At 49.9% G+C, this 131,105-nt stretch overlaps 2 protein-coding genes across 3 annotated transcripts in view; both read left to right on the top strand.

Moving 5' to 3' along the window:
• Positions 1-9,647: 9,647 nt before the first annotated feature.
• Positions 9,648-113,214, top strand: LOC149332609 (potassium channel subfamily K member 1-like). 2 transcript variants are annotated; one of them, XM_089558232.1, is made up of 7 exons: positions 9,651-12,351; positions 55,415-55,565; positions 70,134-70,310; positions 74,231-74,563; positions 104,831-105,060; positions 106,886-107,323; positions 108,266-113,214. In XM_089558232.1, the coding sequence occupies exons 1-7, from the start codon at positions 12,337-12,339 to the stop codon at positions 108,464-108,466; spliced, it is 1,545 nt and encodes a 514-aa protein (XP_089414358.1). In that variant the 5' UTR covers positions 9,651-12,336; the 3' UTR covers positions 108,467-113,214. The 2 variants fall into 2 exon arrangements, with proteins under 2 accessions (XP_089414359.1, XP_089414358.1); XM_089558233.1 differs by lacking the exon at positions 70,134-70,310 and having other exon boundaries at positions 9,648-12,351.
• An 8,705-nt stretch (positions 113,215-121,919) lies between these two features.
• LOC149332606 (uncharacterized) overlaps positions 121,920-131,105 on the top strand; it is a 266,465-nt gene continuing 257,279 nt past the window's right edge. The window contains exon 1 of the mRNA XM_089558239.1: positions 121,920-124,595. Coding sequence (XP_089414365.1) covers positions 123,483-124,595 — 1,113 coding nt within the window. The 5' untranslated portion in view covers positions 121,920-123,482. The remainder of the gene's footprint in view (positions 124,596-131,105) is intronic.

The raw sequence follows: 131,105 nt of genomic DNA, 5'->3' as shown, positions 1-131,105 counted from the left end.
TCACTCAAACGACAACAGCGAAATGCGATGCGATGCACTGCAGGCAGTCGACAGGGCTAAAGCAATGGCGACATCTCCACAGCGAAGTGAAACTGAAAATACCACAGCCTCTTTCGAGGCTTGATGTGGCAGCGGACAAAAAGCGAAGCATGCAGACGTGCGAACATAGTTTATTGACTCAAAGAAATGGTAATGTTAACTGGTTGGGGCAAGTAAGATCAAGGGCCACTATTTTCGCAGCAATATTATTACCATACAATACCTTCTTCGACCGAGGAGGCATATCTGAGAACTCCTTTTGCCTCCTGTTTTCTCAGTAATTTAAATGTACGGTACTTGAGCGCTGTTTTACACGTACACGTCTTCTCTACTTGTTCTTTCTGCCTCGTTCATTTTCTCGCGCCTTGCTCTCAGCCCTGCTCAGTTGACAGCGCCCGTTCGCAATACAGTTGCACTTGATTTTTTTTTGTTATATGGTCTTTCTTTTTGTCTTTTCTATTTCACTGCATTCGCACTTACTCCGATTTGACTACGTTGGTCGTGTGCCGACCCCCGCCTCTTCTGGAAGAATCCAAGTTCATCCCTCGCATACATGGCCCCCAATTATTCATGCAGAATCAACCAGATTGTGGCTGATCTTTATGAGCGCCTCGACACAATTGGGAAACAGTAGGCCGGAGCTGCTGCCAGTGGCTGTGATGGCTGCCGCAATTGTATTAAAACTCTCACAGCATTTCTTGGAGGTTTGCCTGGAGAGGTCGCCTTGTAATGGCTGAATCCACGTTTCACGGCCAGCAATAGCCAAGCCAAATGCGAAACCTCATCTTCCCAGCATTCTTGGGATCTTCACGACGGGTGAAATGCAGGGCCCCATTTTTGTAGCGTGAGCTACATTGCCCACAGTCTCGCCGTTTCGCGCGCTCCCTCCATCGACCAAACTGCGCATGCGCGAGTGACGTCACTGCGCACAGCTGGCGTGCCTCGCCGCGCGCGCTCGCCGCTGTCGCTGGCGCAGAGCCACGTGACGTCATTGCCCGCGCTACGTATACCCTGGCATAGCAGAGCTAAGCCACTGCCAACTTTTTCCACCATGTTAATATTGAAAACCTGCATGGATTTTGTCAGGCTGGTACATACGTAATTAGCAAGACAATAGCATGTACAGAAAATGCACTGCTTGCAGGCAAATACAATTAAAAATGGACGAAATGCACAAAACACCTGTTGAGCTTAACAAGAAAACTTTGCACAAAGCTCATTAGAAAATACCCAAACATAATGTTTCAACGAAGCAAAACATTACTAAATAATACAGTAAATGACATCACTGTATGATAAGAACGATGTTAATATTGCTAGAGAGACTACGTTGTTAGCTGAGTCCGGTCGGCTATTGTGCGAGAGAATAAAGGATAGTTGAAAGGACTGTTACATAAGTAAAATGGGGTTAAATTTTGTGGGTTTCTAAGTGGACACAGGCCACCACCCACCGCGGGTTCGAGCTTCGCGCGAGCCAAGGGCCCCGATCAGCCGTCACCACACACACACTGGGACACCGTTGCAGCGCACTCAACCTCCGCTGGGAGGAGAGCGATTCGCCGCAAAGAAATAGGCCTCCAAGTTCACAAAGGAGACGTTTATTCACGTCGTCCTCCAGCTGATACACACACACTCAATAGTCACCCCGTCCCGGGGGCGCGCGAGGAGCAAGGCTCCGCTGCGCGCACGAAGCGACTCGAGTAATGCGCACCGCTAGCACGCCGCTGCAGGAGAATGTCCCCGCGGCAGTGCTGTGATCTCTCTCTCGTGTCGACCGTTGGGCCGGTTGCGAGAGAGAGTGGGCATTCAACGCAAGGTACGCCTGTCAGAGGTCGCTGGACCCCGCTGGACAGGCTCGAGCCGCCGCAGGTCAGAGGACACGTGCGGGCGAGCTCGAGTAAGCACTGATCCGAACGGCCAAGGCCGGCACGGACAAAACAGTAACGTACGCACCTTACGCTGTCTCGGAGGGATCTCTCTCTCTCTGGGCCCCGCTCGGACGGTCGCGCGGCGCGCGGCCGCCCAAAGCGGGGTCCCGAATTCCCGCCAAAAGGCGCCAATGGTAAAGGCCCTTGGGGAGCCGGGGCGGAGCTGTGGCTAAATGACAGTGATTAGTCACCCAGCCGCCTCTCCACCGCCTGAGGCGGGAGCAAGGGAAAGAGGAGAAACAACGCGGGCGGCCGGCACAGCCGCGCAAAGGCGACGGCGCAAAGCCAGGATTCCCACAATTTCTATTATGCCTTTGCGAGCAGCGTATCCGGAAGAGAAAAATAGCATTTCTGTTATGTCCTTCTTATAATGCCCCTTAATTATTTGATATAACTGCAATCTAGTACAACGATTCGTATGTGCCAAGAATGAAAGATTATGTCGTGTTTAAAATACTTGGAACCGAAGTCCTCGTAAATGTAGTAAACATAAAACGCTATGCTTTTCCTTCTACTTTTTCTAGTTCTGTAATGTTAGTTCCTGTGAAAAGTTCCAAAATAATTGCAGAGTAGTCTAACAGATTTGTAAGCCAAAGGTCGTACAGACAGCGAATGAAACTTAAGCGCTTTGAGACGATGCTTTGCTACAAGAAAAAAAAAGCAACCTTGGGAGACTATCCCAGCGCTTGACGGCAACGCGGTTGATGCGCCACTGAAAATTCCGGAAAAAGTATTTTCGAACTTACTTCCAGTATTTCGTCGTTACAGGCACTCACGTAGAAAACGCCTTTAGAAAAAAACTGACAAATAACTAAATTAGTTAAATTTCTGGGCTATGTAATCAAGACAAGAAAACTGTGCCTATCAACAACAAAACTCCAGTTCAATCGGTCGCTTGTTGACGAAGAGGTACACGTCTGCTGAAATCCCACCTAGTTGGCTTGTGCAATCCGGCGTCAGGCCTACATCTTTGGCAGTTAATGGTTTGGCTTTGGTTTGAGAAATATTGGAAAATGTTGGTTAGCAGAATGGCGTGAGGGTTTGACGCTCTTTTGCAAGTAGAAACAAGAGCGACAGAAATTTGTAACAAGCCTTTAAAGGTGCACTGAAGAGGAATCTGAACTTGTCTTTTTGCCGCGGGAACTCGATCTACACGTTCCTAGCATTCTTAGAAACTGCGACTTATTGCCCTGTGTGGCCAATTTCCCTAATTAAATCGAATTAACGTCCGGCTCCCGCCCTTTTTTTTTTTTGAATTCTGCCTCATACGGTGGGCGGAGTCGACCAACGCGTGGAGTGCCTTTCACCCAGTCCCGTGGCGGCTTGCCGCTCTGCCATCGGCGGAGTAATACGTAGTAGTCCGTAGTAGCAAATAGTCCGCGCGTATTTTTATTTCTGCGGGCTTATTTTGCGGCTATATTATCTGCGAATGAAACTATTTATTCATGGAAAGCTAAAAAACCAAAATAAAGCGAAAGCAAAGCCTCCACGGAGCTGGCTGAAAGGAACTTCACGCGTTGGTCGACTCCGCCCATCGTACGAGGCAGAAATTAAAAAAGAAAGGGTGGGAGCCGGACGTTAATTCGATTTAATTAGGGAAATCGGCCATACAGGGCAATAAGTTGCAGTTTCTAAGAATGCTAGGAACGTGTAGATCGAGTTCCCGCGGCAAAAAGACAAGTTCAGAATCCTCTTCAGTGCACCTTTAAAAGCATGCGGTACGCAAGGCTTTGCAACCGCACTCTAAAGATAAATACGCCTATACGGGAGTAAGAGGTTAGTAAGATGTCCTGTAGTGCATCCCCTTTTATAAGAGGAAGTGCACTAGTAGACATCGTACTATCTTTTTACTCATTTCTTCTTAGAGTGGATGTGCACACATGTCACATTTCATAGATAACCGCTGGTCGATTTGCACCAACGGGAATTGTGTACCCCGGCACTTTGTTGGCCGCTAGCAAATGTCCTGCGTGAGCGCACATTCTCGCGCGCAAGCTTATATTTCGCAAACAATGGAAAGAGAACGGCGCGCGCACAGCTGTGCACAAACTCCCCGTCGTTCAGGAATTGCGCGTCGCGGAATGCGCGCAGCCCTAGCTGCGTGAGGAAACAAAGAAGAAAAAAGCTGGATCGGTTGACGTCACTCGCAGAGAAAGAGAGAAGAGCGAATAAAAGAAAGAGTCTGAAACGGCGGTACCTTTCCACGCACATGTCTTCTCGGCTGCAGTGGAGAGAAAGCAGTCGAAGCCACTGCACAAGCGTTGCATGTGGAGGGACGCAGAGCACCATTTATTTATTTATTTATTTATTTATTTATTTATTTATTTATTTATTTATTTATTTATTTATTTATTTATTTATTTATTTATTGCATACAAGATGCTGGGAAGCCCGAGCAGTGGTGGAAAAACGAAGACAAAATACTACAATGTTAAACTGGAAATCAAAATGCAAACAAAACAAAATACGAGCAGCAGGAAATGACTGGTAACATAACACACAGAACTAAACATGATCACTTACAAGGTCAAGAGGTTCTACACAATATGCTGGCAAACTGTTCCAATCAGTGATTGTCTGAGGGAAAAAATGAGTTCTGAAATAAACTAGTGTTAGCAAAGTAGTATAGGGCGAGAGAAAGTGGTTGAGATAGTCGGGTTCGTCTGGTGCTCCGTAATATTAGGTACAGTGAAGAATTTCTTCCAAGTTGGTGGTTAAATAATAAATATAAAAAATGTAAACGAATAAATTTGCGCCGGGAGTGAAGGGTTGGAATTCCGCTTTCCATTCAGTTCCTTCGGAATTAAATTATTTCCGCTTTAACCACATAGAAATATCCTGCATAACAAAGCATACCTGTGATAAGCAATACAAAACCAATACAAAGCGAACAAGGAAGTGGACGGCCTCAGGGTACTAGACGACGTTTCGACAAAAGGACCTGTCTTCGTCTGGGACTTAATTTCGCCCCAGACGAAGACAAGCTCGCGTGTCGAGACATTGGCTAGCACCCTGAGGCGTCCCCCTCGCTTGTTCACTACGTGTTGGCGAGAAACCGATCTACCTGCCCTCTATCCGTACCACAGACTGCAATGATAAACCAAGATAATGCAAGAAGTGGCCACAGAGTGATAGCGCAACTAATCCGTATTTCACCTAGCTGCGCAAATCGAGCGTCATTTTTTTTTTTTACTTTTAATGCGTTCGCATTAGAACGCCCATTACCTCAAAAAGTGTCCGGCATTGGCGTATGAAGCCTCGGTTGGCAGATGGAAGAGCTGAGAGAGGGAAGTCCCCATCTCAGAGGAGAAGAGTGCGGAAGAGAGAAAGAGGGCAAGGCGAGGGGGACATCACGGTCGCCAATCAAAGTCGACGGGTGGCGGAGAGCGGAGCGGGACTGCGAAGCGTCAAACTTTGCCCCAATTAATCACACCAACCGCTCACACAGTCTGAACCTTTCAGCGGCACTGCACCCCTACACCGACACCTACGGCCCCAAAACCCATGAATGGATACTGCTCTCGGCTACCTAGGAGCGCCAGGCAAGAGGATTCACTAAATGATACCCGCGAGGCTAATATGAGTGTAGTGGCAACTCGCATCAGCAGTTTCTACCACCCAAGGTTTCGCTGAATTCACCTCATGGGTAAGCGCCCGGTTAAATATTTCTTTTCTGATGATAATATGAAGCGCTAGCGGAGGCGGGATTCACCGGCTACTCGTTTTTGATGCGATAGTGTTGAGTTGTCACACCACCAATGCCCCGCCGATGTCCGAGACGAAAATCGCTGATTGGTTGAGAGAGGCCACGTGACCTTGTGACGTCATCACAGTCTGCCCATCGTGGCAGGTGACCACGTGGGCACAGGATTGTGAGCGACCAGTCCACCGTGGCAGGTGGCAATTAAATTATTGATTGGCCGAGATATGTCGTGTGACCTCGTGACGTCATTACAGCCTGCTCACCGGGTTGTAAGCAGCCTAGATAGAGAATAAAAAATATAAATCAGAAAAAAAATGTGATATACGCGGCTGCCTGATACTGCAGGCTACCAATCCGAATATGGAGGTTGATTGACCGACATTTGCATTGAAACTGATGCAAACACGCTTGGAAGTTGCAACAGAAGCTGCGACAAATATGAGATTCAGTGCCATCATATTGCACCCTTAAGGTGACTTAGGCGTCCCCACAGTTTTGCTTCACTTGTGACGAACAGTGCAGCTGGCTGTAATGATATGCCGATTCATTTACGATGCCCTGCCATTATGATTCTTTTCGCCCCTCGCCGCTGGCCCAAGCAACCGAGCGCTGCGCGATCGCTATGGGCGTGAGTGATCTGGCATTCAGAGGTACGAACAGCAAGAATGGAACACTCCAAGGAAGGAATCGCTCTCATCAGATTTCAATGAGAGCGACACGAGTGACAAAATTAATTGCCAGAATACCAAAATTGGCAGAATACATCCATGCTTCAGTCCACAAAAGATTCAAAGGCACACTTAATTACACTGTGTTCTGGCACTGAGCTAGCATTAGAAGCTGTTGATGCCTTTACCGGAAGTAACGTGTTTCCTCCCGCCAATGGGAATTACCTGGTATGCTGATGTCACTTCCCTCCAGCCAACGTGTGCGAGTTTTATAACCGACGACACATTTTTTTCCCCGATTAGGCTTTTAATGCTCTTATTAAAGCCTTCCTGTTGACAGAGCAGAAAGTTGGGCTAGTTGGTTGATATAGATATATCAACCGACTGGTTGGTATGTTTCTTGTTGGTCCATATTTAGGGGGTTCTCCAAAGTTTGAGTAGTGATTTGTTGTAAACTACTCTACCTTGGATATTCCTCGTTGAATTGCTGCGCTTGGGTGGATGATTATGAAAAAGTACTCAGTGAAAACTTTGCTGACGGGACAATAAAACGAGCGGAACTACCACTGAATTCATGGCACACTATAATGAGTAGTGGTGGTGGTGGTGTAAAACATTTATTTATACTATATACAGAGGTATTGCTTGGACCGTGCCTGAAGGGCCCGGCCCTCACAATCACTAGGAGGGATCCCTAGTCCGGGACCCCTGTGGCCTCCGCGGCGGCCCGGGCTCTTGTCACCAGGGCTCGTTGGTCCTGGAGAGTTGAGCAGCCGAGCAGGGCAGCCTCCCAGTCCTCTCGGGAAGGGGGGGGGGGGGGGGGGGAAAGCAGGATTGGCAGGGCATGCCCACACCATGTGATACGTGTCCGCAGACACTTCCCCACAGCGTGGACACTCGCCCGAAAAGGCAGAATTGAAATGTTTGAGCACTGCCGGGCACAGTATACAGTGTTGGTGTAGAGGCGAAGTAGCCAACGCTCCTCTGCCTTATTGAGGCCTTTACAGGGGGGTGGGTATCGGCCGTGAGCGTTTCGATACAGGAGCGGGCGATGCCCGGTGGTTAAGCGCGCGGGCGGTAGTGTCCGCTACCTTATTTCCCTCTATGCCCGCATGTGCTGGGGCCCAGATGATGGTGCGCCGGGTTGGGAAATCCCGGTACTCACATCTGTGTAAAATTTGGAAAGCACGATCTGGAATTTGGCCCTGTTCAAAATTGCGGCAAGCTTCCCTTTAGTCGGTGATAATGACTCGGGACGCTGGATCCGCAGCTGCAAGTGCGATAGCAACTTCCTCCGCGAATGTAATGTAAGCCGCTATTCTTTTCTTGATATGCGCTTCCAATGGGTAAAAAGAAAAAAAAAGGAAGAAATTGCGACAGCAGCTGGTTCCGCCTATGCGAAATCTCTTCTGATGACTTCCTTTTTCGCAACCGGCAAGCATGAGTGTTCCTCCAACGCACGGCGCAAGCATCTCCTGCGTTGTGTAGATATCAAATCACGTGAAACGCATTCGCCAGCTGCTACGCCGCACGACGTCACCTCGCCTTCCTCGTCTTCCGGCGGCGACCCCGTGTAGACTCGATAAGTTTGTCCATGGTGGGTTGGTGGTAAAATGAAAAGAAAAGGTGGTTGCGAGTGAGGAGAGGACGGGCTGGGAAAAATTGCACCGCGTGGAAGCAATTTTATTCAAGTAACACTTGTTGCTGGGCTAGTCGGTGCATAGCTCTACGTGCAGTGTTTGGCGCTAACTTTTGTGCGTAGAACTAAGCAATTTTATAGGGCGGTCATCAAAGCACATTGTGGTCTGTCCATCCTCTCCGTCCTATGAAGCACTTTCGCCACTTGCACCATCTCGACTTCCGACGCCGACGTTTCGCCTGCACGCTAACGTTCAAGGCGCCGCCAATATAAAAAAAAAAACGACATAAAACAATGAACAGATGGCCCGCGGAAATCTGAAGGCCTTCGCCGCAATTGAGACCGTCGTATCACGTAGGTTTCTAGCCTACGAAGGACAGAGTGAAGAAGGTTTTCACCACGACAAAACAGCTGTGGAAAGAATTTTGGCGAGTGAAGGCGCAGGACGTAAAATTATCACCTCTCGACAATTCCATTCATTGAGCCTTGTTACATCATCTCCTTTCCGTTCGTGTTGTTATGCCTTCGAGCGCATTTTCATCACAAGGTCCACCATATAGCTCGAAAGCAGCCCTTTTCTGATTCCTTTTTGCTGTGTAAACTGCACTACTTTACTACTGTACGCATCATTACAGAGAGGAAAATATCCATTAAAAATTTGGTGTCTGTGTTCCTTTAAGTTAAACCAAGGGTATAAATCATTTCGTGCCGCAGCACGGATTTGGGGCGTAGAAAGTGCCGCGTTGTCTCCTCGGTGTGTTCAATTCCTTTTTCGTTTTCCCCTCCACCTCCATTCATTCAATATTCAGTCATGGAGGTGCCTGTAAGGAGATGAGGCGGTGGTCGCGGCATTTCTGCCTTTATAATTTCATATTTACTCTAACAGTCATAAACACGCACACGCACTAACCAGCGGGTAACGCTGACATCAGCACACGCGCTTGTTGCTTCCGAGCGGAAGTAGTTCTACGCACTCAGCGAGAAAATGTTCAGGCGAGCTCTAGCGCTCAAAACCGCCGTGTCTGACCGCGTCTTGATGGCGTCGAATTTCAGAGCTCTGGTATGACACATACATGACGCCAAATCGACAGCGTGCTCTTTGACACAGGTTGTAATCAACCAGTCTGCCGCTCTTTAGCATGCAGCGAACTGTCTCCGCGAGCATTCTTGCATTTAGGCTCGATCGAGGGGATCGAACTAGCACCCTCGTGCTCGACAGCAAAGCACCACGGAGACCGAGCCGAAGCATCGGTGCGTCAAAGTTCTTCAACAAGCCATAGGCGTGGGCGTGCCGTTCCGTCGAATCCAACCGAGATGCCACGCTGACGAGGCGACGACAGGCACCGTTAAGAGAACCGCGCGAGCCGTAGAGCGCGCCAGCTGGAATTCACGAAGACTACGGCGGGGCGACGATATCGCACCATGGCGCGGGAGCACCGCGGCGAAGGCGAAAGTGACGGCCGCAGCAGAGGCAGCCGCAAGTGGCGTCTTCACTCACTTGCCAGCAGCTGAGAGCTGCTACCGAACTGCGCGGAGCAGTCCCTCTTCCCCACAGACGAGGCCCGTTTCAGCTCCCTGGCGGCCTGAAAAAAAGAGCAAGACAGAAGCCGCAGCAGCACCCTCTCCCCTCGCGCCACCTCCTCGACGCGGCGTCGCGTCAAGGCAGCGCACCTTTTCTCCTGGCCACACAGCTGGGCCGGCAGCGACTGAGAGCGCGCGTGGCTGCCGCTGCTAACGCCGGCGCGAAGAAAGAAGCACACGGAGCGAAGCGGCGGCGCGACTCCCCCCCCTTTGCCGAAGCAGCAGCAGAAGCAGCGCGGAGGGGCAGCAGCTAAAAATAATGACCGCGTGGGACCGGGTCCGGACCCCGGTTCGCACCCTCCTCGCCTCCGCCGCCGAGACCGAAGACCAGAGAGGCCCGAACCGACGGGAATCAGCGGCGGCTGAGCCGCACCAGCGGCCCCCATGCGACGACCGACGCTAGCGGTGGCGGACGAGCGAGGACCTGAACTGTCCTGGACCTTCCGGAACGACCGGGACGCGTCGCCGGAGGTCCCCGGCGGTGGAGGATCGTGACGTGCCCGGCTTGACCAGTGCACAGTGAAGTGAAAACGGGCACTGATTCTCTGGATCTCTTGAGTGTTGTCCACGCTGTTTTCTCCGCGGGACTTGGGACTACTCGGTGGACAGCGACACCAGCAATTGGTCCCCGCGAACTGCAAAAGGAAAGAGAGAAAGAGGTGTCGGTGTGGATTCCCTAACTGGAGGCAGGCATTGATTTCCAGGATTTTTTCTGTGTTGCCCGCGACAGGTCTGTGAATTGGAGAGTACGGTGAACAGAGACGACGGTGTTCAGATCGTGTCAGGTAAAAAAAGGCGGACGCCGGTGTACAAGAAGTCAGCGTGCTTGTCTCTGATGCCATCCCTGTGCTTCTACATCGCAACTGTCACTTCATAGTTTGCTTGTCCCAGTTGTTATCCCAGATCTCATTTCAACTCAGTGTTGTGGTGATGTGTGCAGCTTCCCATCAAGGATCGTCTTCATGACATTGAAATCTCTGTGCCATCCATCGCTGCTTGCCATTTTTCGTAAGTTCCGGCCACGTTACCGCACTTTGTTTATCGTATGCAACTACAGCGCAGTGGTTCACAGGGTTGCTTTAGATGGACTGCAGCTGGACCTTTTCTAAAGCGAAGCATCATAGAGGAATCCCTTCGTAGCGGTGCATAGCGGAGTAGTCTACGTTCGTAACAGTATCGAATAAAACTTGTTATCCTGCGCATTGGCACTGAGGCGTGAACAACTTAGGCCTCCGGGGTGGACTTGCAACTAAAGTGCCGTTTGTCAAGAGTTCATTGTAACTGCCGGCTACTTAGCTCGAAGACGAACAAAAACTACCTCAGGGAGCTTCGTAACAAAGACTGCTAGAAGGCTGGTGAAAACCACTTAGAAAGAACTGCAAGCGGTGTGGGCTTACTTTTTCCCGTAAACAGCAAGGCAAGCGGAGCAGTTTCATTTCTTGGACTCTTATTTCTGAGGGTCATTAGGTTACTGCGTACACAATATCAAGCTCACTTGACGACCTCGATCTCTCCAAGACTTCTTCGGCCCAGGTCTTCAAGACACGAGTATCGTTCGGAGACGTCCTCACGCACGAAAACTGCGCACGAACATTGTCAGCTGGAGAGATCTCTTCATTCGAGCTCCTTAACGCGTAAATGACACGTCCCGTGCCTGGCAGTTGAGAGTTCCCGCACAAAGAATCTTCATTCCTCCAAAGTCTTCAACGGAGGTTCACCAGGACAAGACAGCACCTTTCAAGAAAAGGATCTCCCCACAATCGGCTAACCGCCGTGTTAATTGTTGCACCTATAGAGCAATACACGTTAACATATCACGTTTTACCCATCAGGCGGGCAAGTGCTCACAGTTCGACGACCCGTCAGGACGGGCGAGTCATGTCTCAGCAGCAGCAAAGGCAGCGTCGGCGTGAATCAACACTGGGTCTCGTCAGCCGGCGCTCTCACAATGACTCCCCGGTTCGGACGGCTGCTCACCACGGCGACGAAGCTTCGGCACTCCGGCGGCGCCAGGCCTCTGGAAACAGCTGTGGGCAAATGTGAAGCGCAGCTGTAGCGTATACAGCGGCGGCCTGGTCGTGGCATCGCGCTAAAGCAGCAGCATCGGGGCTCCGTTTCAGAGCCCGAGCTGCGCGCAGCTGTGCGGCTTTGGTGTGTGAGTGCCGCAGAGCATTGTGCGTTCGGGGGAGAGGAGCGAACGAAGCGTTCATATACGTATCGAAAAAGCTCGGGCCCCGCGTTCCCTACTTCTTGGAGCGGGCTCGAGCCGAGGACTCTCTTCTGTGTCTCGCGAGTAGTCGTGTGTGACGTCAGCCGAGTGTGTCTGTGTGTGTGCGCGTGCCTGTGTGGCCGTTGTGTGTCTGTCCGCGTCGAGCCCGTGTGACGTGTCTGCTGACGGCGGCGACGACTCCTTGTGACGTGAGCGACGCGAGGAGTGAAATATTCGCGGAACGGAGGGGGAAAGGCCGAAGAAGACAAAACAAAAAGAGAGTGGTGGTGGCGAGTCGGACGAAGCTATTGGGAAGAAGACACTGGCCAAGTGTGACCCGGCAGCGAAGTTTTGTCTTTGTGTGTCCGTGTGTGTACGGAAGGCGTTTCCTGTACAGCCTTCGTCGCTCAGTGGCGTGCCCGCTTTTCGATCATCTGTAAGGCTCCCGGACGGGGAACGGGATTACGTTATGCAGCCCTGATCCAGCTCGTCTCTTTCCTTCACCGAGGAAGGTATAACCGTCGCCACGTACCTTGGGAGTGTTCGTCGAACAAGGACCGGAAGCAATCATGATTCCGAGAACGGTAAGCCGTTTATCTTGCCTCCACGATGCGACCACGCCATTGCTGACTGCGGTAGGCGGGAGAGAGTAGGATGCGAAACTAAGGATGGTTGTCAGCCAGGAGAGTAAGGAAGCGTCATCAAAGAGGGCGCTGTCCACGTTGCTTGCCTGAGCGGGGCGGGCTAGCGGGAACGAAAAAGAAATGTACAACTTACAGCCATGTATGCCGTGAATCAAATGTTCAGCCGAGTAGCCTAGGGTAACTGCAGCCTACGATAGGCCAAACGGACGCTGTGAGTCGAAGTGATGCGTGCATCCGAGCAAGCAATGCACACGCAAGCCTGGTTTCAGTCGGTTTATGCCAAATATACCTCAGAGATGGGATCTTTAGCTTGAATCATAACTGTCGATACATATAATGAGAGTCCATGTGGCAAGTGGTGGGGAATGTTGAGCTTCCTGTGTCGACTGTCTTGTGCTGTCAGCCTGTTCATAACTGACTCTGTGGCTTGAGAAAAGCTACACGTGAAAACACGAAACTCCGTTATAACAGAATTTCAGCACAATGCGTAAGAATACTGGGCGTATGTGTCTATTTTTTTACTGGAAAATAATGAAAAGTTAATGTTGCGTAGCCAATGATCTTATAGTTAGTGTTAGCCTGTATCTGGTGCTATTAGGCCTTTTGGTTATCTGCTCTTTTGTTTGTTTGTTTGTTTGTTTGTTTGTTTGTTTGTTTAGATTATTGCCTAGCCGGTTTCGACGGCTGCGTAGCGGCAGTAATGCATGATGCACAGGCACACTATAAACCTAGACTCCTTCGTTTTCGGGCTTTATTTTTATTTTTCGGAACTCGGGAGGTAATTAAAAACCCTATCGAATATTTTTTTAGCTCAAATTTGGGTACAGATCGGGTTATTCAGTGAAAGGCTTCAAGATTCCCGTTTTTTCGGGTAATTTTTTGCACCAAAGACAACTTACGCTCGTTTTTTGTGTGGGACATAAACACTCTATTTTTACTTATTTCGTAAATTACGATAATAGAAAAGCGCACTGAAAACCGTTTAACAAAATCAGATATTTTCTTTTCTCGATTATTACAATTTTCTTACAGCGTACATTACCACGTATCTCCTGCGGAGCGCTTCCGTGCCCGTGCAAGACCTGCGCGCCTTTGTTTGTACACTGTGAAAATCTTCGGTTAACAACCCAGCAACCTTTTTAAACGCACAGTACCCGTATAGCAGGACGCCGTTAGCGCATGTATCTCTTGGTACTGTGATATCAATGAGTCGTCTGGTCAGCATCCGTATATTGGCCTCTCGTTTCTAATAAGCACTTTTAGAAATTATTTTAAGTGTCATGAACAGGAAGTGATAAAACAGACTTCATATCATCAGCTAATTGAAGACACCCCTCTGGAAACAGTACAAGACATCCGCTAGTCTTCGTGCAAAGTCTTCAGCTTTGCGCCCTGGAAAGCTACTTTCTCTGGAAGGTGCATTTACAGATATAAATTTGGTATAACTCGATTTTTAAGAAATCTGTTAGGGTTGTATGAATCTGATCAAAATAAAAAAGAGTAATCCCTAGCGCACTGCCATACCATTATATGATTTTACGATCCCTTAGTGCAGACGTGTCGTTGCCCTAAGACTGAGTGTTCCCGATCACAACGCGCACTGGAAGATCGAAATAAAAAAGAAAATAAAAACAAAAAGAACGGTAAAAAAAATGATGCGCTCAGCACGGACCCTGTTTTAGCTCACGAATACAGGCTCATAACCTTGTATGGCATGCCGACCTTTTCAGGGAGTCAGTAATGGATAACGTCTTGCGCGAAACATAGATCACTGCCTGTGGAGCAGCCCGAAGGCATGCATGCTTTCAGCGTACTTAATTTATATGCGAAACACAATTCCCAGAATTTCTGCAGGGCTTAGTAGCGAACTTCTGTACAGTCAGGCAGTAGTCCGATGCATCGGCTCTATGTGCAAGCTATTATAACTACTACCCGTAGTTGAAACACAATCCACAGCGCATCTTCATTTCGCCGACTGCACAGACGAAAACATGCAGTCGAAACTGAAGAACAATGCGTGCTTTATCCGGTTTCCGTGCCTGGGCAATCACTTGCAACAATGGCAGTACGGAGACTTGCACAAAGCATACGGACCTTACAGAGCAAGGTCCTTGTCGACGAAGTTAGAACGAACGCTACACAAACATGCGGGCCGATCGAGTATGAAAACAATGGCGCGGGTTTACAGGGAGGACATGACCCTCTTCCTGTCCGTCGTGCCTCACGAGATAGGTGGGTCGGATGAATCTATTCTTTTTCCGCATGATTAAAGCAGCGACGGTGTGGACGATGCTACTGACAAAAATACGTCCGGTCTTTGTCGAAAGCGGCTGACAGTGCACGTGTACGTAAGTGTCATTTAGGCAAATGAGTTCAGCGTCGTTACACGTTCCGACGAACCGCATTACTGCTTTCAGAGAGGAAGGATCTACATCGTCAGCACACGCTTTGGTGCTGCTATAAATGTTATTGTTTCACCAACCGGCATAGACGGCATTAACCGTGTAATTCACTCCCCAACAACTGCGTCATCTTTGTAATTTTGTAGGAAACGTCGCATCGTAACTATTTCAGCGTGACTGGAGCCCCCCGCTCCCTAGTTGGCTTCTGTTTCGACGGTGACAAATTAGATAAGCCGAACATACACCGTCTTGCGCTTTAAGCAAATTTGCAAATACACTGATACACGGGAGGTCAAATATTTGCGTCCACCCATTTGCTGCTGAAGAAATGCGTGCACTGTTGTTTTAAGCCCCAACGCCTATCTCTACAAAGACTCCTACCTCGGTAACTGCAGTCGTTAACTGCAGTCGTTAACCGTCCATATATGATCGATCACCTGCAGGTTTGTAAACAAGGCACGCTGCATCTCCTATATCCTGTTGCCAAGTCCAACCGTTGACCACTAATTCGAAATTTAAATCGAACACACCACCTCGGGTTCTGTTTCGAGTCTCAAGAGGCTGGAAACAGTTTCGTGACAGTAATGCTATGAAGGACATAACATTTTTCTCCCGAGGTCCGAATGTGCACTTTGCGGCTTTTACACATTTCCGCTCGACGGAGGCGGCATTTAAAGGTTGCATAAACTTTGTTTAAGGCTTCATAAACTTCGAATTTTTGTTCTGTGTGACCGATTTTCTTATTAAATCGAATTAAACGTCCTGGCCCCCGCCTTTTTTTTTTTTTTTAACTCACCTCCGAAAGTAGGAGGAGTGAACCAGCGCGGGGAGTGCCTTTCGGCCAGTCTCTGTCGCTTTTATTTTGTTTTTTAGGTTTTCATGAATAAATAATTTGAGTAGCCGACAAAATAGCCGCAAATTACCCACGGAAATAAAAATACGCGTGGACTCTTTGCTTTACGTATCACTCCGCCGATGGCAAAGCGGCAACCGCCACGCGACTGGCTGTAAGGCCCTCCACGCGTTTGTTGACTCCTCCTATCGGAGGAGAGTTCAAAAAAAAAAAAAAAAGCCGGAGCCAGGACGTTCAATTCGATTTAATAGGGAAATCAACCTAACAGGACAATAATTCGAAGTTTCCAAGAATGCTTGCAACTTGCAGACCGAGTTCCCGAGGTGAAAAGAAGAGCTCAGAATCCTCTTCAGTGCACCTTTAAGAGAGCATTGGGTGAAAGGCCGTTAGAATTTTCGTCATCAGGACGGCAGAAATCACGTGAAAAAAGGACAGCAAACGACTAAATGATCTTGAATTATGCTCTCTCTGTTTACTTTACTTGCGGGCAGGGCACTTTTTTCTTACTTATTTTTAAGCCCACACTAATATCTGTTTACTTTACTGTACGTGGTGCAGGCAAGGGCTTATTATTTTTATTTCCTTTTGGTTACCCCAACCTAACAAATGTTTGTTATACTCCAGAACAAAAAGTGAGAGTCCGCTGAACTAGGAAAACATTTAAGTGATCAAAGTACATCGCAGATTTCGTCACCATGACAACAACAATGGCGTAACAAAGGGGCTGAACCCAGCTTTACGAACTTGAATGATATGCATTTACTGTGCACTAACATAAGAGTGAAAATTATTGCTATTGTACGCACTCTTGAAGGCAACGTATGTATAATTCTATAATGGCGCACATCACGTCGGTGTTGAAGAAACGGGGAACTTAACCTTGAAACTCTATCGTGGTGTCCTCAGCGCTAGATTATATGTTCGCTGAGGCTTATTTGCATCAAGCGTATATTTCCTTATTTTACAAGCTAGGGTTCTTCATTTCTGCTTCGTTGTAGTAATTAATCATTATTGACTGCACTGCGGGTCCATCTCGTCTCTACTTGTCTGTTTGGTGATGAAATGTTGTGCAGTTGTTGTTGCCCACACATGTTTAAACATGTGTGGGCAACAACAATAAAACATCGCCTTTTGCTCTGTTTTATTAGGAATCTATACCAACTAGCCCAACTCAACGTTTTAGCCGCCGCGGTGGCTCAGCGGTTATGGTGCTCGGCTGCTGACCCAAAAGACGCGGGTTCGATCCCGGCCGCGGCGGCTAGAATTTCTTTGGAGGAGAAATTCTAGAGGCCCGTGTACTGTGCGATGTCAGTGCACGTTAAAGAACCCCAGGTGGTCGAAATTTCCGGAGCCCTTCACTACGGCGTCTCTCATAGCCTTAGTCGCTTTGGGACGTTAAACCCCATAAACCAAACCAAACCAACTCAACGTTTTGCTAAGCGTTGAAGGCGGCCCGTTATCCAGAAAATCGGTGTAGGCGTTGTAAAAGAATGACGAGCATGACTCTGGCAGGCGGTCTCACATATCGGTGGACACCTCTACCGCGCCGTGAGGGAAGGAAGGATGGTGGGAGTGAAAGAGAGAAAGAGGTGCCGTAGTGGAGGGCTCCGGAATAATTTCGACCACCTGGGGATCCTTGAGCCGGAGTACCCGTGTTCGAACCCGACCGCGGCGGCCGCGTTTCGATGGAGGCAAAACGTAAAAAGGCGCCCGTGTGCTGTTGAATGTCAGTGCACGTTAAAGATCCCCAGGTGGTCGGAATTATTCCGGAGACCTCCACTACGGCACCTCTTTCTGCCTTTCTTCTTTCACTCCCACCTTTAGCCCTTCTCTTACGGCGCGGTTCGGGTGTCCAACAAGATATGTGAGACGGTTGCTGCGTCATTTCCTTTCCTCAAAAACCAGTTTTCCTGGGGGTCTTTGCGGTGGAGTTGATACAGCTCCCTTCTCCCGAGCGGTGGGAGGCCGTGCTGGTCAGCTCGGACCCCAAGATTCAAGTACGGGCAATCGAGCGGGCCAATGAGGTCGCCGCCAGCCATGGGCTAGCGGCCATCTAGTACGTGTCTCCTGCAACCTGCTCTCGACGCAATAAATGTTTTACAGTCCAATTAACGGGCACTGACATCGCACAGCACAGCCTTCGGTTTTCTCCTCCAATGAAACGCGCCGTCGCGGGATGAAACGTTGGATATTGCAGCTGCTGCGCGATTGCAAAACCCAAAGAAAAATTGTGAGAAAGAAGAGAAAGGAAGGAAACGCGGGGCGAGTATCGCTTGCAGCCTCGTAAACAAAAGCACCTGCAGAAAAACAAAAACAAAAAAGCAACGATGCGCTGCTACAGCGCTGCTGTCAAAGGCCAAATTTAGTGCTATGTAGTCGGTGTTTACCCCACGGGTCGCCACTCGCCGGACGTATTATTTAGGTTTCTTTGTTTCTGTTCTGCTTCGAAAATAATCCACCTTTTCTTTTTTTTTCTTTTCAATGCGAGGTATTTCGCTCATGGGTGAAATGCACGACCCTTGCAGCCCGTGGTGAGAGAACCTTTAAGCCTTATAGAGGAACAGTCTTTGTCAGACAAGGGTCATGTGATCAGTATTATATGGAGAACTTTGCTGTGTTCGTTCAAACGCAAGCATATTACCACCTTTTTTTCCTAAACACGCATGCGCGGCAACAAATCTATACGCCTCTTCAGGGAGACTAAGACGGCTTCTGCGGCAGAATAATACCAATGCCGGCGGGCATCAGAAAACAGGCGAATAAATAAACTAATTAGCCGGTTAATTAAATTCTAATAATTAACTGTTTAGCTGTTAGTTACAGACCTGGTTGCAATTAGAGATTTGTAGCGGGTCGTTAGTAATAGCCATATCAGTTTTTAGAATTTCGAAAAAGGCAATTACAGTCGTCGCTTTGGCTCCACAAAGTTTGGCTATTTCGACAAGTCACGTGCACTGGAGGGATTGCTTTGCCGGCATGCTTTTCGAAAACGCATGTATTTTAGCACGATGCAGCCAAATTTAGTTGAGCCGTAGCAGTGAGGGTGATCGCTTTGTGAAATTCCAAAAACTGATATATTACGAACGACCGGTTACAGATCTGATTGCAGCCAGCTGTGCAATTGTACCAGTTAAAAAGTTAATTACCAGAAATTAGTTAATCGGCTAACTAGTCAACTTTATTCAGCCGTTTTCCGATGTCCGCCGGCAATGGTCTGCCTCAGAAGCCGTCTTCATAAGTCAAGAAGCCTATTTTTAAAATTAGTGATCAGCTTCCCTGGAACGCTTTATAGCAAGGTGTGTTGCTGGGCGAGTTGGTTGGGATTCATCTTGAGAAAAAACAGCGCTTGCAGACAAAGGACCAGAACAAGAAGGACACACAACTGCGCTGACTAACAACTTTTATTTCGGAAGGGGGCCGATCCGCGCCTTTTATACAAACTAGAGGGATTGATGCGCACGCGCACAAATCAGCAAAGTGGGAGCATGGAAAGAGCCAATACATAGACCAACTATTCTTATCGTCACTGATAACCAACAACGCAGCCAAAACAAGCGAGAGAAGAAAAAAGAAAAAAGAGATAGAAACAACGGGGGAAACAAAGGCAGGGAGCGTAAAGAAACAATTCCAAAAAGTTCTAAAAAGATCCCGAAGAAGCCAACAACCAACACGACTAAACGAATGACGATGAAAGGTGACAAAGATGAACAGACAAGCATAAAAAGTGCAGGAAAAGCCTGCGGAAGATGTAAAAAAGCGGCACAGCTAAAAGATGACGGAATTAAAAGCGTTAAAACAGATACAAGCAAAAACCTGAGAAGCCGATGAGAATAAAAACAAGCAGGAAAGGTGGTCACTAAAACATGAAATTGAACAGACAACAGATCTCTAAAAACAAGCAATGAATCGTAAAAAACGTGTGGGCGATAAAACCTAAGGTGAAATAACAGAGAAGTTTTTACAGAAAAGTTTAAGATGGAAAACATCGCAAAAAGTGGGCGCCAACAAAACATCACGGAATGAAACCAAAAGAATGCACTGAATCAAATCGAAGCAGAGAGGAATGAACACTCTTTGTCTAACAGCGCAACTGATGGTGTGCTAACACACTCATCTTTTAGCTTGCTAATAGTGGCTGCTTCAATGATTTCTCGGGTCAGTTGATTTAAGTTTTTTGCCAGAATATCTGTTTCCTTGAAAGTGGGGGAGATGCGTCGGCAAGGACTGCAATCACGGCAGTGGATGGCCAAATTACCGGACCTTTTATCCTCAGCATTAGCTTTATGCTCTAATAACCGCTTGTTGATACATCGGCCTGTTTTGCCGATGTACTTCAACTGCAGGGTAAAGGGATCGAATAGACAACACCCGACGAGCATGCTACGAACGGATCCCGATGCTTAACTGTGCAGTCTGGAATTTTTTCCCCAGAGCCGTTGACCTTTCTGCAGAGTCTAGAAAGCCGGTGAGGAGCAGAGAAAATGACGTCTACCCCTGCCCTTTTTCCAATTCTTTTTAGATTGTGGGACAGTTGGTGGATGTAGGGTATTACAGCTACCTTTTTATTGCGACTCTGCCCTTCCCTTGAGGTTAAGTTCTTTCCTTGCCACGTTTTCAACATTTCCTGAGCAACTGAGGAGAGGAGTAAGGCCGGGTACCCAGAGCTGAGAAGCCTCTGCGCTTGTTCTGGTCCTTTGTCTGCAAGCGCTGTTTTTTCTCAAGATGAACGCTTTATAGCTTGTTCGTGGTGCATTGTACTAGCTCGTTTGTAACGTTTGTCAGGGCACTCTCTAAAAAATTGCTAAAATGAGTCCAAACTGCACCTATAGATAAACAACTAACCCATGTTCCTTTTGATGTTAATTGCTCAGGGAGTACTGATTTCTACTTGAGTGACTCTGGGTTATGGAAGCGCAGTTAGTTCCCAAAAGGTCTAACCCCTGCAGCACGTCTAATCCTTTAGGGCTTAGACCGTGGAATTCCAAAAACGCACGCGGGGCGTCTTGAAAGGTCATCTACGGCGTGGGAGAAGAGAAATAAGCAAGCTCTATTGACGTCCTTCCGTCGCGCCATTAAATTATACGAACGTCAGCGCGGTACTTGCGTGCGGCTTTCCCTTCTGGAAGAGAGACAGCTAGGTGCACTCCGGACTATGCAGACCTCGTGGCTTGCCGAGAACACTGGGCCGTTGTTTACTTTTATGCGTTTAACGAGATGCCACTCGCGGATGTTGGCATATATGCGCGGACATATATGCGCGGGAGTGCGGGCTTTGCTCGTTGCACTCGCAGCACCGCGGGAATCTAATGTGACTCGGCCATTCGCATCGCTATTGTCTGAACTAATGTACAGTCTTTGTCAAGAGTAACCAGGCTCCATGGTTTCCTTCTCATTCTTATAACAGAGCCCTCACGGCTTCTCTTAAGATCTTTGAAGGTGAGAACAGGGGTTCTTCTTACGATACAGATATTTAGAGCTTGAGGGCTGGCATGATAGCTTTAATATACGACTGAGAAGGAAAACGTGCAGCATGGCTACTTTTGACAAAGGCTGTACATGCCGCTGTTTCGAGGCATGTAGTTTATCAGAAGAGGGAGTTTTCGGCAGCAGGCCAGAGAGCTTTAGCTACGCGGTTGCCAGCGCTGCCTAGCTACGACTTCGAGTGCTCCCATACGTGCACGTCGCTACTATAGTATACGAGTGCGTTTGTGAATCGACATTTCTGACTGCACTTCCAGGACTCCGAGCGTTCAGCTAAAACTCTCTATTGGAGAATTTTGGCATACCATCGGCGCATCACCGCTGCTGTTACCGCCCTGCTGGTTAGTAAGCAGATGCAGATTTACTGATTGCCCATTAACGCACCCTTAACTGCTCCGCAGCGTCCTCGGCGGAAGCGGTGATTGTAGCCCTAACGGTATCCATGGTTCATCGTACGCTAGTTCACCGCTACCCCTTCCGCCAAGTGGCATGCTGTATCTATACTGCGCGCGCGCTAAGTTATGTTGGCGCTGTCATATTGCGGCGCACAAAAAGAAAATGGTGTATGTTTAAACCGATCTACGACACCCATGAGAAGGCAAACGTAGCAGGGGGCGGCAGAAAATTAGGTGGGCGGATGAGATTAAGAAATTTGCGGGAATATGGTGGCCGCGGCTGGCAAAGGACAGGGTTAATTGGAGAGACACGGGAGAGGCCTTTGCCCTGCAGTGGGCGTAGGCAGGCTGATGATGATGATGATGATGATGATGATGATGATGATGACAACACCCATAAAGGAAAGAGCATGGTTGCAACTGCCACCACCCCGATTCAAAGGGGAAGCTCCTATCTTCAATCCTTCCATCGATCCAGAAGCGATGGCGCGAAGGGTAGACGAGGATATGGCCATCCTAAAAAATTGTTGGCCCTCATAAAAAAGTCCTAGCTCTTCCTACAGCCCTCATTAGTCTCCCTCGTCGGTCAGCGAGTACGTGAAACTTTCGCCGCTGTATATTAGCCATTCGTCTTATTTTTTTTTTATCTTTATGACCCGCAAAGCTGCAGCGGCATCGTGTCTCCCTAAAATATGACTGGCTGCCGCTCTAGAAGATCCTGGCAGTACTATTATGATACATTCCAGCGGCTAAAAAGACACGGACGAAGGTAGACGAGACAGGACGAACGCCGGTTTTTTTTTTTTTTGACTTCAACTGAGGTTTATTTCACAAACAGCGATAATATACAAAAGGGGGCGCAAGGAAAAGTAATCCGTGACAAGATTAACCCATAATCAAAAAAGTGCAGAAGGCTCCTTTGCCATGCCACTCATGTTTTCCACATCGGCGCACCTGCTATCTATCGCCTACCTGGCTGAATCCACCCGTTTGCCTTCAGGTAATCTATTTCTTTTTTGTTTAGCGCCACAGAAGGGCTGCTGACGCAGTTTTCTTTGTCATTGAAAATACTGAACGCTTCAAAAATTTCTCGGCTCTTTTGAGTCTTAAATCTGCGCATCACACTTGTCCTTTCTAAAAACGCCTTACATGCTGGCTTGTGTGAGCAACGGCGAATGTGGTCGGCTAGGTGACCTCCGCCAGATAACGAATGGGCTGTCCGGCGATGCTCTAGCAAGCGTTCGTTGAGGCAGCGTCCCGTCTGTCCGATATACCGTCTGCCACAGGCGAGGGGGATGCTGTACCGGCGTTCGTCCTGTCTCGTCTACCTTCGTCCGTGTCTTTTTAGCCGCTGGAATGTATCATAATAGTACTACCAACCAACTAGCCCAACTTTCTACGCTTAAAGATCCTGGCGCCGTCTCCGGACGCGAGGCCTTCTCTGTCCCATCCACGTTGTCCGGGGGCTGGAGAAGCGAACCGCGGCCCGGTTCTGACAGAGAACGGGGCCTTCTCGCTGAAAAGAACAGACAAAACCCCTGCGCAGTGATGTCTGTTCTTTCCTGTCGTCCCCGTCCCTCAGATCGTGTCGTCTCCGCTGAAACACCGGGTACAGCTATGTGTGTGGCACCCGTATAGCATGTATACCTGTCGTCCTTGGATCCGCAGCTAGCTTGGGCTGTGCGTATACAGTTTTAGCTCGCGAGCAGGCGGGGTCTTGCCCCACCTGGCTAGCGGCCGCCGCCGGCACCACGTCATCCGTTTTATTAGAGCAGCGGACGGACAGAAACACAAGAGCGGCGAAGCTCGGGAACAATTAGAGAGGGAGCGCCGAGAGCAGTGCCGCGGGACCTCTATCTTTAGCAGCCGCGAGAATAAGAAGCCAGGCGACGATGCGGTAACCGTGCGGCTCGAGAGCGTGCGGTACGCGTTTATAGTAACGGCAGACTCCGATCCACGTTAGCGCTGGGTCGCTTAACCTTGGAGCGGTGGGCGGCGCTCCCCCGATGAAGAGAGTCACATGAGGAAGTTCGAGAGAGTGCGGCCAACTCGGAGTGGTGGTGTCACGTGGTCTCTCTCCACAGCGTGTTGCTGCAGGCGTACAGAGGGCACCACGTTTAGAGGGAACGTTCGAACGTGGTCACACATTAAGGCGAAAGCCTTTAATGGCTCATACTGTCGTCCGTTAGCGGAGGGTGTCACATCTTTGGCAGCGTGTTAACTCGGGAAAAAAGATGAGGAAACGAATGGTTGTTTCAGATAGAGGAGGGAAAAATGAACCTAGAAGCCACGTTTGATGACTGTAGAGTAATCAGTTAATTAATTATAGTAAAAAATGCCAGAATTGCGTCGAAATAACGCCGACGTCGATATAGCCACGGGAACGGTTTGACGTCACATCCACCGGAAGTCGTCACGGCATAGTGAAAATTGTCACAGAATGTTCGGGAAAACGCCGGATTTGTCTCAGATTAGATGGAAAAATGTTTAATTAGGCGTAATTAACACTTAAGATCCCCGACAGATTTATAATTTGGGTATCGATATAGCCACGGGAATGGTTTCTCGCGGTGCCAACTGCGGGCGCACTGTCGCAGCCTGGGTCCTATCACAGCGTATGGTCACGCTGTCTTTGCATGGCGTTCGCAGATGGCGCTGCGTGAAACGGAGAACCACGTGGTGAAGTGTTCCCACTAAATGTGTTCCAAAATGTATATCAGCGCTAAATGGAGTGAGAACACAGAAACATTGAAAACAATTCACATATAAACACCTAATTACATTATGTGTTGGCAATGCGATAGAATTAGAAGCTGATGATGCCTTTACCGGAAGCGAGGTCACATCCCTTCAGCCAGTGTGCATTGTTCGGCCTGGTGACGTCACTTCTTTCCAGCCAATCAGCGAATTTAATGACCAATGACGCGCTTTTTTCCCCCGATGATACTTCTAATGCTATCGTATTAATACCATCTGCTGAAGAGAAAATACGGGTGGGTTGCATTAACACTTCCGAAGACCGGTCTTCGAGTCTTTTAAGTTAAAATCAAATGCACTGTCATTCAGTCTGCCTCAAATTAATATCTCGTTTGAGTTTACGTGTTTCAGTTGCGCTGTTCGCATTCCATTTGACGCTTATTCCTAATGTGTACGCGTTGTCTAAAAAATCTCGGCGGCTTTTCGTCTTGAACACATAACACGGAACACAGTGTGCAAACTATAGGTATAGTCAGAATGAGAAGTTGGTCTAGTTAGAGTTGACCGATTGAAGGCACAGTAATTAACGGCTTTCGCTCTGCCCTTCGTCGCTTAAAATCGACGATCGTTATTTATTCAGTCACCGCAACACACATGCATTCTGGGTTTTGAAAGTGAGACACGAATACTGCGCACTACCATGAAGGCGCTCAGTGTAGTGTTGTGTGCTCCGGTGCTCGAATCTGATGTGAAAGCTTCACGTAACGTCGAAGAGACGCTCTGCACATTTTGTTACACATCGATGTCACATAACGACGCGAATGGTAACGCGTTAGGCGCGTTTTCAGTTCACCACCGTAGTTTGGGTTATTGGTTTATTGGGGTTTAACGTCCCGAAGCGACTCAGGCTATGAGGGACGCCGTAGTGAAGGGCTCCGGAAATTTCGACCACCTGGGGTTCCTTATTGGGTTTGGTTTATTGGTTTATTGGGGTTTAAAGTCCCGAAGCAACTCAGGCTATGAGGGACGTCGTAGTGAAGGGCTCCGGAAATTCGAACACTTGGGGTTCCTTATCATGTTTGGTTTATTGGGGTTTAACGTACCGAAGCAACTCAGGCTATGAGGGGCGCCGTAGTGAAGGGCTCCGGAAATTTCGACCACCTGGGGTTCCTTATCATGTTTGGTTTATTGGTTTATTGGGGCTTAACGTACCGAAGCAACCCAGGCTATGAGGGACGCCGTAGTGAAGGGCTCCGGAAATTTCGGCCACCTGGGCTTCCTTATCGTTCACTGACATCGCACAGCACAGGGACCTCTAGAATTTCGCCTTCATCGAAATTCGGCCGCCGCGGCCGGTATCGAACCCGCGTCTTTCGGGTAAGTAGCTGAGCGCCGTAACCACTGAGCCACCGCGGCGGGTAGTTCACCACCTTAGTCCGCGTTTTATTTCTGTCTGTGGAGCACGAAGTAGAGGTTCGGCGAGACCGAGCGAAGGACATCAAGAAGGACAGGACGTCTAGAAAGAGAGGCAGGAGGCAGTCCTAGTCAGAGCATCCTCATTCGCCGAATGAAAAGCTCGTGACAGCGTGCAATGACTTGGGCGCGCATTGTTCCCAAGCAGTGTGATACGATGGCGCTCCCTGCTGAGATCTGGAGACTACGAGTGAAGCTGCGTTGCACGTTGGGAGCACGTGCTACGGGCTCCTTCTCTTTCTTTCGGTAGAGAAGGAGGGCGAGGGTCTGCGTGTGGGAGGAGCGGGTGTGTGGAGCCTTCGATGACGTCACAGCCGAGCTCCGCAGATGGTGTTGGAAATTCCACGCAATCACTCATCAAAGCAACGCATTGCTGTACGGGGCAGTTCTAGCCAGATCGAGCCGATGCATCACGAAACATTGCCGTGCGAGGCAAACAAAGATGTAGTGAATTAATGCGTATCAGAGCAAAGATAGGGAACCGAACGCAAAGCGCTGTATTGCTAAGCAATGTACAGTGCAAGGTAATTGTAGCTAACGCAAAAAAAAATTTTGGACATGCTGCACGGAACAGCAAACATGAATTCTGAATTTCAGTTCAACGCGTGATTAAGATTGTTACTAATAGCAGTGAGATGGAACGTCGAGTTCAGTAGCAAAGCGTCGAAAAGAATAAAGATAACTGCGGAAAACAGTCATATTAATGGAGGTAATATATACGCGATTGATCCTATGCGTCCGATATTTGTCCGATAGGAATAGAAGCACAGATGGAAATTGACCATTACACGAACAGGCATTTGTTCGTTTACATGATCGCAAACCATCTTTACGCTCGTCCAATAAAAGCTGGCAAAATCACAAGACAGACAGCCTCGCTCGCGTCACTTGTACTCGTCTAAAGGCAGTATATCATTGCAGAAATTCGGAGAAAACGGACAAAGCAAACGCGTGCATTCCGTTCGACAGTACTTGTTGCAAATCGTTTCCTTTTGCAGGAGATCGATAAGCGCGCAGCCGTATGCGCCAGGTCGGAGCCAGCGCGCAGCGTATGTGCGCTATGAATCTGGGACGAAATACACTCGTACAACGACATATACCGACAGCTGCGCATATGGAACTGCTTTCCGACGTTTATTATTGTTTTTTGTCACGACGGACGCAGCTTTAGAGCGTCGCGCGGCCCCATAAAACACACTCGGGTCGCTCTGTACACGGGGACAGAGCAGACATGTGCTCGCCCCGTCTGCGACTGTCTCTGTATCTCAACTATTTGGAGCAACTGCATGCTGCATGGTAGCTAGGGCTACGTCGTAGCGCAGGATGAAATATGCGCCCGTTTTTTTCGGGCAGTCGTTTGGCGACGATGACTTTAGAAAGTGGAGGATGTAAAAAGTTAGACACTTCAGAGAGCACGAGCGAGCTTAGTGCAGAGAGAGAAGAGCTGACATGTTTTTCCCTGCCTGAGAATTGAAGGCCAGTGAAAGCCAGCGCCTATAACGTGAGAGTGAAATGTATAGGGTGCCATCCTGCCGTCGCATTCAGTCGTGGAAATCATGCTCTGACCGTAATAAAAAAGGTAGTGAGTTAGTAACATAGAGTCCATTGGAACAGTGCACAGGACATGATTGCAGACAGGCAGTACAGGCGTTATCAGCTGGTGACACTATCAGCTACCAAAGTTGGTCTGGTGGCGTCGTGCCACCAGTGCTGGTGTTAGACCAATTGTCGTGGTCTGTTGGTTGATATAGTTGGCAGAAATCAACTGGTGGTCCAGGCGCCTGCGTTGTCGTGATTCTGCTGTCCTCACGCTCTTCCGATAATGCCACATTCAGGTCCAGCTTCGCCCATTCATCATTCTTGCTAATAGAGAATTTTAGTACAGTGTAGACGAATAAGTCATTAAAACTTCGTGTTGGGCGAGTTGGTAGTTCATTTTGATGTAGAAAGGTTCGTAGCGCAAACGAAGACACGGACAAGAGAGACAAAACACACACACAAGCGCTTGTGTGTGCCTTTCGTCTCTCTTGTCCGTGTCTTCGTTTGCGCTATATACCCTTCTACATCAAGACGAATGCGAGTTCACCGGACGCCGGCTGCGCACGCGTGGTAGCATGGGTGGGGCCAGGCGTCGACAACTGTGTTTGCGCAGCCGGCGTCCGTTAAACTGGTATCCGTCTACGCTAATATGTGTCCGCTATGCTAAAAGTCTCTAATGTATGATAAATTCTTGTGCGAAGTGGAGCAGAATTGACTGAAGAAATTCGCTCATGACTTGTAGGTGCACGTTAGAGTAGGTGCACGGAATCGTTAGAGTCCGCCATTACGCGCACTCCACTTTGTACAGTCGACGAAAAAGCCACCAAGCTGCCCAGCATGAAACGGTGAAGTCTTATTGTTGAACTAGGTGGCGCACGTAGCCGATAAATCCTGACCCTGCTACTTAGAACTCATCGTGTGCGTTGCGGAAGTGCACATCATCGTGCAACGCCTTAAAAATTCAAAATTCTAATGCAGCCTCTATGGACGCAACGCTTCTAGCCGTGTATTTCTCCACTGATTGTCATGCGCCGACCGCCTTTGCCTGTCGGGCTGACGCTAATGAAACACTTCTAGCTTCTCTAGTGAAGCAGCGCAACGGCACAAGGCCAAGGGAAGAAGAGGACAAACACAGCGCTGAACAGCGGACAAACATCAGCGCTCTGTTTGCCCTCTTCTTCCGTTGGCCTTGTGCCGTTGCGCTGCTTCACTAGATATGTCAGACCAACTCGCCCACCAATTCATGTTGTAATGAAACACTGCCAGTCTTTGGAATCCCGGCCGGCCTCTAGATATAAGTCGAACCTCGAAACGGTTTATAACGAAGTACTGGATAGAACGAAGGAATGATGATTCTCCTTAGGAAGCTTGGTCAACACCGGCTATAACGAAGTGGCGGCTATACCGAAGTAATCGCCGGGCCCCTTAAACTTGTTATAATGAGGTTAAACTTCGTAATCACTTTCACCCATTGCTGTGTGGTGCAGACAACGCTCGATGATTTCCTATTTGACTTTTCATTCAAGCTCCGGATACGTATTACTAACAAAGATCCGGAGATCGTAGTAAGGGTCGATAGTCAAGAGCTACTGTTATAGACGCACAGGCAGAGCTGTACGAGCACCTCCTCTTGTCTGTCGACTGCTTCACTCGATCACTTATGGCCTAAGCCGCACTGCGCCAACGATCTTTGAAGGACAACGTTTAGTGAAAGCATTCGAGCAAGCTTCGACTTGACGCATCGAAGCCATCCATCCCATACGAATCTATCTCTATCGCCCTGCGACTATGAAACATTACTCAGGTATCGAACCCGGTACCTCATGATGAGAAGCAGAAAGACTAAGCCGGTAAGCCAATCTCCACCGATGAAAGGCGCACAGAAGGCCGATAGTAAAAAAAAAAAAACAAGAGAGCGAGAGAAACGTGGAATAATGATACGAATGGTTTATAAAAAAGAAAAAAAGAAAGACCTACACACTGCGGAGCGAACGTGAAAAAAAAAAGAAGGCAATAGGAGCAAGAAGGAAAGCCACCGAAGAGGAATGAATTCAATGACCGTGAATTCCGGTCCTCAGCCTGCGGTCTATACTTGTTTAAAAGATAAAATTTTGGGCTTTGCGGACTGTAGATTTTAATTCAATATAACCGAAAATAGCATGAAATGCCAGGCGCGTGTCTCTGTGCCGGGTGCTATGATTGTACAAGGTGCAGACAATTTAGTAAAAATAATGATTTTTTTCAGCCAAAATGGAGCAGTGCGTACTATACATAGGGTGCGGACTGCACGCCGGAAATTGCGGTAGAAAGAAAGGCAGTGTTCTTAGCAGATATATTTGAAGGGAAGGACAAGGGAAATGAACCTTTAGTTTATAGTTTATAAGTTTATAATGCACATATGTGTGGGCAGCGAAGTCCAGGTGTCCTCCTTGGCTCGCACAGACTTCGCGGCATGTGCGTAAATAACCGGCGAATGTCACCGCAGACGTCCTTGCATTTCCCCGGCCTCCCTCGCCCAGTTTTAACGACCAAGAGCCGGCGAGACACTCGAACGTGCGACATTCTTTGCTCGTTTAAAAGCGCCTTGCGAAACTTGCTTTGCGTGCGTGCACTGTAGGCCTTTTCCTAAACAAGCAGACCTCACTTTTTACGCGTAAACGCCTGCAATAAGTCGCGTGATGTTTGGGCCATTCCAGCTTCTAACTCCTATCATTCGTCAGCTGGTAACCCTGTCGTTTTATTCTTATCGAAAAGTTGTCTTGAATTCCTCACATATTCTAATGGAATATAGCTACACATTTTAGTACTGGTAGCTTTTTTTTTTTTCAAGTTCTCTGTCGAACTTCTGTTTTCGTAGAAAGTACACTCTAAACACGATGCCTATATGGGAGTAAGCTAGTGGAGTAAGGAAGTGCGCTAGAGGACAGCTTAGTTTCTTTTTACGCTTTTCTGTTTAAAGTATATGTGCCGCACACAGAACTTGCAACAGAAGCTGCGACAAATGTGAAACCTAATACTATCGCATTCCACTCTTAGGGTGGCTTCAGTGTCAACATAGTTTTTTTGTATTTTTGTAATGGATGAGTACGTTAACACATATCGAGATGTACCCCCAGCCACTGCTGTGTGCATTTCCCGTCAAGAGCCGAGTTGGGCTTTGGCTGTACCCTCCAGAGCCTACCCTTACAAAAAGTTTTAGGCAGTCTATAGAGTGTCTATAGACTTCTGTCTATGAAGTCTATAGACTGTCTATAGGCAAATCCTAGAGAACAGTCTATAGGCAATACAACTGCCATAGTCTATAGACAATCTATAGATATATGGCCATACACTTTTAGTAGACACAGTCTATAGACTATGCATATACTAAAAGCAAAATCTATATAAAGACAAGAGAGTCAGTAAGAAGTCTATAGACTGTCTATAGACCATTTTTATAAGGGTATGAAGCAAACAAAATTCATTGAGTTATAGACTTGGCATTGAATGTTGGCCGCATTTCATGCGAGCTTAATTCATTGTTAAGATTTTCGTAGGCTGCAGGTCTAAGGAATGGATTCCTACTAAAAGGCCTGTTTGCTGTCTATAGAGTACATTTAGCATTTAGGCTTACTGAAGACCTCCACGCTGTCTGCCTATGGACATTCTACGGCTGTCAGTATTGAAGTCAATAACCAGCCATGATGCAGAATCAACTACTCCTGTGTTTCCACTACTGGGTCCAATAAGTTACATTCAGTTGCTTTAGGCCTGCTTAAGTTCTGAAGACTACGAAATCTGACTGGCAGAAAACCTTTTTGTCCATTTGTAGTCCGAGGCTACAGTTTGTCTTGTAGACCGTCTATTAAGAGTTTACAAGAGTCGTCTAGTAATAGCAGCACGAGACTTTATTTAGGCAAGACACTTAGGCGCCTAAGAGTCGGTCTAGCGAACAAATTTTTCTGTACGGCACAATTTACACTGAAAAACTGTTATAGGGAGCTCAAACCCGATGACCTTTGGTAAACCGTCTTCGGTAGTTGCGCGCGCTCATCCGTGACAGGTAGAGTACGACTTGTTCATACCTTTTTGTTCAACCAAAACACCCCTGTCCACTCTCCGATCCATATTTGCTTGATCTCGCAGCTACGCTTTCTGCCACTGGCTGAGACTTTTTAATAGACGCCTGCATGGAGATCTTTCTCGAAGCTCTGCCGAATGTAAGTCGAACCTCGTTATAACGAAACGGTTTATAACGAAATAATGGATATAACGAAGTAATGACGATTCTCCTTAGAAGCTCGGTCAACGCGGGCCATAACGAAGCGCTACGGTTATAACGAAGTAATCGCCGGGCCCCTACAAGTTCGTTATAACGAGGTTCAGGTGTATTTTTCTCTTTATTACTACCTCTACTCCCCCACAGTTCTTCTCACAGCCTCCTACCAAGAAAGCGTTCGACCCGGTAGCACCGCAACAGCGACGCGCGAGTCACGTGCTATACATGCACGCCCGCTCTCTTTCGCTCGGTCGTGACGGAGCAGTAAACGGGGAATCGGGTCACGACACCTGGGCCCGCAGTTGCGCCTCGACCCGATATAAACGGCGCGTTTCCTCGGAGGCGCTGTTTACTGTCGCTTTATTTTGTCTGCATGCGTTGTTGGTATGGATGCTACCGCTGTTGCTGCGGTTGGCCGCTCGTTATTTGGGGCCTTCGTTGCCGCGGAGGCACGGACTGCTGTGCCTTTTTTATTTTCGTCCATGAAAGCTTCGTGGAAGTTTTGTTAGGGACCTCGCAGCTGATTTTACGAGCCAGGTGTCGTCTTTGACGCCTGGTCTCTCGGGCTCGCCGGCATATGGGGAAAACTATTGCGTCGATGTTAGGTTCTTTGAATGTCTGAATATAAACTTCGGTGAAGTGGAAGTTTGGGCCGGTTGAAGCATAACGACAAAGTGAGAGCACCGCAGCGGTGGCCTAGTCATTTGAGCATCCGCCTCGCATGCGTGAGGTTCGGGGTGCGATCCCCAGTGCCGCCGGGCACCCACCGGTGATACAATGGGTACAAGCTTTCCCCTGGCCTGGTACTCGGCTTATTCAGGGTGAAATGCTTGGGAAATGGGTCATTGACCCCACCTTGAGCAAACGAAAAATACCTTGCGCCATGGCGCTCTTTGGCCCCAGATACCCTTCCGCCATAAAAATTCACTATCATTATCATCATCAGAACAGAACAGCGCAGGGCGGCATAGAGAGAGCTGACGTATGCTAGAATATAATAGAATATATGCGTGCGTGTGTGGTATGTGTGCGTTTGTGTTGCGTTTGGGCAGAACTCCATGAAAATTGAGCGTGACAAAAAACAGCTAGCTGTTGGGCTTGTAGTTGAATATTCAACTATACGCTGAGAAATCAACGCGTAGACATGGAACACATGAAGAGGCATTATTGTCTGGAAATTTGGATCCTCTTGAACCTTCTATTCCAAACGCTTGCAGATTTTTTGTAGACTATTGCAATTACTCCTCTATGCTGGGCGTAAATGTTGAGCCCATGCAATCGTGTCGTCTGCAGAGAAACAACATCAATGAAAACATCTTCCTCGCGCAAAAGCGCGTGTGTGCGGAGTTTGACATCTACATGCGAGATGTGGAAAGCAGGCGCGCATCTCCGTTATTGGTCCCACTCTTTTCCAGACCTCGCGTTGGAACGCTGTTGCCTCATTCTAAGGACAAAGAATGTGAAAAGGATACACTACAAAGCCATTCACACACTTGAAGGCGAAATTACTCACCGATACACCGATCTCGCACTTTAATTTTTCCCTCTTTTCCTTTGGAATTCAACTAGTACTTTACGGCCTTCATTCCACCCTTAATTTATTCAAGGGCATACGAAGGGCGCTTGTCTATCGAGCCATGGGGTGCGATACATTTCCATGCATTTTCATGCATCCCGTGAAGAAATACGGGATTCATATCTTCCTACTAATTGAATTTTAACTTTTTCCAGTGCTACCTCCGCTGTAGAGTACTCGCTGTACAGATTCCTATAGAGCATCAACAGCAGCTGATTGCCCCAGAACACAGGCCAAGAAAAAAAAATCGAGAAAACTTTGAAAAGGTCTGAAAGTATCCGACAAATAGTGGTCACCCCGGTTATAGAATTACACGGGTGTGGCGATGCAGCGTACAGTGGTGAGCAGCCTTGTCTAGAGCACTTGAGCAGTGCGCACTTGGTAGAATAAACCGAAATTAGAGAGCAGCCCCTCATTACAGGGCAAAGTTTTCGTGCCTGCTTTGTTTACGAGGCTATCTGGCGCTACTTCCGTGCAAGCGTTGCAGCTGGACCCTAGCGGCTGCCACAAAATCTGGATTTGTTTGCAAGGAAGTGCACCGCCCGAGCGCTCTAGACAAGGCTGCTCACCACTGTACGTTGTGTTGGCGGGACAGCTTGAATTGAGTTTGATAAATTGGATAATAGAAAAACCTGATGTAAATATTCTGAATTCAGTATCGAAAATGCACTGAACCTCTCGAAACGTTGCCGCAGAAACAGATTCTAACAGGTATTTTCAGGAAAACCGTCGAATCCGTCCAAATATAGAGCAGAGTGAAGCAATTCGTCTAATGAAGAGCCATCGGCACAACAAGCACGCAGCTTTCAATCTCCGCACGTTTCCCCTCCGTCCATGACCACTCGTCCGCGGCCGCTTGTGCAGAGTGACTCAGCTTTCCGCAATTTTAATTTGGAGGGCAACGACACCGGTTTTGATGCAACCTGGATCTGCTGATTAGCGGATAAAATTGCTATGTTAATGAATGTACGCCCAATATGCAGGGCGTTTCACCTGAAATTTTACACAATTTTTAAAAATAGACTTTTTGAGTTGGAAGTGCGCATTTTTCGCCACAGCATTGTCAGCGGTGAAGTACAGTCTTTGTCAAAAGTAACCAGGCTGCATTGTTTGCTTCTAGCTTGTATAGAGGAGCCCTTGTGGCTTTCCTAAAGATCAAAAGGTGTTGGAAAGTAAGAAGACTCCCAATCCTTACCTTTAACGACCATTTCAGCTTCAGGGAAGCTGTAAGGGCTCCACTGTACGAGCTAGAAGCAAACCATGCAGCCTGGTTACTTTTGACAAAGACTGTACATCAGAATACAGCTAAGACGTGCTAACTAGCAGGTCGGCTAACTAATATTTAATAGCTAACTTCTAAACTAATATTGTTAGGCTCTATTGAGAGGCTAGCCCATCTTAAATAATATCCATAGCAGTTCCTAGAATACCGAAAACGCGGTTACCCTTAGCGCTGCGGCCGAACAAATTTTGGCTACATGGCGCCAAAATATATGCGCTTTCGAGAAGTTTGCAGGCAAAGCAACTTCTCTAGTGCACGCAACCCGTCGAAATAGCCTAAATTTATTGTGCCGCAGCGCCGGTGGTAACCGCGTTTTCGAAATCCTAAAAAAATAATAGGGATATTACTTACGGTGGGCTACATGCCCCTCAATAATTAACGAGCCTAACGATAATAGCTAAAAATTTAACTATTGAATATTAGTTAACAAACCTGCTAGCTGGTACGTCTTAGCTGCATTCTGATGTACTACACCGCTGGCAATACTATGCTGAAAAAAAGCACTCTTCTAACTCGAAAATCCTATTTTTAAAAATTGTGTAATGTCTTGGTGAAACGCCCTGTATGACTAAAACACGGACGAGCCGTAAAGGAACCGACGTTGCCGCGTGGTAAAATTCCGGAGTTGGATGACGCTCGAGCACGCAGCGTGTCAGATGTTCTCCGCTTGATCGGCACGTGGAAACAAGGGGCGGCGAGTTGCTGCCTGTTTCGACAGACAGAGCAACGAAAATGCATGACGTCCAATGTGTCAAGCATTGTGGTATCACGAAGTTAGAATTTTTTATGTTCTTTTTCTACCATCGCGACAGCGGGAATGCACAAAATGCAGTGCAAACAACAACACTACTACGAAGAATCGAAGCAAGTGGATTGACGTCATACAGAGTCGACGGAATGTCGCCGCAGCTGAAAACGTTTTCGAAAAGACGGATGAGTGTACATGGATTCGCTTGTTTCCTTCTCTGCCTGAAGGCTACAGGTTGATCTCCAACCTATAAGACAGTTGCAGGTTTGTCGCAGTACTACTGTACCAGTAGTAAACGGTTTCCGGCCATATCTTTTTGCCTTTTCTTGATGCTAGGCTTCCATGAAGTGAAATTGTTTATGGTTATGGGGTTCAACGTCCCGAAGCAGCTCAGGCTGTGATTCACGCCGTAGTGAAGGGCTCCGGAAATTTCGACCACCTGAGGTTCTTTAACATGCACTGACATCGCACTGTACACGAGCCTCTAGAATTTCGCGTCTATCCAAATTCGACCGCCGCGACCGGGATCGAGCCCGCGTCTTTCGGGTCAGCAGCCGAGTGCCATAACCACTGAGCCACCGCAACCGCCATATTAGGAAGCGCGAGTGTTATATGCTGCCATCTATGGCCAGCTCTGCGAACCAACAAGATCCGACCTGTCACGCCGTGCGTTTCAGCTCCACAGATTAAAGAGGGTGCATTGCACCGCATAGAGCGGCATGCATGACTGCCCCCAAGTATTTGATCTGCGGCGCACCTGATAGGTGGCGCCACCAAAGACTTCAGACATGGCGGCACTCTGAGTTCACGGTGTTTCAGTATATACTGTGAGGTGTCGCAGAAGGACAAACAAATAAAAAACGCAAACAGCGGCGCCATCACAGGAGAGCCGCTTCCACCACCTGGCTCATCTTGCTCGCAAGGCCGGAAAAAGAAGAGACGCTTTCTTTCTGCGAGAAAGGAAATGCCGACGAGAACCTTTTCCTTCCTCCCTACGCAATCGGTGCCCAGACGTCGGCGCCGTTAGTTTATACACAGTTCGAAAAAGGGGTAGCGCCAAGCACTAGCAGAAGCAGCAGCTGCATCTATAGCTCTACCTCGCCCCCCCCCTCCCCCCCCCTCCCCTGGCTCTGCCTTCTCTCCATCTTTCCCCTCCCCCCTCACGTAAGATCAACGCAAGGTACCGGGTACCAACGGGAAGTCGTCTAGGCATATAGCCGCTTTCCAAGAAAACCTCTGCACAAAATAGTCCCGCGCTGTCAGTCTCGCCCTGTTTACGCTAAGGAACTTCACAGAGACGCAAACAGAAATGTCAAGTAGAAAATCAGAAACACAAGCTCGAAGGAAGAAGGTCAATACGCAGCGCTAGCGTCGCGTCGGAGGGCTCCTGACCGTGAACTGGTTCGTTGAACCCCTTCTATGCGCCGCACACTGCAGCCGGGGTTTAAGACAGCCGAGGGTGAAGACACAGAGATGAGGCTAGAATGAAAACCAAGTGGGAAAGAGACTGAGTTGTATATAAGCGGGGTGGATATAATAACAGCCTGCGCCGCAGCCGCGCCACCGCTCTGGCTGTAGTGAGGAAGAGGAGCTTCGCGGTAGCAGCGGCGACTGCACTGACTGAGAGAAGCGACGGAGGACCGCTGCCGCCGCGCTTCAAGACGCCAGCAAAAACAGACGTCGCCGGCGCGCGGCGGTTTATGGAGCGGCTGCTCGAAGAACAAACACAAGACAAAAAGACGCAATTCCTCGATTTGCGTCGCTCGCGACTTCTCTCTTCCGTCTCCACCTTTATTTTCCTCCTCCGCCCTCGCTCTCTCCCTTCCCCTCGTTGCTGCTGCTTTGGATGCCGGAATCGTGGGCTCGCCCGGAGCGTCGGCCTTCGGCGGCTAACCGCTTCGTTATCCCAGCGCGTAACCGAGCCGACGTCCCCTCCTTCCTCCTGCGCCCCTTCAACTCCGTCCCAACAGCCGATGACGCTGGCGGCAACCCGGGCCTTCAGGCCGCGTTGTTTGTTGCTCCAGCGGCTCTCTCTCTCTCTTTCCCTCTCTCCTGCACCTCTTGAACTCAAGCCGGCGTTGTTGATGGCAGCTCCAGGCACTCGAAGCTGCGGTCGGCGCCGCGTATCGTCATCTTCGAGGAAATAATAATGGGTTACATGAAAAAAAAAGGCGCAGCTGCTGCCTCATTCCCTGAGGGCACCTCAACCCCACCGTAAGCCGATTTCATTGACTGCGGTTCCTATTTCTACGTTATTTTTTTCATTCCACCCGCCGCGGTGGCACATTGGTTAGCGCGCTCGGCTACTGAGCCGGAGTAGCCGGGTTCGAACCCGACCGCGGCGGCCTCGTTTCGATGGAGGTGAATCGTAATGTAATGTCATGTAATGTCCCGAAAGGGACCTTTGAGGAATAATAAATGTCGTGTCCGGTCGCTGGGTTGAATGCAGCGAAAGACGCACACGGTACTTTTAGACTTCGTTTATTTAAAGCCGATGAGGGTGCGACCAGCGTCGACCGAGGCAGGAGCCGAACTGGCCGCCCGAAGAAAGGAGGGAGCGGACAAGCGTCCACGGGAGGGAGTGGCTTCCCAGAACAGGAGGAGGGTGCGGGGGCGCACCGTGGGGGGGCATCTGGCGACAGCGTGCGACGAGGGGCAACTGTCGTGGTCGTTAGGAGGAGGAATGCGAGTGGTCGTTAGGAGGGGGCGCACACACACAAAAGCAATAAGGGGACACAACACTTCCTTCCCCCTTAGAAAGTTGCCTGGTATCGTGCAGGGGGTCGGCGCTCACGCGTGGAGGCGCGCTGGCTTTGTGCGCTCGGGGGAGAAACACTTGTAGGCTGGCTGTTGTTCGCTGTGTCTCCTAGGTCTGTCCTGGGCGAAGTCTCTTCTTCCGGGAAGAGGTGCCAGGCTATGTGGGAAAATGGTGCACGTGTTCTCTCCGCTGGCGGACAGCTCTCAGACGGCGTCGTAAATCTACGCAGCTGGTTGAGATGTCGGCGTGCTACTGTGCCATGTATGTTGACGAGCCAAGAGCGCAGGCCTATGCGTCTGACAATTGTAGCTTCCTCCCAGCGTGGCTTTTTCAGAAACTGTCGGGCGAGGACGCGCTGCCCCTCATTAAGCGTGCCGCAGCGCGGAATTGCTTTTTCTTCCCGGAACGTCTCTGCCTTTGGCTCGGGGAGGATGGCTGTGAGCTGGGTTCGCATTTCACGCTCGAACATCATTTTCGAGGGGGTCTCGCCTGTTGTGCTCTGAACCGTCGTGTGCTGCTTGAAGAGAAAGCGCGCAAGGCGGCGCTGCAGCGAGCCTGTCTGATCTCTTTCAAGGGCGCGTTTTAGCTCGGCTACGTGGCGCTCGGCTTGTCCGTTTGTCGCTGGGTGGTAGGGGGCCGATGTAACTGATGAGATCCCGTTGTCGCGATAAAACTTGAGGATCTCCGCAGACACAAACGGTGTTCCGTTGTCCGACACCACCTTGCGCGGCAGGCCGAACGTTGCAAATAGTGATCGGAGGTTGTCAATGACTGCTGCCGAAGTCGTCTGTCCCATTTGCCTTATCTCAAGCCACTTTGTGTAGGCATCTACGACCACAAGGAAAGTGCAGCCCTCAATTGGTCCTGCAAAATCAATGTGCAGTGTGTGCCATGGTGTGTCTGGCTTTTCCCATTCTGGGACAGGAGCTTTCGGCGGGGCGCTCCGGCTGCTCTGGCAAGGCTTGCATTCTCGCACCACTGTTTCGATGTCGTTGTCAATGCCAGGCCACCACATGTAGCTTCTGGCACACTTTTTCATTGCAACGATGCCCCGATGTCCGGCGTGGATGAGAGACATAGCTTGTGCGCGTAGTTCTCTCGACATCACAACTCGGGACCCAAATATGATGCAGCCGCGATGGGTGCTCAACTCTGTAGCTCGCCTGCGGTAAGCGTCGAAGTTGTCCCCTTTGAGTTTATGCACGTTGCCTTGTTGAACAGCTGTGTAAACTAGCCGGAGAGCTGCGCACTTCTGCGTAGATGCTGCAACTGTGCCTGCTGTAAGCGGAGGTTCTGGCAGTGCTTCGAACATCAGAACGTCTCCTGGTGGAAATGGTTCGTCAACAGTTGCGTTTAGTGGCAGACGGCTTAGCGCATCGGCGTTTTGATGTTTACTGCATATCATCACGCCTAGTGGAGAAAACCAGTTTCTCCCTAGAAGGCTTGATCCTGTGCCCTTCACAACAAGCAGAGGTAGCGTATGGGTCTGGCCGTTGTAGTTAACCTGCACGTTGGCAGAGCCCAATAGTGGCAGATTCTGTCCTGACCACGTTCGCAGGTGCGTGTCGTCTTGTTGCAGGGCGGGTGCGTCAGATGGCCATGAAGTTCGGAACGTGTCCTCACTGATCAGAGTACAGGCTGCGCCGGAGTCCACCTCGAACTTAATCAGCTGGTGATGTACGCTTACTTCTGTAAAAATCTTCGGTCGCGTGCCGAGATTCATGGTGTTCAGGTCGTACAACACAGATGGTGTTGCTGATGTTGCTCCATGGAGATCAGATAGCGGCGTATTCTCTGAGGCGTTGACGCTGTGATTAGGCTGGGAAGGTGACTTTATCTTGGCAAGTCTCCGTTTCGTAATGCATGCTCTTTCGATATGCCCTCGCTTGTGGCAAAAATTACACGTGGCTGACTGGAATCGACATCCCTGGGGGTTGTGTTGGTCGTCACACCGCCAGCAGCGTTGTGCCTTTTTGATCGATTTTACAACAACAGAAGGCTTGCGCACCTGGTTGCTTGTCTGGTGTACCGGCTCGGTGTTCCGGCGAATCCCTCTCTGCTGGTGACCGGCGCTCTCCGCTCGAACGGCGATGTCGTAAGCTTTGCTGAATGTGAGGTCCTTCTCAGCGAACAGGCGCTGCTGCAGTGACTCGTCACTCAGTCCGCACACAAATCTGTCGCGTAACATCACGTCCAAGGGAAGCATGGTGGTGTTAGCAGAAGAAGCTGCGTCTCCCTCCTGCCCGGTAGCTGTTGTCGACAGCGTTCCAAAATTGCAGTCGGCAGCGAGCTTCTTGAGCGCGGCTACGTAGGCGCTCACAGTTTCTCCTCCCAGTTGATCTCGTCGTTGGAAGCGAGCCCGGCTGTAGACCTCGGATGGCCTTGGGTCGTAGTGCTTTTGCAGCGCTTTTACGATGTCGTCGTAAGACACTGCCGCTGGTGTGCTTGGCTGAATAAGGGCGCAGACAGTATCGTAGGTCTGCTCCCCGCACAGCGTCAGCAGGTTGGCCCTCTTCAAGGCTGGGTCTGTGATGTTGTTAGCTTCAAAGTAGAACTGAAGGCGTCCAACCCACGATGACCACGATGAGCCGTTGAACTCTGGTATCTGATTGGGAAACCCTCGCGTAGCCATGGCTTGTCAATAGCGTTGCGTAGCGCGGGTCGAATCCACTTTCTCGTCGCCACTGTCGTGTCCGGTCGCTGTGTTGAATGCAGCGAAAGACGCACACGGTACTTTTAGACTTCGTTTATTTAAAGCCGATGAGGGTGCGACCAGCGTCGACCGAGGCAGGAGCCGAACTGGCCGCCCGAAGAAAGGAGGGAGCGGACAAGCGTCCACGGGAGGGAGTGGCTTCTCAGAACAGGAGGAGGGTGCGGGGGCGCACCGTGGGGGGGCATCTGGCGACAGCGTGCGACGAGGGGCAACTGTCGTGGTCGTTAGGAGGAGGAATGCGAGTGGTCGTTAGGAGGGGGCGCACACACACAAAAGCAATAAGGGGACACAACAATAAATAAATAAATAATAATAAATAAATAAAAGCGCCCGTGTGCTGTGTGATGTCAGTGCACGTTAAAGACCCCCAGGGGGTCGAAATTATTCCGGAGCCCTCCACTATGGCTCTTCTTTATCCCAGCCCCGCCGCGGTGGCTCAGTGGTTACGGCGATCGGCTGCTGGCCCGAAAGACGCGGGTTCGATCCAGGCCGCGGCGGCTGAATTTCGATGGAGGCGAAATTCTAGAGGCCCGTGTGCTGTGCGATGCCAGTGCACGTTAAAGAACCCCAGGTGGTCGAAATTTCCGGAGCCCTCCACTACGGCGTCTCTCATAGCCTGAGTCGCTTTGGGACGTCAAACCCCAAAAAACCAATCTTTATCTCACTCTTCTTTCACTCCCGCCTTCCTCCTTTTCCTTACGACGCGGTTCCGATGCCCACCGATATGTGTGAGAAAATTACAGCGCCACTTCTCCTCAAAAAACAATTTTCATTTCATTCCTTTCATCGCTTTCCGCACGGCGTGGTTGAGGTGTCCACCGAGGGTGAGGCGGTTTCTGCGTCAGCCCTTTCCTGGGAACCAACTCCATGCTTCACGTAACGTTCACTGCGATCCGTACGAACGATCATGTTATCCCGCCCCAGCGTAGTTCATTTTTGGTCATTTCAGCTGCGTTGTAGTCAGCAAATCGGACCTCTAATGATACAAACACGTCAGGATTTTTCAATCCAGTGTTGTTGTGAGACGAAGAAAGGATGAAAAAAAAAGCTGCTTGCGGCTGAGCAACGAAGCTGGCCACAGGGCGCTAATGTCTTTTCGACCAGTGCTCAGCATTCTTTCAGTGCTCAAGCATATCGTTTTCCTTGTCACTTCGTGCTACAGGTCGTTGTTAGTTAGGCTGTGTCGGAAAACCAGAGAACTAAACCGTTAATAGACGGGCCCGACCGCGGCTTTCGTGAACTCGGCGCCATGCCACACTGCGGCGCATTCCGCTGTCAAAAGCGGGCCAGGGAGACATTAGAGGGAGAGAGAGGGAAAGAAAAAAAAACGGAAAGAAAACTCGCCGCCCTCGCCACCCTAAATGAGAAACTGGCTGTCACCAAGTTACCCACTGTCTACCTGTAAGTTTTGTGCAGCGAGCCTAGAGACCTGTTTCATGAGACTTCAAAACGCTTTCGCAGGCACAGGTAAAATTCAAGGTAAATAAATAAGCCTTATGACCGAGCACCCTAGACATTCTTGCAGAATCAGAAATTCTGGAGCCGTCCACTAAGGAATCTCTTTCTATCTGCTTTCACTCCCTCATCATCCCTTTCCCCAATGTACAGTCAAGGTGTCGATAGAGAAGTGATGCAGTTACTGCGCTACTTCCTTTCCTCAAAAACCAATTTATAGCCCTGAAAGAAAAAATATAATTTTCATTATGTGAATTACAAATTGTCGCGTCGTGGTTTTAACGTTATCGTTGGTCCATTTCTGCAGGCTTCAACGGTTATTCGATACCAAGGGATGAGCTCGTTGTTTCTTGGGGCTATGCTTTGGGTCGGAAAAAGTAGGCACGTAGCTAGGGCAGCTCCCTCCTTGCTCCGCAGCACTGCACGCAACTGTTTGCATGCAGCAGCACCGAGAAAGAGCGAAGCAGGGAGTAAAGATGCTCCTCCGAGTGCGCGCAGCCCCGAGCATCGCTGCGAGGAGACGGCCTGTCTCGCCCGACGGAGAGGGGACCTATTAGTCAAGCCGGAAGGGACGTCGCTGCGTTTCGCGCAGACAGATATGCTTGCGTAAGCGGTCGCCGCTGGCTTTGCCGCAGCGTTTGGCGTCCCTGCTGACCGCTGCCCGACCAAGGTTACGACCAGAACGGCGGCGATTCTCACTTCAATCCTCCGGAATGACAAACGTGTGTAATCATCGGGAGTCATTGCAACTCAGACCACGTGATGCTTGCCACCGCCCTAGTATACAAATACGACTTATATGCCTCGGTGGCACAGAGATGGTCTGTACGTCTGTCCGTCCCTCTGTACGTCTGTCCGTCCCGTCTGTCCCGTCTGTCCCGTCCGTCCCGTCTGTCCCGTCCGTCCCGTCCGTCCCGTCCGTCCCGTCCGTCCGTCCGTCCGTCCGTCCGTCCGTCCGTCCGTCCGTCCGTCCGTCCGTCCGTCCGTCTGTCTGTCTGTCTGTCTGTCTGTCTGTCTGTCTGTCTGTCTGTCTGTCTCTCTGTCTGTGCGTCTGTCTGTCTCTCTGTCTGTGCGGCTGTCTGTCTCTCTGTCTGTGCGTCTGTCCGCTTGTCCGTCTTTCCGTCTGTTCGTCCGTCCGTCTGTGTCCAGCGTCGTCGTCGCTCTCCTGCCGATCAAAAGGCAATGTTGTCAATGTAGGCTTGAGCCGTAACAGAACTTTGGTGTGGGAGGTGGACGTTATCACGAATGTGCTACCTGTAGCCATGTCGCCCAGATCCTCCTCTGGGAGGGGATCTGCCGCGGTGGCCTAGTGGTTATGGTGCTCGGCTGCTGACTTCGATCCCGGCCGCGGCGGTCGAATTTCGATGGAGGCGATATTCTAGAGTCCCGTCTACTATGCGATATCAGTGCACGTTAAACAACCCCAGGTGGCCGAAACTTCCGGAGCCCTTCACTACGGCGTCCCTCATAGCCTGAGTCACTTTGGGACGTTAATAAACCAAACCTCCTCTAGGAGGGGTGCAGTGATGGGGGCGGTGCGCAGTGGAGATCGGAGACGCCACTGAGTCCTTGCAAATGCACGTGAGAAGCGTCGTAGTCCCCCTCCGGTGGGACTCTTGTTCTCTCCGCTCGGCGAGCGGGTGTCCCCCGGTTTCGGCGCGAGTGCGAACGGTGACGGAGCAGCATGCCGACGACTCGCGACACCGCCGTCGGTGGGGGAGGGAAAGGCCTATTCCGGGGCTTTACCCCACATCCTTCGCCCCAAGAATGTCTCCGGCTCCCTCCCTGCTTCCACCATGCATAGGACCCAAGTACCGAAGCAAGCAGCTGCAACACTAGTGGCAGCAAAGCACCACGCGCCCTAAACCGTGAACGCCGGCACAAGACCACGGGTTCTTCTGAAAACGAAAAATAAATAAACTTCGGCATTTATCTTCACCTCAAGCCGAAAGTTTGGCGGCTGGATGAATGCGAGAAAACAGCATAAACAGAAGGAAAACACAGTCTACAGGTACGAAGCCCGGGAAACGGCTGTCAGCCGTTGTTCATTTTTCTAGCCACCGCCAGCGTTCTTGGACCGCGTAAAAGGCCACGCAGTCAGAGGGCGGATGGCCGCAACTTTTGTAACTTGTGTGATGGGGGTGGCGTCACAGTGCGTTACAAGCAAGCTTTGGATGCGAAACGCCACACATTGCGGCAGCTGTGTTGGTTTCGGCAGTCGTCCGACCACCGCGCTCCAACGTCAGCCAGGTGGCGCTTCCGGCGCCAGCGATTAGTGCTGGCAGCGACCTCTGGATTGCTCGAGTTAAGGCGTTGCTAGGCGCGCTTGACCTGGTGTGACGGAACAGAGTCGTCACGTTAAATCAGATATCAACTCGCAAGATGTGTAGCGTATTGAGCGCATACAGCAAGTTAGGATGAATCCAAGACGGCCAGGTTAGCGAACTGGGGCTGCAGGCCCGTCTTCAGGCAACTCTCGATTCCTTAAGGCTTCGATGCCAGCGCTGTCGAACTACCAGGGCCCCGCTTGCCGACAGCCTTAGCCGTAGGCAGTGGCACGGTGCAACCACTGGAAAATTTTTCACAGTACCGCATTTCTGCCTCTCACGCAACCTGATGTGAAGGAAATACGCATCCGTCCTCCTAATTCGTGCACTCAATTATCACCTTTGTGACACTCAGTCACTGGATAAGTCTTATCCGGAATTTCTTTCGTGAATTACGGATATCGTGATAACAGATTCCATGAGTAATGCTGAGCATAAAAATAGAGAAAAATTTGCGTTCTAATCCTAATTTGTGTTGCGCCTCAATTACCCACCTGCTGGAATGCATGCATGCTGCTCAATGTTTTGATCTCATCCACGCACAACAACACATGTAAGGTTGTCATTAACAAACCATTGATGCACTCTTTTCGTTACATCACTTGTGAGCATCCACGTGACAGCAGCGATGACGTAACGTGTGTGACGTGCTAGTTAGAATCCTCGCCTGTTATCGGTGTCTTAAAGCGTTTGTTTTCAATTTTATTTAAGCTAACACACATGCTACTGAGCCCGGGTGCCTGTTTTCGATTGCTACCGCGGCGGCTCTGTTTCCATGGTGGAGAAAAGCAAAAAGGCCTACATGTACTGTGCGATGTCAGTGCATGTTAAAGATCCCCAAGTGGTAGGAATTATTCCGGAGGCCTCCACTACGACACTTCTTTCTCTCTTTCTTCTTTGACTCCCACCATCCTTCCTGCGCTTTCGAACCTTGAACGTCATAAACTGAAATCAATCCAAAGTTTCCCTTTACATATTTTGGAGTATATATAGGGGTTCGGGAGGACGTTGGTTTGGAGGAGCCGGGCTACCACATCCTGCCAGCTGTGTGGTCCCCCCAAGGCCACACTTGCCCATATCCCGCATGGATGTCCTCATGACATTCCGCTGGAGGGATGCAGCTATCGAACCCCGAACAGGGGGAGGCCGCGTTGTCACTCTGATGAATAAACGTTTACTCTCTTTCTCTCAAAACTTTCCGTAGCTCTGTACAATAGCACCTCTTTCTCACTTCCTTCTTTCACCCTCTCTTTCCCTCTTCTCCCAGGGCGTGGTTTAGGTATCCACCGAGAAGTGACACACATACTGCGCCTTTCGTTTCCTAAAAAAAAAAAATCTCCGGAAACCTTCTTATCTTTCGGCTTCCCCACTAGATTGCGCAAACCGGGCTCCTTCGACTCCAGGGGTCGAATAGCACGCCACATCCGAGCCTGTGGTCGGAGGCCCGCGGAGGTGCCAGGAAGCTCCCACGCACAGCCAGATCTCCTCTGATGAGATCACTGTCGGGGAACGAGATGGCACGCACACAGCTCGCAGGAGACTGCGCCGTTTGCGCGCGCGTGTGCGTGTGTGTGCGTGTGTGCGCACGCGAGAAGCACGACGTCTCGACGCAGTCGCCAGCGCGACGCCGGCCAAGCGTGCGGTCCAGATTCGCGCGACGCAAATAAGTGCTGAGAGCGAGGCCGCGAAGGCACGTGTTCCGACGCCGTACCCCGACTCGGCGTCGGAACGGGGGCGCCCTTCCCTTTTGAACAGAAGCGAACGGGCAAAAAACCCGACGTGGAGGTGGGGCCGAGGCGTGTTACCCGCGATAGAGGCGTCACGAGGGGTCTCAGCCACGGGCGCACGTGTGTCGTGTAGACTCCACTCCGTGAATGAGCGCGGAAAGAGAACCCGGAGCAGGGAGGTGGTTCGGGGCCAGAACATTCTTAAAGCGATAGCGTTAAGAGTCCCGTTTAGCGGAGAACCCGGAGTCGTTCTTCGCTGAGAAGGAATAACAGACTCCCTTTGAAGACACGTAGTTGCATTTGCGTATTATCAACAACCTCCCGAATTCGCGCTGCATAGCCAGCACAGCATATGAGCTGCATAACGAGACCACTCGGGGGAGGTTGTTTTATTCACAGCCTAAAGACTGCGTTCGTCTCCTCGAACGCAGTCAGCAATTCAAACTGTGCTATTTCAGTTTCCATTTCGAACATGCTCAAGCGCGCTCGTAAATTTGTAAATTGTAAATTGGTTTTTGAGGAAAGGAAATCGCGCAATATCTGTCTCACATATATCGGCGGACACCTGAACCGCGCCGTAAGGAAAGGGAGGAAGGTGGGAGTGAAAGAAGAAAGAGAGAAGGAGGTGCCGTAGTGGAGGTCTCCGGAATAGTTTGGACCACCTGGGGATCTTTAACGTGCATTGACATCGCACAGCACACGGGCGCCTCTTGCGTTTGCTAGTCCAGCGGCGAAATTCTGCAAAAAGGAATTTCCTTTACGCCTTCATTGCTAAACGTGCCGAATGCAGGGAATGTTTCACCAAACTAGTTGTTCCTATTAAACTAACCTCCTCTTTCAGTAACGTATACCCTGAGGTCACTTACGTGCTGGCTGCTGAAACCGCCAGCACTCCTGGTCCAGGCAAGGAGAATTTCGATTGTTTGATTCGAGTTCAAGTTCGATTCGAGTCGCCTTACCACACGATTATCTTAGATCATCTTACTATAATTTGCAAGCAAGCCGTTCCTTCTGTGGTCAACCGATAAAACACTGTGCAGTGCAGTGTGACATCGATTCATTACTCGTCCGATCACAAGTCACAGAAGGCGTTTGGCCACTGTGTACAACTCAGACGCTACGAGTAGGCCATTACTGTGTCATGAATAAACACTATTGTGTAATGAGCGCAAGTTTAGTTTACCGAGAGAGTCGTTATAACACCATAAGTGGGTTGTTATTCTGCCATGAGTAAGCCAGTACTTTGTCATGAGTGCATGGCCAGTGTGCTATACGAGAACCGTTATAGCACATGCGATGACCTTTGCTGTACCGCGAGTAAGCAGATATTGTGCCATGAGTGGACGATCAGTGCACCATGAGAGAGTGCTGTTATAACACCACGACTGGACCGGTGTTGTACCCACTCCTGTCAAAATGGGAGCTCACTGTAAGCACGTTGGCTTCGGTCACAAGCCAGAAGAAGTAGAAGGAGTCGATTCGAAGTCTATTTAGACTTCGAATCGACTTCACGAGTGTGTTGGTGATGAACCGCTGCAACCCTCATCTTCTGAAGAGCTGAACGGAAACGAGGGAAAGGGCTGTTCGTGAGCAAAGAACCGAATTCCATAATCTTCGCAGCCGGGGGTCGAGACATCCTCAAAGAACTCAACGACTGCAGGATGGTAAAGAAACAAAAGCTGGCCACTCGTTGGAAGAGGGGCAAGTGCGAACTGAAATAGCCCAGATGAAAACATAGCGGTGAGCTGCGACGAAAAGGCACTGAACCAGAGCGGCAACAAAATCATCCAGGAAGGGGTCAAGGGAGGAAAAAAATAAGCTCGTTGTCTCGCCAGAACAAAAAAGAAAACGACAACCATGCGGTGGCTGGAAATACGTCGGGGAGAACAAGTAACGAAACCGCTGCAGGATGCTGCATGAGACGGAGGCGTTGGACCGCGCTGCAAGTATCGAAGTCCGCCAGGAAGCCAAGCGGGCAGTGGCGCCAGCGGATGCAACCGAGCTTGCCCGCCTACGCCGGCCAGCGGAAGGGCCGAGAGAGATGCTCGCCTGTGTCCCCCCAACGCGCTGCGTCCGCGCTTAAAATTAAGCGCGAGGCGAGAAGTTTGCGCGAACGCGCGCAATAGCATTGCAGCACTGGCCGCGACAGTGCCGCATTTACGCGCCATTACTGGGTGAGCTTCACTCTATTCAAGTGGTTCTCAAATTTGGTTCCGTGGAACTCCTGGAGCCCGTGGAGTGCTTTCTGGGCTCCCCCAACATCTCAATCCATGCATGCATTAACCCCTACCTTTCATTTGTCCATTTTACTTTGAGACTACGCGTACTCGTACTGCAATTACTCGTAGGAAACTGTTGCCTTACAGCCAGTAGTCGTTAATTCAATTCGGGCATTTTTGGAAGGGCTATTGAGTCTGCACGCTTTTTTCCCGTGCACGCCAGGGAGGAACAGTCGGAGGCCAAGGCATGCGGGGTTCCTTAGCACTTTTTAAAAACTGCAGGGGTTCCCTGAAACTAAAAATTAAGTCTGAAAACCCCTCTTTTGTCCCCGCTAATGATTCTGTGCCAGCCTATGGCCAGGCGTACTATGAGAGAGGATCAATGCTGTAAGCAGGAAGGTGCACTGGGATATTTTTAACTCAAACCCGCTTAATTCGAACTTCCGGTTTATTTGAAGCGATGTTTTTCTCCTGTCAGCAGCCAGGGTATAAAGCGAAGCCCCAGTTTAACTCTAACTGCGCTTAATTAGAACGCATTTTCGTCCTCTCTAGAGCTCGAATTGCCGTGATCCGACTGCAACAAAATAAACTCCCCTGAAAGCGTCACATACACAGCTGTACGTCACCTGTAAAGAGGAACACTGTCGTTTAAGAGTATTCCTTGCTTGTTCCTTGCGGAAAACTTACATGTACGGATCATAATCAGCCGTCAGTATATATGGCGGGTATCTTGGCCCCGCCCCTTAAGCTCGAGAAAACGCGGTACCGGCGGCCGCCGCTTCGCACGATGATCCCCACTTCGCTTCCTGTATTTCGCCCCTCCGAGAAGGCGAGCGCCGCTCGCCCGGAACAGAAGCTGTTCAAGCAAAGCGGGCAAAGGAGAAAAATAGAAATAATTAAAACTGTTGCATAAGCATCGTCAACACGTCAGGAGGAACAACAAAGAAAACAACCAAAAAGAAAAAAGAATACACACGAACGAAGCAGCCGTTATATACAGATCTTGCGTCTCTGTCTGGAGCCCCTGGGCGAGCTTTTCTGAAGGGAACCATCGCGGAGAGGCGAAGAAATAAATATATACAAAAAAAGAGGGAAGGGCGCTTTTGAGGGGGGCCCCCCCGCTGAGTTGTGACGTCCGAGACGGACGTGCACTATCACCCTCTCCTCTCCTTTCTTCCCCCTCTCACTCAAGCTGCGCGTTCTCTGTTTATTTCCACTCAGAGAAAGATTTAAAAGGGTGAGGGATAGATGAGAAGGGGGAGGGGAAGCGTGTTTTTGTTTCGTTCTACAAGGCTCCCCATAATGCGCCTTCCCTACGCGCAACCCTTTGAAGCCCGTCCGGGTTTCTAGTGTTAGCTTAAGAATCTCGCGCGAGACAGGTGTGTGTTGCGTGAGTTAACGGCATGGAAATGAGAGAGAGAGAGAGAGAGAGATAGAGAGAGAGAGAGAGATAGAGAGAGAGAGAGATAGAGAGAGAGAGAGAGAGAGAGAGAGAGAGAGAGATAGAGAGAGAGAGAGAGAGAGAGAGAGAGAGAGAGAGAGATAGAGAGAGAGAGAGAGAGAGAGAGAGAGAGAGGACGACGCTGTCTTCTTTTTCCCCGTTTTTGTTCCCCTTTTTCTCTGTGGTTTCGCTCTTCGCTCGTTGATGGAAGTACGAAAACAAGTGACTCGAATTACACAAAGCGTGCATCTAGGTGATTTGTTTGTTTACTCAGCGGCTGCGGAGTCAGCCAGGCTAGGAGAGGAGAAAGGCCTTTCTTGCCCTCCCATTCTAGAGATACTACTGAGAGTACAAGGGAGAGGAGAGGGGGAGAGTACGCATCGTCGTCGCTTGTGCATGGGTGCTTGTGCCTGTGTGTGTTTACGGGAAGAACGATCCCATCCTCGAGTTCTTGTCGGCGCCGGGCTGTCGCTACAGTGGGGGCTTCGTTAATACCTGTGTCGACGACCCCTCCTCACGATCGGCCGATCATGAGGAGCCTCTAGTCGTGTGGAGTGGACGTAGGGCTCGTTACGTGAAGCGGTCGCTTCTCCTCTTCGGAAGCGCAGTGGCGATACGTGCGAAAAGATTTGCGGTTGCTGCTGATAGCAAGAAAATGCCGTTCATCAGCTATTAAACTGTTTTCATAGGTGTTACAAGTCCTGACACTAACATCTCATAAACCATGGTTGTAGGTGTCAGGTTATGCTTCTACAACTGCTACTCATACTAATATTAATACAACTAGCACCCCTATTTGTGCAGCGTTTACTGCAACCGTTTATTGAAGCATCTGCAATCGCGCCAACTACTAATGCTGCCTGTGTCCGCTATGACTAGAACTGATGATGATGATGATGAACATGAATTTTTATGGTACAAGGTCATCTGTAGCGAATTAGCGCCATGGCGCAAGGTTTTCTTTTTCTTGTACTCAAGATGGGACCAAAAGTCCATTTCCCAAGCATTTCACCCTAAAGAAGCCGAGTACCAGGCAGGGGAAAACTTGCACCCATTGTATCACCAGTGTGTACCCGGTGGCACTGGGTATCGACCCCGCACCTCCGCATGCGAGGAGGATGCTCAAAGCACTACAGGCCACCGCTGCGGTCTATGACTGACTACAACTGCAGATGTTTCCTTTCGCAACCACTCCTATTAATGATGGTACTGTTGGCACGACTGTACTGCGACTGTTCACAATTAGCCGCACTAACTACCGCTGTGACCATGACTAGCAGTGCTACAGACAACGATGTGGCATTCGTCATCGCGTTCACCGTGCCCTCAAGAAAAAAAACACCCTACTCACTAACTTGATCACCAGCTACTAGCACGTGCTCGTTCACTTCGTCACTCAGTCACGCCGTGTCTCACCTCATTACTTACTCGCCCACTCTTTTGCGGCTCCGACCTGTCATTCATTAACTCACTCGTTCGCTTGCTGATTAACACACTAACTAGCCCACTCGGCCACTAACTCAGACACTAATTCACACATTACCTCACATGCTCACTCAATACTCACTAAATCGCTCACTGGTTCACTAATACACTCACTCAATTCCTCACTCACTCATTAAATCACTCGCTGGCTCACTAATACACTCCCTCACTCACTCCCTTCATCACTCACTGGTTCACTAATACAGTCACTCACTCACTCACTCACTCACTCACCACTCACTCACTCACTCACTCACTCACTCACTCACTCACTCACTCACTCACTCACTCACTCACTCACTCACTCACTCACTCACTCACTCACTCACTCGAGTTCCTCGGAGTCGCGCGGCTCGGCTGCCAGGCCGCAGGTGTGCATGCCTGGACGCAAGGCCGCGGTCAGGGGGCTGTGACCGCGTCGGCGGCAGAGAGGCGGTTATATTTACAAAGTGGGACGCTGGTGTCCGGGGGTGCGGAGGCCCGTATCGCGCTCACATCTGGCCCTCTTCTCCCGGCCCGATGTCGCAACCGAAGCCGTAGCGCCACGGATCCGTGGGAGGAAGGGCGCCGGCGAGCGCGGCGCGTCTACGAGGCTCGCCGAGCTGCTCTGTGTACGCAAGCGTTGTTACTTTCTAACGAGCTGTGTGAGAAGGGCGACTGAATTTAGCTGGGGCGCCGCTCGGACGCCGCGCTGCGAAAGTTCGTTGTGGCGTGGTGTGAATATCAGCGGACATGTGCAGACATCATGACGCCCCATCTACACCGGGGCATGCATACTTCACAGAAATCGCAAGCTATGTTTCGTTGGAAACGCAATGGGAAGGCAGATGGATTGAGAGTCTTAAGAAATTTACTGGCAGAACGCGGTCGCGGTTGGAGCAAAAGAAAAATGAATAATTGGAAGTCATTAAGGGAGGGGCTTCTGTCGTGCAGCGCACTAAACTGGCACGATGATGATGATGACAGCTGCTCCATTGGTGAACCTGTATGAGAGACCTGCGAATAGTTTCGGGCTCATCTTTTTTTGTCCCATTTTGTAGAAGAATGCACATCCAGAACAAAGGCTTCATCGGTTTAGAAATTCTGCACAGACATTACTTGTTTCGTTCTAATAGACACAGCTTGATAACATGCACTCAATTCTGCAGTTGTTCTTTTTATTTCATTCCTTCTTTCTTTTTTTCTATGCTTCCCGTTGAAGGGAAAGTTACGCGATGGATTTTTTTCGGGCTAAACATCGGCGCCATCAGCGTCGTAGCTTGTAATAGCAGAAAACTCTCGCTTGCGTTCAACCGTTGCCCATGGAGAGTCTCAATGTTGCCCAAGAGGGCCTGCGCATGCGTAGTTGACACATACAGAGAGGGGTCACGGGACCACTTGCGGCACGTGACTTGGACACGTCACGTGTATGGACCACGTGGCATGTGCAGGTCCCGTGTTCCAGGTAGGCCTCGAAGCCTGTGAACTTCTGTGGAGGATAACGTCGGAAGCGGCACAGCTATCGTTGCAGTGTTCACCTAGGGGCAGAGGGAGAAATCTGGAAGACGCTCATTATATATTCTATAAATCATTTTAGCGGGACAGCATTAGAATCCGCATTCCGTGTGTCACGAAACTCGCTGATTGGCCGGGAGAGGTCACGTGAGCTTGTGGCGGCGTCACAACCGGCGCATCGGATTGAGAGCAACCTGCACACAGTGGCAGTTGTGAATTCAGCAGATGATTGGTCGAGAGAGTTCATGTGACCTGGTGACGTCATGACAATCTATACACAGAAGAAAGAGACGAGACGAAAGAGCAGCAAGAAGAAACTTCAGGCAAATCCGGTTAGAACCAGTTATTGGCTTCGGCTACGCCAAAATAGCAACAATGTGGATTTATGATGCTATCATATTGCATTATTAAGGTGGGTAATGTGTCACCCAAGTTTCCTTTTCTTTTTTTTTTTTTCAGCGGTTCAAAAACGCTTCCAACCATAACTCTGGATCACTACCAATCAGGTTGGCCAAGGGAACGCGCTCCTAAAGCACAGCCCTCGGTTTTCGCAACTTCTCATCCCTTCCCTACCCAGGGAACTAAACCAAGGAAACGGAATCAAAAGCGCGAGCAAAGCAAGCTCAGCTCATATTTGCTTCTGGGAAGGCTCGGCGCGGTGAAAACAGCTCAAGTGTAGGCGTATATACACAGCCGCATGCGATCGCAGAGGCGATAGGCAGAACGGCGCTTATAGGAAGGGGGCTTCGCGGCAGTGCCGGAGAATTAGCGATGAAGCGCTGGCTGAGATTGTGCAAGTTAGTGACGGGGGGGATTCCACGAAGACTAGGCGTTATTTGTGGCCGATCCAGACCATTAGGTTTGAAGAACGAGGTTCCCTGTGCGAATCTGCCACGGGTGGCAGACGGCGCCTGCAATTGGGGTCACGCACACGGCTTCGCGATTCATTCCGGGCGGCGGCGTACTCTGTTCTCGTTTTGTTTACGAAGAATGATGATGATGATGATGTAGTGGTGGTGTAAAAGCCCCGCTTGCGAGGGCTAAATCGCTCACTTGTCCGCAGTGCAAGTTATATTTCAAAATCAGAAACAAGAATAACAAGACATAAGCGCTCACAATCACTGGAAGAATATCCATTCAACACAGACTGTTTGGGACGGTCATTTTTTGCCGTTAGCCATTAGAGAATGGAATAAACTAGCATCACGTGTAACTAGCTCATATTTAGAAAAATTTTCAGAGACATATGAAGCGCACCTACTAAGTATACAATGTGCTTTGTCAACTCCATTTCGTCTGCGACAATGCTGTATCTTAACTAATGAATACTGTGCTTCCTAATGTATAATGCATCATGCTGTTCTCGTTTTTTTTTACTTGGTACTCTTATGTTATTCGTTACCGGTTATTATTATTATAGAACAACCTCTGTTTACATATCTATTTATTTATTTATTTATTCAAAATACCCCCAAAGGCCCTCATTTGAGGGTATTACATGGGGGGGGGGGGGTGGGGGAGTAAGTACAAAGCATTGTTATAAGGTTAAAAATATTGCACTAAAATAAAATAGAAATCACAAAATATTAATCATAAATAGGCATTCACAGAAAGGGTCGCAACAATGCACATAACAGCTCCATCGTTGCCCTTCCTGCGGTGATCCCACTGGGACTGGCAGTATTTCTAAATAAATAAAATAAATAAATAAATAGAGCTCTCTTGTGACGAATATGAGATGTTACTTGTACATTTTTACTGACCGCGCAGTAATGCGCCAGTGAGGTAAACACAGGATAAACGTTTATATCCTGCATGAAGACTCCAGTTCCCGCGAAGGCAACGGTGGAGCTGCCCTATCATGCGCGAGCGAAAAAGGCGCTTCAGTCAAGACAAGAGGCCTACTCGGTGACGTATACGGTTAAGCATAGCTGGTTAGATATCTCCGCGGCATCAGTAGGGTTGCAATGTCAGTCTCCTCATCCTATTTAAGTACAACCCATCTGACATACAATACTTTTTTTCGATCAGGGACGGGTGAAGTTATACAAAAAGAACTACTTTAACAGATATTTCAGCGAGCCATCAACTTCGTAACGGCGAGGCTTAACTGCCGGTGCAGCACATCCATTGTATATGTTAAATGTGCAGCATTCCGCGCTAGGTTTGGGTTATGGGGCTTTAACGTCCAAAAGCGGCTCAAGCTATGAGGGCCGCCGTAGTGAAGGCCTCGATAAATATCAACCACCTGAGGTTCTTTAACATGCACTGACATCGCACAGCACACGGGCCTCTAGCGTCTCGCCTCCATCGGAATGCGGCCGCCGAGGCCGGGATCGAACCCGCTTCTTTCGGGTCAACAGCCGAGCACCGTAACCACTGAGCCTCCACGGCGGTATTGCTGACTGGCAGTCCGGTTGCTTGCGACAGCCGGTACTTATCGGGCAGGAGTACGCGTGCGCAGAAGCAGATTCCGCGACTCCCGCGCATACGTTTCAGACTCCGCGTCAAGTCCGAGTGACCGGCTTGACTCCTTTATTTACTCTCTGTATGACTCTTCTGCTTTCTTAATGCTACTCCAGTAACTCCCGAATGACTCCCCAGTTACCCTCATACCTCTCCCATGATACTCTGTAGGGAATCGCTGCAATAATACCCGGTGCTTTCTGTGCTCGCGCAGGCGGTGACGATGAGCAAGCGCGAGGTGCTCGCCCTGCTCGTGGTGTTCATCGTGTACGTGGTGATCGGCGGCGCTGTCTTCATGGCCGTCGAGGGTCCGCTCGAGGAGCAACTGCGCAGCGAGATCGCCCAGATACGCCAGGACTTCCACGGTGAGCCCACTGACGTTTACCGACTGAAGCAGGTTGCGTTATCTGCCCCCTCTTATTCATAGATCTGTTACATATTGCACCAACACGGGTACACGGTTGTGTGTGCCGACAACGGATGCGAATATTTAATGTTCGGTCGTAAGAGGTATCTCAATAAAGTCGTCCAGAAGGGCGCTGACCTCTATTTGATCGCGTTCAATGACGAGTATACGATAACCACACCTTGTGGTGAAAGATAGATCTTGAGATTGCAGCGTAGTTCCTGAACGCTCAAAAAAAGGAAGCGAGAACCACTCCTATCCCTTATAAAAATGGTCTGTGGACAGTCTATAGATTTCTTTTTGACTCTGTTGCCTTCCTATAGACATTTCTTTTTGTCTATTCATAGTATATAGCCTGTCTATAGACAAAGGTCCACTAAAAGTGTATGGCCATAAATCTATAGATTTTCTATAGACTGTCTATAGGATTGATATTGCTTGTAGACTGTTGTCTAGGGTTTGTCTGTAGAGAGTCTATAGACTTTATAGACAGAAGTCTATGGGCCATCTACAGACTGCCTACAGAAATTTTCGAAAGGGATGTGTCGTCTGCGAACAGGCTCACTTCTGCACTATTTGATACTCTTCGATACTCATCGATTCATTGTCTGCACTCTATAAGGGCCAGCTGGGCGCAAGCGTTCTACTTTGCGCCAAATATTGAACGTCCTTGGCTTTTGTATATTGCTATACAAGAAACTTACCAGCGCTTAAAACACAACCCGTTAACTTCCGCAGTAAATAAGGAAAAACATAAAAGCTCAAATGATTTGCTGCTTTGAACCCGCTGACAAGAGCCATCTCCTGTACTTTTAAGGACCAACGGTGGTACCGCGTCCTTTCCGGAGCAGCAGGAAGCGTCGTGTCAACTCGCTTGCATACCGCGAAGCTTTGAGACAGGGCTCTTTGCAGGCGAGCAGGCTTCGGACTCAGCCCTAAGCCTTAGCCCCCCTGCGGGGTGGCTCGTAGCTCGGCGTGTCTTCTTCCCCGCTGTGACGTCAATGGCCCACGCAGTCGGGGTGCTGCCGCCTTGTTTCACCGGAAGCGAAAGAGAATGGCACGCGGCGTGGCCACTGTACCACGGTGACGAAGAAAAAAAGAAAGAAAGAAAAGGGTGTCGGGGGGCGAGCAGATGCGTTCACTGTCCTCTTCCGTCAGCGCTGCCTGCCCGCGTGGCCGCCTTAGTGACGGATGTGTGTGACACTTTGGACACCAATATCCACGCTCTGCACTTCCCACGCACTCGTCAAGACATGGGAGCGCGGAAGGATTGGAGGCCCGTATGACTACATGCAGTTATAAACGACGTTACGAATTTCCCGATTCATCGAACGAAAGTTTTGGCTTAATCTACGCAAACACGTATATAGAATCAGGCGGCTGCGCTTGTTTAGCACGGAATTCTATGACTAAAGATTTGATTTCTCAGTATTTGTTAGGCTGGAAGTTCGTTCTCCGGGAGTTCTCAATCCTCCTATTCACACGTACGCTGTGCAATGTTAACTTGGGAAAACGGTCTATAGAAAAGGTATGGCTGATAGCTCACTAGAGACTTTGATTGTCCTCGTGGTTAATTCTCGTTGAAAGTTGTTCATCTAAAGGGCAATTTTTACCCATTTAGTTAGTACGGCTGCTAACATGTGCCGCGGGGCGCTGAGCACTCTAAATCAGAGTGAGAATTTCCAACGTTCGGCACGGTCTGTTGATTTTCTATGACGACGGAACTAGAATTGAAGTCAAAGTCAAGGAGCATTTCATACGTCAGATTATGCAGCGATGAGGAAGCGTCGGCCGCGATAACCATTAAGTTCGCGCAGAATCTCGCCGCACTCTCTAGTTTTCTCACAGTAAGTGGTTAAAAATATCCACATCGAGTTACGCGGTGTCCGCTACTGGCGGTCGACAGATGGCGCTAGTTGCTGAAGGTCCAGGAAAGTTAGGCATCGGTATATTTGGTATACTCAAATACAACCCAAGAACGAAGCGGCTTTTCCCCGTCAAAGGACCCCCTTCCAGCCAATGGCGTCGGCCGGTTCTCATGAAGCTGCTAGTGTTACAATGCACGGAGTTGCATACAATACACGGAGGGGACTGTCCCCTTTAATCTGCGACTCCTTGCATTGTAACACTAGCAGCCTCATGAGAACCGGCCGACGCCACTGGCTGGAAGGGGGGGGGGGTCCTTTGACGGGGAAAAGCCGCTGCATTCTTGAGTTGCATCCGACTATAGTACGTCAGCCTTGGAGTAACTCATCACCATCATCATCATCAGCCTGACTACGCCCACTGCAGGGCAAAGGCCCCTCCCATGTTTCTCCAATTAACCCTCTCCTTTGCCAGCTGCGGACACCGCGTCCGCGCGAACTTCTTAATCTCATCCGCCTACCTGGCTTTCTGCCGCCCCTGCTACGCTTGCCTTCTCTTGGAATCCACTACATTAGCTCAAAAGCGCTAAAAGGCAGGGACGAAAAAGCGAACCTCTAATTCTCAGCGCGACAGACGGGGCAATAAGGAAGAAACGTAAAACGCGCGCGCTACCTTCCTTATTGTCCCGTCTGTCGCGCTGTTATTTATCAACGCTCGTGTTTTATGTCTCAAATTGTCAGATAATCCTTGAGTCCATGTCTTCGCTTCTGTACTGTTCAGCTAAAGCGGACGGCCAAGTTTCCAAGCCTATATCCTTCTACCCATTAAAGGCGATGCTTTATGGTTCAATCCCCGGACTAGGATTTTTTTTTTAAACTGCAAAGATTTGAAAGTGCTACGTCTGCTTTATTTCCTAGACATATGGCTGCTGCTCATGGGGATGGTGATCATCCCTTTGTTTAAATAACCTATTCACCACCGGCGAATTCCCCGAAAGGAAGTGTAATAAGAGCTAGATGAAAGAGACGAAAGCAACTCTCAAAGGTTAAGAAGAGTTAAGTTAAGAAGAGTTAAGAAGAGTGGTAGAATAGAAAAGTGGTAGAATAGAAAAGTTAAGAAGAGTGGTAGAATAGGAGCAGGGTGGAAGCAGCATAAACAATGGGACAGTGGCCATGAAAACTAAGACTAGATCACGAAGAGCGGAAGCTTGGAGCCTATCTCAGTTTGGATGACACACCGTGCACGAAGCTCGCCTCCCTGTGAGTTTATTTTCGACCAGCTAAATTTCGCACCCTTCCCCCCCCCTCGCCCTCTCCGATGCGAACGTATGAATGAAACGTGAGGAGACAATGGGCAAAAGGAAAACAAAGGAAGCGGTGCGGACTCCAAAGAAAAAAAAAGTGAACGAAGTAGCCAAGAAAGCACGAATAGCTAAAAAGCCGACTAAGCCAGCCAAAAGGGCGACACACTGGACTCGCAGGGCACGTCTTTCTACTGGCAGTACGATGAACTGAAGAATGACAATGTCTCCCGGAAAAGAAAGAAACTGAAACGCGGAAAAGGAAAAGAAAGGAAAGGAAGCAAGAAATAAGCAATGAAAGAAAGAAGTCAATAATTAAATGAAGGAAAAAAGAAAAGAAAAAAGAATGGAAGGAATGAGGTAGTAAATAAATGATTAAAGGAAAAAAGAAAGAAAGAAAGGAAGAGAGAGAGAGAAAGGAAGAGAGAAAGAAAGAAAGAAAGAAAGAAAGAAAGAAAGAAAGGAGTAAAATGAGGAAAGAAAGAAAGAAAGAAAGAAAGAAAGAAAGAAAGAAAGAAAGAAAGAAAGGAGTAAAATGAGGAAAGAAAGAAAGAAAGAAAGAAAGAAAGAAAGAAAGAAAGAAAGAAAGAAAGAAAGAAAGAAAGAAAGAAAGAAAGAAAGAAAGAAAGAAAGAAAGAAAGAAAGAAAGAAAGGAGTAAAATGAGGAAGGAAAGAAAGAAAGAAGTGAATTAATAAGTAAAGAGAGAAAGCAAAAAACTGCACCCTATGCAGGAGCGTAAGCGATGACACACTGCGCTTTCCACAGCGCGTAACATGGCAGCTCACACACAAGTACACACAGGCTCACGACAGTAAATGCATGCAGCATGGGCACGGTGCGAGGCAGGCCGCAATTTGGAAGCAACGCACTGCTATTTCCGAACTAAGCTGCCTTTACCGCCGCCATCGCTCCGCCCCTCCCTTGTTCTCCCTTGGAGGCCATAAAAACTGGAGCTCCCTCACCCTCATCCCCCATCCCCTCACGCCTCACTTACTGCTCCCTAGCTGCCGTCTCTTGCGCCACCCACTCAAAGGTGGGAGCACAGCTTTTGTTTCCACCGCCAAGTGCCCCCCCCCCCCCCCCCCCCCCCCCCCCCCGCCTTCTATGAAGCATGCTGGGTGCTGTATATACTTTCTTTTGGTAACTAAAATAGGGAAAGATTGCACAGCAGAACATTTGGAGTGTACCGTTATTTTGTAGGGTACGGACCTTTGCAATAAGGTCTTCATGGGCGCTGCCATATTGTTCACTGGGCTGTCCTGAGCACCTCGCGCTATCACTGTGGATGCAGCGGTGGAACCGGTTTTCAACAGTCCAGGAGAGGAGGCGTTTCGACAACCCCCTCACCCGATGCAAAGGTCTATAGAGACGGAGTAATATATGATTACGGGTGCTGTATACTCTTGGTAAATAGAAGGGAGCACAGAGCACATTATATCTGGAGTGCGATACCGGTTTATATAATATGCTGGCAGAGTAATATGGGCACGCGCGTGCTGTATACTCTCGCAGAGGGAGGATTTAGAGGATAATACATAAGGTGGAATATTACTGCCCAGGATGTGGACATAAAGTGATGTTGGCACGGCGGGTGCAATGTACTCTCTCGTGTTAAAACAGAAGCCAGAGAGATAGTATAAAAACAATATATTCAATGTATAATCCCTCTGTAGAGCACGTAGATAGTTTACGCATTTTTTTCATGCTCGTCGTTGTCATCATTATCGTATACATGTGGCACTGCCAAAACTTAATCGCTTGTCAGCCTATGGGAACGGTGGTTGCAGTACTCTTGTGTTCGTCTGCGCCGTACACATTGGTGTGTTCTTTAGAGGGATATGGTAGAGGCGTTTGTCCTGCAGTGGACATTGTTAGGATGATGGTTTGATGATAATGATACACATAATTTATCGTCCGTCCTACTGCATACCGCACTACGTAACCGGGGAGGATGGCTGACCAACACAGATCACTGGCCTAATCAGTTCCCTAAAACAAGCTATTCTAAATGTGCCCATGCAGTGCGCTATTTACTGCGGAAGCGCTTGTTGCCGTCTGTGGAACATTGCAGTATAAGCTTCACAATGCAAGATCTAACGGTGCAGAAGTCATTTGGTTTCGCTGCAAAACGTGTCGCAAATCCGCAACGTACTATGTCTTCTTAACATGATAATTTCTTGTAAAGAGCACGTATTTAGCGGTCGCCGCCCTCCTGGGGCCCTGTTTTCTAAGTCACTGACATTAAACAGATTTTGTCGCGTTTTACGCGAGAGGCGGCGAGACAAGAATGCTGGCAGTGACACTTTAGTGATTATTTGCGGAACTTTTTCGTGCTATAATAAGGCGCATTACCGTCGTCTGCTAAGCCTTGCGCCCCTTTACCACAAAGCAGCAAGGGAAGCTACTAATGACTGAAAATCGTAAGAAACAAGCCTCCCGCTTGCTTGATGCTATTAAGTGCAGTTTCTCAGGAAAAACCTTCATTTGCACTTTGACACGCGAACTTGACGTGGAAGGGTGCATAAAACACGTATACGCTTGGAGCGCACGACTACAGGCTCAAATTAAGGTTCATTCTAGCTGAAACACAAGCGCTCATAAATGGTGTACCCAGTATAAGTGCACCAGCTCCCGTAAACTCCATGCTGAATGGTCTTATTATCTGCGGAAGATACAGAACGCCTTTGTTAGTCCAGTGGGGATGCATGATCCAGCGCAATCTGCCAGGGCCTACGTATATAGGTGAGCACTAACTTTAGTCAGACGCAACTCAAGAACGCAGTGGCAAATGCCCCCTAAAGGGGCCCACCAGCCAATGGCGTCGACCGATCCTCATGACGTCGCGAATAATCTCCTGGTACCTAGTAGCGTGCAGTCGCTGGCGGCTTACAGGTTGATGGGGATTAAACGCGGATTAGCAGGATTAACCACATGGTCTTGATAGTCTCCTGGCGCAGTGGTGCAGCGGTTAAGCGACGCGTCACTGCCCTGTGATGGCAGGTGCTGGCACTGATGGGGCTTGTTAGACCCAGCTGGATTTTTCTTGCCGAACCACCTCTCGCGACCTATCATTAATTAAACTGCCACCAGCCGCGGCGGCCAGCTTGCTCACAATCCTGTGGGCAGATTGTGATGACGTCACAAGGTCACGTGACCTAGGTGGCGCACCTAGCTTGCTTCTCTGCTAATTTTTTCTTGGAATTTTCGCTCATGGCCAACGAAGACGATGTCGATGACGACGCCGGCTTTTCTGCGACACATGCTCCTTAACGCTATGTCGTTCAAAAAGAAAAAAAGAAATGTATGGATAGCTTTCCGTAAAAGCTTCTTCGTAATTTTTTTCAACGCTGCTTTCTCACAGCTCCACGCCAGAAGAGGAGCGGTAAAGGCGGCCGCCGACCTTGGAACGGTTGCGTCACTCGGGCATTACTGCGATTGGAGGCTGCGGCCGGAAAAGAAAAGACGGAGGTTTTCGTGTCGAGTAATTTTCCATTCTCTTGCTTCCCGCCCTCTCCGACTTTCTCTCAGCAAGCGTCAGCTGCTATTTTGTCCTCACCCGTACCGCCCCTGCGTTCCGCATTCTCCAACAAAGCAGGCCTGCACCACCACCAACCCCGGGTTCCCACAGTCGAACCCGGACTCGAGCGTCCCCTCTTTTTAAGCCGCAGCGGTCTGAGCGTGACGAGCAGTTCCCGTTTCGTCCAGCGTATACGGCACGCACACTCTCGCAGACATATATATATCTATGTCTGCGGAGCTTCCCAGCTCTGCGGTCTGTTTTTGGAATCTATCTGAGGCGGCGGCACAACTACGAGCCGCAAAAAGTGGCAACGCGGGAAGCGAAGCTATTATAGCTGCCGGCTGTAATTGCGTGCAGCTTTTACGAAGTCAGCTGCGTCAGAAAAATATCAGCCTGCTGTGATCGCGTTGTGTTAATTTCGCCGAACCTCTGACTCAAACCGAATGCTAAGTTTCTAATTTCACTGTCTAAAAAAAAAAAAAAAGAAAATATTACGTGCCTCTGATGTAAGCCAAGCAGTGCAGTACTGAAGTGATCCTCAGAGCAATTAGATACAGCTGCCAAGTCTGCACTTGTTGTTCCTTACACAACGTTGCTAATGCATTGAGGACCGTTTCTTTCTTTATTTCTTTTATTTATTATTGTACTAGTTGTTCGCATTTTAAGCGTCGTGTGTGACAAGTGGGCGCTGTGATCTTTCGGCTCCTGTTTCGTGGCGAAAAAAAAAATTGCTTGCTGAACGAACAACCTATAAGAAGACCCTGAACAGAAGAAGCCTACGTGAGGAGACAAGAATATCCATTAGGTAGAACACCATGCAGACCACTTAGTCAAGCGGGAACCCATGCAAAAAATCTAGTTGTATAGAGTGAGTGCACACGTGAACTGCTGTCTCGCAGCTTGCAGTCGAATTGGCAACATTGTTTCTTTGGGCAAGGATGTTTACTCCTGTTCTCTGAAATTCAGTTCTCCGTATGAAGCGCACTCTGTCACCAGGAGCGCATAAATCAATTGAGGTGGATAGCTACTTTCAAATGAAACTGCAAGAGCAGTAAAGAAGAATCGGCACTGAACCGGTAAGCCAATTTGCATGCAACTCGAAGGCGCTCAACAAAGGTACAGGCGAATTACAGCCAAGCAGATACGGCACGCCATGTTCGAACAGGCCTTCCGCGTACTGCACCGAACTCCAGCAGTAAGGAACGAGTCGAACGGAGTCCCACAGCCGCGCTCGGGCGCCGGCACACCTTCGGCGTCGACTGACGGTTGCAGTTTCGGTGGGCGCCCGCCCGTGGCTCTCTTCGGTCGCTCGGCGACCGTCGTATGGGCTGCACACTGTCGGAGACGGCAAACAAGCTTGCGAGCCCAGGGTTGAACGGCCGCGCGACCGACTGACGCGCGTCTCGGGGTTAGCGATGCGGGCCTGTCTGGGCGCGGCGCACCGTTTTTGTTTGTTTGCCTTCCGCCAAACTTTTCGGTTGGCTCAAACCGTTCGCTCAGGGAAAAGGCAGCCGCCCATTGGCATGTGATCTCGGCCGTGACTGTGGGCGCGATGGGCATTTGAACTCGCTTGAGTAGTATTTATTTATTTCTCCAACGACCTGAGCTTTAAAGGTGCACTGAAGAGGAATCTGAACACGCCTTTTTTCCTCGAGAACTCGATCTACACGATCCGAGCATTCTTAGAAACTTCGACTTATTGCCCTGTGTGGCCGATTTCCTAATTAAATGGGATTAACGTCCGGCTCCCGCCTTTTTTTTTTTTAAATTCTCTCCGTACAGTGGGCGGAGTCGACCAACGCGTGGAGTGCCTTTCAGCCAGCTCCGTGGAGGCTTTACTTTCGCTTTATTTTTTTGTTAGGTCTCCGTGAATAAATAGTTTCATTCGCAGATAACATAGCCGCAGAACAAGCCCGGGCAAATAAAAATACGTGCGGACTATTTGCTTTCGCATATTACTACGTATTACTCCGCCGATGGCAGAGCGGCAGGCCTCCACGGAGCTGGCTGAAAGGCTCTCCACGCGTTGATCGACTCCGCCCACCGTACGAGGAGAATTAAAAAAAAAAAAAAGGCGGGAACCGGACGTTATTCCGATTTAACTAGGGAAATCGGCCACACAGGGCAATAAATCGAAGTTTCTAAGAATGCTCGGAACGTGTAGATTGAGTTCCCGCGGCAGAAAGACTAGTTCAGATTCCTCTTCACTGCACCTTTAAAGGACCAATATTGAGGGGCACTACGAAAGGAGTGCGAAGTTTTTATAATATATAGTCGACAAATAAAAAGCACTCAAAAATGCATAGCATTTTACAGTGCACAGCACTCTACTGCATGCATACACACACATGCTGTTCTTGCTCAATCCACAAGCCGTTGCGACACCGTCCTGAAGGCATGCTTATCATCATTATCGACGACCAGCCACGCGTGGCCCCAGCGGCAACTGCGGTACTCGTGTACAGCATCGAAGGAGGGTGTTATGCCGCAACGAGCAATTAATTCGGCGACGTACGGGGCACCGCTCTCTAACACCGGCTCAGTGACACGGAACTCTGCGCGGGGAAAACATCCACGAGGCAGTTCAAGCATGCGCTGTGTGTGTGGCACTCAAACGGGGCTTGCGGTAGGACGATGCTCAAGGCCGCCATGATAGTTCACGGTAATTTGCACCGTGCAGGCAAGTGTGGGTGGTGCTAAAGCGAAACATTTGCCGTGGGCTTTGCTTGTCAGGGATAGTATGACCGCCGTGGCGTCACTGTAAGGCACTGATATTCTTTGCAATCCTTTTTGTAACCTCAATATATGCCCAGTACGATTACATTAATACTTGCCGTATATCTAAAAAGCTTTCAGTGAGATGTCGCAGCATATTTTCTGAAAGCTAACGATGCATGCACTGATTTGAAATCGCAATGCAGCTTACCGTCAGCTTGTGCCTTGGTCGGAACTTTATAGACATCAGAGCTGTTCTCTCGAAAGACGGTCGCAAGCATGCGACGTACAGGTAGGAGCAATATGAGAGGGAACACGGGAGCACGTGGCTTTGCAAAGTGCTGCCGCCGAAAGCCGAGGAGGATGGGTGACACCAGGCGCATGCGCAGAAAGAGCAGCCGGCCATGCTTACGGGGCATGCGTATTTGCCGCTGATTCTCCGCGGCTTTCTGCGGCAGTGCTTCGTCAAGTGTGGCGGCCATGCGCTCCCGTGTTCCCTCTAATATTGCTTCAACATGACGGAAGATTGTTGGTCAGGTCGCTTTGTGGTTATGGCAAGGAAATGGCGCGAGAAGCGTGACAGGAAGTCAACAAGCGACAGACACGTGTACAGCCGTTGCCAAAAGATTAGAGCCTACAGGTTTTGCTTCTAAGCCTTGTAGTGTAGCTTCTTATTGCATGCGTGGAAGTCATAACTACCGGAGGAGCGAGAATTAAAGTTTATCTCACCTTAAGAGACTCAGAGCGCTGGCGATGCACCAGCCACAGGATGGCCTAGAAGCAAACGCATCAAGCTGCAAACTTTTGCCAGAGCGTCTACATCTGAAGCAAACTGTTGAGATAGCTCAGCGTCTTCCGCTCGACGCTAACTCGTTTACAGTGGATCATCCTATTGTGGATCAAAACCATTGAACGTCTTAGTCGGCGGTTTGCTGTTCATTTGTTGGCAAACACTGGCTCAGGCACGCGTTACCAGCTGACAAGATGCGGAGTGACTGGTCGAAAACCCGACCTTGACAAGTCTCAAGACCCGAAGAATCTCTCGCCTAAAAGGCGACTGACTCAAAATTCTATACCAAACCGAGTGTGGCAAATCTCTCTGATCACGTCAGTTGCGAAACACCCCAAAGGATCCGCGAATCGAAATCAGGGGCTCTGACTGAGGAGGTTAGCAGAATGTCGCCCCATCTGCGGTATTGGAATGTACTACTGCACTAGGCTGTACAATGTATGAGTGCGATTGGGAAGAGTCGCCGGGTGCCGCTAGTCGGCGCGCGCTACCGTTTGCAAACTTTCCGATAATGGTTGCAAATTATGGCCGAAATTTGATCCAGAGTTTCGTAATCGGTATGATTAAATATTTCATGATCTTCATTCACCGTGTACCATTATGTTATAGATCGCAATAGACCAGACGCGGAGCAATTGACTCAATGACCAAGAATTCGGTCTCGCAGCGTCTAAAGACTCCAAGAATTCCTCGCTGTAAATTCAACGTTCTTCACACACAGTGCGTAGTCGCGCCGTTCGCCATCCCTCTTCATGCAGCGACAGCCAGGCACAAAACACACACCCCTCTCTCTACTTTCTTTCCCACGCACACGCCTTCTCGCTCGAGCGCTAGTCTGGCTCGCATAAACCCACCTTTTATGTGTTTGAACATTATACTTTCCCTCTCGTGCGAAGTAACAACAAAAAAATGGCCACACCGGACTATTTCAGGCAGGCCGAACCGTAAAAGAAAGAATTTATTAGCCGACGCCCGTCCAGGAATAGATCTCCGCTACGCTCGTCTCGTCTCCGTGTATATCTGCGGCGCAAACCCACGAAGTTTGCTTTCTCTGTTGACATTGCAGCTGTCTATATGTACGCGGGAGGGAAGAGGAGGTGCCTTGAAATATTTCCCCACCACAGCTATACGGCAGTCGTATTGGCTCGCGAGCCGAACACAAAGGCCGAGTCTTGTGCGTTCCTTTGGCGAGCCCGCAGCTTCAAAAGAGCGAACACCTTATGGGCTGCGGGCGTCGGATTGTTATAACTGAAGGCGTTCCCGGTTTCGCAGTTATGTTCTCTCTCTGACCAAGAAAAGCGTGCAGTATTTACTAAGCTGCACCCCTAGAGTGAACTAACCTGCACGGACTGAAGTTTGCGAAGCGCGCATTCGCGCACGTATTAGGAAGCCTCGGCGTCTATTTCGAGTGCTTCGTTCACAGCAGTGTAAGCTGGTCAGAAACTGACCAGCCAGTAGATTTCCGCGGCAGTCACAGTGGTTGTCATTCATAAATCGTGCTGCTTGTAGACACAGTTAGGTAGTGACCTTTAGAGCCGGTTGTCTGGCCAATGACTGTATAACGAACGGTATTGAGCACCGCGGCCAATGGCAAACCGGTTGAAGACAGAAAAGCTCTCACTTACACGTGCCACTCATTGGTGCCGTTCATAATGCAGGATGGTTATTTCCTTTCTATTCTATTCTAGTCTAGTCTAGTCTAGTCTAGTCTAATCTAATCTATTCTATTCTATTCAATTCTATTCTATTCTTATCATCCGCCACGTCGGCTGATAAGGCCGAGATGTGGCATCGCTTGAACCTGCCGCAAGGAGCGGAAAGAAATTAATTTGAACCAGGATAAAAAAATAATAATAGTAATAGGTGAGTTACGTTATTTGGATAAGACAAATTTAAGTTCTGTTATCTCAATTACTCCGGTTATGTTGTCCCGGTTATGTTATCCCAGTCATAGCCTTTTTTTCCCAGCCCTGGAGCCGATTTATCCTAGTAATGCTATCTCGGCTGCAACCGTCATGTTATCGAGACCCTGCTGGTCCGTATAAGGTGTTATAAATTGCAACAGCGGTAGCATAATGGGGCTACCATAACTAGAAGGATAGCATATCAGCCCTGCTATCGCTACCCTGTACGGCCGATACACCGAAATGGTTATAACTGAAGTAACTAACACAGCTGAGCTAGCGTAACTGAAAGGATAACACATCCGCCCTGCTATCCCAAAGCGCTGCAGGCATTTAGTGCAGTGCACGGTGTGTTTGCAAGGTGTCTGGAAGAGGCGGCGGAGGAGAAAGGCAGAGCGGAACGGTGCGCGTTCCCGCAAAGACGTATTTCTTCTGCGGACGCCAATGAATGTCCGAGACGGCGCTTCGCTGTTCCTGCGTAAGCAAACACTCATACAAACACACGCCGCGAGTTGTAAGGCTCGAGGGGCTCGAGTTTTTAAAGGCGGCGGCTGCGGTGCGAGCGAGAAACCGTAAAAAATAAAAGAGGGAGAGGAGGGGGTGCTCGCACCACGCCGAGCTGTTGGAGGATCCATTGACGTCATCCTGAGTCGAGGCTGAGCAGGAGGAGTTTTGCCTCAGTGCCGATGCTCGGTTTCTCGTAAAACGATTGGGAACAAAGGGGCCACGCTGTTCGAGCGACCTCGTCGGCTTGAACGCGTTTTGGTCAGGGTCGCAGTGAATCTCTCAGGCATATATATCTCTCTGTGTGTGTGGAAGTTATTAGAAGGTCAGTTACAAGGCTGTCTTATTTCAGTTGCGCGCTCAGCCGCCCTTCTGAGGAGGAACCTCCTTTAGATGATGTGAGCTCTTCGAAAAGAGTGGCCTCGAAACACTTTTCGAACTTGGTAAATAAGCTGCTGGACATATTTTGCCGCGAACTGAAAGGAACATAAAGTGAGGGGGGGGGGGGGGGGGGGGGGGAGGCCATAACGCTTTCAGCCATATTAGTAGGTTGCAGGCTGGCTGGAGCACGCATGCGCAGAAGACTTGCTTATGCACTCTGCGAGTTTTCTATCGCCGTCGTCCTTGTACCGTTCGCACATTTAATCCTCGCCTTAATTCGCGGTGTAATATTTCCAATAGTAAATTCCAATTGGGACAGAAACGAGATCTTGTCGGGGGTGGTAAATAAGCTCGCAAGTCGTTAAATAACGTGCTAGTGCTTTCTTGTTCATTTCATATATTCGGAATTCGTTTCAAATCACCGTTCACTTTCCGCACTTCTCTCACGCTATTTTTTTAGTTTTCACATGTCAAGTTGCGTAACGACGTGCGGATGGCTATCTAAGACGACTTCTTATGACATCATGAATAGAATCTGCCAATGAGGGCACAGTGACAGGAACCTTGAGGGTACTGAGAGGAAATTTCTGATCGTTTGTAACTCCACCGATTAGAATCGTCTCTGTCGGAGGAGGAGGAAAACATTTATTAAGAGCATTAATACTGGGTGGGTTCAGATGGAGATCACAGTGGCAGAAACCTAAAGCCCAAGCAGCCACATTAGTTCAGATGGAGAACCCATTGGCCGCCATCATAATCCGGGCCCTCTCAACCAAAGATTTCTTACTCTTGCAGGAGGAAATCCAACCGCTGCGTCCGTTTGTCTAGTGATCATATTCTGCAACTTTGACAAAACGCGTCCGGAGTGTTTTGTCGGTAAGGGAGCAGCAGGAGTGTGCACCAATACAAAAAAAAAAAAAGCCTGCTTCCGAAAAGTACTTCAGAGACAGTCACGAATATTCTTGCCCAGAAATTCTGGGCAACCTCATTTTAGGGGAAGTATTTACGCACGCAAAGTTTTCACGTATCGTCACATTCCACTGAAGCAATCAATATATCCGCCGATCGGGAAGCTTGTAATTCCTTGCTATTAACGTTTTTACTTTCGTCAGAAACGTTCCCCGTTGGTTTCTTATGGCAGACTTGACTACTCGATGCGGGCAAAGGGCAAACTTTAAAAGAAAGATTTTGCTAGGCATCGGATGTTGAACCATTGAATATTTCCATAACAGTAGCTTGCAATATTTCCAGTTGCCTCACAATTGAATTTGATGTCCAAGAATCTTGGACTTGATATACCTTCAGGAGATAAGCATAGGCTCAGGCCCACTCTATAATATTTTTGTCCCAGCACTGCTTTCAGCCCGTTTTTCTTAGATCCTCATGTCGCTTTTCTTTTTGTAGTGTTCGAGCGCTGGTGCCTTTGACCGAGTGGATTAGATTTTATTTCATTTACATTGGAACTAGCCAATTTTCACCGCCTCGTCGATCAACCGCAGTCTTAATCGACGCTCGTTTCTCTCACGTTTTCTGCACGCATGCGCAGAGCGCCTGGCCTCGCTGAACCTGACCGAGCTAAACAGCTCGGAGATCAAGTCCATCGTGGCTCGGCTGGCGGACGCTCGCAGCAAGAACCTCATGGATGAGCACGGCCACGACACGCACACAAACTGGAACTTCTACAACTCTTTCTTCTTCGCCATCACGGTGGTCACCACCATCGGTAAGGGCACGGCCATTTTCTTTGACCGTACTCTACTCTCCTAGCAACTTGTTGGCCGCAAGTTAACAACACGTTGCCGCGGTCGACACCCGCACACGACACGTGATGATGAATGACGAGATGGGCGTACACACCATGTGGACACTCATGCATCTTCCGTTGCGAACGCTTCAGGAGCTGTGGAAACCGCTTTGCGACACGTTTTGAAAAACAGCTACATCTCTAAAGGGGAGCAGTGACACTGCGTCCGATAGGTATGTCTCCGGAATCATTCCGTACATGTTAACAGGCTGCTGCCCTTCCCTTGGGCATTGACGAACCCGATTGTCCACGCTTCCAGAGACCGCCAAACAATGCACATGAGTCCGGGACATGCGCCTCGATGTGTGATGGGGCGTCTTTTAGATCACTGGGCCGTGTAATCCCGATTTAGCGAGCAGGCGAAAGTTAGTGCACAGCTTGCCAAACAGGAGACAGCCAATCCACAACAGCGACAGCAGTTAGCGATGATGTTTACTTCTACTACGCTTCGTACGTCTCCCAGGATATATGCAGCGTACGGTTGTGTAAGCACAGACACCCAAAGTTTGAACTGCGCCGTTTCTCACGCTTGGCTTCAGAGGGCGATGACACCACTGCTCGCACGTAACCCCTGTTTAGACACCCTGTACCTATTGCTGCGAGGGCTATATAAAGGGCTGTTTGTGCGTCCGTCTGGCGCAAACATTTGCGCAGATTGTTGAACCGGAGTCTACGAAGTGTCAGTTTAAGGGCCGTGTCGCCGGTGCTATTAGTGTGTTATGCATCTAAGGACTTCGTTGTCACCTTCTTTGGCCATGGGGTCAGACTAGATGAAATAAAACATTTCTTATTATCGTATTTCACGTTATGGTGGAGGTTAGAGCACATAATTATGCCCGGACAGACGAGTCTTGCAGTTGCTATTATCACTTGACTTCAAGACTTGGTCTAGCAACGGGAGCGAGCTGTTAAACATCCGCGATAAGGTCATATTGAAAGATGTGTTTGAGCAAAAGCAAACAGGAAACACTTACCACTTGAGTACGACCGCCAGGAAAATTTTAGCCCCTCTTCACCGATTTACCGAACGCGCTAAGCCCCTTTTCTATTATTCTTTGTTTGGACCTCAATTCCTGGTACGCACACAGTCTAAAGAACTTGTGCTGTGAGTATAATGTTTAATTACCATTTGTTCTCGAAACGCGCGAAGTCACATGTACTGACCTCTGGGAATGTTATATAAAGCATGAGCCTAGGAGATACTCTTGCCCAGTGGGCGAAATCTTCGCTGATTATCACATCCGTGTCGCTGGACGGAATAGTGACTTACCGCTTAGAGCAAGTCAGGCCGGCCTTTGAACACAGATAAATCTAGCCACGTGAAACATGTCAATCAAAGATAACCTGATTTTTTGGACATCAACTCTGTAATTAAATACGGTGATACTTAGTAGCAGGCCCCGAATAACTCAGCGGGCCTCGTCCTTGATGATGAGTTATGGAAGTACTCCTGGAGTCATCGAGGTTTTTTAACTTTCTGGTCTCAAGACGGAAGGACAACGGCGCGTATTATAAGACATAAGCGCGTTGATTTCCGGCAGTTGAATGTGACGCACAAAGCGAAAAACCAAAGGCCTTCTATAGAACGACGTCAAAGTGGACGTCAAAGACCGGGAAACGTCGATGATATCAGCAGAGGATCAGATGAAAGGGTTAAGCTGGAACATTTACTAGTATAGGGCTGCCGCAGCTGGCACAAGACACAGCTCATTGTAGATCACTGTTTTTGTCTTTCAAAAAGGAGTTGACCTCAGCTTAAGAAAATTCTTGAGTTGTCTCATTGCCAGTATACCAGCGTACGCTTCGCTAAGTCCGGAAACCAATCGCTGGTTACAATCGCTTCCAAGCAGAATCGACATCACGGTGAAGCAAGTAATACTTGTCTTTGCCATACGTTTAGCTTCGCGTCATTGAACACGACAACCCTTTTCTTCTGGGACAAATTCAAAGCGCCGAAGTCGCACGTGTGCATGTCTGGAAGGAAACATTGACTAGCGACTCGCACATAGTCGATGCATGTGGCTGTGCTTGCTAACAGACTCCTCCCTTGTCTCGTGTTTCCCAAGTGGCTTGCGTGGCGATCGAATCCAAGATCTCGGCAACGGTCACTGCGCGCCCTGCATGTGCACACGCAGCGCGCACTCGTGGCCACAGATACAGGCAGTGCAGATGAGCTTGTACGTGAGGTTGGAACCGCGTCAAGTTGTCTTTCGCAACGCATCAGCAACGACAGGTGTGTCGAAACTGCACTGCCGCCCCGGACTTGTGCAATACGGCGCTCACGCTGAGTCGTCCCCAGCCTCGTTCTTAGTAGAGGGGCAAGGCCAACATGGGTTCTTAAGTCTGCAACGGACATGCCCGTTCCAACCGTGTCTAGCAAGGGACGCATATAATGACCCAGTGCACGCATTTCTTACAAATGGATGGAGGTACAGTATCAAGGTTTGGCGTTTCATACGCGCTTAGGCGCGCTGTCGCATCACTGTCAGGGCTCACATGACTTCCGCGACACTGTACTATCGGTGACAAAAGCTTGCGAAACGCGAGTTCTTGGAATAACGTTTATTGTAGCTTCACCTCGCCACACAGTCGCCTGATATTGTATTAAGGTGTTAAAGACTCAAATGCTCCTTCCTCTGGTAGTAATATCTGGCGACTGGGTAGCGAGGTGAAGTTACAATAAATGTTTTTTCCAAGAACTCGCGTCCCGCAAACTTTTGTAACCGATAGTACGTATCTTGTGCATCAACGGTATACCCCCCTGGGCACAACTGCACGGAGCACATTTCACTGTCGCAGCTGGCTTCCTTGTCTCATGCAGTCTTTCATGACAAGAAAGAGCCCACATCTTGCGTTACAGCTGACGCCGGTCTGTACAGTGGGTCTTCTGCAGGGCCCTATAGGGTATAAGAAATGCACTGACCTCGTGGACTGTTCGACTTTTTGTAAAGACTGCCATTAAAGCAGAGTCGCGGTGCTGTGAGACCGACACCATGGGCCGTATAGTACACGACCCAACACGCCCTGAAAGCATGCCCGAATCATTTGCATTTGCGAAATGGCTGCTCCCGCCTTCATGCTCCTGCTGCTGTTTCTGCCGCAAACAAAAAAAAAAGACGTATGGCAAAACATTGGTTGCTATAATTCGATCCTGTTCTTTATATTCTTGATCTCAGTTTGCTCACCGGCTATGGGAATTACAGATCGAAACAGCGCCTTTCTGTATCAGTCTGTGCTGTCCTGATTGGTTTGATACGGATCACTTCGACTTCAAGCCGCGTTGTGAGTTGTCCGCTGGCTACAATATATTTGAAAAAAAAAATGGAGAGCTTGGCTCCAGCAGTGTACATGTAGCCGGCTACGCAGTCCCTTGCTTCAATCAATCAATCAATCAATCAATCAATCAATCAATCAATCAATCAATCAATCAATCAATCAATCAATCAATCAATCAATCAATCAATCAATCAATCAATCAATCAATCAATCAATCAATCAATCAATCAATTATTTTACAGGAACAAATATAAAAGACACCAGGCGAAAAAGCTCTGACCAGCTTGAGAAGTTTCGGGGCCTTACGTGAAAAAAGCACAATCGCAGCGGCGGGAGTAACACACAGAAAAGTGATAATACAACCAGAAAAATCGATAGGCACATAAGTTCAAGATGTTCGCAGAGATCAACAATGACGGCACCGCTCTTCCCAGTGTTCTTCTGGTCGTGGTCCTCGCAAACGATATCTGGCGCTTCGGTCCCTCGTGTGAGGCCAGCCTTTTAGTGAGGCACCCTCTTCTGTGCAGTGGCGTTTGTAGTCAAGAGGGACTTCGTGTTCGCAGGCTACGGCCACCTGGCCCCGTCGACGGCGTGGGGCCGCGTGTTCTGCGTGCTGTACGCCGTGGTGGGCGTGCCCATGACGGGCATCCTGCTAGCGGGCATCGGGGACCACTTTGCGCGCGGCATGGTGCGCGGCCTCAAGCGTGCCAGGGGACACCGGGCACCCCGTCTCGCCCTGGCCGCCAACCTCTGCACATTCCTGCTGCCATGGCTGCTCGTCTTCCTGCTGCTGCCGGCCGCTGTGTTCATGTTCACCGAAGATTGGTCCTACCTGGAGGGCCTCTACTACTGCTTTATCACGCTCGCCACCATAGGCTTCGGGGACTACGTCGCCGGTGAGTGTACCCTTCCTTTGTGCCTCTTCCGACGGGCTCTGTCCATCTGTCTGCATGCATTTGTTATTTGCCTCGCTTTACGACTGGAGATCTTAGAGCACCCTTGTGGGCACTTTGCTGTGTTTCTTTCACTGAGGTGACACACCTCTTGTGGTTTCTATATTCCACCACAGAGCGTAATGCGACACTGTAGCATCCCGACTCATTGTATGAACAAAGATCACCGAATGTTCACAAGTCCGTTGGCGCAGAATGAGATTTAAACAGCAACAAAAAGTCAAATATCCCGAAACGTGCAGCCAGCGCTAGGCTGGTGGTTCCCATGGGCCTTCGGGGACGCCAGTAATGGAGAGAAGCACTGAGGTGCTCATTTAAAGACGACCGCAGCCTCGGGGAATGGTTTTTCAAGGCCGCTTTCAAAACCTCCTCCATGTCCTAGTGCTTCCGCTTTGAAGAAAAACATGTACCTGTTAACGCGATGCACCCACCAACAAACTGGCTGAAGGCCTTGCGAAGGACGCTTAACACCTCCGTTTGCACGTGTACGTTATTTTAGCTTTATTAAGACAGCCGGGTCCTGTCTACAGAGCAGGAGCTTTGCTTCTTCTGCATTTCAGCTTCCTCCCCCGCATATGCATCGTCCGTTGAGCCTCTGTTGACTCAGCTGAGATGCCCTCCAAAGCCATATGCGTGGTCGTAAACGAGGAGTTGAACATGGGAGGGGAGGTGGGGCAGCTAAGCCAAGTATGACAGGTTTCTTGGGGCAACCCCCGTTTCTTGCTGTTTTGCCGCAGACGCGACTGCCATGAGCAGCGAGCACAGCGAGTCCCGCTTGGGTGAGTTCATCTGCGTGCCGCGTGTGACGCGGCCGTCCAAAGTGCGGCGGTGGCGGCGGCCAGCGATTGATGTCTTGGCTGCCTGTCTAACAAAACAACGCGCGGCGCAGACTCACGCATGCACTCATGGACGTAGACAGGCCCGGCTGTGTCCGGTTTCAGGCTGAGGGAGGAAGGGTTTGTGCGCGTAGAGGAGTGCACACGCAAGCAGAGGCTGGGATGGAGGTGCGTCCCTGGCTCAATTCCAGAGGGTCCAGAATAGGACGCTGCCGATTACGTGTCCCCTAGGGCTCGGAAGAACGAGAGAAGACTCCATTGGCAACAAACGCGGACGAAGACGACGACGACGGGTCGGTCTCTTTGTGACCCAGCCGGTTCCTGCCTCCGTGCGTTTTGTGCGAGAGTGAGAGACGGAGAGGGTGTACTGAGTATAGATGGAGGAGCGCCACTCAAGGAGCTGATCGTTGAGGAGAGACCTTGCCCCAAATAGAAATCTGCATCGCCATTTCGGGTCTTGCAGATTCTATAAATGGCAGAGATGGCACTTTCATTGCTTCGACGCTGAGCCTCTTGTTCTCAAGATATCCGCCAGCACTGCTCTTGACATAGTGACGAAGAGCGTCACGCCGTAACCATTGATGTACCATGGGATTTCCCTTTTCCAGGGAATTTGAGGAGTAATTAAAATTTGGCGAAAAAGAAATTTTTACGAAATTCCGGCGAAATTTAAAAACCGAAATGGTCTTACTTTTTTATTTATTTATTTATTACAAATACCTCAAGGGCCCTCGGGTGAGGGCTTTACATGAGGGGTGGGCTAACACCCTGGTGTTAATAACAGATTTTTTCGATGGCTTTCTTGAAATGGTCCGGGTTTGTATGAAGGATGGTACTTGTGGGAAGACTGTTCCAGTCACGCGCTGTTTGGATGAAGAAGGAATGAAGATGGGTCACGGTGCGAGCAGGGGGTGGGTAAACGGCATTTTGGTGGCTTGTGCGGGCTGAAAGACGATGAGCAGGCTGAATAGGACAGTGGGAAGAAAAGTTATGATACATTTTGTGGTACAAGCACAGCCTTGCAAACTGACGGAGTTTTCAGGCGCTGCGGGGAAAGAAGGCCTAAAGTAGATAACTGTGGGTCCATTTGGTTGAAATTGCGATTGCAGCATTGCACACAACTGGACATAACGAGAAAGGGAACTTGCTTTAATACGTCTGGAAGAAAGCCTTGATCTTTTGGTTCGCAAGTGAACTTTTCGTGAAAGTTCTTTAATAAATGTTACTGCCGACCAGATGTTGAAGGGTGCTCTTGATTTAGTTAGCATTCAACTGTGACCACAACCGCACGCGCATGCCAGATGGGCTGATGCCTGCCGGGTCAGTATATTTGGACAGGCCGTTTCTAAGAACAGCTTTTCATATCTGTCCAAATGGAGAATACATTACATAAACGAATACTTACATAAGTGGTCTCGCATGCATCGGCTAAAACTGTTGAGTGCAACGGCCTGCCCTTGATGTCCTTTCATGCCTTATGCCCAAGTCATCTTTGTAGCCCTTCAGCCTTCGAAAGTAGCCGTGCTGTGCACAGACAAGGCTGTATTTAAGTTCCGTCGTAGCTGCGGTTGTGATCTTACAAAATATCAGGGCATAGCCGTGCAGAGTTTTGGTGATTCTGGAGCTGCAAACAATGTACGAATAGCCCAGTTGTTCAAGATGTGGTCACCATTAAAATGCCGAAAGGCGAAGCCTTTAAAGTTTTCTTAGAACGAAACCTCGAATACCGGTTGCACGTTCTCGACATGGTCTTTGTTGGACATAAAAAGTGCACTGTGGACGATGTGATAAATGTCAGAGCATAAAGTCAGCTCGCACGTTTCATTTGGCATGTTTTGTTTTAGTTTCTAAGGCTGCGTAACGCAAACGAGCTCACCTTAACTTTATGTTATCGGCCCAGAACGCAAACTAAAAAGCAGTCCTCAATGTTCCTTGCTGATGCAAAGTATTCTCCTTGGCATTCTATAAAGTAAAATGTAGGCCAAGATTGCGTCCATATCCCCTGTGCCTTTCTGCGTGCAGACTGAGTTCTCTTATGAGCACCAAAGCACGGATTCTTCTAGCTTTAAGCCCCGCCGCGGTGGCTCAGTGGTTACGACGCTCGGCTGCTGACACGAAAGTGCGGGTTCGATCCCGGCCGCGGCGGCTGAATTTCGATCATGGCGAAATTCTAGAGGCCCGTGTGCTGCGCGATGTCAGTGCACGTTAAAGAACCCCTGGTGGTCGAAATTTCCCGAGCCCTCCACTACGGCGTCCCTCATAGCCTGAGTCGCTTTGGGACGTTAAAGCACAATAAACCAATCTTCTAGCTTTAAGTGGCGGCGAAGCTTGCGCATCATATAATTTAATGTTATTGTGGCAATAGCTGTGTAGCGGGTCATCGCCGCCATCGCCGTTGTAGTGTGTTGAAAGTGAAAACGCATGAAGCCTCCCGTATTCATGTCTTGTCTAATAAGGATTATTATTCATGTTTGCTGGCGAGCTGACATTCTCAAAAGCAGGCTTCGTGTGGCCGCGGGATGCTTGGGGTGAGTAGTCTCATGAGATGTGATTAAGGGCCGTCACCTATGTCGGGAAATATATTTGTAACTGCTCAATAATATCAGAAATTTCTTGCAGACACAGCCCGTGCAGCGTGAACACGCTTAAAAAGATAGAGCAGCAACATTTTAGCGTTCGCTTCCTTATGATTCAGTGCTACCAAGTAGGGCGACATAGCACGTCAATGCCCATTATTTGAGCACAAGATGCAACACGCTCCCAAAGATGAGACCACCGCCTTTCACCTACATCCCCATGTCTTGCATCGCTACCGATGCTAGCGCCAGCACACTTTCGTGGCATCGGAGAGAAGTGAAAGACTCCTATACCCACGCGCCGAAGCTGCGAGCCAGTTTGAAAACTCATGCGCCGGTCGGTGCTCTCGCTAGCACTTCGAGTGCATGCATGCTGCCGACGGGGGTCATCGCACCCTACCCAGATCCAGGTGCGACGCTTAAAAAGGACCGCCAATGTTTCTGTTCTGCAGACTGCACCACCTAGAGAAACAGCGACGTTACTCAGCATCCTTGAGGGTCTCCGCCGCAGACATTTGCGCAACGTCCTCTCTTTCACCTTCACTTCCCGTCCTTCCTTTAAGTAGACGTCGCCATCGTCCATAGCCGTCAGTTCGGAGGCAAATTTATGGGCCCGCAGCCCACCTCTTCTGCGAGCGGCGACCGGCTCTCTTCCGTGCCCTGTCAGGGTCTATTAACACGGCATATATCACCGCCATGACTGCGGCGAATTGCTTGGGGGGCTCCAGCGCTTTTAGCTTCCCTTCGTTCCGGCCATCACGAGACAAGCCCCCAGCTAATGGTTTGCGATGAAAGTAGTAATAATCTGCCGTTTTCTGCTGCGCAGCATGTGCGAAAGAGATTGCGCGACTCTGGAAGTGATCGCTCAGTCCAAAAGGAACTGGCGACGTGCTGCTCCGCAAATTGGTTTCAGGGGTATTTTTTGCTCTGACAAACCACGTGAGGGTGTTTTAAGCCCACCGGAATAGTTTTCCAGGAGCCGCACGACGACACCAGTCAAACTGACAGCCAGGCAAAAGTGCGAAATGTCATACGTAAATAGCTGAAAGAGGTACGAGAATCGCAGTGCCGGCTCACCTTTCATGCGACTAAGCAGTGAAGCATTCAGTCCGAAAAACATGGCAAGGGTAATGTAGAGTCGTTTTGCACGAGTGCAACGACACGACATGGTCTCGATCTATTTGCATCACGTGGCCGGTCAGTTCGATCCTTTTCGGAGTTTTGTCAGCTTGCGTTGATTGGTTGAGAGCAGACGAGCCGGATGGTGGTGGTGGTTACTATGAAATATTCTGGGGAGAGGATACTGGTCCCGGCGTATGTTGGCCAGTTAGTGGCATCATTCTTGGTCACAGTGGCCGAAGCGCAAGTAGGGAGGAGATATTCCAGCATCTCCTCTTGGGAGCGAAGCTCTCTTACATATGCAATACCGCAACCAAAGAAAAGGTTACAGACTCGTCGTGTGGAAACAACTTTTATGAATTGCAGCCGAAGTGGCAAGAAACTCAGAGACAGTGGGAAGCACGAAACAAAGGGAACAAGGGTTGAGGCAGGAGCCTCATTGTGTTTAGCCAACGTTTTCACAAGAGGAGTTGTCTCCGTCCGGGCAAAGTGGTCATCATTGGCCGAGGTTAAATAGGGTCTTCACTCTGGGGAGGAAGGCCCGGTGAGGGGAGGAGACAGCGGATTGCGACTGTCGGAAGCCAATGTGTTGAACCGAGTCTAATGAAGCCAGGCGATACTATCGATATCGGACCGCCCAACTTTGTGTTTGAAAAAGTGGTGAATTTTGCGGTTGTTCGAGAAAGTTGAAGGTATATCGACACAGGGACTTCAGTAGTGATGCATGGTCGCTTTACACAGTATCAATAGCTGGACACGAAAAGTTATGAACGTTTGATCTTCTATTCTGAAAAATTTTCTCACCTATGTGATTGTCCAGAAGACGAGCTCTAGGAAACTACGACAGACAGAGACGCAAGCCTAAAATGAAGTTAATACGAAATGGCCATGCTAGACACAAGCCGCCAGACAATGCCTCAGGAAATCTAGTACCGGTATCCTGCACCCATCGCAGGCTTCTGCTGGTGCGCCCTGGTATGAGCGGCTGTACAGAAACCAAATACAAGCTCTCTAAGACCTCTGTCAGGCTGCTTCGCAGGAAGGCTTCCTGCTGTTCTATCTAGAGAGCAGTAGCTGATGGATTTATTTGCTCATTTGCTCAAATGCCTCTCCTATCCCCCTCATATTAACCCGTTCCTGTGCCAGCTACGGCCACCTTATCCTCTCAAACTTCCCTATCTCGTCCTCCCACCTCTGTCACCCCATGCTTCATTTGTCCTCACTAAGAACCAGTTTCTTTACCCTAAGGAACCATCGCGTGATACCCTAATGAAAATCAAGAGGAAATAGACTTGAGTGGGACATGTAACGCGTAGTGTAGAAAACCGCGGTGGTCTTTTGGGGTAAACGAGTGGATTCTAATGGAAAGCAAACATAGGATTTGGACAGACTACGGTGGGGAGATCAGATTTAGGGTTATCTGCTGGGACAGCTTCACCGTTATTGGTGAAGGAAGACGCTTAACGACAGATCACTGAACGAGGCCTTTGTCCTCCAGTGGTTGCTGTCCGTGCTATGATTATGCTCTTGATGACGAGTCAGGGTCACCGGTCAGAAAGACATGATGCCTCGCTAATTGGTCTTTTCGTTGTGATGTATAGCATGGCGTGCACGAGACGCAAGCCACGAAATGAAGAGGATGACACACGACCTCTTGTGCGTCGTACTCTTTGTCTCGTGGTCGTTGTTTTGGACTCGCCATGCAGTTCCAGTCACCGCGCGGTCCGTCGCTGTTGTCCTGTACGGAGACACGTCGGTCTCTTCGAAAGAAGGCCCCGTATATTATTATTTACAGCCCGTACACCAACTGCTGCCAACACACCGGAGGCGCACCTTGCCAAGACACAGGCGACGAACATGCATACGCAAACAAGGTCCTTCGGGAGCGCCGGCCTTGCCTACCGGCAAACGTGGCACTGTGACAGCGGACACTGCGGGCGAGAGATGAACGGTAGGGGAAGGGCTTGTAGAAAAAGTGCCGACCGAATGGGAGGACACACCGCCAACAGACCCTGCTCTGCACTGGTGTCGGTCGAGGCCAGCGTCGTCGCTGAGTCACCCGAAAAGCGAGACGACCGCGGGCTTAGTGTACGTCTTGTCGTGTGGTTGTTGTTGTTCCTTTCCTAAATACCCCACGTCTGCTCCCTACTCCCGCCGCTTTTATAAGAGTGCACCGCTCGAGGCCGATTAGGCGTGACTAAAATTACACCACCGGAAGTGCGTCACTGCCTCCTTCCCCCGGCTGCTCGGGTGAAGGGAGCACTGAAGCAAGGAAGCAGGGGTGTGAGCGTAACAGACAGCCGGCGCATCCTCTTCCTCTTCTGGCTGGAACCACTGCGGCTTCCCGTCTGCATTTCCGGGTATTTTGCGACTCGAGGTCAGAGTGGATGCGGCTCTCCTCACAACCGACTCGAACTCTGTTTTGATCCGGGCGGCGCCCGTGCAGATTCGGCCCAGGGACAGCGTTTAGCGCTGAAGCGCCGTCACTCCCAGTGACATGGGATGAGGAGGTGGAGGAACAGCCAGGTTAACGTATGAAGGCAACAACCGGCGCCAAAACACTCGTTTCAAGCCTTCCGTCTGTTTCCTTTTCCTGGCTTTTTCTTTTCTTTTCTCACTTCCGTGTGTAGTCTGGAGCAGTGCAGTTGAGTCGGAGGCGTGCGCCTAACAAAGTTTGGTGACAACCTTTCCGGAAGCGGCACCAGCGGTGACCTGTCGCAACAGTAATTCAATGCGCCGCACTATGCACGTAAAAGAGCAGCCGATCGTTTTGAACTCAGAAATGATTACGGGCGAGACTTCACTTTCACGGTAGAGCTCCCGTAATCCGGAAAAGGCGCCTCGATTAAACTGTCCACTGCCCTTAAACGCAAACTGAACTAGGCTATAGATTTCGCACGCGTACGCCTCAAGGGAGTTGTGGCAGAGAAACGATGAAGGGAGATTTTACTTCTGGAACAGTCCGCGGCAGGCTCTGAAAGGCGGGTCCTTGAGACTAAAGCGGTATCAAAACGGGCAATAGAATCCGTCCCTAAGTGATGCATACTAACCTCACAACCGCATCATTAATCACAATTATCGACGGTCGCTGAATTGGCGCATGTGCTGGTCGTTTCCTTTCTTAGCGAAGGCTTTCGCTCTTCTCTGCTACGCTGCAATCGAACCCCCGGGCCTTCACCAAAGTTGTTGATATGCGTGGACTCACCAGAACGCGAAGAACGATCGCAAACACTGGCAATTAGCGACAAGCGCTATTAGAGCGGTCGCCCTTCTTTGTATGCATCGGAGGAGCTATACGCGCCCAAAGTAAGCGTCCTTGCAACGGTCCAAAGGTTGATCTGTAGCCAGGCGAGCCGCCTTGGAAGCGTGCCAGGCGAACGACGAGACGGATGATAATGTAAGGCGACGTGAGACCCTCCCTGCAAAAACGAAACAGCTCTAAATAAAAAAGAAAATAGGACGACGTGTGTGCGGTACAGCGCGCGCCCGAGACGTTCTGACTGAACGTCGCATTCATAGCCGCCAAAATGTGTAATGCCCTCTCCTGGCCACGTGCTCTCCGTGAGTAACCAGAGCTTATATAGTTCCAAGGTTTAACTCGCCTGTGACATAATCAGTGGCGACATAATTGCGTAGTTAGAAACCATGCCTTTGCGCGCCCTATGAATATAGGCTGGTACAGAAGCAGCCGTAAACTCTAAGAAAGTTTCCTTACTCTATACTGTTTGAATGTACACTACTCAGTCTTACTATCAGCTTTTACTCCCTTTTAAAGAGCACCCTTATGTTCTCAAAACCCTTGAACAATTTTTTTTACTCCATCAGAGACCAAAACTTTCCAAGTACTTACTCAAAAATAGTATACCCTTACGCTCTCAGAACTCTCTCGAATTTTTGCTGTCTCAGAGACCAAAGTATACTCTCAGTTTTTGCTACCGTATGCTCTCCTGATGTTCCCCCATGTCAACATGTCCAGTATTACTAAATACTCTTTCAAAAGGGCACGCTTAAAAGCATAAAACTCTCAAATTTTCTTTACTATACTGTCCTCGCCTACCACGCCCAGTCTTACTAAAAAGATCGGCTGCGTAGCGGAATGATATAAAACGGCACCAGCCAATTAAGGCCCGCAAGAACGGCTCCTGATTGGCCAGTAATCGCCTTACTTCATCCAATCACGAAAGCTAACGACACAGTGGCCAGTGTATCTGGCAACCACAGTCTGTTGTCCACTTCCTTGCGAATTTGGACCGCAGTAACCTGACGCTAGCCGTACCTCCAACAGCGCTGCATGGTTTTTGCGCGAGCCATGACACCAAGGGCAGCCGCCAAATCTACAAGCGGCCGGGCCCGATCAGTCAAGCCCAAACAGCGGTTGCGCCAACACGGCTATATACTGCACCTTCCGACGTAGTGAAAACCAGAGGTCGCCACTGCGGGCGGGGCAAGAGGCCCCGCACTTGTAGGTGATAGGCCTTGGTCCTTTCTCCAAGCTTTCCATCAAGAAGAAGGAAGGCGCACCTTTTATTTTGGTTCTTCCCCTTCTTGTTAGCGCAGTGGCTTTTAGCGAGCGGCCAACACTCGAAAACACGTGTTTCACGCCTGCTCCGCGTCAGCACGAGCACCGTAAGGCTTAGAAGAGAGAGAGGAAGAAGGGGAAGGAGCCAGAAAACACCGATTCGTCTAGAAGTGACGCGTCCGAGGACATCGCTACGGTGTGCGTATACAAGGGCGGGTTGCAAACACGATTCCGGTCGACACACTCTGTAAATGCACGCAAACAGCAGAAGGCGTCGCGCTGGCAGTCAGTTTGGGGAATGGCAGAGAGTACTGGCTGGAGTTGTGCACGGGTATACATTTCACTGCTTGCAGCTTATACTCCACGTTCTCCTGCACCCCAGTCCGTCGCCGTGAACACGAGCCTATTTGCGAAGCCTATTTTTGTCAGTGGCGAATCCAGACCTTCACTCTGATAGAAAGGAGGGGGGGGGGGGGGAGGGGGGGGGGAGTGCGTGTGGAAGAGGGTGGAGTGGGTGTTGTGGTGTAGAGCTAAATACATGCCCTTGCTTTGTGCTCTGGAGTGCACCCAAATGTGCACTTTGTACGCTGCCATTCTGAAGACTCCGTTCGTCTCGGTACCCCGAGCATGTATACATATGTTGGCCACACCGAGGTTTTAAAGAATGGAGGTAGAGATATCCTTGCGGTGATGGGGGGGGGGGGGGGGGAAGAAGTCTGTTCAAAAGCCCCACCCCCTTCCCCCACTGATTCACTGTATCTTGATGCATTTTGAGTTACTCAACTGAGTTTACATGTTTCCCCCTTCTCAAGATAGATACCTGAGCCATACATGTTCTCCTGAAACAGTAAGAATTGCTGCGGACTTTTACTAGTGAGATTCTGAAGTTTTAGCGCATTTCAACTGATATGAACATTTGAAGGCCTTAAGCACGTCGTCGGCCCAGCTACACCGTGTAGAGAAACAGGCTCCAGTACTACGAAGGTTTCTTCTGCTGGAAGGGGCAATGCAGTCCACATTGCACCTGATTTATGTACCACCATCATCTCTGTCGTCAGCCTAATTAAGTCCGCTGCTGGAAAAATGCCCCTGTTTATGCTCTCCAGCTCTCCCTTCCTTTCGACAGCGATGTTCATACTATATATGACAGCATGCTCGAATGTCAATCCGGAGACTTCTCCGGGAACATCTTGCCTGGCGCTCCACTGGCGAACGTATGCGACTGTTTTTAACCCCGTAGAGTACAGTTTACATAACTGAAAAGCTGATGGGAGCAGCCTAGACTGCATAAAGCAATGTTATTTTCGCAAAAACGTGCGACTGTTAGTGCTACGCAGTTCATAGAACGTTGCACGTCTGCCAAGAGGCTCAGCGCGAGTCTTCGCTACAACGCCGCGAACCCCGAAGTTTTAACGCAGCAGCGCTAAGGCTCCAGTTGAGCCGAAAATCTGGCGTCGTCGGCATTGTGAGCGGTAAATAGGATAAATAGGGTGGCGCAGGGTAGCCCATATGGCTATCCCAGGAGAAGCAGTCTAGAGGGGCTACCTAGGTCACGTGACCTTGTGGCGTCATCACAACCTGCCCATTGGATTATGAGCAAACTAACCACCCTCGCAGGCGACATTGAAATTAATGATTGATCGCGAGAGCTTGCTCGGGAAGAGCAGCTTAAGTTGCGCAAGACTCAGCAGTGGCAGCACCCGCCATCGCAGGCCAGTGGCGCATCTCTTAACCACTGCACCATTGCGCAAGGAGTGGTATGAGGGCCTATGAATGACCACGCATCTATGAATGCAAAGTTGAGAATGACCAATTCCGCATATATTTACATTAACTCATTAACTCTATCTCGTCATACACTTAAGGCAGAACTTAAGTGTCCGTTCCATTTTTTTCTTGAAAGTTTTCATTTCAAGAGGCACTGACCGAAAAATAAAGCCCAGAGCGATTTACCACTTATAGCGTAACTGTTCGAAGAAAGCGCCAAATCCTACTGTCATTATTTTCCCTGGAGCATTGGCGTGTTCTACCTCTTGCTGCTTGACGGCCAGTTTCTGCATCGGATACTTCCTGGAACATGCAGGAGGTGGCGCTGCAAAGATGCGAAGAGCATGTTCATCTGTGTCATGGACGCATTAAAATGTGTTGTCAAACCGTACGTCGGTTGTACGAGGCACCCTGCTGCAAAAAAGGCTTAGGCCTCTATAGTACAAAGGTCTCGCCAGAATTCGCATTACTGTAAAGTAGCCTTGCCTAAAGACCAAGGTGAAAGAATGCTGCACTTATACCTGCGCAAGTATTAAGTAGCGTATTGGAGAGCAGCTTCTGGTATGCTTTAAACTTCCGCGTCCATTGAGAATCATGTACACTACTTGCGCAGGCAAACAGCGACAAGCCTGTCTGGTCCTGGAACTCTCCAGAACACTGTGCGGCGTTCTTCCGTCAATGACACCGGCATCTAGTCTTTCGGCATCCTGTACAGAAGAACCTTTAAATCATTTCACAGCAATTCCACTCGGTATTCGCAGCAGAGCTACCGGCTTTTCTCGGGCCACATTCCTCGCCGACATTGAGTCGCGAATGTTAATGATCCCCTAACCTGGGGCGCTTATACGGCGGGCGTATTCATCTTGGCACTGTTCCTGCAGAGTGCGCGGACAATTTACACAAGGCTCCTCTCAAGGACGAGCCACTTAAGTAAGCTCCGCGACATGTAATCCCGCGATCTTCTTTCTGGCGGAGAGCTTTGCAAGTGCCTGTTGCCAAACTCGTGGCCGTATATACACCCTGCACCTGCGTCGGCTACCACAGTCTCCAGATTGCGCGCCAGCTGCTTTCCTCGAGCGTAACTCTCTGCTCGGCATAAGAAGTAGCGGTGACCCTGAATCTAGCAGAAGCGTGAGCTCTGAGAACGGTTGGCGATTCGGCGTATTTATGCTTATTTGCCGTTGGAGCTATAGGTGATACTTAGCTTCTTCATCGGCACCACCCAAAGACTACGATAAAGTTTCATTGCGGGCAAGTGCTCGGAATAAGTACGCGAAGAAGAGGAATGTCGGTTGCTCACATATAATACCCGGTATTATAGGCTTGTTAAGCGGTTACAACACCTTTCGCCGAACTTTCGACACTTCATCCGTCTGCCACCTTTTAAGCACAATCGTCGTCATCGTGTACGTGAACAACCGCCTTTCATTTGTCACAAAGTTGACAAACGAGCTCATTGTTTGTAATCCAATGCCCAATTAGGCTACATGGCCGTGCGCATCTCGTGGTTGGATTCCGTAATCGTATAGTACATTCTGGTGTTAAGGCTATCTGTGCAGTGTGTCGAACATGTACAGTTTGCAGAGCGACGCAGAAGATGCGGTGAAACCGCATACAGTCACCATAGCGGATGTAGTACTGTACCGTAAAGAGGCAGAGAGTCTAATTCTACAGAAATTTATCAGCACATTTACCTAGGATATATACGCCGCTTTTAAATAAGACTCTAATCGTTGACCAGGTGGTCAGTGTTTTCCTGGTATGATTTAGCCAGAGGTCATACGATCTTTGGTCACATGAGCCACATGGATGGATAGATTGATTTCATCGGCGTCACCTTTGAACCGGGCTCTGGCTGAAGCCACTCTGACTAGTCGACCGAAGTATCGAATTAGCTATAATGTTTATGTCCAGGTCGCGTATAACATGACAAGAAAAATCTCTACCAAACTATCCTGAATAATCGTTGCGTCACTTCAAGATTCAAGTGGCGGGGCAAGGTCTGTAAGGTCTCCCTGTCTTTTTTATGAAACAGAAACCTTGATGCAGAGCTCCGCAAGTTGTTAATTATTGCAAAAATAAAAGAACAAGCCATAACGCTGATTTGTAGGCAATTACTACGGCGGGACAGGGAAAATAAAAAAAAGGACAGAGAATTTTTGCTAAATTCTAAAACACGCGGAAGCAAAACTGCGTGAAGGTTTGCTTGTCTTATTACTTTCCTGTTGGCTTGCTAATGTTGGCTTATCATGCTGTTTTTCATATCGTACTGTCATTGTGTACGCATGTTTTTATCGAAACGAAGCGCATGTGTGCGATGACTGCTGTTTATTTACTGATGAATGACGTCATCACGATTTTAGCGCCGCGTTGTGGGCGGGAGTATCGGCCAAGCTGGAGCGCTAGGAGTGTAAACGATGTTGTGCGGCTTGTTGCCGCTGTAAAGGTAATGGCGGCACCGTCGGCAGTGATGGCACAAACCCAAACATCGCAAGTTCTTTCTCGGGGTTTACCCATCGGAATAGTGCGTTCGTACTAATAAAAATATGCGCTCGTGTGCGCCAGAGTTCAAAGGGCATAAGTTGGTTTACAGGCAGTACTCAAAGCCACCGACGGCGCCTTGATTGCGCGCACGTCTCTCCCGTGCGCCGCCATTGCAGAGTGCCTGGCATTCCAGAGCCGCCAGCCGGACGGGCCGTCGCCGAGGCGATGGCTGGCTTCCAGCTTATTTCGGCGCGACGAATCTCGCCAGCCTGTCTGCCTTCCCTCCCCTCTGGGTCGGCATTGTCTTCGGGGGTGCCAGCGAAAAGTGCGTCTCATCCAACGCGCCTGTGTCGCAGTCGCCGGCCACGTCTTGTTTGTGACAAGGCGGCGGCCTTTGGGGACCTTTAAATGAGGCACGCACACAGAGCCACACGGTACCGGAATTAACCGGGCATGAGGAGGAGGCGCAGGTCTTATCGCAAAGGGCAGCACCGGTCCCTGTTCCCGTGTGTGCCAATCGGCTTTCACCGGGAACACACGTGAGGCGTGTCTCAACGCCTTCCAGGTCCCAAGGCGGCGACGTCAAAGGTGTTCCATCTTGTTGCGGCCGCGGCATAGTTTCAGGCGCTACGCTGTCCTCTAGTAAGCTGTCCTCTAGCACCCCGTTCCTTCCACTCTTCCTTTTTACTCCTTTCTGTTCAGAGTGTAGATAGGACTCCCTAACTTTATCCCTTTTTTGGCGAAGTAATGACAAGTGCAACTGCACCGTGCCCTTGTACTTACCTCATGACTGCATCCGAAGAGTTTCTCAGTACTGCCTAGAGGGAAAGATGGCGGCGCTGCGCTTCATCCGCCATGGAGCAGCGCGAGAATGCCGGGAAGATGACGCTTAGTACTTGGCACGGCTATTGTTGGGTATAAAACGTGGATTCAACCGTAACAGTGTGAATGTTCTCGAGGCGAACCTCGAGGAAATGGTGTTAAAGTTCCAGCCTAACACGGAACATTCACTTCAGTTAAATTTATTGAAGAAGTGAAAAACGCACTGCTGAAATAATTTAATTTGCGCACACAGGAGAGCATGGCAGAGCAGCTACCGAATTCGAGGCAGAATTCACGTTTTAGGCTGAACACTAGCCAAGACAAATAAAACCTCGACATCCTGGCACCACCGCGGTAGAAAGAGTGCTCGTAAGAAACTCGCATAGACGGTGGCGCCACTGTTCCCTCTGGGTAATATTGAACTATGGACGGTACCCGTTCACAGGCTAACCTGGACATCACAATCATAGATTGCACGTTTCCGTGGCCCCGACTCTCTGGGGAACGCGTCCCTCATAGCCCAGGCATGTCTAGAGCAGCTGTGTCTTTGGGAAGCGGAGCAACACGGCGTAGTGTTACGAAACACTACGGCGGTGATGCCTCTTATTCCGAAGATAGTCCCTCTACCATTATTAAGGTTACGAAAATACGGCATGGTGAGTGCAAGACGACGAACGCGTTAACAGAGAGGACACACACGACCGTCTATTGTCTTGTGTCCTCCGCGCCGTTAGAAGAAAACAGGCCTGCAGGCCCGTCATCATCAAGTAGTAGTAGTAGTAGAAAACTTTTATTGAGATCTTTTAAGAGATTCGCGGATTCGAAGCCTCCGTCGTCTTTCGTGGCGCCGGCGACTTGAGGCTTCTCTTCAGCAAGGTTGGGCCCCTAGTCCAGGGCTCCACTGAGTCGCGCTGCATCAGTAGCGTGCCGCACTAAGGCCCTTTGGGCCGCGAGCTCGCTGCTGGTGAGCCGGCTCTCCCATTGCTCCGCACTCGGGAATTCGTGTTGGTGGAATGCTTTATTTCGTTCGCACTCCCATGTGATGTGGTATAGTGTGGGTGTGTCGCCGCACCAGGGGCAGTTTGCTCTGTATTGTGTTGGTGACATCTTGTTATAGATGTACAAGTTGGGGAAGGAGTTTGTTTGTAGCCTACGCCAGCCGACTGCTTCCTCCCTCGTGAGGGCTTTGTGTGGTGGTGGGTACTTGAATCTAGTCCCCCTGTATAGTTGTAATGTCTCTGTGTATCCCCCCTCGCATGCTAGTAGCTGAAGCTCCAGAACATCTGACATGCCTGCTCGGTATATAAGCCCTCGAGCTAGGCTGTCTGCTGTTTCGTTCCCCGCTACGCCTGCGTGGCCTGGGACCCAGATTATGTGTTGTATGGGTGTCTTCTCAGCAGAGGCTGCTGCCCCACTGATTATCCTGAGGGCCATGCCGCTAGTTCTGCCCTTCGTATAGTTTTTACACGTGTCTTTCGAGTCTGTTAAGATGTTTAGGGATCGGCCTTACATTTTTTGAGCGTTGTCAGAGGAGAGCAGAGACTGAGGAAGTGCAGCTCCAGGCCAGAAGGTTGGTGCTTCTGGACAATTATCGAGTGACCTGTGGCCGCGCAGCCTTTGGGCAACGTATACAGTGCTAAAACAGCAGTACGGCTGGTATAAAAGATTTAACTGGACACTTGAGTCATAACTATATTTTTTTTTAAATTGACGCCGTGGCCATGGTCACGTATACGCGAATTCCAGTGGTAGCTAGAGGCGTCCGAGGTGTCACGCTTGTGCAGGAGTAGGGTATATGTCATAGCCGGCTTTCCCATCGCTCCTGAAAGAGAGAGCGCTGCACTGTAAAAACGAATTAGCCTATATGGGAGTAAAATCGGAGTAAGCTGTCCCCAAGCGCACTCCCTTTACGGGGCAGGGTATGATGTACAAGCCACGGGGTAGATTTCCATCACTGAAAATACTGAATACTTAGGTTCACAACGGAAACAGATTCACTCTTCGAACAATGCGAAGTTCTAGGAGTTACGAAGATTCTAACCAAGGTTTTAATCTCCTTTATTTGCTAACCTCAAGATCTCCTGTGCCGCGTTTAAAAGCTTCCTCCCATTGCAAACTGCATCAAGTTACTATGCTTTCAGGTGGGAATATATGCCTTAATTCTCAAGAGCAATCATTGCGCGTATTTAGTAATTTAAATCCACTCCGGGAATTGGACAGCACGCCCTGTCCCTAGAAGGAAGTGCCCTAGAGGACAATTTACTCTCTTTACTCCCATATAGGCTTAACTCGTGTTTAGAGTCTACGTGGGCGCTTTATTCTCGAGTGGATGTTGGTAGCACGCATAGGCTACCTCATGTGCCTCCCTGGTTTCGCAGCTGCTCGGTACGCAGACATCGCCACCACCGAGATCCCGCGCTTGGAGCCACTAACAGCTCTCGCCGTTGAAGCTACCGTCTGCAACGCGCGGTAACTTCGGTTCCACTCCCGTTCCCGCATCTACCGTGGCCCTGAACGAGTTTTCGAGGGCCAAACAAGTTTACAATGTGCACTGCACCAAGCACTTAGTGTCCCTCGAAACGCTGATTCAGGCAGAGAGAGGGAGACAGCAGCCAGGGGGCTCGTCTGTATCCATCCCAGCCGGGCGCGGCGAGCCGCGAAAGACGCAGCGGCGCCGCCTCTAGCGACGGGAGATGGGCCGCGTCGGCCGATACGACGGCTGCCTGCTGGAGTCCTTCCAACCGACAGCTGGCCACGGTCTCCGGGCGGTACACTTCTCTCTGGGCCTTCCGTGCTTCGCTCCTCGCGTACCCTCCTCCATTCGCCACTGGGAGGGGGGGGGGGGGGAGACCTCACTCTAGCCTCACTGGCCGTGTCGGGCGCTGCCGTCGCGCCATCGATTGCGACACGACGGGACCGTTGCGATGGCGAGACGCGTGCGCGTGTGTGTCGATGGAGGGAGACGCGAAGGGCAGCCCGCTTGGCGCGTGCCCGTCGCCACGTGTTCGTATAAGCGTGTGCCGGTGAAAAGCAAATGAACGAGCCTTCTGTGGTCGAGCGTATTCGCGTAACTATAATGCCAACCGAACGTAACTTGACGTAATAGCGCCACTCAAACGTATGAACCCATTTCAGCGATGACGTCTCAGGCATAGTCTTGAGTAAAGAGGTTTCGTTGGAATCCACCATGCGCGACTTGTTGCAAGGCCACCTGCGCGAAGGAATACGAGAGGAGACTACGTGATTTAATGTGCCAGAGAAAAGAAGCAGAAATTCGTTAAAAGAGATGCTTGGGCAAGTTGGTAACTCATTTTCACCGGAACAGCGCGCACTAAGACACGGACACGAAGGGAGACACGACACACACGAGCGCTGACTTTCAACTGTCCAAGCGGAGACCTGATCGGTTGACGCTCCAGATCACCCGGCCATCGGTGCATTTTGTTTTCTTAAACATGATATTTACTGAAATCAAATAATGTTCTGTATACATAAACTATTTACAAAGATCTAAGGAAGCAGTATCAATGGTGTCTCAAAAGAAAACAGACCTAGGCCGCAAACCATTAGAAGGCGGGCAAAGCTGAGCCCGCCACCATCAAGGAGTGACACTTCGGTGAAAACTATTTGCGGTATTACAGTTCTCGAAGGTGAACAATATTCATCTAGCCGATATTTGTATGCATGAAATGAGTTCATGCGTTCGTAGGTAGTCCATGCAGCGCTGCAACCGTCTGGACGATTGGACGATTTGAGAGACAGCGAGTCTTCAGAATCTGAAGGCGCAATGATGACACTTCGAAACTCGCCTTGACAGTCGAGATCCGCACCTCTTCAACTCTCGCACAATTCACGTGATCTCCACTGAACTCTTGAAACCTATATACAATCGATGCCTACAATCGAGGCGCACAGCGGCGCCTTTCCTCTATTCACTTTCGCAAGTTCAGCCTGAAAGTACGCTAAACGCGCCTTCGCTAATTCAACTCGGTATTTCACATCAAGTGAGGGCAGGCTTGGATAGCTCTCCATACCGCCTTCCGTGCCCCGCCAGAGACGGTTGGTAACTCGAAGACTGAAGCTCCTCGCACCAGCGGTGCCCCGTCAGAGACGGTCTCAAGATGTGTTGACACGCAGGGATAAAAAAAGGCAATAACTGAGGTTTATGTACAGATATTTACAGCGTACAGAAGTTTAGACACTCGAGACAAATTAACGGCACAAGGACAAACAACAAAAAGGGCGGAACTGGCTAATACTAGGGGAGGCCCCTAACTCGGCGTTGCCGAAGATGCGTTGCATCTGACCTTAGCGCAGAACCCTTTTTCTGGCACCGGAGCCCGGTTTTAAAGACATCAAGGCCCGGCCCACACTTGCAGCTTCCAATCATGTTGTGCTCTTAACATGATTGGCTCTTCAAGGGCCTGGCCAGCCCTCCAGCTGCCGTAAAGTAGAGCACTCTCTCCACCACAAAATAAAAACAAACACAAATAGACATTCGTGCCAGCACGTGTGCGAATCAGTACCGCGGGTGGGGGGACACCCGTATACCTGCCGGCGCGTTCGCGAGCGGCCGCGTTCCAAGAAAGGAGACGCTTCGCTTAGAGCACCCCCGGCCGCGTTCCGATGACCCCCGCGAACGCTACCGAACCCTTACACGCCCTTCCCAAGATTCTACAAAGGGCTCAAATGCCACTTTTAGAATTCTAACAAAGGGATCGGTACGGGTCACAAAACCACCCTGTGGGTGACACACCGCAGCTACACAAACACTGGCACGAACAAAACCAAAAACAACAAAATGCACACGGGCACCAACACAACATCACGCAAATTGCACACTCAAATACACGCGGTGACACGCTTGCTGTGCGCCGTAAAACGGAGTTCAAAAGTTGATAGGCTACTCAGTTCACTTGTATGCCCACTGTCGTCCTGCTCGCGAATGAGCACACAGACACAGACACTCGCGACTGGAGCGTTCACAGCACTCGCACAATGCCCACGTGAGCCTCCTTAGTCGCACCGAGCGTCCCTGTGTACGTACATTCGAGCCACCACGTGTTGTCAGTAACACAATTAACGCCTAAACGGTAACTCACCCATTAGGCTGGCGCCACAACGGGGCGCGAACTGAAAAGATGGTGCCCTCCAGGATCAAAAACGTCCCGGGTTTTGATGGGTCCAAACCCCTCACTACACGACGCACCTGAGGGCCCGCTCTGTCTGGCACGCCGGTACGAACCGCGTGCTGCGTAAGGAACATCTCTCTTGCCGAGTTCAGCTGTAACAGTGCGGCCGGCTTTGCTGAACATAATTTGGCGTACCGCAGCACGGAACGTACTGTTCCACGCGCCGACTTTCAAGGTGAAAGCCACGCACCTGCCTCCTGCCACTCCACCTCGCCCGGGGCCATCTGCACCTTTACTGCACGAGCAAACTTTGAAACCGCCGCTCCGTGCCTGATCGGCGCTTGCCGGCTTCGTGGCATAGTCTGAGGCTGCATGAGCTCTCTCGCAGTCGCTTGATCCGAATTTGTTTTGTGGCAACTCGCCACGCATCTCCTTGTCCTCCAAGGACCTGGTGGGACACACGTCGAGTGCGTTCAACAAATGCGTGGCGCTCGGTCCCGTCGGCCCATCAGGCCAACCTTCGTTCTTTGCCTCGGATGGAACGCTCCTGCCACTATCAACGCTATGGGGCACTTCATACCCTATGCCCGACACAGTGTGCGGTTGCGGCGACGCCAGACTTCCTCCTTTCACTCGCTCGCCTATCTGACGTCTGTCCTCACCGACCGTTTCCTGCTGCACGAAATGCTCTTTTTCACAGCTTGCTTGGGACTGCGTTTTCGGAATTGTCAGAGTGACTTCCAACAATCCTGAACTCGCGTCCGCGTCCCTGGTCTCATTAGGGGTTGAGCTAACTTGTGCAGCTGGATCGTCGGAGTGCGCGTTCACCGCCTCGACTACCGCGACGCTGCGTTCCGTCACGACACTTTCTTCACGAGAGATTGCACTTTCGTGGAAAGCTGGCTCCCTCTTTTCTTCTGCCTGGCTGTTTTCTTGGCCTGTGCTTGACAGGTATATTCCTTTGTCTTCCAGCACAGGCGGCCTCGCCTCTCGGGACTCGGAGTAGTTGTCCCTCGCTAGTTCACTAGCTCTCTTAGACTCCTTGAGCTCAGCGAGCTCCAGCGCTAGCTGCTGGCGCTTTGCTTCTAATTCCTCCAAGACGCACTTAACATCCTGAGGTTTCTCCTCGCACAGTGGCGCCTTTCCTCCATTTACTTTCGCAAGTTCAGCCTGAAAGTACGCTAAGCGCGCCTTCGCTAATTCCACTTGGTACCTCACATCGAGTGAGGGCCGGCTTGGATAACTCTCCATACCGCCTTCCGTACCCCTCAGCTGTCCTACCGGCTCGAACACAGGGACGTGAACCATGCGACCAAGGAAACTCACGGTTTCGATGCGTCGATCCGCATTGCCAGCTCCTTGGCGTCGGAGTCCACCGCCACTTTCACCGCACGCTGCGATGAGCTGTCGGACGCCGCTGGTTCTGTGCCCGCTGCTGTCGCCTTGCTGCGACCCGCCGGTGACTGTCGAGTTCTCGACGCGCTGCCTCCTTGACCGGACGCAGTCCCGCGTCGCTGGACACCTGCCGTGGTCCTTGCGTCCTTGCCGCCGTGTCTCCGCAGGTCCGTTCACGAACGCTGACCTGTCGCCTTGTCGTCACCTTTCTCCCTGCCTTGTCTTCTTCCTGCGCCGTCTTCCGATGGCCGCAGGATCCTCGTCGACTGCGCCAGCAAATTTTCACAGGTTCTTTCGTCTTCCTATTGCACCAGCGGTGCCCCGCCAGAGACGGTTGGTAACTCGAAGACTGAAGCTCCTCGCACCAGCGGTGCCCCGTCAGAGACGGTCTCAAGATGTGTTGACACGCAGGGATAAAAAAAGGCAATAACTGAGGTTTATGTACAGATATTTACAGCGTACAGAAGTTTAGACACTCGAGACAAATTAACGGCACAAGGACAAACAACAAAAAGGGCGGAACTGGCTAATACTAGGGGAGGCCCCTAACTCGGCGTTGCCGAAGATGCGTTGCATCTGACCTTAGCGCAGAACCCTTTTTCTGGCACCGGAGCCCGGTTTTAAAGACATCAAGGCCCGGCCCACATTTGCAGCTTCCAATCATGTTGTGCTCTTAACATGATTGGCTCTTCAAGGGCCTGGCCAGCCCTCCAGCTGCCGTAAAGTAGAGCACTCTCTCCACCACAAAATAAAAACAAACACAAATAGACATTCGTGCCAGCACGTGTGCGAATCAGTACCGCGGGTGGGGGGACACCCGTATACCTGCCGGCGCGTTCGCGAGCGGCCGCGTTCCAAGAAAGGAGACGCTTCGCTTAGAGCACCCCCGGCCGCGTTCCGATGACCCCCGCGAACGCTACCGAACCCTTACAACGAAGTTAAACGGGCACGGCGATTACTTCCAAAGCTTCCAAAGTAGAATCGTCATTCCTTCCTTATATCCATTATTTCGTTAGAAATCGTTTCATTATAGCGAGGTTCGACTGTGGTTGAACCCCATGCAAGTAAACGACGGACTTTTGCAGGCAGAGGTGTTCGAAACTGGGTGTGAGCCCCTAAAAGGGCGCAGCGGGGTTTGCGCGGTCTTACAGAATCTGACATAGGACGCAGGCTACTCACGGAAGCAGAAAAGCGCCAGTGTTTGACAACGGCATCCTTTCGTGGCCCCACGCGATCGCTATGCAAAGGAGCTGAACGCATTTCTAAGGCTGGGGAAAATAAAACGGACGAACGCCGCTCTGAACCTTTAGTTTAAGCCCATCGGAAAATAACGGCAGGATGCATCAACATTTCCCAGGGGTATATAATTTAGAGCACCCTTTCGATCTCATAAGAGTCTGAAATTTCCTTTCTTCTCCATATATATAGCAATTCCTTCTTGTTCTAAGCTGCGGACGATATATGACTACAACGTAAGAGGCTCATTCCGTCCGCAGATTAGAGCACTGTGCCCGTAATTATGATTAATGCCGACGGTACATCGTGACAATCATTGTGCAGGGTTTGTTTTTGTCCACGCCCATTTAGAGCCGCGAGAAGGCGCTGACGTCAACAACTTGAGTGTACTCTCCGCCCAGCTTCTCCACTCGGCCGCCCGAGCTCAAAGCGGCACTGCGACCTCCTTTTCGTCAGTTCGACGACCATACACTTTGGCGGCGGCAACGCACACACGTGCGCTTGCAGTGAGTCTTCCAACGCGCCATGAGTCAGCGTGTTGTCTCCTAAAGGCGAGCCGCTCCCTCCGCCACTGGTTACGACCCCACCTCTGAGCTCGGGAGCACACACGCACTCGTGCACACAGGCGGCGGAACACAGAAGGGGGCGCCAAGTCGCACCTTTCCTCGCCCGAAGGAACCGTCAAAACATCGCAGTAACCTGCGCTAGAAGGCTCCTCCCCCGACCCCTTTCGTCATCCTCCACCCGTGCCGGAGCCGCCGTCGATAATGGGCGAAGAAGAGGGCATCTTCCCTCCTGCCAGCGTTTGGCACTCGGCTACGATCGGCTGGGTTGTGCATACGGCGCTATTGGCTAGTTCCATGCAGCACAACAGACTCTGGATCGGCCTTGCGTTCATCAGGGAACCATATACCCAGAAATTCTGGGCGAAATCATTTTTTGACTGCAAATACTGTATGAACTGAATTTTTTTTCATACATCGTAAGATTTCTCTATAACAATCAATACATCCGCAAAAACCCCCTTCAGCAGGCTTGCATTTTTTTTTTTTGCTATTAACATTTTTGCTATCGTCGAAAACGTTCCCCATTGGTTTTCTATGGCAGTCTTAACTACTGTATGCGAGCGATGGAGAAACTGCAAAAGAAAGATTATGCTACACATCAAAAGAATGGATTATTACCATCACTATTTACACAGTAGTACCTTACCATAATTCTAATATTTCAAAATTTTCTTCAAGAATGGCGGACTTTATCTAGGCTCATTCTTGAATCCTCCCCTGCTGCTCTTGGTGCGGTCTCGAGCACATCTGCAGGCACGGGTATTCTACAGGCGATACTTCGTAGTAGTTGATTTTTGACTATGTATATTCTTGCGCACGACACTAAGCCTGGTCCCCCTCATAGCCAGCCCCCAAAATGTAAATTTTGCTCTGAGATACCCACCTCTCCAGATGATTTACGTCTACTACTTAGAATTGAAAAAGTTCATCGTTAAAATTTGGAAAGAGAAATGTCTTCCTACGTTCAAGTGTTTGTAACTTACTCAAGCCAAAATTTTAGCTGGTCAGCTAATCAAAGTAAATAATACAAGACAAGCACTGAAGTCGCATCAAGTTTGCAACTTCGAAGCCTAAAGACACTGGACGTAGAGCCTGTCTCACCTGTACTACCCAGTAAAGCATTCTTCTGCAATATCAGGGCTCTCAGGTTCTCTTCTCTTGAAATAAAGAAGCTAACGGTCGAACTTGTAAAGGGTGTCTAGGATTTGGACCAACTTGGCCTATCGCAGGTAACGCCACACGTCTTCGCCTTGCTCCCGGCTTCCTCGCTGCTGCCCGGAATTAGAGAGGCGGAGGGCGCTTGCGGTGGCGGGCCCCGCGTCCGCACCCTGCTCGTTTGAAGGAGTGCTCCGTCGCATATTCGCGGGAACGATGAAGAAGCGCCTTCTTGACGGCTGTGCTATACGGGCCCTGACAGGGCTTGTCAGGCTCGGGAGAATGTTGTTTTGCTTTGCCATCTCTATGTGCTCCGAAGACAGCGCGCCAGCTTTGAAACGATGGGGCAATTGAGGCTTCGCACTTTACTGCTGTTGAGCTCCAAGATATATAGAAAAGGTAAAAACAAAACACGCGTATGAGTTGGTTGCAATGGTGGCTATGTCTCACCATTGCAACAATGGGGAGCAATGTCAAACAGTGAGCAATATCGGGAGATGCGCCGTGTTGTAGATTTTGATCCTCTTTTCCTGACTACCTGGAGGCCTGTACTGAACATATGACGGCAGTGTTTCGAGTTCGCATGTAGAGTTTCAGCTCTTGAAGTGAATGCAACGAACAGCGCAAATAAATGAGCGCATTTTGTTTTCATGCGAATATAAATGGTGGCAATACTACAGACATCTCCAAAACGTTTCCATTTTAATGAGTGACGAAAAATAGGCTGTGCTGTGATAGAGCCCTGAGAGTAGCCCAGCATCAAGGTTGGCTTGCTTGAAATAATTACGAATCAAGCAATCCCCCCCCCCCCCAAAAAAAAAAAAAAAACGGAGGGGAAACTTAACCTCCGCCTTAAGAGCATGAGGCGATGGGTCCCTTCAGCAGCGTGGGGTCCTCTTTGCGTATCGCTTCGCAGACACGGACGCTGTTATTTATTTATAGCCATCACATAATGTCTAACCTGCCCTTAAAAGTACAATACGATATCATTAAAGACCCCTTCCGCGCAAGAACTTCGTCTCTGTCACCCAGGTTATGCCTACATGCCGATATATGCGGTATTGGTGATTCTGTACTTTTCATTCATGGCGTCACAAGACCTCGTGACCTGCTTTTCTCGACGCGTTAATGTATGCGGTTACATGACACTGCCACTTTTATTTATTTATTTCTTTATTTATTGTACCCTCAAGGCCATTAGGGCATTACAGAGGGGAGTGGTTACAAAAAAAATGAAATCAATTTAACAAACGAGTCAATGAAATAGACAAGGTACAAACATGACTCCTGCACATACATTATTAGTTAAGGCGTTCAGGAGAGAGGAAATAAACGGTAACAGTATAAAATGCGTCCTAGTTAAACAATATTAGCTATAACGTTCTTGAATAATTTATGATCGGTGATGGTGGCCGTCGAAGAAGGAAGGTGATTCCACTCATTCGATGTGCGTGGTAGGAATGACTGGAGAAAAGTTTTTGATCTGCAGAAAGGAATGCAAACCTTATGAATGTGGTCTAGTCTTGGCGATACGTACTGAGGTGGTGAGGTAAGGTGAGAGATGTTGTGGGGTTTAAATTGGGGAGATAAATCCGTTCTCCCCGTTTAACCGCTGCTGACATAGTTCAAAACCGCGCGGACCCCACCCCGTGGTCGCGTACGCTACCGAGCGCACGGCAACCACGGCGGGCCTTGCTCTACGGGAACAAAGGAACGACACACTGGCTGACACAAACAAGGCATTTATTGCTATAACAACAATAACGCCAGCTAGCAACAAAAAATTAGGAGACACTTTGGCGACTAAAGTGGTGCAAGGCGAAAGCCTGAGTACAGCATTCTGCCACGAATGTGGTTGTGAATGATGATTCAAGTGCTGCCAGCGAATGACGCGTCCACTGGTTGTCTGCTTGTGTCACTGATGTGTGGTTAAGATGTTAACTTCGCCTATAAGAGTGGAACGCGACAGCGTCTTGCAACACTGCCAGGGAGTCCACAGAACGCCATCGCCCATTCGGTTCTACGCCTTGCTGGAGGGTAAATTTATTTTTGAGGAAAGGAATTGTATCTCTCTCTCTCTCGCATATCTGGGTGGACACCTGAACCTCCCCGTAAGGGAAGGGGGCAAGATGGGAGTGAACGAAGACGCCGTATTAGCTAGACGCGCCTTTGTTCATTCCAAACCATTCAGCTGGCATGGCGGAGTGGCTAGCGTGCTCGTGTCGCACTCCGGAGACCCTCGTTCGATTCCCCATCTCTACCAATTTCGTATTCGGTTTTATTGATTTATGTGGTTTGACTAGAAAGGTTAATTAGGCTATTTTATATTTGTACCATTGTAATTCTGTCCATCGCGTTCTGTCATTCACCTGTCAAATGTTGGAACTGTCTAGGATGTTTATATGAAACGAGAAACTGGGTAGGGAAGTGGGTGGTGGTGGAGCGAACGAGGCTTCGGCCGGTTATCTGTTTTTTTTTTCAGCAGCGTCCCTACGCGCCTTTTTTTTCTTTTCCTCTTCTCCTCTATCTTAGTAGGCTGATTGACTAATTAAGCAATTAACTAACCTCAGTCCCACTTAGTTGGAGCATCACTATACGATCCCTTTAATTGGTTGCATGGTTACTAGCCAAAGTACAATTGGCCCCATTTGAAATTCGCGCCCTGTGACGTCACGAGCATTTCGACCAACTGAAAAGCGTGACATTTCTGTCGACAACTCCTGCTTACAACGATGAGGCATTAAAGGCTTCCTCCTTAATACACTGAGGAATCGAGGATGTCCGACTCACCAGCACGGTTACGAGCGAACGTTCGTCCACGGTAGGGCAGAGGGAAAACTTCGAGGCCGAACGGGACAGGCTTGGCGGGAGCAAGTTCCGACCAAGAGGCGCCCGTCGACGAAGAGCGAAGCCGCGAGCGAAACGTCCGCTCGCTTCCCGGTCCCAGGGAGAAGAGAGAGAGCCTTCCCCCGCCCGCGAGCGGCAAAACACGCCATCCGTGGCGCTGCTGTCGCTGCGACGCGAGCGCCCTCCCCTGTTAGTTAAAAGTAACCCCACTAAAGGGAGTGTGTTGCGGAGTAGCTAACCACAGGAAACTAGTGAGTTGAGGGAAAGCGAACGCAGGGGACGAAGGCGTCCCCACAATGTACACCGCCTCCCAGTGTTGTGGAAAGATTGCATCATTTGTTGCAGATAAGGAAAGAAGCTGAAACGGATTTCTGTTAGAGTGAATCAGTGACTTTCCTTTTAGGTCTTAGATCACCCGAAAATCGCTAGGTCATCTGCGGCCTACCATTTCATCGCATCCATCTGTTGCATTCTGAGCTGCGCAGCTAAAATACGGCAGTTGTTACTCTTCCTACTACATCCCGGCAGCTCCATTCTTAATGACACGGTCACAAACCTTTCTCCCCAACATCCTAAGATGGTTGCGCCCACCAATCGTCACTAATAAATTCTACATATAAAAAATAAGTCTCTTTATCTTCGAGAATGAGAACAAGCCGCATTGTCCGCAGCCGTGGAACAAGATATCATTCCCAAGGCTCAAAATTTTACCTCACTCTTCCAGACGCCAAGAAGCGCGACAACCGCAGAATGGTGACGGAGATAGCAGGTACCTATGCACGAACACGTTACCTTGTCTCCAGAATGTTAACCAGCGCCACTCCTGGTCGTGGCAGTGAATTCGAAACATGCCACCGCGTCCCATGCATCTAATTCTCGAGACGGGCGTTTAATTCGCCACTCTTGTGGCCCAGAATCCCGGACAGCGAGGAGCGTGACAGGCGGTAAACGATTGCGCAGATAGCAGGTAGCTATTAAGAAGACGCCGGGGTTTTGGCAGCAGGCTCCAGCTCCGAAAGGAGAGGGAACAAAAGAAGAGAGAGGATGAACAGGTTGGCAAGAGGTGGTGCGAAGAGTATATAGGGAACCGAATGGCGTGGAGGATGAAGAGGAGGAGGAGGAGGAGGGAAGTCGTGTGACCGTGTCGCGCTCGCCTTCTTCTCTCCGTTGTTTGTGAGCGCGAGTCTCCGTACGACACAAAGGCTCTGGTCGCCGACTTCTACTCGGGCCCCGGGGTTGCTCCTTCTGGGCGCGCTCTCTCGTGGGGTTTCAGAAAATAGCGCCGACGGCCCGGCTATTTCCAGAGACGGGAGAAGAGCGCCGTGCAGTCTCTGTCTTCTCGTATCCTCTCTCCATCCCTGCGCCCTCCTTTCCCGGCCCAACCAGCCGTCCATCGTTCTTTTGTTTCTTTCTCGGCTGATGCCAGCGGAGGAAAATGGTGCGATGGTGGGGCGCGACACACCATTTGGCACATCGGAACGACGGCCCAGCCATGCGCTTTGAAAACATCCCCACCCCACGTGCGCAGCACGGTCCCCCTATAGTACGCAACTCAGGCTAAGCGCTGCTCTCCTGGCGTTACAAGGGCGCAGTTTTGCGTTGAAGGAGTTGAGGACGCTCGGGATAGCAAGAGGTGCGGAAGGTTGCCGTAAGGTGGGACCGTGCATATACCGTTCGTTAGTCCTCTCCTTATAAAGGAGCAATATGGGGAAGACCTTTTTCGAGGTAGAGGGCGCCCGCGTCTACGTGTCTTGTCGCAACCGAAAACTATACGTCGTTGATCTGCTCAACAATGAGGATGCCGGCCAAATTGGAAGTGGAGTGAGCCCTTTTGAGAATGCGCCCTTCCCAGTTTTGAAATACGACAGAAGCAGTCCCCAAATTACGACAAATATTTAATGGTACTGTCGTTACGATAGGTTTTTCTGTAGTTTTGCGAAGATATTTGTTGTCTTGACAGAGCTTGCTTTGTTTTAACGAAAGAAAATCTCGTTATTACTACTGAGAATTTCTGTTGTCAGGTCCCAAAATACTAGAGAAAGATCTGTTGTGACAACAGAAAATTTTCTGTTGCGTTTTTCGATTGAGTTTGTTGTCACTGAGTCCAGCATGCCTGGGAGTTGGAGAGAGAGGAGACTTTAATGGCGGTTAAATCAAGACCATAGAGACCGCACTTTCATGAAGTATAAGGGGAAGGGGACGGGAAAGCGGAATGACGCAGTGCGGTTGTCACAGTCGTTTATTCGCTCCACGTGAGGGCAACAAGCCAGTGAAGCCTTGTTGTTGCTGCTGAGGTTCCCGTTTCTCCCAGGCACAAGACAATAGAGATATTCTTGCCTTCTCTCTGAATCCTGGAGTTCCCCGACAGTCGTTTTGGGGAAGGGTACGCAGAAAGGAGGCCAGCCAACAACGCCAAGACTAGTTCGTCGCCGGGTGCTGCGCAGACATCCTTTGTTGTGCGAAGACGGAGCGTTGTTGTTGTTTTCGGACTGTGCTATAGCAGGCGCTTTTCGCCTGAGCTCTGCTGAAAGCTATTTAGTGTGTTGCGCATGGTCTAAAAATTCAGACGCATAAACCTCTATTGGCGCGCAATTCCAAGAGCAACCGCGAACAAACATCTCCACTGTGAGCCCAGCCTGTCAGAAACCCAGACGTGGGGAATGTAAGCGCGTGCTTACATCCACAATTGTTGTAGAACGCTTACACTCATTACATTCGGAGTCCTCACTGCGCCTCGCAGTATAGTACAGTTTCAACTGCAAATGAGAACAATTGGGCAGGTTAAAACTGTCGCTCTTGGTCTTCGCTATGCGCCGCCCTTCAGGAAAGCTGTAAGCCCTAAAGCTATGATAGTTTAGAGAGTTGCTTTCGCACTAGGCCTAACTGAATTCCCGAGTTTGAAGCCAAGCTGCCGCATACCTCTTGCCATCATTTGCTACAGCTCCAGGTCCTGTAACCTCTTTCTCAAGCTAACCAATTCGTCTTTCACTTGTGACGAAAGCAACTGAAGAGCAGCTGTGGAGCAGAAAACGATGATGTACGAAGTTTGCATTATGCACAGCATTTCGCTCATTTCACAGCCACCACACTCACAGCATCACTGATTTGCCGGCGTATCCGTATCCATTGAGGCAGGCTCGATCGGGCTGTCTGGCTCATCGAATTAACAAATAGTTTTGGAGCTGTCTGAGTGCACGCATATTTGATTCTTTGATCGGAACCAACGTCAGTCCTTACGAAACGGAGTAAATTCTGAACACGGATACTCTGAATAACAAATAATCCAGCTATAGTCGAAATACAACTCAAGTACGAGACGGCTTTTCCCCTTCAAAGGACCCCCTTCCAGGCAACGGCGTCGGTCGATTCTTATGGCCCTGCTAGTCTGACAAAGCAAGGCGTGGCAGATTAAATGGGATAGTACCCTCCTTCCATGGTCAGGGATTGTCCCCTTCCTGCATTGTAGTGCCGCTGCTTGCATTGTCACGCCAGCAGGCTCACGAGAAACGGCCGACGCCACTGTCTGAAAGGGGGTCCTTTGTCGGGAAAAATCCGCTTCGCTCTTGAGTTGTATTCGAGTACAGTATGAGTAGTGTTGTCTCTGGCTCCTTGCCTCTGGAGCAGAACGAGTGTACGCGAACCTTGATTCATGTAAACTGCCAGGACCTTCATTTTGACGATACACTGTTAATACCTAACAAGCTAGGCGTCAGATATTTCCCTTCGTTGTTCACGTTTCCCGCGTCTCGGTCGCAGGCAACTTCGACGGCGACTACATCTGGATCTACAAGACGGGCGTGGTGCTGTGGATCATCTTCGGCCTGGGCTACCTGGCCATGATCCTCAACTACATCTCGCGCGCCATGCGGTGCAAGCAGATCCGCCGCGTCGAGGACCGCCTCTCGCAAAGCTTCCACAGCACGCAGCACAAGTTCGGCCAGCGGCTGGACGAGATACACAGGCTGCTCCAGGAGTTCGCCTCCAAGGTGAGCGCGCTTCTCGCAATTCGTTTTATTGCGAAAGCAATACTACTTGCACTTTCACGCCTATGCCGTGCCGCGGCGGTGACCACCATTGACCTTCATTTGACCTTGATTGCATTAGATTGCATTAGATTAGATTAGATTGAATTACATTGGATTGGAGGGCATTGAATTGGATTGGATTGAATTACATTGGATTGGATTGGACTGGACTGGATTGGACTGGATTAGATTAAATTAGATTAGATTACATTGGATTGGATTGAATTGGATTAGATTCGATTGGATGGGGCTGGATTGGATCGGATTGGTTTGGATTGTATAACCGATGCATCACCACAAGTCTATCCACAAGCACCACTACCAGCTGCACTACCAGCTGTACCATGGCGTAGGTACGGATATTGCTTTCGCAATTACCGGGCTTAACCAAGCTAAGCCACAGCGAATTTTTCTGTTCTCTCGTTCATTACCACCTAGCAGAATCACATGTCTGCTTGCGTATGTCCCTATCAGGGTCGCCCCTACTGTTTAGTCGACTCGAATGAAGCTCCACCAAGCACCCACGAGTTCAGGCCAGTCCGGCACTATTTGTGCTGGTTTTGTCACAAGTGTCGCTCCTGTTTCTTACCAGGCAAGTCAACCGCAAGGCCGCGCAGTAGAAAAAAAAGTGGTAGACTTCTAAACCAATTAGACGTGTGAAAGCATGCGTTTAGCCGGGGTGGCTCATGGTTGTGCTTTGCTGGGTCGTCGGCACTCAGGTTAAACTGATCTGATCTGTCCGCGCCGCAGATGGAAGTTTGTGAAGACGATGACGTGCAATGAACAGCGCGAGACTGTGTTGCAGTTAAACATGAGGCGTGATCGGCTGCGGCGATAGCATAGTGCCCTCGTGCCGTGGCAGCGCTGCTGATGTGTGCGCGCCACCACGGGTTCGAAACCCAGTCGCGGCAGTGTTTATTTTATTTGTGCATGAACTGCTGCTATGCTAGATCTTGCCAAGCCCCCATTCAAGGTCAAACTTCACACAGACTCGATGAGCAGGTTAGACGCCTCTGGTATGCTAAAAGCGTCTAATACAGTACCGGTACGTCAAGCTCCAACCGCTGACAAAGGTCAGACAGGTGCATTCGTATTGCCACCGTTTACAGTATAGGAGTAACGTTAAGAGATCGGAAGCGGGCAGAGTGGGTTGGGGAACAAAGGCAGGTTGATGACATCCTAGTCGAAATGAAGAGGAAGAAATGGGCTTGGTTTGGTTTGGTTTGGTTTGGTTTATGGGGTTTAACGTCCCAAAGCGACTGAGGCTATGAGAGACGCCGTAGTGGAGGGCTCCGGAAATTTCGACCACCTGGGGTTCTTTAACGTGCACTGACATCGCACAGTACACGGGCCTCTAGAATTTCTCCTCCAAAGTAATGGGCTTGAGCAGGGCATGTAATGCGAAGGCAAGATAACCGCTGGGCCTTAAGGGCAACGGAGTGGATTCCAAGAGAAGGCAAACGTAGCAGGGGGCGGCAGAAAGTTTGGTGGGGGATGAGATTAAGAAGTTTGCGGGGATATGGTGGCTGCAACTGGCAAATGACAGGGTTAGTTGGAGAGACATGGGAGAGGTGTTTGCCCTGCATTGGGCGTAGCTAGGCTGATGATGATGACAGTAACCTCTGCTTGCTGCCTCTCGTCTGCATAGATTTAGGACCGAGTAATCGGTCTTTCTAATCTCTCTACAATGACTCTCGCTTGGACACCCGTGCTGACAGAGAGCTTTTCTCTTTCCTTTCGTCCGACCTCTTCCCCTCCGTCCCCCTTTCGCGACTGACCCCTGCAGCAGAAGTCCCACCGCAAGTCCATCTGGAGGGGCAAGTCCAGCGACAAGCAGCTCTCGGGCAGCGGGGGCGGCGACGACGACCTGAGCGCCGACAGCCTGTGCGGCGGCTCGGACAAGAACCACAACACGCGCGACGACCAGATCCAGCGGCTGCTGACGCTCGTCGAGACGCTCAAGGAGGAGAGCACGCAGAACCTGTGCCGCACGCGACAGCTCATTGAGACGCACAACCTGAGGCTACAGCTGGAGGCGCCCTACTACCTGCGAGAGGAGTTGCTGCAGCCGGCCCACCGGGCAGAGGGAGGCCTGCCCAGGGGGGAGGCGGCGCCGTCCAGGAGGCACAGCTTGCCAGTGCTGCACACAGATGGCGCCCTGGGCGGCAGCAGCGGAGCAGGAGGCACGGGAGCCCTGCTGGCAGTCCCCAAGGACTACCTCCACGTAAGTCCCCAGCCGCTGGCTGCAAGGAATTGTAAAAAGTATGCCTTGTACAGCTCTTATGAGAGCGAAAACCATGCGAAAAAATTGGCAGTGGCTTGGCTCGGCTATGCCAGGATATACGTAGCGAAAGCGAGCGCGACGACGAGGCAAGCGTTGTGACGTCATACCAAACGGCGGCGGCGGCTCCGCGTCGAGGCGCGTGGTGTGACGTCATGCCAGATGGCGCGGCGAGCGCGCGGCGTCCGCCAGCTGCGGCGGTTGCTAGGCAACGGTTTGTCCTCCTCGGAGTACCGCCACAGCGAAATCGCAAGTTCGTGGCCAATGTAGCTTTCGCTATAAAAGGGTGGGTAGGTCAGCCTAAGAAACATCGGCTTGCTTCAAAGACACGCGTCCTGCCTGGCCCCACAGAGTTGAAGGAAGACATGCTCTAAGGGGAGGGTAGTTTCGCAGCTCGAACCCCGCTCCCCGTGACAACGTGGCCCAATTATTTATATGAGGAGAAGCCCGACTCCATCCTCGCGCTTTTGAAAGTTTGACGCCCGTTCACTTATCCTGCTTTGCAGATCCAGTAACTTTGGAGAATGGGTCTTAGCAAACTGTGTATACTAGAAGCTTCCTTGGTTTGGTTGAGACAAGTATGGTTTTGCATGCAATACCGCTTGGGTGTCTATTAACGTTTCTACCTGTGCCAGCATGTTTAATTCATAATTTTACCTCCTCGGCATTGAGTGCCCTAATTAAGCCAGAAGCAACTTGTGATAATTTCGGGTCGTTTATTATGAACTTATCTCTTATATTGTGACCACCTCCTCTCGACGTAATTCTAGTAGTTTTTACAGTGACAAGTATGGTTTCCATGTATCATTCATGGTTGTTTGTTTGTTATCTCGAGCTATGGACAAACTCAGCCTAACTTATCATTATTTTTTCGCCAACCTGCAGGTCAAGTCGCACAGCGGGAATAAGAACCGGAGCCACCTGGAATTCCCGACAAACTTCTTCGCGCCGAGAGCCTCAATACCGCTGTGCAACGGCCGGCTTTCGCACAGAGACTCCTACGACGACATCTACGATGTCGAGATAGCTGTGACCAAGCCCATGGTGACCTTTGACCTAGACAGCTTGGACAGCACCACCATCTGACCCCGCTACGGCCACGTCGTTCTTGGTGGATCGGGAGACGGAGACACCGCCCGGCAGACAGCGTTTCCGATGTCGAGAAGACTTCAGTGGAGACGGTTTCCCGTGCCATGAAAGTTGAAGCCTGAGGGTGTTGATAGTTGAGCCTCTTCAACAAAGCCAACATCGGGTGGTCAGCCAGTGAAGTTCACAAAGCGACGGGTCCTGTGCCAAGAGAAGTAAGAAAGACATCTTTTCTGAGGGTAAATTCTTTGTGCCCGTGATCAAAGAGGACGTTTGGCTGCTGCGGAATTGACATCAGCTCCGACATGGTGTCTGCTTTTTGGACTCTCCTGGGCATCTGGATGAAAACAGCTCGCATGAACTGCCATAATCCCCAGACACGTCGCCTATGTGGTCCATGGGGCGAAAGCAACACCCGACAGTGTTTCGGCCAGGACAGTGCGACCAGCCAACGCTGATAGTTAGCTCGCACGGTCACAATACTTTAGAGGCAGTCCGTGGTGACAGTGACCTCTTGTGCGAAGACCACCAGCTCGCACACTTGCCGTTTTTCTTGGAATGCCCCTGTAGGGTTCACGTGCTTTGTGCTGTCACGAGTCTATACAACCTTTGTTCGTTAGAAACTACGTGGCTTTAACAAGACGGCATGAATTATGACAACCTTCATCTTAACTGTCGTATTAGAGACTCGAGCGTGCAACCCGAGCACTAGAAAGACGGAATCAGGGATTCAGATAGGATTACAATTCATACCCAAGCGGAAGGGCAGACGACGCATCCGTTCCTGCTTGGTGCGCAGTTGTTGAGAATCTTTTCGATTTTGCGGCTGAGCCGCGGCGTCATTAAGAATGAACGCTTCTTAGAACTTCGTGAATAGGAGCCATGGCGAACATATGCGGGCTTCATGCGACTGTGTGAACCGCCAGCACAGACGTTCCGCGGTCGCGATGTGATAATTAGTTTTAACTAGGAAAAAAAAAGGACTACACAATTGATGAGTCGCCTGTCATTGTGCCATCTCACAGTACTGGAACTAATGTTAGTGTGCATGACTGTACTTCATGTGTGCGTGTTTGATACGTGGCCGGTGGACTTTTCTTTTTCTGCCAAACAAACGGGACAACGGGAAACAGCATTTGGACACTCAACAGTGCGCTTACTCCCGGCTGTGTTGTGATTGAACAAATGTAACGTGCAGTGGACAAGATAACCATGTGGGTTAGCAGGACCTTCGTGTGCATGGCGGGTCCTCAATGTGAAGTGGACAGGATATCCAGGACCTCCGTGTGCATGGCGGGTCCTCAAAGCTTTTGCCATGCTGGCAACAGTGCTGAATTGAAAGAGCCAGTGCTTGCATGCACCGTGTCTGTGTTGTCGCCATGACCTGGCTCCAGGAGGGAGTCAGCAGCGAAAGAAACGAGCTTTCGATGACCGCGTACGCGCATCATTGTTGAGCAACAGTGGTACGAACGGCTGCTGTGGGACTCTCCTTCGCCGCGTACATGAAAACATAGGTGTATCATTTTGTGCATATGTATGCGAACTGTGATGTGCGAAATAGCGCTGTAAATCGAGAGCGTTGATGGTTTAGCAAGTGCAGTGAATAATCTACAGGGCACATTTTTGGTGCATCTTGTAGCATTAGAGCCGTGATGATGCTTGTGGCCAACCAGCAGACGTTTCGCGTACCTGACAGTCCATCTATCCGAAACGTCGATGCGTAAGCGTCGCACATAATGCACGCCATAACGCTTATCACGTCGACTTCTGCAAACTGTGAGAGCGTTGTACCGTAAGGGAAAAAAGGATATCGTTACCAACGGAGAGGTGCGATTTAAATGCATCGGTGCACTGTCTCAAGGTGCGGTTTTGATGACCAATATTTATCGTTGTGCTGACAGATGCTCACTCACGCTATATAGTACCCCTAAAAGTGACAACAGGCGTCTATACTGTAGCCACTGTTCTATGAGACAGCGCAGTGATGAATTTCGGTCGAAGCTCGTATTGATTGGATACTCTTGTTCCCTGCGGTACATGAAAAAAAGTTCCTGCTTAACACAGTGCCTGGCCGAGATAAATGAAAAAAAAAAAAAGGGACAGCCTCATACTTGTTCAGAGAGGCAGTTCAGTAGCCCATATGGCGAAAATTGTACATTTCTTATCTCATGGTGCTGGGCTTCGACAGATGCTGCAAAGTATTTTTGCTGTTGTTTGTTAACTGGTGTTTCTCGAGACAAGCAGTACTGAAGCGCGGAGGCGTGGTGTCTACATCGGTCGGAAGTGTGACAGAGTCTTGCCGTTTTCTTCGTTTTTACACGGAGCTGGAATGGCCGGGCTCGTTGTAACGCTAATAACCGGCCCTCTAAAATACCAGGAGTGTTTTGTACAGCGAGATTTATACCTGTTTTGCCTCAACAGACCTGCATCGCGTTCCCGTTATGCCTTCTCCCGAGGGTTGGCGCCCGCTGTTTATTCTGACGGCACTAAACCCTTCGAAACTGTAGATCACATGCGGGCGAGAAATTCAAGTGGTTATAGCGGACGTCATTAACCTAACACGACAGTTCACCTTCTTTCAAAAGACACGACTTATCGCGCTTCACAAACTTCTTTTTTTTCTTTGTCCTTGTTGATGCATCACCATGCGATGTCGGCAACATAGAGCGACGAGGAGAACGCACATTACACATGCATGTACATAACCATTTTCACCCCTACCGTGATAGGGTCATCGTCATTACCATAGACTCGTTATATTTAGCTCGTTCGACATGAGGATGTATTATACCATATTGTTTTTGATAACAGCTTTTGTAAATACTGCGCATTAATAGTCCTTGAGCCAATCCACACACAAGCGCATTACAACGTATACAGACGGAGGCGTTTTGTGTACATAGTTATTTTGGTTGGTTTTCCTCCCCTGTTAAGCCTGACACGAATGACTACTGCAGCGTTGACGAACGTATAAATGTGTATATCTCGTGTGTGCGTGTGGAAAGGGGTGCGTTATGCATAGTTTAGGAATAAATGGACACCATCAGTTTAGGGCGCTTTGTTGACGCTTGCGGCAGCACTAAGCTCGTCGGAATGAAGCCGCATGGGCGGGCTACTCTACATAGCGGAGAGTGGGCGAGTGTATAACGTTTCATCCCCGTAAGATTTCAGTAATAAGTAACTATATTCAATGCAGGTGGCCGTCGTTTATATAGCGATGAATTTAACGGCGCTGTAGAGGGTTATGGCTGGCCAAGAATTTCCGTCCCGCTATGGGGTACTCGGTACCGTACTGGCATAGTCGTGCTACTTTAAAAGAAATGATAAGGAGTAATTGGAAAACGCATACGCGGGCATGTTTTTTGGTACCACATTACAAGGTTGGCAGTTTTTAGTCGGCAGCGTGATAACATACAGTTAGCCTTTCGCACTTGGCATGAACTAAAACTAAAGAGAGTGCTCGGACGTGACGCAGTTTTGCTAGACTTTACTTTAAAAGGGGTGGTAAAGCGTCAAGCTGCAATGGCGACACGTAGTCCTAGAGCAGGCCTTAGGGTAATAGAGAACAAAAGGCAGCGTTAACTAGCGCGCATCAGGATTGGCTCAAAGTGCGCTGCGGGCACTGCCGCCGTTAAGGATGAGAGATTAAGATCAGAGCTATACCTCTGTCAGTTAATGCTGCATAAAAGGTCCACCAATTACTGAAACTCCTGTGCAGCCTCAATGTTGGCGAATCACGGTGTGTGATTCCATGTGCCAAACAGTTCGACATCTTCCGACTGAACGCATTATCTCTGTGATTTGCTCTCAAAAAGCAAGCTGCCAAGCTTTACAAGTGTTTATCTTCCCTAATCACAGCTCCAAGAGAAAAATTAAATCCCGGACATGTGAACACAGACAACGTGCAAACTCATAAGCTGTAGGTGACCCATATACTAAAGCCATGTAGTGGGTACGGCTACAATTGTGCCACTTGTAAAACCGGTTCGGTGCGGTGAAGGTTTCAATTGGTTATGCAGTCGCTGATATAACGGAGGAATTACAAAACAGACCGATATCAAAGTTTGGCTGTACTGTCCATTTGTTCGGAAGACGTGTTTGACATGTCTGCGCAAGTACAATAATGTTACTCTCGAACTTGTATTCTCGGCTCATGAGTACTGCTTGTGTACTGCCTGAGTACTCTTCCGAGTGCTTCTTTCTTTGTGCCTGTTACAAGGCCCAGATTCAAAACATGGTTCGTAAACGTAATCGTTTGCACTAACTGGACCTAAGCTTTAACTGTCGTCTAGTTGGGATGTCATGATGATCCGATTTTACGTACACGGAGACGCGAGACTTGCCTTGTAAACTATTCATTTGGCCTGTTTGAACGCCAGACTGCAGCTGCATGTGTCGCACGCACCTGACGAGGAGTGTACGGAAGCGGTGCTATACTTGTACAGTGAATGCAGTTCCCTACGCTGTTGAGGATGCTGAAAGCTTGGGGTGAGTAAGGGTGATCGTATAGCAAGCGAGCAACGAATAGAAGAAGGAAGTGCCGAGTAGCAACAACGAAGAAGAAACGTGAAGGTACAAACGATCTCAGACGAAACATTGCGCCTTATATACTGTTGACGACCGCGGGTGATTTTGTGTCATATACACACGCCGTAGCCGATATGTATGTATACAGTGCTGTGCTTGCTGCACTTGTTGTGCTCCGCGCTCGCTAATCATGTAAATAAAGCCTCATTTTAACCCTGTTTCACGGGACTCCTGCTTGTGGTCTCCTTGGAAGTTTTGTCTTCATCTTCTTCCCTTACTGGGATACAGGCACGTAACCAGAAATATTTTTCGGGAGTTGCCCAAGACAAATTTTGTACCGGGGAGAAAGAGGGGGGGGGGGGGGGGGGTTGCCTTGGATACGTGCCTGCTGCGATGACTCTGTACGGACAGCACCGGTAAAGGGCGGAGGGGGGGGGGGGGGGGGTATCAGAACATCTTTCTCACCCCAGGAGAGGATGAACGCCGTAGAGACTAAATCGTGAAGGTTGCAACAGTTCGAGAATATCCTCCCATAAATATATATTGCTTTCAAAACCTAGTCGTATTCACCAGATGCTTGACGATCTCTTGAGAACACTTCAGCCCGGATGGAAGAATGTCTACAGGCTGCCGTTGGCTGTGGTACTCCACTGCCGCAGCATGTGGTACAACTAGCATCTGTATCCTCAGCACTCGGAAACATGGCTGGCATTCAGCGCACTCGAGGCCAGGGAATGACCTCACTGATTAAGTCCACGTGGTGGCTACGCTGAGAAACGTAGCTGCAGCGATTCATTGGACCCGCATCTTGCGGTGAACGTGGTCTGCGACGCATCTCAGTCTGTTCGGCATAACCTATAAGGGTCGCTCACAATAGGCCTAGCTCAATGAGTTGAACGCCGTCGGTGTGCCCCCTTCTGTCCGACAGGCTCCTCTTGCAGAGCTCAATTGGCGAAATGGACGAGAAGAAATTTAAGCCATGATAAGTATCATCGGCGGTGCACGGCTTAATCGAAAACCCATGCATTTCTTTGTCGACCAAAGAGATAGTTATCCAGGAGGGCTGCAGCCGTAAGAGATACGTGGAGGGGTGGCGCTGTCGACAATACATCACCTGCAGCCTCGTTATCAAGGTCGGCAGCGTATATGGAGGAAAAAAACAATCTGGGAAGGCCCTTAAGTCACGTTTTTTGAAGCCGGAAGTGAGGAATCCGCCTAGTCATTTGACCACCAACTCAATCAATCAAGCAGCCGAGAGCTACTAGTGTCTCCTGTAGTAGCTCTAGTTCCGGGCAGCAGCTACTGCAGAGAACCTCTCAGTCTAACTTCCTGGTGGCTTGCTGCAGGAGCAGTCTCCGTGACGGGACAAAGCATCCCAGTGCTCCTTACGAAAAAGGCACGTGACTTCCGGCACGTTTTCTTCAATGCAGCTCGAATAGCTGGGGCCGCTTCTATGTTTTCCATCTTCCATGGCAGAGTAAATGTTTCTATAAATCTCTTCAGAGCAGATGACACCAGGCAGCACAGCGTTCGGGCCCCACAACGCGAATTCTGCGGTGACCACGACTGTTTCAGTGCTTTCAGGTGTAGGGCTATTTCGACGAGAAGAAACCAGAGCGGCGGGTGCTGTTGAGTTAAGGGAAAGCGAAGCGCCGCTCGCTTAATATGGCGCCCACTCGACCTTCGTGAAGCTGTCTTGTAAAAACGCCCGAAGCGCAAGCCAAGCTCACCTTCATTCGCGTTTTTACAGCTACACCTGCTAAGGGCGCGTCTCCCGAGTCCGCGGAGTTGGCGTCACACCGCGCCAGGCTAATTGGTCAGCATGCAGTGGCGTCGCACGAAACCTTGGTCACTCTCTTTGGGAACACAGAAACAACACGGGCTGACTCAGAAAGGCATTTATTGCTACAGCAACAATAACACCGGCTAGGAACGAAATACGCTAAGGAATCGATGGTGCCCGACTCACGAGCAAAGTCGCGAGCGAGTGTCCGCCCACTCTAGAGCAGGGGAGAAGCTTCGAGGCCGGTCGGGACGAGCCTGGAGGAAAAGTTCCCAAGAGACTTTGCCTCACTGGCGGAGAACGGAGTGCCGCGCCGGAACGTCAGCACGTGTCCAGCTCACGAGCCGAAGACAGGGAGAACTCTGTATCCTTGATGATGATGATGGTGATGAGGCTTTTCCCTTTTTAGCGGGAGGTCACACCGTGTGTGGCCTAGCCAAAATATAATTTGAAAAAAAAAAACAGAGATAAAGAGGAGCGAAGCAAAGTTGATCACTGCCTTAGCTTGGTATGGGTGGAGTAAGTCTCTTTTTTCTGCTGCTGCTTTGTAGGGATCACTGCTCAGAGCCTGAGTTGGAGGGGGTGTTATGGTAGGGGATGGGGACGGCGAAGTTCGTGGACGAGGCCACAGCGCGCACAAAACAAATCGCACGCGCCGAATTTCGGCTGAGAGGTAATTCAAGGTTTTGGAGGGATATGCAGAGGTTGCATTCTTGAAGGTAGGAACCATGGGGCACGCACGCATGCGCATAACGACGCTCCTGGGATGATGATGATGAAGTTTATAACGAAAGTCCGCGAATGCAGACATGGGAGAGGTACGAAGCACAGAAGATTAATCGTCAGGGAATAACAGGCTGGTTAAGTGGAGGATGATATATGCTTGATGCGCTCCGTCTTGCTTCCACAGCTCCTGCACACAGCAGCGTGTATACTGGGCGGCGGTCAAACGGGCGGCCGTAAACTACCGTGTAGCACTCCAGCACGCGGGTCGAAGAGAACGGCACTTCCTTTGATGTTAGCCATATATATATCTATCTTGTGGGCTGCGTAGAGCTGCAATGTTGTATTGCGTTCGACCGCTGCTTTCCATTGAGCACTCTCCGCTTCGCTGACACGCGTTTGTTCGGCTCGGGGCGTGGCGGCCTCCTCCGTACGTTGAAATTAAGAGACCGAACTTGCGCCGTAGCGTGTATACGAGGGAGATCCATTTTGTTCGGAGGCCCTTCAGGCAGAGGTACCGACACACGCGGTGGGCCCATCTTGCGTCATCCAAGCGGCGCAGGAGGGCCTCAATGGCAACCATACTTTTTGCTTCTCTGGCGTCAAACAATGACCACGTAACTTGGCCCAGGACTGCCTCTATCGCCACTCGACCGTGGCAGTCAAGGGCTATGCCACCTACTTGTCGTTGACCTCGCTCTAGCAAGGCAAGGGTAAAGCCACTGGAACTCTAGGCAAGGGTGGGGGAACTCAACCATAATATGGTGCTCACGAATGTTGGTCTCGACACATGTACTGTTTTTCAAAGCTCGCGCGCCGTAAGATACCGACTGAAGCCCTATGGACACCTTGTCAACACGCAGGTGGCCCCTCTGTGCGTTTGGCGAAGTTTTAACACGGTAGCGTTAAGGCCCCCGTAGTGGAGAAGATCCGTCGTTGTCGTCGTCGGCGTTGTGCGTGAAAACTCCCCGGATAAGCAACCTAAGTCACGTGACCCTATGGTGTTATCATAACATGTAGACCCCACCGGACTGTGAGCAAACTGACCACTGTGGCAAATGGTAGTTAAATTGGTTTGGTTTGGTTTATGGGGTTTAACGTCCCAAAGCGACTCAGGCTATGAGAGACGCCGTAGTGCAGGGCTCCGGAAACTTCGACTACCTGGGGTTCTTTAACGTGCGCTGACATCGCACAGTACACGGGCCTCTAGAATTTCTCCTCCAAAGAAATTCAGCCGCCGCGGCCGGGATAGAACCCGCGTCTTTCGGGTCAGCAGCCGAGCACCATAACCACTGAGCCACCGCGGCGACCCCAAGTAAAAGGGATCTCCGAAGAATTACACACAGTACGCGAAAACAGAAAAACGGTGCGAGTACATTCCAACCAAAACAACAGAGACCTACAGCGGAATTGATATGCCTAAATGATTTCCGAAATTGATTTTTGAATTATATTTACATAATTAGCTTTCTGAACGCGCCAAAAAAAAGCAGTGCATTTAGATAAAAAGCGCAAAGAAGTGTCATCACACATGTTGCACTAGCCTGCCAAGAACCGCGGTTGACTTTCAAGTGCAGTTTCCTTTTTCGTCGTGCTTCTCTTGCCTGATTAAGACCTTTAACATAAAAGTCCAGCCTTGTTAGGACATGAAATCGCACAACGCAATTTGCACTCTATGGCGAAGCCAAGCTTACCTTTGTGGACGTAATCTCGTAAGATGCAAGAAGGCACGAAGTGACGCTCGCGGACCGAGCAGCTTTCATCAAGCACCTTATCTTTGTGATGCAGGTTTCGTTCCCAAACATTTCTTTTTCCTTCATCATTCAGCACGGCGAAGAGGGAAGGCTGCTCGTCTCGAGCCCATTTGTAGCCGGTGTCGCACCAAACGTTGGTCGCACCCCGGTGCAAAGCAATGACGTTGCCGTCGGCGATGGGTCATTGGCTCTCACTCGCGAACACTGCAGCAAAACATCACACGGCCTGGACGACTGAAATACCTTGTTTCTTCGCAAGCAAGGTGGAGCTCATCAAGCACGCTGCAACCGGCCGCAACACACGGCCTTACATCCCGTGTGACAGCAACGCCGCCGCATATACAACCGGGACCTGTCTACGCTCCCGGCTTCGAGGGAGTGCGCGGCGCGCTCCTCCGTCTGAACACACTGCCCCTAATCTGCGAGCGTAAACTGGCTGACGTAAGCCTCGCCCTCGCTCTCCTTCGTCGGATGACAAGTAAGCTGGTATCATCTGCAGCGAACGCATGGACGAGCAATTTCGCGCCTTCAGAATGCTGTCATGCTGAGCAAGGGCGCATGCTTAGGCCAGCCAGTTGACACTAGCCGCCTCCACCGTTTTGACGGGGACTCACCGCTGCGTCGCGTGCGTCTGCATCTCGTTGCAATCTCCGTGAATGAGACAGCAAGTGCGTGAAGTTATCGATTTCAGCAGCAGACTTCAGAACAAACTGCTGATAACGCTCACGTATGTATACAGCAAGACTTTGATTTGAGCTAGTTGGTTGCATGACATGGTTTACGCAAAAAGCGTACTGGCGCTAAAAGACGGAGACAACACACACAAGACAGGACTGGCGCCAAATTCCAACTAAGTTTATTCATGGAAAAACCACTTAACCACGCGAGCAGGCAAAAAGATAAAAGCAAAACAGACACAAGGGGTGATTTAACAAAGGTACACGAGCCGGAAGCAATGATTAAAACGCTGACAAAGACCCACAAGAAAACTAATCTCTTCATCTGACAGCGATGGTTTGCTCATGCAAATATGGCCCCTCTGCTTGATGTAATATGCTTCTATTATTTCACGCTCTGATCTGTCTTTTGTCCTTGCAATGAATGTGTTTGTGTTGCGTTGGGTTTAATGGCGCATAAGCAGCTTTCAGATCATGAACGGCAGTCGACTGATACCCCTCAGGAGAAAAGTTAACAACAGCTGTATCTTACCGGTACTCACCTAGGGGTCAGAAACTTGGAGGCTAACGAAGAGGGTTCAGCTTAAGTTACGGACAACGCAGCGAGCTATGGGAAGGAAAATGGTAGGGTTAACGTTAACGTTAAGATATCGGAAGCGGGCGGAGTGGGTGAGGGAAGAAACGCGGGTGAATGACATCCTGCTCGAAATCAAGAGGAAGAAATGGGCTTGGGCAGGGCATGTAATGCTAAGGCCAGATAACCGCTGGTCCTTAAGGGTAACGGAGTGGATTCCAAGAGAAGGCAAGTGTAGCAGGGAACGGCAGAAAGTTAGGTGGGCGGATGAGATGAGTAAGATTGCAGGGATATGGTGGCCGCTACTGGTAAAGGACAGGGTTATTTGGAGATACATTTAAGAGGCCTTTGCCGTGCAGTGGGCGTAGTCAGGCTGATGATGATAATGATGAAGCAGCTGAGGCCCTCATGCGCCAAACTCAGGAAGATGATGTCACGACTCTATTCCAGTGCCCAGTGTTGTAGATATCTCCGCTGCTAGTTGCTCGTCGTCGCCATGGCATGAGGAAGAATTGAAACATGGCAGGGCAGCTTTAGAATCGCAGAACAAAGCCCATTTATGGGATGGTTGTGGACCGATGTACTGCACAGCCGCACGAACAGCGGCCAATTCTGACCGGGTGGAGGTTGTCATATGCGAAATTAGTTGGTTAATACTGGCTGTCTCGCAGGAACGACTCCGGTGCAATCTGAGCTAGTAGATGAGACCAAGCCATCTGTGTATACATGAGTGCGGTCACTATATTCGGAGTGGAGTATGTACAGTGTCGGCTATTGAAGGGCCAGCGTCGATAAGTCCGATTTCTTCGCTATCCCCAGAAGTGTAAGGCGCACGCATGGCCCCCGCAGACACCACAGCGCAGAGGAAGGTTGTGCCGCCAGGGTGAACTGTGATGGAATGAATGGGCGACTGGTGAGCAGCTACAACCTTTGAAAACGCAGCGTGTGGCCTCTGTAACGGCACTGACACAAGGTGTCGCTTAGGAACACTGGTTAGTTGACGTATGTGAATCCTCAGTGTGTCGAGGGCTATATACGTGCCTGGGATGATGCCTTTGATGACTTCGTTGGCGCGGATAATGACGCGCACATAGCAAAGTCATAAACTGTACGAAAATAATAGTGCCATACACAACAATTCTAGACAAAAGCATTTTGAGCGGGAAACCTTTTATAAATGCAATATTTTTATATAATGCAAGATTTCACTTTAACGATATCCGCAGATCACCCGTCGACAGTCTAATATTTTTTTTTCTATTAACGTTTTTACTATCGTCGAAAGCGTTCCCTATTGGTTTTCTATGGCGGTCTTAACTGTTCTACGCGATCGGTAGAAACATTTTAAAAGAACGATTTTGCTGCATATCAGAATTATGGATCATTGCCTTCAATATTTACATAACAGTGTCTTACACTTCTTTAATTTTCAAAATTTTTATCAAAGAATGTTGGACACGGCGAAGAATGAGAACTCTCGCACTGCCAGGAATCTGACGAGGGCAAGGACGCCGATCTACCACCCGCTACCATGAGTGCTTGGACAGTGATCATTTGCATCGCGTACCTAAGCCAGATTGTTAGTAGCAAGGGATATCGGCGAGGAGCATGCGACTGCGCTGGAGTGCTTGGAAAACGCCGTAATAGGATTTAGCTTGAATAAGTAGACACGCATGAAGACACTATCCTTTGTATTTTTGGCTTTGGCATCAGAAGTCCAGTCACTGTGAACCTCAGCTACAACGAGCGCAATCCGTGCGACCGTCAGGTTCGTTTTAAGTGGACTTGACTGTATTCTAATTTAGTGTCGCTTTAAACACTGATTCAACCGCCGGAGTGCTGCACAAAACCAAAACCAAGTCCCCGTAAGTACTGATCTCATCTGCTACCCTTCTCCAACATTCGTCCTAGCAGGTCCTCTCCTCTCGTGTACAAGCGTCTACGGTGCGTCTTTTTTGCCGTCTTATTGCGCCAGGTCAGAGAAAGCTGATTGATGGCCCGCACCGTACGTCGCGAGTTTTGCTGACTTCTGCTCGCCATCTCTCTGTGGCGAAGTCTGCCTGCCTCCTTCGCGCAGTCCTTCCCCCTTAAAGCCTTTGACGTTCCAACTATTGTGAAGGCTGCGCAATGGCGATCATAGTATTTCATCCCATTTTCGTTCCTCATCCCCCTTTTATCATACTGTACATCCTGGGCCCCAGGTCAGGGTCATCAAGCCTCCGTGGTATGGGCAGTACTGCCTTTTTGCTACCTATGCATGCCTGGGCCATCCGCAAATAATGGTAAATAAATAATAATAATTACCATTATTTCCCGATGAAACTGATAGGGGGTTCATGCCGCGCGTCGTCGGAGTGGGCGACAGGGGGGGGGGGGGGCTTGCTAATTGCTCGAAAACTTCAGACCATATTCGAATAGTTTCGAATAGTTTTGAACATGCCGTATTTGATTTGTTCAGCGAATCGAATAGGTGGGAATTGAATTCGCACTTCGAAAATTTCCAATATTCCCCACACCCCTATTTTAAGCAAGATGCGTGCTGCCCTCTAGGAACCAAAATCATAAACCGATCAAAGTGGTCACGGCCGGTCTCGAGGGGGGCGCGCTCCCTCGAGTCCGGCCGTGAAGTGGTCTGATCGCCGGTTATTTGAATGTTAAACCAGAGTTCATACACTTCGAACACGGTGGCAAGCACACGTTGCACAACTGTTGCAGAGTAAATTGTCTTGTTAGCCATCCGTGGATGTTTGAATGAATCCAGTGAAAGAACACACGTGTGAAATGCGCGTGCACGAAACACAAAGAACGTGCTATGGAGGAGGAGGAAGTAACTGGCAATGTGAAATCTCCCGCCACAAAGCATGGTGGTGCCCTCTACACTTGATGTTCATAAGTACAAGCACCACAAAGCTATGAAAACAAAAAGGCTATGTTTCTGCAAAGCTGGTTTCTATCGAATTTTTATTGCATAAGCATGGCAGTTGTTGAGAAGTTTGCCGACAGTTCCGTAATGGCTGTTATTATGTTGTTATTTTTGTGGTAATGAAGAATAAATAACGAAGCATCCTAGCCCATACCTGATAAAAATACAGTTGTAAAATTTAATACGAAAACATTCGTATAGACATTAAAGTGTGCTTTGCTAAAGCATAAATTTCTATGCATAGCGCGCGTCGACTGAAGTTTATATCGCAATTCAAACATATACTTAGTTGCTCTTTTCAGTCACAGATGGCAGCACCACATCAGCAATTTGGCGCGCTTTTTTTTGCGCAACGTCGTCTGCAAGAGCGCCAAGCTGCAGCCTTTAACAGCAATGTATGGGTAGAGCGAAACTAAACATAAAAACATCAAAAACTCGTAAACGATAACAAAAACAGGACGCCGCCGCCGTGGCGAACCAACCACGTGTTGCGTTGGAAATCGCTTCGTGAGTGCCCGTTTCTTCAGCTGTTCGTGACGCCTCCCCGTCGTGGACTGCGAGTTGGGCACCGTGTTGTCCAAAACCGGACCCTGGTCGGAATCACAGTACCGTACGTATACGTATAACACGTCCGCTACCCAGAGCTCCTCCGTAAGCATAAATGTGCGCTCTTGCGGACTTAATCAGCTCAGTAGAGGAGCGGTCTGTTGGTGCCGGGTGCATATTTTATTTTCTGTTATCTTGCTTTGCACGCTTCCCTCCAACGCGCCTAGCGAGCGAGCAGGAAGTTGTGCGTTAGCGCGCTGCGCAACTGCCTCCCGGGTCATTTCCTCCGAACGAAGCTGTCGAGCAGACGAATTATTCGGCAACGCTTGTAGAGGAAAGTAAACAGTGCAAAAAAAAAAAACATCTAGGAAACAGCTACGAATGACTGCTTCGGGTCGCGGCTGTTGTGGCGACGTAACGACACCGGAACGGGGAAATAACACAAAAAGTTTGGAGCGAGAAAGTGTACAATTCTCCCCGTGCCCCGAGCCGCGCACGTTCTCCGCACTCCCAGCTTGAAACAACCCGATAATTGGGTCGCATGGCTGGCAGCGACGAGTAGGTAGCCGCTGTGCCGTCGTCACAGTCGTTCGGCGTAGCATGGGCGTAGTGTACTGAACCTGTTGCCGACGCGTTGAATCAGTGGTCGTCGTGGTCGACGTTTTCATCGTTTGCCGCTTCCGAAGCATCCATGTCCGCGTATATGTACAGGTGCGTGTGTGAGTGTGCGAGTGTGCAGTCCGTGACCGCCTCCCGTCGTTGACGGCGCCGCTGCTGCCTGCGCATCGAAACGAAAAACTAAAAAAAGAAAGCGTGCAGCGACGACGAAAAAGCCGGATATACGGACAGGAAAGAAAGAAAAAAAAGCAAGACGAAAACGAAACAGAAACTGCGTGCCGAGAGAGCGAATCGTGTACACGGCTCCGCGCCGCGCCACTCGATCCGGGGTCTTGAGCAACTTTTGAAACACGAACGGCACGGCGACGACGACGGCGTCGACCGCACGAACGCAGCGCCGGATTCAACTCTGCGATATAGACGCGCGCCCGCCTTTCGCCTCGCCGCTGCCTCCTAGTCTCGACGTCGCGCCCTGCAAGCGGGCGGTCCCCGGACGAAGTGCTACTCTCCCACTGTGCGCCGTTTGCGTGTTTTCCGACGTGCGAAGCTCTTCACGCGCTCGCCGCCACTGTCGGCGTGTCGTCGTCTCTCAACTGGCTCTGCGTCTGGATCGACGCACTTCTGTCGCCGCTCCATCTGCTTCGTGGTATGCCGCTAACTGCTCGACGTTGCCTCCGGACTGCGTCTTTTCTTCGGCGTTCGTGACGGCTGTGCGTTGGGAGCCGGGTTGTCTGAGAGATGTGACAGGGAGCCGCAGAGCCAGTAGGTGTGGTTGTGCGCGCGTTTTGGTGTGTCGATACCGGTGCCTGGTGCGTGCTGGTAACGGAACGCGGCTGTTCGCCGGCGACGAGGGTGCGTGTTTGTGCTTGTGAGTGCTCGCGCGTGCATACGATGGAGGACCGACGCAGCGACGACGATAGCGGCGAGGCCTCGGGCCGTCGCGGCGCCGCCAGTCGTACCCGCTCGCGCAGCTTCAACAACAGCAGCAGCAGCGGCGGCGGCGGCCCCGCCACTTCGTCCAGCCCATCCCGGAAAGAGGACGGCGGATCGCGCGCTCGCGCTGCCTGCAGCGGCGGTGGCGGCGCAACGACGACCAAGAAGGCGTACTCGCTCGAATCCATTCAGCGCTGTAAGCGCTGGCGACCGTGCCAGCTCCTGCGCGAAGTGTTCGCCAAGACGCCGCTGCTGTTCGGCGCGCGCCGGCAGCAGCAGCAGCAGCAGCTCAACAGCAGCGACAAGTCGCCGACGACGCTCATGACGCCGGCGTCCGAGAGCGCGACGCTGTCGTCCGAGGACAGCGGTCACGCCGAGTCGCCCGCGTCACTCGTGTCGGTTGTGGTGATCGAGTCTCCACCTTCTCCGATGCCCGGCGAGCTGGATGAACCGTGCTTCGTGCCGCCGTCATCGAAGTCGCGACGCTCCTGCAGCGCCGACTCGGCCGTGGATTTTGACACCAGCGAGGACGCAAGCCTGGTGGTGACCACCGTCTCCGGTGCTGGTGCAGGCGGTGATGCTGGTGCCAACGGGAGCCTCGTCGTCTCAGCCCCCGACCACAACGGCGGTGACCACGTCTGTTCCGTGCTGGTCCACGGAAGTGGAGGAGCTGGCGGGGACGATGGCTTCGACGTCGCCAACTCTCTGCACCAGCCTCAGCACCACCTGCACCGCACCAGCCTTCCGGGCGACCGGGTCATGTGTGCCAACAACAACGGCACCAGCAAGCGGCCGCTCTCGCAGTGCCTGTCCCTGTCGTGTCCTGTGCTCAGCGCGCCGTGCGTGATTGTGAGCGACTTCAGCAGCTGCGACGTCTCGCCCGAGATCATCGAGGAGGTGGACGCCGACCTGAGCAACCACTCGTCGGGCGGCGAGGTCCGGGACTACCTCTCGCTGGGCGGCCGCTCCTGCAGCTCGTGCTCTCTGTCGTCCACTGTGTCCAGCGCCTCGTGGGACGACGAGGCGTCGCAGAGCGACGTCAGCGAGGCCGGCTCGGCGGGGTCGTCGAAGGTGAGTGGATTAATGGCACACCGCGTAATCTGGCTGGCTGCGCTTTTTGTGTCCTTACCGCATGACCTGTGTGTCAACAACGGAACTTGGAAGTAGGCTAACAGGCGTCGACGTTTTGAAGCTTGGCGGTACAATGTTCGGTTCTTAAGATGGAGTCATCTTAAGTCGTTCCCATGAAAACGAGATCTGGGCCGGCTTGCACGAAACAAATAAGACCGGCTTATTTCCAGTCTAATCTTATTCGCGGTCTAAAAGCTCTCTCGATTTTGAGAAAAGAAAATGCGCATTGATGGTTCACTTTGTGAGTGCCTCAAGTGCGCACGACGTGGACTAAAACATTGAGTTACCGAGCTTTCAGTCGGAGTTCGTGGTGCATTTGAGGTGTCCACTGACAAAATGAACCAGCTATGCGCCTTTCCTTTCTTCAAAACCGAGAGAGCTTTTAGACCGCGAATAAGATTAGACTGGAAATAAGCCGGTCTTATTTGTTTCGTGCAAGCCGGCCCTGGACTCTGTAGCAGCATCATTGTGCCTGCGTCCTGGATCATCTGTGTTTGGTGTGACCAAAGGCCCTCAAGGTTTTTCTCGTTTTTTTCACGGCTTCGTGATCGGACGGGGTACGAGCGGCATCTACGTCCATGGAGCGATATAATCTTTAAAGTTCCAGAAGGACAATATGACAGTGGTCCAGTTATCGGAAGGACATGCAGCTCTTTGAAAGTGCCGCGGTAGTTGGCAATCTGTCTGTCACCTCCAGTCGGCGACCACTGTAACGGACGCGTTTTACCCTTACGCTCTATATCGAAGTGTTCGTTGCATAACGAATTCGTTATGAACGGAAGACACGTGCTGTACAGGAGGAGGCTTATTTCTTGCCCTCTGCACGTTGCCTGTTTGCAAGTCTGTGTCTGTATAGTATACGTCCTAAGCGGGAATTTTGTCGCTTTTTTTTTTTACGCGATGTCTGTTTCTTCCTCTTTGTGCGGCTGTATTCTTGGCCAATGAGAAACGAGGAAATGTGTGTAATTATTCGTAATTACGTTGTGCAACCATATTCCCCCGGGGGGGATGGCATTTAGTCGCGGGCACGTCGGTAGGCTCGGACTGGTCCCTCTGTGTGCCCTGGCCAGATGAACAGGCTCTTTGCATACATTTGTTGAGCCGAGTTAAATGCTTTACGTGAAATTAAGGCGCAGCAGTTTGCTGTAAACGACCCAAGCACGTTTAGCGAATGCTCCATACATTCTTGGGGAAAAATTGTTCCTCCGAAGAAACGCGAGTTAGCACCCGACGAAGTTCAGATTTCTGCTGGCGTCTACGTATGGCAATTGGTGGCACATGCGTATATTTGCCAAAGGATGCATTCGAAGATGACCTTGTTACGGTAAGGCATAATTTACAACGTACACGTTATATTTTGCCGCTCTTTGGTTACGCGTAAAGTTTGACCCCTTTGTCCACCGGTGTTTATGAGGCGTTTCATTCCAGCGTTTAGTGCGGCAATTCTTCTCAGACTTGACATTAAAATCATCAGAAGGATTTCAGCTTCAGGATTTCACGGGGAAAATCTTAAACATAAACAAAGTCCTTTAGTGGTATTTAGAAGGCTCAGAATGAGCCGCATGCTTCCACTGATTTCCGGGTCAAAAATTTCACTAGCGATGTGTCGCCATTGGCTCTATATAGAGTTACAAGAGCTCGATAGTGTGTTGTTTCGTACATATACAGGGTGTTTCAACTATGATTTTACACGCTTTTCAAAAATGTAATTTTTAATTTAGAAGAGCGATTTTTTCGGCCTAGCATTGTCAGTGCTGTAATGCATCAGAATACAGCTAAAACGTTAACTCTTTAACTATTACTGTTAAGATCCGTAATTACTGAGAGCCGTGCAGCCCACCGTAAGTAATATCCACATCCGTTTTTAGGATTTCGAAAACGCGGTTATCCACGGCGCTGTGGCCCAACTAATTTTGGCTACATCGCGCCAAAATGCATGCACTTTCGTCTTGAATAAACAGCGCGAGCGAAGACGAGCACAAAAGAAGAAAACGGACGACACAGCGCTGTGTCTTTTCTTGTCTTTTGTGCTCCTCTTCGCTCGCGCTGTTTATTCAAGATGCTTAACCAACTAGCCCGCCAAAACGTGTTAATGCACTTTCGAGGTGCGTGCAGAGAAATCAACTTGTCCAGTGCACAGAACTCGTCGAATTAGACAAAATTTGTTAGGCCCAGAGCGCAGAAGGTAACCTCATTTTTAAAATTATAAAAACTGGCATCGTTAGTACTTGCAGTTGGCTACACGCTTCTCAATAATTAACAAGCCCAGCAGTAATAGTTAAAAACATAACTTTTAGGTAGTAGTTAACCGGCCTGCTAGTTACCGCATGTTAGTTTTATTCTGATGCATTACAACCCTGACGATGCTATGCCGAAAAAAATCGCTCTTCAAACTCAAAAAGCCTATTTTTTAAAAAAATTGTGCAAAGTGTTAGGTAAAACACCCTGCATATGAAAGGCAACCCGCTTTCGTACTGCTTGCATGTTACAAAGTTGTCATGCTTTATTATAAAGCGTGTCACAACGTCCACGACGCTGATGAGTCCGCTTTGTGTATACGACGAATATGTGGGGAAGCTCTTGCGCTTTTCAAACGAAGTACGCGAGAGTCACGTCATCATCAGCGACGATTACTCAACACTGACATTCGAAAGGCTTATTCTTCTTAGTGGAACCAATGTTATATAAAACGAGGAGCATGGCCAAGGGTTTTCTTCAGCGTTGCCGGACGTAAAAAAGTCGTCGCTGCTTGACCTCAGAAGTCGATGTCCTCAATAGCTCCTCAATAGCTTCCACGCAGAGGTTCGTTCGTTCACAGAAAGAATGCTTGACTCCTAGTCCAAATAAGCTGGCCGTGAGCAGTAATTGCTCAGCCTATACCTGATAGCAGCGACATGGTCTGGCTCAGTGTCGACCTAACCCTTGCATTCCACGTCATTGTTGTTCCGATGGGTCCTCAACCCCGATCACTCTTTCACCTAAGAAGCACTAATAAGAAGCATCCTCTAAGTTTTACATACACACTTGGTGACACACAGGTTAAAAAATATGATCAGGTGAAGTATCTGGGGCTCATCCTAACATCTAACCTGCGTTGGGAGCCCTACATCAAATCCATTTGCTCTAAAGCTCAAGGTAAATTACATTATTTAAGGAGAAAGCTCCGTTACACGCCGGCCCATATTAAACTCAGTGCCTATAAAACTCTTATAAGACCTACCCTAGAATATGCGGATATAGTCTGGAGCCCCCATCAAAAAAGTTTAATAAACAAATTAGAGCGCATCCAAAAACTAGCAGTGAGGTTCGTCTATTCAAAGTATTCACGTCAAACTAGCGCTACCAGTCTAATAGTTCAGTCAAATTTACAAAGCCTGTCACAGAGAAGAATCATTTCAAGATTAAAGTTTTTGTTCCAACTTCTTCACGGTCACTTCAAAATAGCCAATTCACAATACTTACACCCGCCATTCAAACACTCGTCTAGAACAAACCATAGTAAAACACTTCGTCAACCAGTCAGCCGTGTAAATATCCACACGTACTCCCTGTTTCCAGATGCTATATCATATTGGAATAAATTGCCTGAAGATGCGGTGAAGTGTACGTCCGTGGAACTATTTCTTAATTATATCGAAAAAATTGACTTTTCTGTTTAATTCTCTCCTGGTCTTTTTGTGTTTGGGTCAGAGAACATCTCTGTATTTTTGAATTTTTGTTTTTACTCTGTTTGTTCAATGATGCATTGTAAACACTCCTGCATGGGCCCGAAAAGGGCCTGCAGTATGTTCAAATAAATAAATAAATAAAACCTCGCGCAGCCTCTTCTGCCGCGCTTGCTTCTTTGTTCGCGTGCTGATAAGGAAAAGGTCACGCTTATCTGTCGAGTCGGGTATAGGCGCTCGACAGAGCACTCGAACTTGAGGCTTGGAAGTGCATAATGCCGGGAAAAGGACAGTGCCTCTGCCCACACCTGTAGATGGAGGCCACTGCGCCATGCTCTCTCTCTCTCTCTCTATATATATATATATATATATATATATATGAAGGGGGTGCAGATCGGATGGATCCGGTAGAACATAAACGTAATTCGATTGACACATGGTAGAAAAACAACTTTATTCTAACGTTTCGACCAGGGTCTGGCCTTCGTCAGAGCTCACTCTGACGAAGGCCAGACCATGGTCGAAACGTTAGAATAAGGTTGTTTTTCTACCTTGTGTCAACCGAATTACGTTTATATATATATAAATAAACTTAGAACGGTCAGGGTTCGGGCTAGCGGGTAGTCAACATGAGGATCCATAGCGCACAATATTCAAGGGACACAACTCATTCATGTTGTGTCCTTTGAATACTGTGGGCTATGGATCCTCATATATACTATATAGTAAGTTGAATAAATCTTAAGTTTTTCAATGTGATTGCTCCAACTTACTATATTTTTAATCAGTTGCTTTGAGGACTTTAATATCCTTTATATATATAAACGCTTCATTTAGGCAAACATTTACTGCGAGACGACGTTTCGGACAGAGCCTGTCCTTTCTCAGCACGAGCGTCAGTAGGCCGCCTCCATAGGTTCGTGGTCGTTGGCGTCGGCACTTGGCCATCATAATATATATATATATATATATGTGTGTGTGTGTGTGTGTGTGTGTGTGTGTGTGTGTGTGTGTGTGTGTGTGTGTGTGTGTGTGTGTGTGTGTGTGTGTGTGTGTGTGTGTGTGTGTGTGCCATTCTATAAAAGCACGGGCCATCATCAAGTTGGTATACTGTAGCGTAGCAGCGACGACAGGTAAACAGGCAAGGAGGCAGGCCGAACTGTTAAACCGGAAGAAAACGCGCATTCGGCAGTCGTCGATGCGGCCGCCGCTGTCGGCCTCGTTCCACTGAAACATTACGCTCGGCGAGCCTTCTCGGTGACCCTCGTGTGTCTTCGCGGACAACCGTCGTGATTATCGTGCAGAGCAGACCGTGAGCGACCGCGATTCTCCGCGAACAAAGCCGTCGTGATCCTGCAACCGTGCATGCACGCGTCTACACGCTCGGCTGGATGCTAATGAATGAACAATCACTCCCTTCATCTAGGCCTTTATTTATAGACTGCACTGTCGCGGCATACACCCTGCGACGCCGAGTGAATTGAATTCACCACGGGCGGCGGGGAGAGGAGGGTGCAAGCGGGGTGAGAGAGAGGGAAGGACGTACACGCGCTGTCTTCCTTCCGCGTGAAGAGCCGTCGCGTACAGATGCACCCACTGTGAAACAATGCGTGGCGTCGTAGTACAGGCACGACTCACGCCCACGCGCACACACGCACACACACAGCCGCACACACGCACACACACAGCCGCACACTGCCACAGGCGCTTGTCGTGCCAATGAGCATCGCCCGTCACGCGCCGACCGTGAAGGCACGAGGCGCGCTTCGGTGCTTGACAGGCGCGCGTTTAGGGTTAGCGCTGATCACGGGACACAGTGGGGCGGTAGTGGCGTGTCAGGGGGCTCCTGCGTAGCGCGCGCAGGCACGTGGTGCTTTGTGAAACGCGCGTTTCCCGGGCTGTCCTCGCACGCGTGGATTTTGGAAGGCGCCACGCGCGCCCCCTATATACACCCGAGTGCGGACGCGTCAAAATTCGTCAGGCCATACATGGGTGGTTCGCTCTTCGGCCGAGTAAGCTCAGTAGCAGTTAACCCAGTCGAAAAACAGGACAGAGCATTTTGTTTCGTCGCAGCATATTTTCGGTAATGCTTTTTTCCGTGAAATTGTGGTACTTATAACAACGGAAGTGTTTGTAGTAACAAGAGAATTTTGTGTAGTTTGTACAGAAAAGTAGCACAGAAAAATACCTCAAACAACAAAAACATTTTGTCGTCTTTCTGGCACGGTTCGGTCGTTCTTTTTCCACTGGGTTATGGCAGGCCTCAGGCGCTAAATCTCTGTAAGGTGAGAAGAATTAAAGTGGAGAGTTGTGCTAGTCTCTCACGTCGATCCAGCGCGGCAAAAGGGCGCTAACCGACGATCACGAGTAAGGACGCAGGCGAAAAGAGCGCTTGTTTTTTTTCCTCCGTCTCATTTCTAGTCGTGATCGATCGTCCGTTCGCGCTCACCTGTCTCAAACGTGAGCAGAATCCTTTCAAGTACTCCTCGTCTTCGGGGGCGCCGCGAGTGCTGCACTTAACGGCCCACTAGCAAAGCGCATGTCCCCTAGACTTCTGGCCCAGGGTTGCCAGGGTTGCATCCTGCACTGCCGGCACGAACACGCCTGTATAGTTGGTACCGAAGCGTTATTAAAGCCACGGGGGCCGCCCCGCGCACACAAATCGGTGAGGGCAACGCGCAGCAAATATGTAGGCAGCAACTAGTCGACGTATACATCGTGGTGTACTCATCCGTCGTAAACTAAGCTCAACAGGACATACGCGTGAATGGACAACTTGCCGCGC

The sequence above is a fragment of the Amblyomma mixtum genome, chromosome 8, assembly GCF_055824585.1.
Source record: "Amblyomma mixtum isolate Tamu chromosome 8, ASM5582458v1, whole genome shotgun sequence".
NCBI classification, from domain to species: domain Eukaryota; kingdom Metazoa; phylum Arthropoda; class Arachnida; order Ixodida; family Ixodidae; genus Amblyomma; species Amblyomma mixtum.
This window is presented reverse-complemented; position numbering and strand designations above follow the sequence as displayed.

Excerpts from the sequence above, each read along its gene's own strand:
- LOC149332609 (XM_089558232.1), top strand. Across the intron at positions 55,566-70,133 it reads GATACGCCAGGACTTCCACG|AGCGCCTGGCCTCGCTGAAC; the intron begins GTGAGCCCACTG and ends ACGCATGCGCAG. Across the intron at positions 107,324-108,265 it reads TCCCCAAGGACTACCTCCAC|GTCAAGTCGCACAGCGGGAA; the intron begins GTAAGTCCCCAG and ends GCCAACCTGCAG.